Source organism: Chrysemys picta, chromosome 17 (genome assembly GCF_011386835.1).
Source record: "Chrysemys picta bellii isolate R12L10 chromosome 17, ASM1138683v2, whole genome shotgun sequence".
NCBI classification, from domain to species: domain Eukaryota; kingdom Metazoa; phylum Chordata; order Testudines; family Emydidae; genus Chrysemys; species Chrysemys picta.
This window is the reverse complement of record NC_088807.1, coordinates 815,871-945,035: the sequence shown is the minus strand read 5'-3', so window position 1 is coordinate 945,035 and position 129,165 is coordinate 815,871. Positions and strand designations below refer to the sequence as shown.

Sequence of the window (129,165 nt, the reverse complement as noted above, 5' to 3'; positions counted from 1 at the left end):
GAGCTGTGGCGGAAAGCCAGGGGGGTGAGTGGCTGAGCAGGGGACGGAGCAGCATCCGGCCCCTGAGCTGCCGAAGAGCATTGCCTGCACCTGGGAGAGCGGCAGGGGGTGGGGGCCGCGGCCTGGGCGGACCGGGCCCTGGCCCACGGTGCCCTCTGCGGGCAGGGCAGGCACGAGGTTCCCCCCAGCACCTTCTGGGCGGAGCCAGCCCAGCTGGGCCCCGGCTAAGCCTGACATGCTGCAGTCCTGGCCGCCCCCAGCACTGCAGGGGGCTGCCCAGGGCAGGGCGAGGTCTTGGGGGGCACTGCACGGCTGTGTATTGGGGGTGCTGGGAGCATGGTCTATCCTGGGGTTTGGGGCACTGGCCCGGGCCTGACACCAGCCCCTTGTGCGCTGTGTGCCCAGCCCGACACATGCGCCCGGGGCTCCCCAGGGCTGTGCCAGGGGTATGGGACTCAGCCCTGCGCTTGGGCAGCAAGGAGATCGTGGACCCCTGGCCTCGCGGCTGATCCCGCCTGCTCCCTGCCGCAGCCTGTGATTGGTCAGAGTGCAGGGAAACGGAGCGGGGATGTCAGAGTGGGATTTTTCTAGTGTACGGACAAACGCACACCCCATGCGCAGACCCAGGGACGCACACACGCTCTGAACGCAGAGACACACACGCCCCGTGCACAGACACAGGGACACACACACGCCCCGTGCGCAGACACAGGGACACACACGCCCCATGTGCAGACACAGGGACACACACGCCCCGTGCGCAGAAATGGACACTCGCTCCGTGCGCAGGCACAGACGCCCCCTGCGCAGACACAGGGAGACACACACGCCCCGTGCACAGACACAGGGACACACACACCCCGTGCGCAGACACAGGGACACGCCCTGTGCACAGAAACAGGGACACGCCCTGTGTACAGACACTCTTTACATTTATGTGCCCGATTTAAAGTCCAGTGAAACTGCCCCGTGCTCAGCCCTCGCACCTTCGTCCCTGTGCCCTCCTCCATCCCCCCCCCGAACGCCCGCTTTGGCCCGGGGGAGCAGCGCCTGTCTCCTAGTGCCCACAGGGCCCCCCACCTACTCTGTCACGGGGCCTGCAATGGTGCCTCGTCTGGTGCTGCTGGTGGGGCTTGCTGGACACCCCCTGATGAAGGGGAGGTTGTGGGCCCAGGAAGAGACCCCCCCACCTGCCTCCCTAGGGACCTTCCCGCGTGTTTATGTAACAGCCTCTGAGTCAGCTGGAGCAGAGCCTGCGCAGGGTTATGTAACCGGGGCAAGTGCAACGCTGGGGCGGCTTCTGGAGAAAGGGGGGCTGGGAGCCAGGACTCCTGGGTTCCGTCCCTATCTCTGCAATAGACTCCCTGCAGGACCTTGGGCAAAACTCTACCCCGCCCCCACTTTGCAAACCAGAAATAATGATACTGACCCCTGCTGGACAGCACTTGGAGTGCTATGATCTCGCCGGGCACCGCCCAGATCCTGGCCGAGATCAGGGTCCCGTTGGTCTGGGTACCGCCCAGACCCCAGCCAAGATCAGGGCCCCGTTGGGCCAGGCACCACCCAGACCCCGGCCAAGATTGGGGTCCCGTCAGGCCGGGCACTACCCAGACCCCAACTGACATGGGGGCCCCGTCGGGCCAGGCACCACCCAGACCCCGGCCGAGATGGGGCCCCGTCGCGCCGGGCGCTGCCCAGACCCTGGCCGAGATCAGGGTCCCGTTGGGCCGGGCGCCGCCGAGATCGGGGCGCCGGGTGCTGCCCAGACCCCGGACAAGATCAGGGCCCCGTTGGTCTGGGTGCTGCCCAGACCCCAGCCAAGATCAGGGCCCCGTTGGGCCAGGCACCGCCCAGACCTCGGCTGAGATTGGGGCCCCATCGCACCGGGCGCTGCCCAGACCCCGGCCAAGATCAGGGCCCCATCGCGCCGGGCGCCGCCCAGACCCCGGCCAAGATCAGGGCCCCGTCAGGCCGGGTGCCGCCCAGACCCCAAGCACCAGACACCCCCTGCCCCAGGGAGCTCCTGGGCTGTATAGCTGCTGGTGGTTCTCCCTGTGGCAGAGAGGGACTGAGGCCCCGAGCAATGCAGGGTTCCCCCAGGGTCCCGCAGCGTCTGTGGGGCAGTGAGCCAGGGGCCCTGTGTTGTGCCCAGCCCCCAGGGGCCAAGGGGGTCCGTGGCTGTCCCCTGGCGCTTGGCACAGGGAGGCTCATCTCTGCTTCACCTGCTCCGCCCAGTCTGACTGCAGGAGACGCGGCTCTGGGCTGCGCCCTCCCGCCCGCCTCTGATCCCCCACCCCCATCTCTGGGTGCCCCGCTCCCCACACAGCCCAGAACATCTGGTGCCCCAGCCCGTGGGGTTGGACAGCAGGATTCCCATCCACGCGAGGGGGCGCTGCTATGCCTGGGGACGGGGCAGCTGACACCCGGTGGCAGAGGGGCAGGAACTTGGGCATGGTCACATCTGAGGTAGCAGCAGAGCCGGGGAGAGAACCCAGGAGTCCGGGCTCCCAGCCGCCCCCCCCCCCGCTCTAACCACTAGACCCCACTCCCCTGCCAGAGCCAGGGAGAGAACCCAGGAGTCCGGGCTCCCAGCCACCACCCCCCAAGCACTAGCCCCCACTCCATTTCCACAAGGCATCACCTCACTCTGCTCCCTCCCCAGCCCCTCAGGCCCCCTCCCCGCAGAGGCTCAGCCCCCCCCAGATACCCCCCCCCTCTGCCGGGAGCCCCGGGCCACCTGCCCAGCCTGTGGGGGGGGGCAGCCTTTGCATCCTTGGGGGGCTGGACGCCTGGGTCCTCAGCAGGGAGGACTCTGCTATGTGTGTGCCCCCGGCCCCCCACTCCTGCCCCCCCCGCGCCGCTCCCCCAGGACCCCCTCCCCCCGCGCCATCGCTGGAGCCTGGTTGCGATGCTGTTGCTCCCGGAGGCAGTTGCTTAGCAACCAGCTCGGGCAGCTGCAGATGGAGGCGGGATCGTGGGGGGGGGGAGCGGGAGCCCCCGGGCTCGCCTGGAGCATCCACGGGCCGGGCTGCGCGGGGCGGCGGGCGGGGAGACGGGGCCGGAGCCCGCCCCTCCCCGTGGCCTCAGGTACCGGCTGGAGCGCGGGCAGGGACCGACCCCCGGAGCCTCCTTGCACACTCGTCCCCACCTTCCCCATTGCACACCCCTCACTCGCACACTCATCTCCATCCCCTCCTTGCACACTCGGCCCTCGCACACTCGGCCCCACCCCCATTGCACACTCCTCCCCATTGCTCACCCATCCCTTGCACACTCGTCCCCACCTTCCCCATTGCACACCCCTCACTCGCACACTCATCTCCATCCCCTCCTTGCACACTCGGCCCCACCCCCATTGCACACTCCTCCCCATTGCTCACCCATCCCTTGCACACTCATCTCCACCCTCCCCCTTGCACACTCATCCAGGCCCCCCTGCATATCCTCCCAGCGGGCGGCCCCTCACTCTCGCGTCCCTCGCACGTTCACCCCCCAGATGCGCGTCCCTTGCACGCGCCCCCTTTGCACACTCACGCGCGCGGGGTTCGGCCGCGGCCCAGGCCCGCTCTCGCCTCCCGCGGCTGGAGCCCATCGGGGGAGGCCGGGGGGGGGGGGGGCTTGGAGCCGCCCCCCCCCCTAACGCGCGGCTCCGTCTCCCCAGCCCGCTCCAGCCGGCCCGGAAGGAGCCGTGACGCGCCGGCTGCTCCCGATGCAGTGCGTGGTAGGTGCCCCTGCAGGGGCGGGGGATGGGGCCGCGAACCCAGGCGTCCGGGCGGGGGGGAGCGCACGCTGGGCTGGGGGGGACCCCACTGCGCGTAGAGCCCCCCTCCCTCCTCGGAGACACCGAGTCCCTCTGCACCCCCGCCCGGTTATTGTTAACGGGGGGGGGGGGGCAGCCAGGACTCCTGGGTTCTCGCCTGAGCCTTCCTCTCTCTGGGCCTCAGTTTCTCTGTCGGTAAAATGGGGACACTGACTTTCACCTGCCCCGGGATTTGGGGGGACCCTGAATAACCCCCGTCACCTTCTCCCCCAGGAGCTGCCCCCCCGCGCCCCCTCCCCCAGGCTTCCCGCTGGGCCATGCGGCAGCGCAGTTGGGCCCCCCAGGGGAGGGTGGGGGGGAGATCAGGCTCTTGTGCGTCCCTGGTGCCTCGGGGGGGGGGCACTTCCCCACCTCATTAATATCAGCTGGGGGGGGCTCCGTCTGTGGCTCTACCCCCCAGGGATTCGACCCCTCCCCTCTTGTGGGATTCGAGCCCCTCTTGCTGGGGAAGTATGGGGCTTCCCCCTGGGGGGGCCGTACCAGGGGCACCAGCCCCCCAAGACACTCCTCCCATGGCCTCCCGGAGAGCCCAGACCCGGGGAGCCCCCGACCCCATCCTGTCCCCCATCACGGCAGGACTGGCTGGGAACGAGGTTTCCTGCGGGGGGTTCCCCCTCATGTGAAAAATGCTGTTAGTGGAACTGTGGGACCCCACGGCTGGGACAGCAGGGGCTACAGGTCAGGAGTGAGGGGCACCGGCAGAGCTGGGGGGGGAGCAGGGGTCTGTGGGTTGGGAGTGAGGGGCACGGGCAGAGCTGGGGGGCAGGGGGCTGCGGGTCGGGAGTGAGGGGCACCGGCAGAGCTGGGGGGGCAGGGGGCTGTGGGTCGGGAGTGGGGGGCACTGGGAGAGCTGGGGGGGAGCAGGGGGCTGCGGGTCGAGAGTGAGGGGCACGGGCAGAGCTGGGGGGGCAGGGGGCTGCGGGTCGGGAGTGAGGGGCACCGGCAGAGCTGGGGGGGCAGGGGGCTGCGGGTCGGGAGTGAGGGGCACCGGCAGAGCTGGGGGGCAGGGGGCTACAGGTCAGGAGTGAGGGGCACTGGCAGAGCTGGGGGGGCAGGGGGCTGTGGGTCGGGAGTGAGGGGCACTGGTAGAGCTGGGGGGCAGGGGGCTGTGTGTCAGGAGTGAGGGGCACGGGCAGAGCTGGGGGGGAGCAGGGGGCTGTGTGTCAGGAGTGAGGGGCACGGGCAGAGCTGGGGGGGCAGGGGGCTGCGGGTCGGGAGTGAGGGGCACGGGCAGAGCTGGGGGGGCAGGGGGCTGTGTGTCAGGAGTGAGGGGCACGGGCAGAGCTGGGGGAGAGCAGGGGGCTGCGGGTCGGGAGTGAGGGGCACCGGTAGAGCTAGGGGGGCAGGGGGCTGCGTGTCAGGAGTGGGGGACATGGGCAGAGCTGGGGGGGCAGGGGGTTGTGGGTCGGGAGTGAGGGGCACAGGCAGAGCTGGGGGGGCAGGGGGCTGTGGGTCGGGAGGGAGGTGCACAGGCAGAGCTGGGGGGCAGGGGGCTGTGTGTCAGGAGTGAGGGGCACTGGCAGAGCTGGGGGGAGCAGGGGGCTGTGGGTCGGGAGGGAGGGGCACAGGCAGAGCTTGGGGGGCAGGGGGCTGTGGGTCGGGAGGGAGGGGCACGGGCAGAGCTGGGGGGGCAGGGGGCTGTGTGTCAGGAGTGAGGGGCACGGGCAGAGCTGGGGGGGCAGGGGGCTGTGGGTCGGGAGTGAGGGGCACGGGCAGAGCTGGGGGGAGCAGGGGGCTGCAGGTCAGAGTGAGGGGCACGGGCAGAGCTGGGGCGAGCAGGGGGCTGTGGGTCGGGTTGGGGGGACGGGCAGAGCTGGGGGGAGTCCCGCTGTCCCTGCTGACGTAGTGCGCATGTCACTGGGGGCTGCTGACGGTAGCGGGGGGGGGGGGCGGGGGAGCCCAGGCGTTTGTTCATTTGTCTCGGGCTGAGCAAACCCATTGGATCCGTGTCCGCCCCCTCCCCGGGCTGGGGGAAGTTCCCAGCCCCGCCCCCGGGCTCTTCGCGCCTGGGGGGCGATGGAGGCGCCACGTGGTGGGGGTGTCACGTCTGTTGCTGCCTGGCGCTGGGCGGGGATGGGGGGGCTCTGCAGCTGGAATGGGCCCTTCCCTGGCGAGGGGGCAGGGCTGGGGGTGCAATGGGTCTGACACGGGCTCGTGCGGGGGAGCAGGTCACAAATCTGGGGTCCCCTTTGGGTGGTGCAGGGCAGTGGGAGCGTTCCCTGCCCTTCTGCCAGGCAGCCCAGGGCCAGGAAAGCGGGCGGGGTAGGAGCAGGGCCACCGAGAGCGGGTTCGGTTTTCGGGCCCCCCAGCAAGGGTGGACCGGCTAAACAGGGCCGACGAGAAGAGGGGAAGCTGGGCCCTGGGCCCCCTTCCGGACCTCCGGGCCCCGGTAATTTGTACCGGCTTTCCCCTCTCTTGTTGGCCCTGGTCAGGAGCGAGGGGCACCGGCAGAGCTGGGGGGACAGGGCTGGGCTAGCAGGGGCTGCGGGTCGGGAGTGAGGGGCACCGGCAGAGCTTGGGGGGGAGCCCAGGGGTCGCTGCCAACCCACCTGGCCTGGGGCAGCAGCTCGGGGCAAAGTGGGGACCTGATCCCCTCCTGTGTCTGTCCAGAGGGGCGTGGAGCCAGTCCCAGGTTCCCCCCAGTGCCATGCGGGGGGCTGGAAGGGGACAGTGAGTGGGGAGGGGCTCTCCCTGCAGGGGAGGGAGGAATCGGGGAGCCCCGCGCCTCACCCTGTCCCAACCCCCCCAGCAGGTGGACCTGAAGCTGCGGGTGGAGAAGCTCGATGTGAAGATGGTGCCCAGGGGCGCTGGCAGCGAGGGGCTGGGCCCGGGCCCAGGTCAGGAGTCCACGGAGGACCGTGAGGAGCGAGTCCTGGCCATGCTGGGCATTGTGGGTACCATACTCAACTTGTTGGTCATCATCTTCGTCTACATCTACACCACCGTCTAGCGCCCGCCCGGGCCGGGCCAGCCAGCCACACCCGCGCCAGGGCCGGGCCAGCCAGCCACACCCGCGCCAGGGCCGGGCCAGCCAGCGGCACCCGCGCCAGGGTCCTGCCAGCCACACCCGCGCCAGGGCTGTGCCAGCCAGCCACACCCGCGCCAGGGCCTTGCTAGCCAGCGACACCCGCACCAGGGCCGGGCCAGCCAGTGACACCCGCGCCAGGGCCTTGCCAGCCAGCCACACCCGCGCCAGGGTCCAGCCAGCCAGCCACACCCGCACCAGGGCCGGGCCAGCCAGCCACACCCACGCCAGGGCCTGGCCAGCCAGCGACACCCGCGCCAGGGCCGTGCCAGCCAGAGACACCCGCGCCAGGGCCTGGCCAGCCAGCGACACCCGCGCCAGGGTCCTGCCAGCCAGAGACACCCGCGCCCGGGCCGGGCCAGCCAGCGACACCCGCGCCCGGGCCGGGCCAGCCAGCGACACCCGCGCCAGGGCCGGGCCAGCCAGCGACACCCGCGCCAGGGCCTGGCCAGCCAGAGACACCTGCGCCAGGGCCTGGCCAGCCAGCGACACCCGCGCCAGGGCCTGGCCAGCCAGTGACACCCGCGCCAGGGCCTTGCCAGCCAGCGACACCCGCGCCAGGGCCGGGCCAGCCAGTGACACCCGCGCCAGGGCCTGGCCAGCCAGCGACACCCGCGCCAGGATCCAGCCATCCAGCGACACCCGCGCCAGGGCCGTGTCAGCCAGCGACACCCGCGCCAGGGCCTGGCCAGCCAGCGACACCCGCGCCAGGGCCGGGCCAGCGACACCCGCGCCAGGGCCTGGCCAGCCAGCGACACCCGCGCCAGGGCCGTGCCAGCGACACCCGCGCCAGGGCCTGGCCAGCGACACCCGCGCCAGGGCCTGGCCAGCCAGCGACACCCGCGCCAGGGCCGTGCCAGCGACACCCGCGCCAGGGCCTGGCCAGCCAGCCACACCCGCGCCAGGGCCTGGCCAGCCAGTGACACCCGCGCCAGGGTCCTGCCAGCCAGCCACACCCGCGCCAGGGTCCTGCCAGCCAGCGACACCCGCGCCAGGGCCGGGCCAGCCAGCGACACCCGCGCCAGGGCCTGGCCAGCCAGCGACACCCGCGCCAGGGTCCCACCAGCCAATGACACACGTGCCAGGGCCTTGCCAGGGCCGGGCCAGCCAGCGACACCCGCGCCAGGGCCGTGCCAGGAGCCTGATGGGGCCTGGCGGGTGCCTGTGGGGCAATGAGACCCTCTCCCCCCTTCTCTGTGTGTGCCCTGCCCCCTGCCCCTGGGCACACGGAGATCTGCCCCTGCCAGGCACCCAGCGACCTGCCGCCCCCCCACAGCAACAAGCACAAGGGGCTGCCCCCCAGGACAGCGAGGGGGCACTGGGGCCCCACACGGCGCCCCCAGAGCCTGGAGCCAGCGGACCCGCGAGAGGACGCACCGGCAGCGCGAGCCGGGGCAGGGACTGGGCTGTGGGGGCGGGAGGCGCAGGGGGCTCCGGACATGGGGCTGGGAGGGGTATGGGGGGGCCCAGAGGGCGTTGGGTGATTTTGCCTGGGGGAGATGCCAGGGACAGGGTCTGAGCCGTGGAGCCCAGCCCGGCCTGGCGCTCTCGGGGCCGGATCCGCAGGCTCTGGGCAAGTGCCGACCCCCCAACCCCTGTCCAGGCCACCCCAGAGCCACAGGGCGACCCCGCCCCCGGCAGCTGAGTCTGCACCTGGCTGGGGGGCCTGGTCCCGCTAGGGAGTGGGGCTGAGAGCCCCCGATTTCACCCCCCAGACACTGAGCAAAAGCCAGGCCCATGGCCTATAAGTGCAGCCTCTTGAACATTTGTGGGGCCGGGTGGGAGCCGGCGCCCCCTGAGGGGACAGGCCCAGGGCCCCTTTCCCTGCCCCCCTGAGCCAGCCAGTCCGTGCCCCGTCCCCACTCCCTGCCCCCCTGAGCCAGCCAGTCCCTGCCCTGGGGCCTGATGGGAGCCGGCGCCCCCCAAGGGGACAGGCCCCTGCCCCACTCCCCACCCCCCTGAGCCAGCCAGTCCCTGCCCTGGGGCTGGAGGGGACCCGGCGCCCCCTGAGGGGACAGGCCCAGGGCCCCTTTCCCTGCCCCCCTGAGCCAGCCAGTCCGTGCCCCGTCCCCACTCCCTGCCCCCCTGAGCCAGCCAGTCCCTGCCCTGGGGCCGGATGGGAGCCGGCGCCCCCCGAGGGGACAGGCCCAGGGCCGTTTCCCTGCCCCCCTGAGCCAGCCAGTCCCTGCCCCGTCCCCACTCCCTGAGCCAGCCAGTCCCTGCCCCGTCCCCACTCCCTGCCCCCCTGAGCCAGCCAGTCCCTGCCCTGGGGCCTGATGGGAGCCGGCGCCCCCCAAGGGGACAGGCCCCTGCCCCACTCCCCGCCCCCCTGAGCCAGCCAGTCCCTGCCCTGGGGCTGGAGGGGACCCGGCACCCCCTAGAGGGGACAGGCCCCTGCCCCATTCCCCGCCCCCCTGAGCCAGCCAGTCCCCCCCTGGGGCCAGATGGGAGCCGGCGCCCCCCGAGGGGACAGGCCCCCCCCCGTGCGCCCACCTCTTGACCCCCCCCCCAAACAGAACAGCCTGAGCTGGGAAGAGTCCAGACTTTTCTACCCCTGCCCCCAGTTCTTCCCGCCCGGCGTTAGCTCTGGGGAGGGAATTGTGCCAAACACGGGGGGGGGTCTTTGTCCTCCTGCCGGGGGGGGGGGCAGCTTTTGTACCAATCCTGCGGTAATTGGGTGGTTTTATATGCAAGGTGTGTGTGAAACAATCACAATGAAATATTGATGGACTTCAGCGCCCGGGTGGTGGAATTGTTGCCGGATGGGGGGCGCGGGGGAGGGCAGGGAGCCCCTGGGCGGCTGGGTGTCCCTCTGTCTGTCTGGGTCAGAGCTGCTCGGTCTGTCCCGCTCCCCACCTGGCGCCAGTGGCCCCATCGCCCAGCATCGTCCGTCGCAGCCCCTCCCATCTCTGTGCCACCCCCCGGGCGGCTTTAATCCCTTTGCACCCGCTGGGTAGCTAGGCCAAGGGCAGAGGGAAACTGAGGCACGCGTCGGCACCATCAGAATAGGACAGAAAATCCCCACGTGGTCAGTGTGTGTCGCTGGGTCTGTCCGTCCCTCTGGCTGTCCAGTCAGCCCTTTGCCTTCGTCCCTGGGGGGGGGGGGCGGGGGGGCGCTGTCCGGGGGCGGGATTGCAGATCAAGCCCAGGCAGTAGGGCCAGCTCCTGCCCCCCCCCCGCCCCCTCCCCAGCAACCCTCACAAAGCAGCCCAGAAACAACACGTGGGGGGCGGGGGGCTGGAGCCAGGACTCCTGGGTTCTCTCCCTGCTCCCAGTCTGTTCCCCGCGGGCCAGGGGGTGTCTCCCGCTCGGCCCCGCCCCAGGGCTGCAGCCCCGTCCAGGCACCTGCGCTGGGGGCCCCTCCCCGGCCCCCGGCCATTGGCTGCGGGGAGGGAGGGCCGGGACCGGGCCTGGCCGGGCTCCCATTGGCCGGGGGCGAGGAGCCGGTCCGCCGCTTCGCTCTTGTCTCCTGCCGGAGGGACCCCGAGCCGCGTCCCCCCCCCCCCCCCGCGCCCCGATCCGCGTCCCCCCCCCGCGCCGCGCCCCAGGACCCCCCCCCGCGCCCCGATCCGCGTCCCCCCCCCCGCGCCGCGCCCCAGGACCCCCCCGCGCCCCGATCCGCGTCCCCCCCGCGCCGCGCCCCAAGACCCCCCCCCGCGCCCCGAGCCGCGTCCCCCCCCCGCGCCCCGAGCCGCGCCCCGGACCCCCCCCCGCGCCCCGAGCCGCGCCCCGATCCCAGCCCCCCCCGCGCCCCAGGACCCCCCCCCGCGTCCCCCGCCGCGCCCCGATCCCAGGGCCCCCCCGCGCCCCGAGCCGCGCCCCGGGGGATGCCCTGCGGCTCCCCGCCGAGATGCAGCCCCCGGCCCTGGCCGCCCTCACGCTGCTGGCGGCGCTGCAGCTGCTGGAGGTGCGGGGTCTGGGCGGGGCCGGGTCCCAGGTGCTGAGCCCCGCCCCCAGGGACCAGCCCCCCCGGCCTGGCCGCCCCCACCCCGCGGGGCCCCAGCCCCCCCGCCTGGAGAAGCGCAGCCGGACCCCGGCCCGTCGGGGGCAGCGAGCACCCAAGGCAGGCAGGTGAGTGGGGGCCCCCCGGGGCTCAGAGCGGTCTCCATTCCCCCCTGCCCCCCTCCCTGCCCCTCTCCAGGCCCCCCTGCCCCCTACCCATCCCCCCTGCCCCTCTCCAGGCCCCCCTGCCCCCTACCCACCCCCCTCCTTGCCCCTCTCCAGGTCCCCCTGCCCCCCACCCATCCCTCTCACTCCCTGCCCCTCTCCAGGCCCCCCTGCCCACCCATCCCCCTCACTCCCTGCCCCTCGCCCAGCCCCCCTTGCCCCCTGCCCCTCGTCTGGCACTCCAGCCCCAGAGCCCAGGCCGGGAGGGAGGGCGATGTGGGGGCTTGGCTGGGGCTGGCTCCACGTCTGGGACCCCCGGCCTGGCAGAGCGAAGGGGGGTCCTGAGGGGGCCGAGGAGCCCAGAGCTGGGGGCAGGGGCGTGGGGGGTGGAATCGGGTGAGCTGAGCCAAGCCCCAGGCGGCCCCCAACCCCGGGGGGGAAACTCCGTGCAGGGGCTGGGCTGTGTCTGTTCCCCTCGTCAGGCCGTGGGGGGCCGGGGCCGGGGCCGGGCTCGGCTCCATCTGGAAACACGCTCAGGGGCCAGGCAGGCGCTGAGCTGGCAGTGTCCCGCCATGGGGAGGGGCTGCTGTGCCCGCCCCCTGCCCCCCACCTCGCCCCCATCCCCTCTGCCCGCCCCCTGCCCCCCACCTCGCCCCCATCCCCCCTCTGCCTCCACCTCGCCCCCTGCCCCAGCCCCTGTGCCCCTCGCCCGTCCCCAACCATCCCCCAGCCCCTCTGCCTGCCCCAAGCGCTGCCCCTCACTACCTGCCCCCACCTCCCACCCATCCCCCCGCTGCCCCCCCACATCCCTTAGGGACGGCACCGGAACAGGCCCCTTCCCACCCAACCTAACCAGGTGCCATGACCCCTGCGAGGTCCCAGCACAGTGACTTGTGCACCGGTGTCCCTCACTCCCGACCCGCAGCCCCTGCTACCCCGGCCCTGCCCCCAGCTCTGCCGGTGCCCCTCACTCCCGACCCGCAGCCCCCTGCTAGCCCGGCCCTGTGCTCCCCCGAGCCCTGCCGGTGCCCCTCACTCCCGACCCGCAGCCCCTGCCAGCCCGGCCCTGCTGGTGCCCCTCACGCCCTCCCCGCAGCCCCCTGGTAGCCCGGCCCTGTGCTCCCCCCAGCTCTGCCGGTGCCCCTCACTCCCGACCCGCAGCCCCTGCTAGCCCGGCCCTGGGCTCCCCCAGCTCTGCCGGTGCCCCTCACTCCTGACCCGCAGCCCCTGCTAGCCCAGCCCTGCCCCCCCAGCTCTGTTGCCTCTCAGGCCTAGCTGAAGGGAACGGGGTTTTGGTTCTGGTCCCTTGGTCCCTGGAGCCCAGATCCTTTGCCATCAGCAAGTCTCCAGCCCTGGGGCCAGCCCTCTCCAGCATAGCCTGCAGGTAACTGGGAGGGTGGGGTGGGGAGTGTTTGGGGAATTTGCATTTGAGGGAGTTTTGGCCCATGGCTGCCCAAAAGGGAAATGCCATCAAACTGCGCCCAGAGGGGCCAGACCCGCAGCCACCTGGCAGGGAGGGGCTCGGGCTCCAGGCGCGGTGCTGTGGGGGACAGAGACAGACCCGCTGGGGGAGTCCTGCCCGGGTACAACTCGCAGGAGCTGTGGGGGGAGAAGGGGCTGAGGGAGGCTGGGTCCTAGTGTTCCCTGCCCTGGGGTCAGCGCTGGGCTGAGTCCCTGGACCCCATCAGGGTCCCTGCCTCAGAACATCCTGGGATACATGGGGGCCCCCAGTCCTGCCCCCCCTTCCTACTCCCCGCCCTCCACTCCTGCTGCTGCGAATCCACCTTATAATGGGATCATGTAACTATGAGGGGATCATGGCTGAGGGGCATCGGCAGAGCTGGGGGGACCCCAGGGCTGGGCTGGGGTAGCAGGGGCTGCAGGTCGGGAGTGAGGGGCACCGGCAGAGCTGGGGGGACCCCAGGGCTGGGCTGGGGTAGCAGGGGCTGCGGGTCGGGAGTGAGGGGCACCGGCAGGGCTGGGGGGCAGGGCTGGGCTGGCAGGGGCTGCGGGTCGGGACTGAGGGGCACCGGCAGGGCTGGGGGGCAGGGCTGGGCTGGCAGGGGCTGCGGGTCGGGAGTGAGGGGCACCGGCAGGGCTGGGGGGCAGGGCTGGGCTGGCAGGGGCTGCGGGTCGGGAGTGAGGGGCACTGGCAGAGCTAGGGGTCACCCCCCTGCCTGTGCTGCCCCCCACAGGCCTGGCCCCCCGGCTGCGCTCTGGGGGGCGGGGTGGGGGTGGCTGGTGGCTTTTCCGTGCGGCTGGGGGGCTGTGGGGGAGAGGCCCTGGCAGCTCCTGGAAGAAACGTGGCTGAGGAATTTCGGGGCCAAGTTTCCGTCTCCTGGTGCTGCCCCTCCCCCACCACGTCTCTGCAGCGCGGGGGGGAGGGGCCCCTGCTCGGGGTGCACGGTGGGGGGGCAGCCCCAGGCTGGGGGCTGGTTCCTGCGCTTGGCTCCCGGCTGCAAAAGCCATTTGGGGGCACAGGAGGCTCTGCTAGAGCCCAGCCCCCCCAGGACAAAGCCCCCCAGACCCCTCCTTTCCCACCCCTGGATCTGCTGGGGGGGCCGGGGGGGGGGCAATGTTCCCTCTAACGTTTCCCATCCACGTGTGAATGAATTTTATGATGTGCCCCAATATGGAGGTGACGTGTGGCGGGGGTGGGGCCGAGGGGTTTGGGTGCGAGAGGGGGCTCAGGGCTGGGGCAGAGGGTTGGAGTGCAGGGGGCTGCAGGCTTTGGGGTGGGGCCGGGGATGCAGGGTTTGGGGTGCAGGCTGCCCTGGGGCTACGGTGGGGAGAGACGACTCCCCCCCCTTTGCAGCTGTCCAGTCCGGGGGAGGGGTGCCTCTCCCCTCTGTGATAGGCTGCAGCCCGGCCCCACAGCTTAGGGGGAACTTAGGCGGGCAGGGGGGCTAGTGGTTGGGGGGGCTGGGAGCCAGGACGGGCTGTGCCCCCTTCCATCCTGTTCTTTCCCATCTGTCCTGTGGAATTGCCTCCTCCTGTCCCCCACCAGGGGACCACCCCCCACCCCCCGGCCCGTTGTGCTGCCCACAGGGGGAGGGTCTGACCACGCCCCCCCCACCTCATTTTCACTCTATCTTGTGCTGGGCCTTGGTGCCAGGAGCCCCCCCCCTCCAGCCTCAGAGACCTGCTCTGCCCCCCGCGACCCCCTCCCCTCCCAGAGCCAGGACAGAACCCAGGAGTCCTGGCTCCTCCCTCCCCACTGGGCGGACCCCCATTGATGGCCACCTCATGGGGGGAGGGTCCTGTTAACGTGGGCAGCCCCAGCCCCCGCTACCCCTTTGCCCCCCCCAGAGGTGCTGGGTGACTCGGCACCAGCCCCCCCTGAGGCTGGGTGTGGGGGCTGGGCCTGGTTCCGCAGGGGATGGGGGCCCTGCTGGTGGGGGCTAGATCTGCTCTGTGCCCCAGAACTGAGGGGGGGAGCTGGCTGGGGGGGGGCAGGTCAGGCAGGGCCTTGGGGGGGCGCAGAGTCCTGGGGTGGGGGTGGGGCTGGGCTGCCTGGCCCTGGGGTCCCCCCCTCACCTCGCTCTGTCCCCTCTGCAGCCCCCACGTGTGCGGAGTGACCTGCTGTCCCGGCTGGAGCCTGGCCCCCAAAACCCAGAAGTGCACAAAAGGTACCGGGGGGGGAGGGGGGGAGCTGGGACCCAGGGAGGAGGTGGGGGGGCAGTCACTGAGGAGTTGTGTCCCGTCCCCCCCAGTCTGCTCCTGCCCCACTCCCCCCCCCCGGTGCTGCTCCCAGTCTGGGCTGTAGGTGGCAGCAGACCCCCACCTGCCAGACCCAGGGCTGGGGACCTGGGGGGGGGGCGACTCCTGGGGGGAACCTGCCCAGACCCCCTTCCCTCCCCCCACCCACGCCTTTGGGGTCACCCTCCCCACCCCCCAGGCCAGGAGCGGGGACCCTGGGGGGGAAGCCAAGCTGCCCCCTGTCCTGGGTTCAGGGCACAGCCCCCTTGGGCCATGGGCAGTGTGTGCGTATGGGGGGGGGGGGCTGTGGGGAATGGGGGCTGGGAAGTGAGGGAGTTGGGGGGCGGGGCTGGGAAGTGGGGGGTTATTGGGGGAGGGAAGTAGCAGGGGCTATGGGGAGGGAGGGTTGGGGGGATGGGGCCGGGGGTCACTGGGGCGGTCGGTGGGTGGGGGAGGGGGAGGTTCCCCCCCATGACCCCTTGTCTCTCCCCCCAGCCATCTGCACCCCGAAGTGCCGCAATGGGGGGCTGTGCCGGGAGCCCCAAGTCTGCACCTGCCGCCCGGGGTTCGCTGGCCACCAGTGTGAGCAGCTGGTGCCCCCTGGCCCCCCCATGGGGCTTCCCCCAGGGCCCAGCCCCCTCCCACCCAGCACCTCCGCCCCGCGCCCCACAGCCACCAGCGCCAGGAGGGCAGCGTCCGTGCACTGGCAGCCGCTGACGTAAGTGGGGCGGGGACCGTGGGGGGTGAGGGCAGTGGGGCGACTGGGGGGACGAGAGCCGTGGGAAGGGGGGTGACCGGGGGGGGTGAGGGCAGTGGGGAGGGGGTGATTTGGGGTGACCGGGGGTGAGGGCCATGGGGTGGTCAGCGGGACGAGAGCCGTGGGAAGGGGGGTGACCGGGGGGCAAGGGCAGTGGGGAGGGGGTGATTTGGGGTGACCGGGGGTGAGGGCCATGGGGTGGTCAGGGGGACGAGAGCCGTGGGAAGGGGGGTGACCGGGGGGACGAGGGCAGTGGGGCGACTGGGGGGATGAGAGCAGTGGGAAGGGGGGTGACCGGGGGACAAGGGCAGTGGGGCGACTGGGGGGATGAGAGCCGTGGGAAGGGGGGTGACTGGGGGGACGAGGGCAGTGGGGCGACTGGGGGGACGAGAGCCGTGGGAAGGGGGGTGACCGGGGGGGTGAGGGCAGTGGGGAGGGGGTGATTTGGGGTGACCGGGGGTGAGGGCTGTGGGGTGGTCAGGGGGATGAGAGACGTGGGAAGGGGGGTGACCGGGGGGACGAGGGCAGTGGGGAGGGGGGTGATTGGGGGGTGAGGGCAGTGGGGAGGGGGGTGATTTGGGGTGACCGGGGGTGAGGGCCGTGGGATGGTCAGGGGGACGAGAGCCGTGGGAAGGGGGGTGACCGGGGGACGAGGGCAGTGGGGAGGGGGGTGACCGGGGTACGAGGGCGGGGGGGGTTACCGGGGGACGAGGGCAGTGGGGCGACTGGGGGGGGCCTGTGTGGTTCTGATCCATTCCTCGAAAATCTCACTGCTAATTATTCCGGCGGCTCCGGCCGGGCCCCGTGGGGGGCCCCGTTAGGCTGGCTGGTTTTGGGGTGCTCCGGGGCCCTGGTTTGGGGTGCACAGGGGGGATTGGCTCTGAGTTCTTTGGGGGCAGGGGCCCCCGACACCCCCCCAGGAGACACAGCCCCCCAAGGGGGAACCACACGGGGCTAATGGCAGAGGGGGGGCGGCACCCCCAGAGTGGAGTCCCCCTGCCTGGGGCCCGTGGGGCGACGTTCCCGTCTCGTCTCCCCTGCGGCTCTGGGGCTATTTATAGACCCATTAAAATTCTCTCGCCTCCCAGACTGACCCCCCCCCGCCCCGGCCATTTATCAACCCCCCCCCCCCGCCTGCTGCTGTCTGCCCCTATTTGGTAGCAGACGCACTAGGACGGCAGGAGAGGGGGCCGGGGGGGCCCCAGCAGCATCGGGGCCTGCCCCCCCGGGGGGCTCTGACACCCCCCAGCCCCCCCAGCTCCCAGCCTGGGGGGCAGGGTCTGCGGGGGTCACGTTCCCATGCGGGGGCTGAGCTGGGGGCTTGGGGGCTCCGGCGGTTCCCAGGCCTGGCCTGGCCCGAGCTCCTGCCCCAGCCGAACTGGGGGTGGGGGGAGAACAAGGAGCTGCCCAGCTTGGCCACGGGGGGGGGGGCACTGGGGGACAGGAAGTTCCTGGGGGGGGTCAGTGGGTGTGGGACAGTGGTTACCTGGGGGTCATGGGGGGGGGGAAGGGGCAGAGGGGGCACTGGGCGACAGGGGTTCCCTGGGGGGTCGGTGGGTGGGGGAAGGGGCTGAGGGGGCACTGGGTGGGAGGGGGGTTCATGGGGGGTTGGTGGCTGGAGTAAGGGGCTGAGGGGGGCACTGGGGGCAGGGGGGTCCCTGGGGAGTCAGTGGGTGGGGGAAGGGGCAGAGGGGGGCACTGGGGTGAGGGGTGTCCCTGGGAGGGTCGGTGGGTGGGGAAGAGGCAGGGGGGTCACTGGGGGTTGGTGGGTGGGGAAGGGGCAGAGCGGGCACTGGGGGGCAGGGGGTCCCTAGGGGGTCGGGAGAGGTGGAGGCGGAGGCACAGGGAGGTCTCTGGGCGTGGTGCCCCCCCCGCTCAGTGTCCCACCCCCCACCCCCCAGGCTGGCCGAGCTCCAGGCCGTGCTGCGACGCCGGGCCGCTGGCCCCACGGACAAGATGGCGTCAGTGTTGGCCAAGCACCTGGAAGCCCAGCGGGGCAGGACCGCCCCCCCCACGCCCCCGCCCAGCACCCGCCCCCCCCAGAGTGGGCAGACCCTGCACCACAGCCCCCGGCCTGGTAAGGGGGCAGGGTGGAGTTGGTGGGGGGGGTGGGTCATGCAGGGGGCGGGGAAAGGGGTGGGGGGGGAAGGGGTGGCCCCATTAGCCATGATCCTGCCCCCCACCAGCCAGGTCCCTTCCCCTGCCACTTGCCCCAGTAACCCATTGGCAGGGAGGCGGCTCATTGGGGCTGGCTGCCCCACTGCCCCTCCCTCTCTGGCTCCCTGAGGAGGGGGCTCTGCTGCCCCCCCCCATGACCCTGGTTGCTGTAACAAGCATTTAGCTAATTAACTGGCGCTTTTCCCAGGCTCTGACATGGGAGAATGAAACGGATGCAGGGGGGGGCACCAGAGACACCCCCCTGGGACCCCCAGAGCCAGGGCAGAGCCCCACCCCTCTCGCTGCACCGGGGTCACTGGGACAGGGGCATGCGGGGAGCCCGGGGCTGGTCTAGCAGGGGCTGCGGGTCGGGAGTGAGGGGCACCGGCAGAGCTGGGGGGGGGGGCTGCGCTGGGGTCACAGCCGCGGCTCTGCGTGTGTGTGTGTGTGTGTGTGTGGGGTGGTCCCCGTGAGCTCGCACTAGTGACTCCGGGCGACCCCGGTGAACGCTGGGCAGGTCGCAGGCGGGGGCGGCCGGGCGCTGGGTGGGGCCGGGGACCGGGGGCCGGGAAGGGTTAACGCAGCCGGCGATGGCTGAGGTCCCTCACAAACATTGTTGCTGGCGCCCGGCCCAGCCCAGCTCCACGCGCTGCTTCCAATTAGCGTCCGGGCACTCGGTGCGGAGCCGGAGCCGGAGCCGCGCACCGTCGCTTCCTGCCCGCGCCCCGGCCCTGGGGGCAGAGACGCCGGCATGGCCGGAGCCCTCGCCCGCCTGCTGGTGCCCGCGGCCCTGCTCCTGCTGGCCGCCCTCCTGCTCCCGGCTGCCGCCCAGGCCCCCGCCCAGCTGCGGGTGCTGTTCACGCCCACGGTCTGCCGCATGCACTGCGCCGGGCACCGCTGCACCCACCGCTGCGAGCGCGGCAACGCCACCGTCCTGTACAGCGGGGAGCCCGCTGGCCCCGCCGCCCGCGCCACTGGCTTCCGCGTCTGTGAGTACCCGGGCGGTGCCCTGCCTGTGCCCGGCTCCTCGCCCGCCGGACCGTCGCTGGCCGAGGGGTGCACCGGCCTGGCCCCTTCGCTCCGTGCCCGGGTGGCAGCCAAGGTCCTGCACCTGCAGCTGCTGGCTGGCGGCGGGGCGGGGCTGGGGGCTGATGGGGGGTGAGGAGGTTTGGGGTTCCCAGCAGCTCCCCCCGCCCGGTCTCTGGCTGAGGGAGGGGCTGTGGGGTGCGTGGCAGGGAGCCGAGCTGGACCCCATTTCTGTGGGGTAGGAGGTGTTGGGCTGCCCCCCCAGTTGCCCCCTGTGCTCCTGGGAGGGTTGCCCCCGCCTTGCCCCATCAGGCTGAGCTGGGGGAGGGGGCCCCATGCTGCATCCCAGACCCCCAGGCTGCCCCACAGCATGGGAGAACCAATGCCCCCTATACCCTCACCGGGCACCCCCATGCTGTGGGGCAGGCCTGAGGGTCTGATGTGCACCATGCCCCCCCCCCCCCCCCGGCTCAGTCGCTCTCCTGCTGACCAGCCCAGGGGGAAGGGGCTGGGGTGAGGAGTTGCTGTGGGGTGAGGCTGTGTGCAGTGCACGGGGCTGGGGGGCTGTCAGACGTCAGGGCTGGCTGGCAGCTGGTGGGGGTCACAGCTGGATGTGGGGGGTTCTGGGGGGGCTGGCTGGGGACTGGTGGGGGTCACAGCTGGATGTGGGGGCTGGCGGGGGTCAGGGCTGGGTTGGTTGGGGGGCTGGCAGGGGTCAGGGCTGGCTGGGGGCTGGGCTGGTTGGGGGACTGGTGGGGGTCAGGGCTGGCTGGGGGGCTGGGCTGGCTGGGGGGCTGGGCTGGTGGGGGTCAGGGGTGGCTGGGGGGCTGGTGGGGGTCAGGGCTGGCTGGGGGGCTGGTTGAGGGGCTGGGCTGGTTGGCGGGCTGGCGGGGGTCAGGGCCGGTTGGGGGCTGGGCCGGTTGGGGGCTGGTGGGGGTCAGGGCTGGTTGGGGGCTGGGCTGGCGGGGGTCAGGGCTGGCTGGGGGCTGGGCTGGTTGGGGGGCTGGTGGGGGTCAGGGCTGGCTGGGGGCTGGGCTGGCGGGGGTCAGGGCTGGCTGGGGGGCTGGCAGGGGCTGTAGGTTTAGCTCTGGCCAGGACCTGGGGGAGGCTTTTCCCAGCCTGTCCCAGCTGCTCCGGGTCCCGCCCACACTGCCCCATGAGCTCATCGGCAGCACCTCGCGTGTGACCCCCCCCGCCGCCCCCACCAGCCCCGGTGGGTGTGGACCCCTCGTCCGGGGCCAGCTCCGCCCCGGCTCGGCGGCTGGACTCACCCGAATTTCCGGGGGCGAAACCTGGGAATTCGGAGAATAAACAAGGGCCTCAAGCCAGGGAGTCCGAGTCCCTGCCGGACGCCTGGGTTCTCTCCCGGCTTGGGGAGGGGAATGGGGTCCAGTGGTTGCAGCGGGGGGGGAGGAGGCTGGGCGCCAGAGCACCTGGGTTCTACCTTGAGTGAGGCCCTTCCCTGCCCGATGCCTCAGTTTCCCCCGGCGTGGGGCTGAGCAGAGGCACCGTGTCTCCGGCTGACGTTACCCAGACGAGCCCCCCGTGTCCCCAGCCCAGCCTGCGCCCCAACCCTGGGGGGTCCGGGGGAGGCAGCCCCCAAAGGCAGTGAGAGCACGAGACACAGCCTGGCTGCCTGGGTCCCCCGGGACACCCTCTGGCCCCCCGCCCTGGCACGGCCCCCCGAGCTCTGCCCAGCCCCTGCCAAGCGCCGGGCCCCCATCCTGCTGCGGGCGTTGGGCTTCGGCTGGCCCTGGCGTCCCTCCCAGCTGGACCCACAGCCACGCCCTGGGCAGGCACCGCCCACCCCATAGGGCCCAGCTGGCTGTGGGGCCAGCAGCGGGGCCCCGGACATGCTGGGAAGAGCAGGGAGCAGGATATGGGGGAGCTCCCCTGGGCCACTTCCCAGCACCCCCCTTCCTCAGCTGTTCCTGGCGGGGTCCCCAGGTGTGTGGGGGAGTGTTCCCAGCCCTGGGGGGCTCAGTCCGGGGCACCTGGGGGGCAGCAGAAACCCCCTCCCCCCCTGAGCTCATCCCCTCGTAGGCCCTGGGCAGAGCCCCCCACCCCCGCACTCAGCGTTTAGTGGGGAGCGGGGGGGCAGGCAAAGCCCCCCCCCAGTTCCCCCAGCAGAGCTCTGCCCTCTTCCCGTGAGCGGCTGGTTTACGCCCAGGGGGCCCCGTGCCAGGAGCTCTGAGGCTGCCTGACCCCCCCCATCTCGGTTCCTGGCGTCCCCTCGATCTGACCCCATCCCAGCTGCTCAGCCCCCGCATGGGGGGGGGGAGACTCGGGCTGCTGAGGGGGCGGGGGAGGGGCACAGCTGGCTGGAATGGGAACATCTGTGCATTAGGACCCCAGCCAGGTTGTGGGGAGGCAGCTGGGGGGGCACTGGGGCGAGGGGGAGCTGGCTGGGGGGGCACTCGGCTGTCGCGGGATGTGAGATGAGTCGCTGGGTCTCTGCCCGTTCCTGGCGCAACCCCCCCCCCCCCCCCCCAGCCCCGGCGCCGGCTTCTTGGGCCCATTTCCCAGACAGCGCAGCCCAGAGGGACCCAGGCGTCCTGGGGCCTGGCTTAGCTGTTCCCACACGGGAAGGGGGGGTCCTGGTGGGACCTCGGCCCGGCGGGGGGGGGGACGACAGCGGGGCTGGAGCCTTGGGTCCCTGGACATCCCCCCAGCACGGACCCTCCTGCTCTGGTGGGGGGAGGGGAGGGGTTGCAGTAACTGGCACCAGCACCCTAAGGGTTAATGGCTGAATTGCGCTAGAGAAACATCTGGATCCAGCCAGCCCCCCCCCCCCCCCCCCGCCCCAGCTGTGCCTTTGTGCTGGGAGCCTGGAACAGCCAGACAAGGGATGAGCCCCCCAGCCCAGCCGGTGCCCCTCACTCCCGACCCGCAGCCCCCACCTACCCCAGCCTTGTCCCCCAGCCCAGCCGGTGCCCCTCACTCCCGACCCGCAGCCCCCACCTACCCCAGCCTTGTCCCCCAGCCCAGCCGGTGCCCCTCACTCCCGACCCGCAGCCCCCACCTACCCCAGCCCTGCCCCCCAGCCCAGCCGGTGCCCCTCACTCCCGACCCGCAGCCCCCACCTACCCCAGCCCTGCCCCCCAGCCCGGCCGGTGCCCCTCACTCCCGACCCGCAGCCCCCGTGTGTAGCTCAGGTTCTGGGCCAGCCCAGCCCCATCTCTCTGGACGCGCTGGTTCAGACACAATCCAGGCCCTGTCACGTAGCCCCCACCGAAGGTGCTTGGCTCCCACCCACGATGTGACACAACCAGACCTCCCCAGCTGGCCCGTCCCACCGCAGGCAGCTCTGGGAGGGGCACTTGGGGGGTCCCTGGGTCCTGCCCTGCAGCGCCCCTCGGGGGAGACGCCCCCCGGTACCCCCTGACTTCTGCCTTTGCCTTGCAGTCCTGTGCCCCCTGCTCTGCCAGAACGGGGGGGTCTGCGTCAGGAAGGACCAGTGTCTCTGCCCCCCCAGCTTCACCGGCAAGTTCTGCCAGATCCCGGCCCCCCAGCCCCAGGCCCCAGCCCCCGAGCGGGAGGGCGACAGCCCGGGGGGGCCGCAGCCCCTCACCAAATCCGTCTACACCCTGCCCCTCACCAACCACCAGCAGGAGCGGGATGGTAAGGGGCCCCGGGGGGGCTAGGCCGGGATCAATGGGGTGGGAGGAAGTGTCTCCCCAGGGGGAGGGGGAGGGGTCGTGCACCATGGGGGCTCCGCAGGGACCGGCTCTGTACGCAACCTCATCCCCCTGGGGCGGCCCTGTCCCCGGTTCTGCCCCCATCCGCCCCCCGGCACTGCCCCCCTCTGCCCCATCGCCCCTGGCAGTGCCCCCATTCCCCGCCCCCCCCGGCACTGCCCCTCTCTGCCCCATCCCCCGCTCCCGGCACTGCCCCCCTCTGCCCCATCCCCCCTGGCACTGCCCCATCCCCCGCTCCCGGCACTGCCCCTCTCTGCCCCATCCCCCGCCCAGCACTGCCCCCATTCTCTGCCCCCATCCTCCTCCCGGCACTGCCCCCATTCCCCACCCGGCACTGCCCCCCTCTGCCCCCATCCTCCGCTCCCGGCACTGCCCCTCTCTGCCCCATCCCCCGCCCAGCACTGCCCCCATCCTCCTCCCGGCACTGCCCCCATTCCCCGCCCGGCACTGCCCCCCTCTGCCCCCATCCTCCGCCCCCGGCACTGCCCCTCTCTGCCCCCTCAGGTGCCCTGTCCATGGTGAACGTCCACGTGCAGCACCCCCCCGAGGCCTCGGTGACCATCCACCAGGTGGAGCGGGTGAGCGAGCCCAGCACCCCAGGGGAGCCGCCCGCCAACGCCCTCCCGCCCGCCCGCCCCGCCCTCTACAGTGTCCTGGCCCAGAGCCGCCCCCGGGCCAGCGGGTACGACGAGGACGCCGGCTATGGGTACTGCTTCCGGCAGCTCCACGCCGGGGAGGTAACGGCTGGGGGGGGGCGGCGCAGCAACGGGCAGGGGGAGCTGGGCGCAGGCAGACGTTTGTACGGAGCCTCACACCCACCCGTGGCCACGTGCGACGCTCACCTGCTGACACTTGCGTGTGCAGAGCGTGCCGGGCCAGCCAAATGCCCCATGCTTGTGTGGCACAAAGCCGCTCAATCACCCGCATGGGCGTGATCCCTGGCACGCGCACTCCCGCCAGCCGATGCTCCGTTCGCACGCTCGCCGTGCAAACAGCCGTGCATCCCAGCACACGCGCTCCCGCCAGCCGATGCCCCGTTCGCACGCTTGCCGTGCATCCCGGCATGCGCACTCCCGCCAGCCGATGCCCCCCCCCGGCACTGCCCCCATTCCCCGCCCCCACCCTTGGCCACATGAATTGACGGGCACTGGGCAGCAGCTGGGCACGATTCCAGCCGCACAGCCGGGAATGTCTCTGGCCGGGGGCACCCAGGGGCCATGGCCAGGCCTGGACCCCCCCACACCCCCCTCAGGAAGACCCCCCCCAGCTGGCCGCGCTGACCGAGCCCCTTTCCCTGCAGTGCAGCGCGCCCCTGCCCGGCCTGCGGACCCAGGACATCTGCTGCCGCGGCGCCGGCGTGGCCTGGGGCGTCCACGAGTGTCTGCCCTGCGCCACCCAGACAGGTGGGGCTGCCGCCGCGGGGCAGGGGCAGGGCTGGGGGTGGGGCGTGGGTTGGGGTCAGTGAGGGGTGGGGGCTGGGCTGGGGGCAGTGCGGGGCTGGGGTCAGGGGTCAGTGAGGAGTGGGGGCAGGGCTGGGGACAGTGCGGGGCGGGGGCTGGGGGCAGTGAGGGGCTGGGATCAGTGAGGAGTGGGGGCAGGGGCAGGGCTGGGGGCAGTGGGGGGGTGGGGTCCGTGAGGGGCAGGGGCTGGGGCAGTGCAAGGCGGGGGCTGGGGTCAGGGGAGGAGCTGGTGGGGGCCCCACCCTGGGGCTGTTGGGACGCTGGGGGTGGAACAGGGAGCTTGGGTGGCCCTGGGGAGGGCCGTCTATAGGGGGGGGAGGGGAGGGGCATTCCTGGCTCCGAGTCCCACTCTCTCCCCACAGCGAATGCACCTGCCCTGGGGCAGCAGGAGGCCCCGTGCCCCAAAGGTTTCCAGCGGCTAAACGGCTCCTGCCAGGGTGAGTTGGGCCGAGCCCTGGGCTGGGGGGCGTGTGTCGGGGGGGGGGGGCGTGTGTCTGGGGGGTCTCAGGAGACCAAGCGTGGGAAGCCCTCGGTTAATGAGGGAAGGGAAAGTCCCAGCCGTCCGGCTGGGCCAGCCCCCCGCGTCCCGGGCCTGGAGCGTCTCCCGCAGTCCCCACGGAACAGCCCCCAAGAGCCCCACCTCCGGGTGCAGCGGAGCAGGACGTGGGGCGGACGGACCTGGGGGTGCTGCGGGGGAGTGTTACTGGGACTGGCTGCAGTGGTGCCGGATGGGGGGGGTATCGGGGTGACATCACTTGAGGGGTGACACTTGAGCGTAACCTGAGCTGGGGGGGGGCAGGTGACACCTTCTGCCCGGGACACTGGACAGAGGCTGGCGGAGGGGCCAGGTGGGGCTGGGGGAGACGCTGGGGGGGGTTCAGTTTGGAGCTGGCTGGGGAGACGGGGGGAGGCCCAGCACCAGGGTCTGGGCTCCCCACCCCCCAAGACGGACCTGACTGAGGGTCCTGGTTTCTGTACCTACAAGCCCTGCTTGGGACTGTCCCTGTCGGCGGATAACCCTTCTGTGTTCCTGCCTGGCTGAGAGTCCCGGGGAATCGCAGGAAGTGGGGCACAGGGCCCTGACTCCCCCATGCTGGTCCCCTGGCCCCCTCCTGGCCCTTTGCCCCAGCGGGTCACACCCGGCTGCCTCTGTCCAGGGCAGCCCCCCCCGGGTGTCAGGGGCTGGGTGCCACATCTCCGGGCCATTGGAGTGGCTGGTGTCTTTGTGGGCTCCCCATGGGCATGGGGCCAGGCTCCCCAGCTGGGTCGGTCATGCCTGGGTCTCATGCACCATGCAGGGGAAACTGAGGCACACACAACCTTCATCCAAAATATTCTGAAAAATCCCCCTTCAGCCACATACGGCACTAGCACTCCCCTCCCCAGGAAAGGGGCTGTGTGGGGCCAGTCCCCCGCCCCCTGTCTCTCTAGCAGCTCCCTGGGGTGGGGGGCGCCGGCTGCCCCTGCTCTGACCCCCTCCCGTTTCTCCCCAGACGTGGACGAGTGCCAGGAGGGCGGGTTCTGCCGGAACGGGCTCTGCACCAACGAACCCGGCAGCTTCGCCTGCCTCTGCCACACGGGCTACATCCTCGACTCCTCCCGCAGCAGCTGCATCTGTGAGTGGGGAGGGGTCTGGGGGCCCTGGTCTGGCAGAACTGCGGGGTGGGGAACAGGCCCCCGGAGGCTCCGGGTGGGGGGCTGGCTGGCTCAGGGGTCTGGGGAACAGGCCACTGAGGGGCTGGGGCGGCTGAGGGTGGGGGCTGGGTGGCTCGGGGGCAGAGTATGGGCCATGGGGGGGCCAGGGAATGGGCCGGGGGGGCGAGGGTGGGGGCTGGCTGGCTCGGGGGCGGAGTATGGGCCATGGGGGGGCCAGGGAATGGGCTGGGGAAGCGAGGGTGGGGGCTGGCTAGCTCGGGGGTGGTGTATGGGCCGTGGGGGGGACGGGGAAGCGAGAGTGGGGGCTGGCTGGCTCGGGGGCGGAGTATGGGCTGCGGGGGGGCCGGGGAATGGGCCGGGGGGGTTGACGGTGGGGGCTGGCTGGCAAGGGGGCAGAGTATGGGCCATGGGGGGGCCAGGGAATGGGCTGGGGAAGCGAGGGTGGGGGCTGGCTAGCTCGGGGGCAGAGTATGGGCCATGGGGGGACAGGGAAGCGAGGGTGGGGGCTGGCTAGCTCGGGGGTGGCGTATGGGCCGCGGGGGGGGTTGGCTCGGGGGACCGGGGGGGCGAGAGTGGGGGCTGGCTGGCTCGGGGGCGGAGTATGGGCTGCGGGGGGGCCGGGGAATGGGCCGGGGGGGGTTGACGGTGGGGGCTGGCTGGCAAGGGGGTGGAGCATGGGCTGCGGGGGGGGCCGGGGAATGAGCCGGGGGGGCGAGGGTGGGGACTGGCTGGCTCGGGGGTGGCGTATGGGCCGCGGGGGGACGGGGAAGCGAGGGTGGGGGCTGGCTAGCTTGGGGGTGGCGTATGGGCCGCGGGGGGGGGGTTGGCTTGGGGGACCGGGGGGGCGAGAGTGGGGACTGGCTGGCTCGGGGGTGGCGTATGGGCCTCGGGGGGGGGCAGGGAATGGTCCAGGGGGGGCGAGGGTGGGGGCTGGCTGGCTCGGGGTGGCGTATGGGCCGCGGGGGGACGGGGAAGCGAGGGTGGGGGCTGGCTGGCTCGGGGGCGGAGTATGGGCTGCGGGGGGGCCGGGGAATGGGCCGGGGGGTTGACGGCGGGGGCTGGCTGGCTCGGGGGCGGAGTATGGGCTGCGGGGAGGCCGGGGAATGGGCCGGGGGGGCGAGAGTCGGGGCTGGCTGGCTCGGGGGCGGAGTATGGGCTGCGGGGGGGGGCCGGGGAATGGGCCGGGGGGGTTGACGGCGGGGGCTGGCTGGCAAGGGGGCAGAGTATGGGCCATGGGAGGGCTGGCTCAGGGGGTGGGGCCCCGGCAGTGGCTCCGTGGGGGGCTCAGCGTGTCTGTCCCCGTGTCCGTCTGTCCCCAGCCCACCACGTGATCTCGGAGGCCAAGGGCCCCTGTTACCGGGTCCTGCGGGACGGCGCCTGCTCCCTGCCCACCCTGCGCAACATCACCAAACAGATCTGCTGCTGCAGCCGCGTCGGCAAGGCCTGGGGCTGGGGCTGCGAGCGCTGCCCGCTCTTCGGCTCCGGTGAGCCCCCGGACGCCGGGGTTCTCTCCTGGTGCTGGGAGGGGTGAGAGCAGGGGCGGGAGCCAGGACGCCGGGGTTCTCTCCTGGTGCTGGGAGGGGTGAGAGCAGGGGCGGGAGCCAGGACGCCTGGGTTCTCTCCTGGTGCTGGGAGGGGTGAGAGCAGGGGCGGGAGCCAGGACGCCTGGGTTCTCTCCTGGTGCTGGGAGGGGTGAGAGCAGGGGCGGGAGCCAGGACGCCGGGGTTCTCTCCTGGTGCTGGGAGGGGTGAGAGCAGGGGCGGGAGCCAGGACGCCGGGGTTCTCTCCTGGCAGTGGGAGGGGTGAGAGCAGGGGCGGGAGCCAGGACGCCGGGGTTCTCTCCTGGCAGTGGGAGGGGTGAGAGCAGAGGCGGGAGCCAGGACGCCGGGGTTCTCTCCTGGTGCTGGGAGGGGTGAGAGCAGGGGCGGGAGCCAGGACGCCGGGGTTCTCTCCTGGCAGTGGGAGGGGTGAGAGCAGGGGCGGGAGCCAGGACGCCGGGGTTCTCTCCTGGCAGTGGGAGGGGTGAGAGCAGGGGCGGGAGCCAGGACGCCGGGGTTCTCTCCTGGCAGTGGGAGGGGTGAGAGCAGGGGCGGGAGCCAGGATGCCTGGGTTCCCGCACAGCTGGGGGCTCCGGGCTCCTGACACTGCCGCTCCCCGTGCAGATGGCTTCAAGGAGATCTGCCCAGCGGGTCCCGGCTACCACTTCTCCGCCTCTGACCTGCGCTACAACACTCGCTTCCTGGGCTCCGACCTGCCCCGCGTGCCCGTCACCAACCAGCAGGGGGGGCGGACGGCGGCCCCACCCGCCCTGCCCGCCAGGCGTGAGAGCTCCCCCGACGTGCCCCTCCCCCACCCAGCCCCCTCCCCATCTGTCTCCCTCCCCCGCCGTGCCCCTCCCCCACCCATCTCCCCCCGCCACGCCCCTCCCCCACCTGTCCCTGTTCCCCCCCAAGCCCCACCCACAGCACCCCCATCCATGTCCCCCCCACAGAACCCCCATCTGTGCCCCTCCCCCACAGCACCCCTCAGCTTCCCATCCATCCCGCTCTGCTCCCCCTCCTGCCCAACATGTGCCCTCCCAACCTGCTTCTCAGCCCCGTCCCCGGCAAGCCCAGCAGAGGGGCTGGATGGGCCACGGAGCCTGAGGTCCCCACCCCAGGGCAGGGGAGGTGAAGGTGCCCGGGTGTCCCTTGGTCTCACCCTCCCTTCCCCTCCCCCCACCGCCCCATCCTCACCCCCCTCCTTGTCCCCCTACAGCCCGCTGGAGTGCCCAGCCCACGGCACCGGGGGGGCAGCGCCCTACCCAGCCCCCCCCAACCCTGCCACCTATCCCCAAAACTGCCCGGGAGGGGCCGACTTCAGGTAGGGATTGGGAAGGGTAGTAAAAGTGTGGGGCAAGGTGGAGGGTGGAGACGCTCGGGTGGGGGCACTGAGGAGTGAGGGGTGGGGCAGGGGTAGGGACACTGAAGGTGGGGGTGCGGGGATAAGGAGGCTGAGGGGTGGGGGTGCTGAGGGGTGAGGGGGAGCGGGGATAGGGATGCTGAGGGTGGGGGCTCTGGGGGGTGCGGGGGCTGAGGGGTGAAGAGTGGGGCTGAGGGGTGAGGGGTTTGGAGGAGTGGGGGGCGGCTGTTAGGGGGTCAGGGGGCAGACCCCAATCACCCACCAATCACCCCCATTATCGGCAGAGCCCAGCAGCGTGTGCGAGCGGAACCCCGAGATCTGCGGCCCAGGGCGTTGTGGCCCTCGCCAGGGCGGCTACACCTGCCTCTGTCACCCCGGCTTCTGGCTCAGCACCCAGGGCACCCACTGCATCGGTGAGGGGGGCGCTGGGGGGGGCGGGGGGAGGGAGGGTCTCGGCCTGGCCCCCTCACTTTCTGGGCCACCGAGGGGAGGCCCCCCGTGTCCTCCCGTGGCTCAGGGAACCGTCTCTGTCTGTCTGTCTGTCTGTCTGTCTGTCTGCGCCAGACATGGATGAGTGCCGGCAGAGCCCCCGCCCCTGTGCCAACGGGCGCTGTGAGAACACCGTGGGGAGCTACCGCTGCGTCTGTGGCCCCGGCTACCGCGCGGCCCCCCCGGGCACCGAGTGTCGAGGTGAGAGACCGGCGCAGGGGCCCCAGGGCAGCAGGGGGCCCCAGGGCAGCGGGGGGCCCCAGGGCAATGGGTGCGGGGGGGGTCCTAGGGCAGCGGGTGTGGGGGGCCCCAGGGCAATGGGCGCTGCGGGGGGGGCGAGGTCTTGCTCTGGGCTCCGCAGGGACCTGTGCCCGGTGTAGTCACTGGCTGGCGCCCGGCCTGGGCAGCCCTTAGGGTCTCGGCCATTCCGGGCAGCCGGAGCTCAGCCATCCCAGACCGAAGCCTTTTGTCCAGGCCTGTCTGTCCGTCCGCTCTGTCTGCTTTCCCTCCTTAGGCTGAGGGGAGCCCAACTCCTCTGCCCCCCAACTCCTCTGCCCCCCCCCCCCATCTCCCGTCCTTCGGGCTCCAGCTGGGGGGAGAGGCAGCTCCAGCTTCCCGGTGGCTGGATCTGCCGTTGTCTTCTCCTGCTCCATGGAGACGGGGGCGGCCAGAGCACAGACCTGCCCCCGCTAGGGAACAAAGCTGCAGAGGGGGGAAACTGAGGCATTCACAGACTTTATAAAAGTATTACAAAAAATTCCCCCTTTGTCACCCCTAGGTCCTTGGGGCGGGGGGAGTGAGTCCCTGACCGCCCCCCCCACACACACTGACGCTGCTCTTTCCTCCCCCCTGTGCCCTGCAGATATCGACGAGTGCGCTCAGAGTCCCCGCCCGTGCGCCCAGGGCCGTTGTGAGAACACACCCGGCTCCTACCGCTGCGTCTGCCCTGCCGGATACCGGCCCAACCCCCCTGGCACCAGCTGCACCGGTAACAGAGCGCCCGGCAGGGGGTCCATGGGGGTGCTGGGCAATGATATAGGTTGGGGGGGCTGGGTGATGCCACTTGGGAGACAGCTGTGCCCTGGGGGCAGACGGGGCTGGGTGGGGTGGTGCCATGGGGGAGGGCTGGATGGGGGGTGGGGGTGACTGGGGGTTCACAGCCCCCCTGTGCCCTGCAGACATCGACGAGTGCGCCCAGATCCCCCGCCCGTGCGCCCAGGGCCTCTGCGAGAACACGGCCGGGAGCTACCGCTGTACCTGCCCCCGGGGCTACCACGCCAGTCCAGCCGGCACCGAGTGCCTGGGTAGGTGCCCCCCATGGGGGGGTTCCCCTGCCCCCAGTGACTTCCCTGCCCCCGGGGGTGCCCCTCCACTGCCCCGCCCCCAGGGGCTCCTGGCTACACCCCATCCCACCCCCGGGGCCCGGGGGTTCCCCCTGTATCGATGCTGCCCTTGGTGGGACCCAACTGAGAGCGCCAATTCAGGACAGATCGCTCAGAGCAGGGCAGTCCCAGCCCCGGGCTGGGGTCCTTGGCACACCCAGGCACCAAACCAGCCAGACAGAGAGTACTTCGGTCTCACCCCACTGGCTACCCACAAGTCACACAAGCAATTCCCTCAGACACTCCAGCTTCCCCGTATCCCCACCAACGCCATCGTTATGGGGACGAATGGTTATGAAAATCAATCCCCCAGTAAAAGAAATAAGGTTCCCTCGATCCCAAAGGACCAAGCCCCAGACCCAGGTCAAATGATAACTGAGATCTGACCCAAAATCCGCGCTGCAGCCAATTCTTATTAACTAAACTAAACTTCATTAGAAAAGGAAAGAGAGAGAGAGTTGGGTGGAAGATCAATATATGGACAGACTTGAGTTCAGTTCTTGAGGTCCAGACCCACAGCAGAGCTGGCGAGTTTGTAGCTGCCCAAAGTCTTTAGAAACAGTCCAGAGGTTACAGTCCAATGTCCGTGCTCAGGGTGGCCCCAGTCAGTGACTGGGGATCTCAATCCTTGTGGCTCCGGGTTTCCCCCTCTTGAAACCCAGAGCAGAGCTGAGATGAAGCAGGATCGTGGCCCAGGGTGTTTGCACGTTTCCAGCAGCCTCTTGGCCTGGGGAAACAATCGGCTCCCAACCATCCCGGCAATTAGCCCAGGTCCTTTACCCATTGACGGTTCAGCTCCAGGTCACCACTAGGGCCCTGCGGGGCTACCAGCCCCATGGCTCCAGCAGAGACCTGAGCAGAGGGGGTTGCCGCACAGCCTGGGGGGGATCCCTGGGGGCCCGTCCCGAGGCCCATCAGTTCTGATGCCAGGCCGTGCCCGTTGCAGACCTGGACGAGTGCCGGCAGAGCCCCCAGCCCTGCGAGCCTGGGCGCTGCGAGAACGTGGCCGGCGGGTACCGCTGCCTCTGCCCCAGCGGCTACCGCCCCAGCCCCACAAGCACCGAGTGTGTGGGTAAGAGCTGGGCTGGGGGGCGGGTGCAGAGCTGCCCCCGTGTCTGGGTGCTGAGATGTGGGGCGGGTGTGACTGGGACGAGCTTCCCCCCCACCAGCATGTCCCTGCTCCAGGGCGGGGTGGACCCAGGGGCATGAGTCTGTGAGGCCCAGGGCACTGCCCCGTGAGGAAGCACACAGCTTGGGGGCAGTGGGCCATGCCAGGCAGTACCCCCCCCCGCTGTCGCTCTCTCTCCCCCCATAGACGTGGACGAGTGCCGGCAAACCCCACGGCCCTGCAGCTACGGGCGCTGCGAGAATACGCCCGGCGGGTATCAGTGTGTCTGCCCGGCCGGCTTCCGGCTCGACCCCCAGCAGCACCAGTGCCAGGGTGAGCCAGCACTGCCAGGCACTGGGAGGGGGCTGGGGGTGGGGCACTGGAGGGGCAGGGAGGGGGCTCTGGGGGCAGGCAGGGGGCTCTGGGGGTGGAGGGTAGAGCACTGGAGGATCAGGGAGGGGGTTCTGGGGGTGGAGGGTGGGGTACTGGAGGGGCAGGGAGGGGGTTCTGGGGGGCAGGAGGGGCTTTGGGGGTGGAGGGTGGGGTACTGGAGGGGCAGGGAGGGGATTCTGGGGGTGGAGGGTGGGGTACTGGAGGGGCAGGGAGGGGGTTCTGGGGGGCAGGAGGGGCTTTGGGGGTGGAGGGTGGGGTACTGGAGGGGCAGGGAGGGGGTTCTGGGGGTGGAGGGTGGGGTACTGGAGGGGCAGGGAGGGGGCTCTGGGGGGCAGGAGGGGCTCTGGGCATGGAGAGTGGGGTACTGGAGGGGCAGGGAGGGGGCTCTGGGGGGCAGGAGGGGCTTTGGGGGTGGAGGGTGGGGTACTGGAGGGGCAGGGAGGGGATTCTGGGGGTGGAGGGTGGGGTACTGGAGGGGCAGGGAGGGGGTTCTGGGGGGCAGGAGGGGCTTTGGGGTGGAGGGTGGGGTACTGGAGGGGCAGGGAGGGGGTTCTGGGGGTGGAGGGTGGGGTACTGGAGGGGCAGGGAGGGGGCTCTGGGGGGCAGGAGGGGCTCTGGGCGTGGAGGGTGGGGTACTGGAGGGGCAGGGAGGGGGCTCTGGGGGGCAGGAGGGGCTTTGGGGGTGGAGGGTGGGGTACTGGAGGGGCAGGGAGGGGATTCTGGGGGTGGAGGGTGGGGTACTGGAGGGGCAGGGAGGGGGCTCTGGGGGGCAGGGCTCCATGCCTGGCCAGGTGTCTGAACGGGCCCTGGAGAATGGGGGAGAGCACGGGGGGGGAAAGAGCCTGGGGGGGCAGAGTGCGGGTCGTTAACCCCATGCCCCCGTTTCCCGCGCAGACATTGACGAGTGCGAGAACCGCCTGGCCTGCCCGGGGCAGGAGTGTGTCAACTCGCCCGGCTCCTTCAGGTGCCAGCCCTGCAGGGATGGGCACCGGCTCCGCAACGGGCGGTGCACAGGTACAGGCTGGCCCTGGCGCTGCCCCCCCCATGGGCCACAGACCCCTCCCCCTGGCGCTGACCCCCCCTCCCCGCGGGCCCTCCCCGATCCTCCCCTTCCCGCCCGCGCGCTGCACAAGTACAGGCTGGCCCTGGTGCTGACCTCCCCCCCACGGACCCCAGGCCCCTTCCCGGCTGTCTCTCCCCCCCCCCCCCCGCAGGCGCTGGGCCCCACAACCTCTATCCATGGGCACTGGCCCCGTCCTGCCCTTCCACCCCCAGCTTTTCCCCCAGCCCCCTCCTTGCAAGCACTGGACCCCCCAACCTCCCTCTGTAGGCCTTCCCCCCATGGCTGCTGCCCCCCAGGCTCTGTTCCCCCCCCCCCGCTCTGACTCTGCCCCTCGCTTGCAGACATTGACGACGTGCGCGACAGGCTCGCCCTGCGGCCCCCATGGCCGCTGCTCCAACACCGAGGGCTCCTTCCGCTGCCAGTGCGGCCAGGGGTACCGGGTGGGCGCGCCGGGGGGCCCCTGCGCAGGTAAGTGCGGGACACAGGGGGGCCAGCCGGGCTGGGCCAGGCCGGGCCCCCACCCTGCTGACCCCCCCCATTTGCAGATGTCAACGAATGCCTGGAGGGCGAGTTCTGCTTTCCGCACGGCGAATGTCTCAACACCGACGGCTCCTACACCTGCCTGTGCGCCCCGGGCTTCGCCCCCGCGCCCAGCGGCACCGCCTGCCTCGGTACGGGACCCAGGGCGTCCGGGGACCCCAGCACCTCCTGCGGGGGGATGGGGGAGGACCCAGGTGTCCGGGGACCACAGCGCCTCCTGCGGGGGGATAGGGGAGGACCCAGGCGTCCGGGGACCACAGCGCCTCCTGCGGGGGGATGGGGGAGGACCCAGGTGTCCGGGGACCACAGCGCCTCCTGCGGGGGGATAGGGGAGGACCCAGGCATCCGGGGACCACAGCGCCTCCTGCGGGGGGATGGGGGAGGACCCAGGTGTCCGGGGACCACAGCGCCTCCTGCGGGGGGATGGGGGAGGACCCAGGTGTCCGGGGACCACAGCGCCTCCTGCGGGAGGATAGGGGAGGACCCAGGTGTCCGGGGACCATGGCACCTCATGCGGGGAGACCCAGGCGTCCAGGGACCGCGGCGCTTCCTGCGAGGGGACGGGGGAGGACCCAGGCGTCCGGGGAGCAGAGGACACAACGCATGTGAGGGGAGGGTCTGGGTCCCCTGGGGTGAGGGTGGGGGGGTCCATCCCGCCGGCTGAGCTGTGTCTCCCTTCACAGACGTGGACGAGTGCCAGCGCGGGGGGGTGTGCGAGGGCGGGCGCTGTGCCAACACAGACGGTTCCTTCGACTGCCACTGCCCGGCCGGCTTCCGCGCCGGCCCCGACAAGCGCGCCTGCCAGGGTGAGACGCCGGGGGGAGCTCTGTGGGCTGGGGGCTGGGGTCCCCCCTTGCTGTGGCTGGTTCCAGCCCGGCCCCGGCAGAGCACTTGCTGCAGCCCTGCAGATCCAGGCTGGGACCTGACACCCCCTCGCCCTGGGGCAGGGCCTGGGCTCTGCCCCTCACCCCATGTGTGGGGTGTTCTGCCCCCTTCCCAGTGGGGTGTGGCTAAGCACTGCCCAGAGGCCGGGGTCCCATCCCGTCACTGCTCTGCTGGACTCTTCTCCGCTCCGCGGGGGGGACGGACCCGGGGGGCTCAGCCAGTGCCCTCCCACCCCTGCCTGTGCCGCTGACTGCCCCCCGTCCCCCCAGATGTGGACGAGTGCCAGGAGTATGGGGGCGCCCTGTGTGGGGCCCAGCGCTGTGAGAACCAGCCCGGCTCCTACCGCTGCGTCCCCGCCTGCGAGCCGGGCTACCGGGCCGGTGCTGCCGGGGCCTGCGTTGGTGAGTGCCGGGGTGCGGGGGGCTGGCAGGTTCACGCCCATGGGCGGGGGGATCCCGTTCTGGAGTGTTGGGGGGTAACGTGCCCCATTCCCTGGGGGTCGCACTGGGATCGCACCTGCTGGGCAGCCCCTGCTCCATGTAACTGCCCCCAGCCCCGGCCATGGAGAGTCCTGGGGGGTTGGAAAGAGTCCTTGGCCCCCAGGGCACAGAACCAGCCCTGCCCCCCTTAGCCCCGGGTTGGGCCGAGCTGCCCCCCCCATCCCCCATAGCCGGATCCTGATGGTGCCCCCCCCCCGCTCGCCCCCAGACGTCGACGAGTGCCAGGAGTATGGGGGCACCCTGTGTGGGGCCCAGCGCTGTGAGAACCAGCCCGGCTCCTACCGCTGCGTCCCTGCCTGCGAGCCGGGCTACCGGGCCGGTGCTGCCGGGGCCTGCGTCGGTGAGTGCCGTGGGGCAGGGGGTGTTTGCCTGGGGAGGGGCCGTGCCAGTGAGCGCTGGGTTTGAGCTTGGAGACCAGGACATGGGAGTGGGTCCATGGGAACCCTGGGGGGGGGGGGCGGCAGCCGCTGTGGGAACCCTGGGGGGGGGGTTGGCGGGCGCCGTGGGAACCATGGAGGGGGCTGGCAGGTGCTGTGGGAACTGTGGGGGGGGGGGGCTGCGGATGCCATGGGAGCCGTGGGGGGGTTGCGGGCGCCATGGGAGCCATGGGGGGGCAGCGGGCGCCATGGGAGCTGTGTGGGGGGGGCTGTGGGCGCCGTGGTGACCGGCTGTTGGCTGTTTCAGACGTGGACGAGTGTGCGAACGGGACTCTGTGTGGGGACCACGCCATGTGCCACAACCTGCCCGGCTCCTTCCACTGCCTCTGCGACCAGGGCTACGAGACCGCCCGTGACGGGCGCCACTGCCAGGGTCTGGGGGGCCTGCTGGGGACAGGGGGGCAGGGTCTGGGGGGCAGCGGGGGGCAGGCCAGGGTCTGGGGGAGCTGCCGGGGGTGGGGGGCTGCTGGGGGTTGGGGGGCAGGCCAGGGTCTGGGGGGCTGCTGGGGGTGGGCAGGGGACAGGGCGGATGGGGGAGCTGGAAGGTGGGCCCCCCGCCCCACTCACCAGCTGCCCCCCTGCCCCCCCAGATGTGAACGAGTGCGAGACGCTGCAGGGCGTGTGTGGGGCCGAGCTCTGTGAGAACGTGGAGGGGTCCTTCCTCTGCATCTGCCCCAGCAGCGCCCAGGAGTTCGACCCCATGACGGGACGCTGCACCCGCCTGCCCAGCCCCCGTGAGTGGGGGGGCAACGCTGGGGGAGGGGGGACTGGGAACTGGAGGGAGGGGGTGTCTGCTGGGGGAGGATGCAGAGAGGGGGGGCAGGCACCAGGGGGAGGGGGCTGGTCTGTGGGGGTCGGCTGGGGGACCTGTACAGCGTGAGCTCATGAAATTCGCCCCCTCCCGCACTGTGGAGAGGGAGACGCAACAGCTTTGGCCCCCGGTAACGTTTTCCACCCTCTGATCTTAGAGCAGTTCATTAACTACAGAAGAGAGACGTTAAGGGATAACGAACAGATCCAAGCAGATAACCCAGCAAATAAACAAACGCGCAATCTAAGCTTTGAGATACTAATGGGATTGGAGAGGAGCAGCAGATTCTCCCCCGAATTGTGGATTTAGGCAGTTTGCAGAGATTCTCGAGGGGCTGCACTTGCAAAGCCCAGGAATTCCTCTCGCCGGCTAGAAACCCCCCGAGCCCGGCTTCAGCCCTGCCCCCAGTTCAGTCCTTGTTTCCAGGAGTCGCTCCCCTGCCTTAAACAGCTTTTGCATATGGCGGGAATCCTTTATCTCCAAGCTTGGTTCCCAGCCTTTCACTGGGAAAACACTGATTCCAAGATGGAGTCCAGTACCAGGTGACTTGGTCACATGACCCCATAATCTCATAGCAGCCATGAGTCAGAGGCTGTTTGTAGCACCCGCAGGAAGTCTCCCCGGTGAGAGATTAGCTATTGTTCCCCCATAGCCCTTCCCAGCCGGCCGTCTAGACTGACTGCATCCTGCCTAGTTGTTGTACTTAAAGTACTGCACAGGATCTTTTTAGGGGGAATAAGGCAGAACGCCACATTTATTAGTAATACATGTATTCATTAACACTGTATCATATGCATATAATATATTACACTTACACTCACACACACACACACACAAACACACTCCGTCTTGTTGTTACCAATTAGTTGCTCCCCTTAACTTCACTGGCCAGGTGAGTTAGATGGGGGAGGGGGTGGAGCCGGGCTTCTGCCGATCCGGATCGATGCTCCCATGTTGACAAGACGAGACCCGGGGTCCTCTGCAAGACACCTCACTTTTATAGCAGCTTTCCTCTTATGCAAATCTAGACCAGATTCAAACTCTGTGTCTGTGTCCATTGGTCCTTTGTGCTGCTTTCTTTTGAGTGTTGTCCCAATGCTGCAAAGAGGGTGTTTCCAAAAGAATGTGCTCGCTTCTAACCCCCGAGGCCGTCGGTATGTCTGCTTGTCTTCAATGAGCCCACTTGACACGTTTTATTGTCCTTGGGTCTGGCTCCCAGCCCCTCTCCAACAGTTGAGGCTGTCTGGAGGTGCTGCCTTCCATGCCTTGCTCATCCACACCTCATTCATTCAACAGGGCAATTGATTAAGAGTGGGGGGGGGGGGGAAGAGCTCTTGTTCTACTGCTAGCAAACAGAATTTTTTTTTCTATCTTATTCTATCCTTAGGGGCTATAATATTCTACCAAGGGCAATGCAAAGTTTCTAAATGAGGCTTTGATACAAAGTTCCATGAAAACAGAGGTCACACGTGGGTAGATCCACCACAAGGTTATATGAAGAGGCACAATGTAAAGTCATATGAAAATTATCAGAGATTGATCTACATTGTCACCCTTTTGACCTCTCAAGAACAATTCTTGAGTGGTCACCATATAAATCTTTTGTATTTGTTGCAAACAAACCAAACAATTATAACCAGGTGAATATAACTAAAACCATTACAATTGACCAAACACCAGATATAACATAAACACAAATGCAAACAATTATCATTATAATAATTGGAAATACAACAAAACCATTACCATTACAAAAATTGGGTACATTGACAAACAAAATGAGGCCCAAGTTTGATGCTGCAATAGCCATCAAACAATAAAAGTCACTGAGGTCAGGACCTTCTTAAGCACACACAACAAATAAGATTTTGTAGGAGTACCACAGTTGTTATGCAAGGTTAAGCTGATTTGGACTTAAACTAACATTCAGTTGCTAAAATGTTGTAGAATTTCCTATTTTTAATAGTTGTTCTCAGAGGTTTCTGGGGACCTGAAAGATGGGGCCATACAATTATGGGCCAAGGTCTTACAGGTTATGGGGGCCCAAGAACTACCCTTCAGGGCTTGGGGAAGTAGAACCAGAGTGCATAGAGGAAAGTGTGGAATTAATAATAATACAAGCAAATGTAACTAACAATACAAATGTATTAATAACAAAAATTAACAACAAAATGACTATTAGAGAACCTAACAAAAAATAAACCTGATGCATTGGGGACCAAAGTTTTTTTTGGACACAAGTGATGATTGATAAATTGGATGGACATGGGGGAAGTAGAGAGAGGAAAAGACATTTGCCCTGTCTAGTGTAGTATTCCCTCTTTTTCTAGACCCAATGCTAGCACAGGACACCACTAGAGACAGACACAGAACATGCAACACAGAACACTGAACACAGACTTTGTCATGACACTATAACCATGGTATTTTATAACTCTTCAGCTGGTACCAGCTCTCCTGATGTTCTGGTTCAGAGCCTGAAAGATAGAAGCTTGGAAACAAATTAGCACAGTGCTTTTACCATGGCAGAACCTGCTTGGTCTCTGTCACAGTGTGTTTGGTACTTGGGGCTGCACAAATGCTAATTAAATGGTGCATTTTTTTGTGAGTGTAAATCCTCCCTTTCTCTCAGTAAAAGGGCGTTAACACTCCATTTAGAAAAAATAAAATTCTGTTTTAAAATTTCCAGCCATTTTGCCATGGCCTGGAGATCTGAGGCAGAAGCAGGGACTGTTGTTAACTGTTTTAATGGCATTTTGGCCCTGGGAGGAGGAATTTACCCAAATATCCCAAATATCCCCCTTCCCAATCTCCAGAGGGGTCCCAAAGGTCTGCCCCCTTCTGGGGTCTCAAATGTTTTTTCTCCTGATGTTACTGCTGCTGTAAGATTTGAGAGTGCTGTTTTAACTCTTTGTACCCAACCTGTTTTTCAGTTTCTCTATTTGTTGGTTGCCTGGACCCGATCCTGCTTTTTTCAATAAACAGTTTCTTTCCATGGGCACAAGCCTTGTTCCACTACCAATTTAGCAAGGAGGGTGGGCTTTCCAACTAGCCCCCACCCTTCCTGGTCCCATTCCTTAAACATTTTTTTCAAAATTGTGAAATTACCACAATATTACTTACAAAAAACAAAACAAAAAAAACAAACAAACATAAACCACACTACACTGCCCAAACTCCTATATCCTTCAGAGTTTGGTTTAACAGAACAAGATCTGTATTTTATGTTTTTAACCCACTTTGGGCCAGAGGGAGAGACGCTAAGCCTCCCTCTGTATTACTCGGTCTGCTACCACTGAGGGTTCATACACCAGTTATACAAATCCTTCCCCGGATCAGAGTGAGAAACACTAAGTTCTCCTCTTTAGCTCAGTCTTGCTACGGCTGAGGGTGTATGTACCTCTATAACACAATTTAAACCTAAACTCCTATATCCTTCAGAGTTTGGTTAATTAACTGAAAGTTTACGCTCTTTTTCCTCTAGTGCCAGGCTTGCTAAAGCTGGCGGTGTGCACACCAGTTTTAGAATAACTGTGGATTCTATGCTTGCTCCCCCTTTCGCATTCTCCACCAAAATGATGTACTTTAAGTACAACATAGTGGGCGTCCCCCGTGTGAACACTCCGGTGACAGGCGCACAGACAATATTCCCAACGGCCGATCCCGCCACGAGGCCTGCATCCCAATTCAGTGCGTCGTGACCTTTCCGACGACCCCGCGCAGGGCCCATCCTGTATGAAACCCGTCAGAATTAGCCCACACTCGTCTCCTAATATTCCTAGGAAGAACCGGGGGCATAATGACCACAAGGGGCTCGTGGGTGGCGTCTCCCCAGGCCGGGTGGGGCCAGGCCGAGGTCCTGGCCTGCCCGTCTGACTGGGGCTTCCCGCCCCATCTTGCCTTGCAGCCCAGCCCGCCGGCCGCCTGCCCGTCCCCGAGCCCGAGCCCGAGCCCGGAGCGCCCGTGCGGGACCCCAGCCGCCAGCAGTGCTACTACCAGGCCTGCGAGAAGGTGCTGGCCACCAACGCCACCCGCCAGGAGTGCTGCTGCAGCCTGGGCCACGCCTGGGGCCCGGCCTGCCCGGCCCAGCCCTGCCCCCACCCAGGCACAGGTACGGGGGGGCCCTGCCCCCACCCAGGCACAGGTACGGGGGAGCCCTGCCCCCACCTGGACACAGGTACGGGGGGGCCCAGTCCAGCCCCCACCCGGGCACAGGTACGGGGGGGCCCAGTCCAGCCCCCACCTGGGCACAGGTACGGGGGGCCCTGCCCCCACCTGGGCACAGGTACGGGGGGGCCCAGTCCAGCCCCCACCTGGGCACAGGTACAGGGGCGCCCTGCCCAGCCCCCACCCAGGCACAGGTACGGGGCGCCCTGCCCAGCCCCCACCCGGGCACAGGTACGGGGGGCCCGGCCCCCACCCGGGCACAGGAACGGGGAGTCCAGCCCCCACCCGGGCACAGGTACGGGGGGGCCCAGTCCAGCCCCCACCTGGGCACAGATATTGGCCCCTCTGTGGCTCCCAAGCCAGCCAGCCCCTGTGCCCAGCCCCGAGCCCTGGCCCAGCATCCCAAATGGGACCCGCCCTGCCCCCCGTTCCCTGCGTCCCTCTGGACAGCCCGGGTGACTTGCCCCAATTCCAGCCCCACCCTGGGGCTCATGGGCAGGGGTTCTTTCCTGGCTCTGGGAGGGGAGTTGGGGTCTGGGGCGGGAGCTGAGAGCCAGGACTCCTGGGTTCTCTCCTGGCTCTGGGAGGGGAGTGGGGCCAGCAGTTGGAGCGGGGGCTCCCTGTGAGTGCTGGGGGGGCGCCGTGGGATGCGGGGGGAGGTTCCCGGCTCTCATGCGCGCTCTCTCCGGTTCTAGTGGAGTACCAGGCCCTGTGCCCCCGTGGGAACGGCTACGCCGCAATGGGACCCCTCGCCGCGCTCACAGGTCGGTGCTGCCTAACGCCCCTTGTGGAGGCTCTGCGCAGGGGGCAGGGGTGGATGACAGCTGGGGGGAGCCAGGCCTCCGGGTGCTCTTCACTGCACCGGCTCGGCGCACGCCCCAGCCATTAAACAGCCCCTCGGAGGAACCCCAGGGGCCCCACTCGCCCACATGCCTCCCCCCTGCTGCTTCCCCCCCGGTTGCTCTGCCTGGTGAGGCCAGCGTCCGTCTCCCTCCACCCATTGGGGGCAGATAGGGGCGGCCCAGGTCCGAGCTCTGTCCCCCCCCGCCGGGCTCCCCGGCTCCACCTGCCCGCGCTTGGGGTCAGGCCAGGGGGCTCCCGATGTCTCCTGGACCCTCCCTTGGCCCATCCATCCCACCCCCCGTGACAGACCCCTCCCGTCTCTGCGCTGTCCCCCCGGTAGTGAGGCCAAGTGCAGAAGGAAACTGAGGCAGGCAGAGGACGCCAGACAGTCCCCCCATGGTGTGTCTCCCCTGCCAGACATGGACGAGTGCGCGCTCTTCAGCGCCCAGCTGTGCCGGGGGGGCGTCTGCCTCAACAGCGCCCCCGGCTACTCCTGCTACTGCCCCAACGGCTACTACTACGAGACACATCACCTGGAGTGCATCGGTGAGACCCCCCCGGCCCCCCAGCCCAACTCCTGCCCCCCCCAGGCCCCTCCCCTGCCCTCCAACTCAGCCCCTGCCCCCCCAGGCCTCCTCCCCCAGCCCCCCAACCCAATCCCTGGCCCCCTGCCCCCCCCAGGCCTCCTCCCCCGGCCCCCCAACTCAGCCCCGGCCCCCCAGCCCAACCCCCTGCACCCCAACTCAGCCCCTGCCCCCCCAGGCCTCCTCCCCCAGCCCCCCAGCCCCCCAACCCAATCCCTGGCCCCCTGCCCCCCCAGGCCTCCTCCCCCGGCCCCCCAACTCAGCCCCAGCCCCCCCAGGCCTCCTGCCCCAGCCCCCCAACTCAGCACCGGCCCCCCAGCACCGGCCCAACGGCTACTACGAGACACACCACCTGGAGTGCATCAGTGAGACCCCCCCAGCCCCCCAACCCAGCCCCCTAGCCCAACCCCCGCCTCCCCAACTCAGCCCCTGCCCCCCAGCCTAACCCCCGGCCACCCAGCCCAACCCCCAACTCCCAGACCCCCGAACTTGCCCGGGCCCAATGGCTGCTCCTCTGAGACGCGCCGTCTGGAGTGGCTGTGGGGGCGACGCCGCGGTGACCGCCCCGTGTCGGTCCCAGATAATGACGAGTGCCGTGACGAGGAGGCAGAGCCCTGCGTGGGGGGGGGCTGCGTGAACACCATCGGCTCCTTCTACTGCACCTGCTCACCCCCCCTTGTGCTGGACGGGTCCCAGCGCCGCTGCGTGGCCAACGACAGCCAGGCCCTGGGTGAGTGACGCCCCCTCCCGGACCGCCCCACACATGCTCTAGGCCCCCGCACAGCCTGGGGGCCCACACCCATGCTCAGGGCGTGGGCCCGGGTGAGTTTCTCAGTCACCTGGTGCCCAGCCAGGCACAGGAGCAAGTGTGGGCCCGTTGCCGGCCTGGCTCCCAACTCTGAGCCCCCCGACACCTCCCCTCTATTCCCCAGCTCAGCCCCTGCGGGGGTGGGGAATCTCCTTCGCGAGCCGTGGCTGCCCCGGCCGCAGGGCTCCCCTTGTCCATCCGGCCCCTCCAGTGACCCAGGCCCATCCAGCCCCGACCGCAGCGTCACCGACCCTGGCGTCTCCACCCGGCCCGGGAGCAGCTTTAACCCTTCGGTGCCCACAGGGTCGCCGTCCCCAGTCCGCTGGGCACCTCGCTCACCAAAATATTACAGGCAACTTGTGGGTCATCCACCCCGGCGCCAACAGGGACCGGCCCAAGGGCCCTAGATCCGTGCACACGCACTGAGACTCAGGCACTCAGCTCTGGGGGGCGCTCGCACGTACAGAGTGAAAGGGCACGTGCAGGCCTTGGCTCGCTCATGGCACACTCATCGCACAGCACTGTCCGGCTCACGCTCCATCACGCCCAGGTGCACACGGTCATCGCATGCTGATGGCACGGCACTGCTGGGCTCACGTGCTCCGTTGTTCCCACATGCACACACTCGTTGCACGCTCATGGCACAGCACTGTCGGGCTCATGCTCCATCATGCCCATGTGCACATACTCATCGCACGGCACTGGGGGGCTCACATGCTCCATCACGACCACGTGCACACACTCATCACATGTTCACGGCACTGTCAGGCTGTCACGGAGTCCCCGGGCGATGCTCTGGAACTGCTCCCCACAAAGCCAGGCAGGACTCTGGGGAGCCTCCTCTCCCTCGGAGCAGACTGTCTTCAGGGCAAGAAGCTCACACGGCTTCACCTCCTGTGTCTGACCTTGGAGCATTCAGCATCTGCCCCTCCGTGCGCTTCCCACAGCGAGTCCGCCCAGGCAGGGGCCTGGGGAAGCCAAAGGGTTCTGGACCCCCACTTCGCAGTCAGACGTGACTCTCAGCCAGCCAGGGAAACAGAGATTTATTAGATGACAGGAACAGGGTCTAAAACAGAGCTTGTAGGTCCAGCGAACCGGATCCCTCTGCTGGGTCCATTCTGGTGCCCAGCGAGCCCGATACTCCCGTCTGCCCTCACTCCTAGTCCCCAGGTAGCTCCAACTCTGAAACCCCCTCCAGCCCCTCCTTCTCCCAGCTTTGTCTCTTTCCTGGGCCATGAGGTCACCTGATCCCTTTGTCTCCCAACACCTTCAGCTGGCACCTGTGCAGAGGAGGGGCCCAGGCCATCAGTTGCTAGGAGACAGAGTGTCGGGCATTTATGTGCACTGGCCCTTTGCTCTGCAGCAACCATACACCCTTATCCCACCACCTAGAGACTGAAGAGCTGCATAGGGGAAACTGAGGCACCCACACAGTATTCAGAGAAAACATTAAGAACATCCCCAGTTCGTCACACCGGCTCACACGCTCTGTCTCTCAAACCCACCACACACTCATGTCTCCCCCAGACGAGAACCAGGCCGTGTGCTGGCAGGAGGTGGGGCCGGACCTGGTCTGCAGCCGCCCACGCCTCGACCGGCAGGTCACCTACACCGAGTGCTGCTGCCTCTACGGGGAGGCCTGGGGCATGGACTGCGCCCTGTGCCCTGCCCGAGACTCAGGTGAGGGGCCCGACCCACAGCCCCTCCCCCCCTGCTCTAGGGCTGGGCAGCTGAACTCGGGAGGGTCGCTTCAGCCCCTGCTCAGTGAGTGCTGGAGCCAGGGGCCTGGGGTCCCTGCCCCACGGTTCCTACATCCCTCCCAGTGAGCGGGGTGGTTGCCAAGGGGATTCTGTGGGGCGGGGTGGCTGGGGGGCCTGAAGTGGTGGGGGTCGGGGATGCTGTGGGGGGTGGCCGGGGGCCCTGCATCCTGCAATGGGGGGGTGAGGGGCCCTGGTGGGGCAGCTGAGGGCCCTGCAGAGGGGTGAGGGGTAGGGGGCCCCGGGGGTGGCAGCCAAAGGCCTTGCAGTGGGGTTGGGGGGGTCAGGGGTTTGGGGGGACAGCCGGGGGTCCTGCACCTTTCAGTGGTGGGGGTCGGGGACCCTGGGGGGTGGCTGGGGTCCCCGCCCCCTGCAGTGGGGTCCCCACCCCCCAGCGAAGGTCTCTTCCCCCCCCCCAGATGACTTCGAGGCGCTGTGCAATGTCCTGCGCCCCCCCAGCTACGGCCCGGCCCGGCCCGGCCTGGGGCTGCCCTACGAATACGGCCCGGAGTTCGTGCCCGGCTACGGGCTGCCCTACGGCCCCGAGCTGTTTGCCGGCTCCGCAGCACGGGGCCCCCAGCCCGGCTTGCGCCCCGACTACGACCCCTATGCCCTGGGGGGCTACGCCGGGCGCCGCGACTCGCTCTACAGCCCCCCCACCTACGAGGCCAGCGACTTTGAGGACCTGACCTACGTGGACGCCCGCCCGGAGGAGCCGCCCGCCCCCTACCGGCGCCCTGACCCCCCCCGCACCTACCGGCCCCGCAGCCCCCCGGACCCTGAGCCTGACCCTGCCTGGCACTACCCGCCCCACCCCGCCAGCCCCTTCCCCGAGCAGCCGGGCCAGGCCAGCGAGACCCACGCTGGTGAGTGTCGGGGGGAGGAGCACCGGGCATGGGGGGTGATGGAGGGGGTGGGGCGGCAGACGCCGGGCGTGGGGGCACTGGGGGGAGGAGTGTCGGGCAAGGGGGGGCTGAGGGGAGGAGCAGACGCTGGGTAAGGGGGGGGCTGGGGGAGGGGTGCCGGGTAAGGGGGGGGCCGGGGGAGGAGCAGACGCCGGGCATGGGGGGCTGCTCCAGGTCATGCAGTGGCAGCCCCCCCAGAGGGCCCCCTTGGAGCAGGGGTGGGGGCAGGGTGTGCAGGGGCTCCAGCAGCAGCGGGGGGGCTGGCGCTGATGCCCCGGTGCCCCCCCCAGAGCAATTCGAGGGGCTGCAGGCCGAGGAGTGCGGGGTCCTGAACGGCTGCGAGAACGGGCGCTGCGTCCGCGTGCCCGACGGCTTCACCTGCCGCTGCGACCCGGGCTTCCGGCTGGACACCGCCCACATGGCCTGCCTGGGTGAGCCCTGCCCCACGGCCAGTCCCCCTCCACTGCCCCATGGCCTGCCTGGGTGAGCCCTGCCCCACGGCCAGTCCCCCTCCACTGCCCCATGGCCTGCCTGGGTGAGCCCTGCCCCACGGCTAGTCCCCCTCCACTGCCCCATGGCCTGCCTGGGTGAGCCCTGCCCCACGGCTAGTCCCCCTCCACTGCCCCATGGCCTGCCTGGGTGAGCCCTGCCCCACGGCTAGTCCCCCTCCACTGCCCCATGGCCTGCCTGGGTGAGCCCAGCCCCACGGCCAGTCCCCCTCCACTGCCCCATGGCCTGCCTGGGTGAGCCCTGCCCCACGGCCAGTCCCCCTCCACTGCCCCATGGCCTGCCTGGGTGAGACCCTGCCCCACGGCCAGTCCCCCTCCACTGCCCCATGGCCTGCCTGGGTGAGCCCTGCCCCACGGCCAGTCCCCCTCCACTGCCCCATGGCCTGCCTGGGTGAGCCCTGCCCCACGGCCAGTCCCCCTCCACTGCCCCATGGCCTGCCTGGGTGAGACCTTGCCCAGCCCCATGGCCAGTCCCCCTCCACTGCCCCATGGCCTGCCTGGGTGAGACCTTGCCCAGCCCCATGGCCAGTCCCCCTCCACTGCCCCATGGCCTGCCTGGGTGAGCCCTGCCCCACGGCCAGTCCCCCTCCACTGCCCCATGGCCTGCCTGGGTGAGACCCTGCCCAGCCCCATGGCCGGCCCTCTCCACAGGCCCATGGCCTGCCTGGGTGAGCCCTGCCCCATGGCCAGTCCCCCTCCACTGCCCCATGGCCTGCCTGGGTGAGCCCTGCCCCACGGCCAGTCCCCCTCCACTGCCCCATGGCCTGCCTGGGTGAGCCCTGCCCCACGGCCAGTCCCCCTCCACTGCCCCATGGCCTGCCTGGGTGAGCCCTGCCCCACGGCCAGTCCCCCTCCACTGCCCCATGGCCTGCCTGGGTGAGACCCTGCCCCACGGCCAGTCCCCCTCCACTGCCCCGTGGCCTGCCTGGGTGAGACCCTGCCCAGCCCCATGGCCGGCCCTCTCCACAGGCCCATGGCCTGCCTGGGTGAGCCCTGCCCCACGGCCAGTCCCCCTCCACTGCCCCGTGGCCTGCCTGGGTGAGCCCTGCCCCACGGCCAGTCCCCCTCCACTGCCCCATGGCCTGCCTGGGTGAGACCTTGCCCAGCCCCATGGCCTGCCCTCTCCACAGGCCCATGGCCTGCCTGGGTGAGACCCTGCCCCACGGCCAGTCCCCCTCCATTGCCCCATGGCCTGCTTGGGTGAGACCCTGCCCCACGGCCAGTCCCCCTCCATTGCCCCATGGCCTGCTTGGGTGAGACCCTGCCCCATGGCCTGCCTGGGTGAGTCCTGCCCCACGGCCAGTCCCCCTCCATTGCCCCATGGCCTGCCTGGGTGAGACCTTGCCCAGCCCCATGGCCGGCCCTCTCCACAGGCCCATGGCCTGCCTGGGTGAGACCCTGCCCCACGGCCAGTCCCCCTCCATTGCCCCATGGCCTGCTTGGGTGAGACCCTGCCCCATGGCCTGCCTGGGTGAGCCCTGCCCCATGGCCAGTCCCCCTCCACTGCCCCATGGCCTGCCTGGGTGAGACCCTGCCCAGCCCCATGGCCGGCCCTCTCCACAGGCCCATGGCCTGCCTGGGTGAGACCCTGCCCCACGGCCAGTCCCCCTCCATTGCCCCATGGCCTGCTTGGGTGAGACCCTGCCCCACGGCCAGTCCCCCTCCACTGCCCCGTGGCCTGCCTGGGTGAGACCCTGCCCAGCCCCATGGCCGGCCCTCTCCACAGGCCCATGGCCTGCCTGGGTGAGACCCTGCCCCACGTCCAGTCCCCCTCCATTGCCCCATGGCCTGCCTGGGTGAGACCCTGCCCCACGGCCAGTCCCCCTCCACTGCCCCATGGCCTGCCTGGGTGAGACCCTGCCCAGCCCCACGGCCAGTCCCCCTCCACTGCCCCGTGGCCTGCCTGGGTGAGACCCTGCCCAGCCCCATGGCCGGCTCTCTCCACTGCCCCATGGCCTGCCTGGGTGAGACCCTGCCCCACGTCCAGTCCCCCTCCATTGCCCCATGGCCTGCCTGGGTGAGACCTTGCCCAGCCCCATGGCCTGCCCTCTCCACTGCCCCATGGCCTGCCTGGGTGAGACCCTGCCCCACGTCCAGTCCCCCTCCATTGCCCCATGGCCTGCCTGGGTGAGACCTTGCCCAGCCCCATGGCCTGCCCTCTCCACTGCCCCATGGCCTGCCTGGGTGAGCCCTGCCCCACGGCCAGTCCCCCTCCACTGCCCCATGGCCTGCCTGGGTGAGACCTTGCCCAGCCCCATGGCCTGCCCTCTCCACAGGCCCATGGCCTGCCTGGGTGAGACCCTGCCCCACGGCCAGTCCCCCTCCATTGCCCCATGGCCTGCTTGGGTGAGACCCTGCCCCATGGCCTGCCTGGGTGAGACCCTGCCCCACGGCCAGTCCCCCTCCACTGCCCCATGGCCTGCCTGGGTGAGCCCCCCAGGCCCTGACTCCCAGCCCATGACCAGTCCCCCCCCCCCCCGATTCTCTGACTATCCCGCATAGCCCCCCCCCCCCCCCCCCGCGAAGGCCCCAGGGACCCACCTGCGCCCCTCACCCTCTCCCTCTCCTCCCCACAGATATCAACGAGTGCGCTGAGGCCGAAGGCCCCCCCGCGCTCTGCCTCAACGGGCGCTGCCTCAACACGGCCGGCTCCTACCGCTGCCTCTGCCCCCGCGGCTCCGTCCTGAGCCAGCCCCCCCACGCCTGCGTCCCCGCCCGGCCCCGGGCCTGAGGGGCGGCCCGAGAGCCCGTGCCGGGGGGCGGGGGCAGGGAGGTATTTATTGTGTGGCTCTCGGGCTGCCCACCCCGGAGACGGGGGGCAAGGGGGGGGAGTCCCCAGGGGTTGGGGCCAAGCGATCCCCCCCTGGGGCGTGAACCCCCGTCCGTGCTAAGCCCAGCCGGCCCCCCGGGCTCAGGGGGTAACTCCAGCCGGCAGCACTAGGAGGCTGTTACCCTGTTGTCCTCTCCAGCAGGCAGACTCCGGGGGAGGGGGGGGTCACTGTCCGTCCCCGGGGGGCCACGTGAGGCTTCTCTCCAGTCAGTGGGCCCCCCAGCCCCCTCGCCTAGACTCCCCCCAGCCCTCTGAGGCCATTGGCCCAGCATCCACGGCTCTGAATGGGGTAACGAGTGTGGGGCTCCCCCCAGAGCAGGATGGGGAGATGGGGGGGCCCCAGGGACAGAGGGGGTGCAGGAGCTAGGCGGCAACTGGAGGGCGCTTTGGCCAAGTGTTCCCCATGGGGTGGGGGGGGGCCCTGGGGTCTGGCGTCTAATTTACCCCCCCTTTCCCACCCCTGGGAGAACCAGCCTCACCCTCCTGCATAGCCCCGGAGGGCCCAGCCTGGCGGGAGGGTCTGGGGGGCTTGAGGCCCACTGGTGAGGGACGGGGTTCCCCAGGCGCACAGCCCTGAGAATGGGGCATCTGCCTGGGCCTGGTGGGAAGCGAAGGGTTAACAGGCCTGGCAGCACCATGGCCCCCACTCAGCCCCGGGGACCGGGGGTTGCTGTAGCTACCGGCCCCTGGGCCTCCCCCACCCCCGTGTTACAGGAATAAAGGTTTTCTATAAAAGGAATGCAGCATCTGTGCAGTGTTGGGGGGGGCAGGGTCATCTCCCCCCGTCACAGCCCTGGACCCCCACCCCCAGCCCTTCTCCTGGGACCGTGGGGCTAGCACCCGGCCCACATACACGTCCCCCCCGCCACACACCAACCGCCCTGATCCCAGGAAAACGAAGCCTCCCACCCCTGGAGGCCACAGGCCTCATCCCCACCTCACAGCAGGGAAACTGAGGCGCAGGGGAGGGATTTGCCAGTGACTCAGTAGCAGAGCCTGGAAAAGAACCCAGGAGTCCTGGCTCCCAGCCCCCCCGCTCTATTCCACCAGCCCCCCCTCCCCTCCCCTCCCCTCCCCTCCCAGAGCCAGGGATAGAACCCAGGAGTCCTGGCTCCCAGCCCCCCCTGCTCTAACCACCAAAGCCCAGTCCCCTCCCAGAGTGAGGAGAGAACCCAGGAGTCCTGGCTCCCAGCGCCCCCTTCTCTAACCACCAGCCCCCACTCCCCTCCCAGAGTGAGGAGAGAACCCAGGAGTCCTGGCTCCCAGCCCCCCCTTCTCTAACCACCAGCCCCCACTCCCCTCCCAGAGTGAGGAGAGAACCCAGGAGTCCTGGCTCCCAGCGCCCCACTCCCTACATGCAGGGATTGTCCTTGACTCCCCCCGGAGCCCCCACCCCCGCTCCCAGCCAGCCCCAGTGTGCAGCAGGCCGGGGTGTGCGGGGTTAATGCTCCCCCCTCCAGCGCCTCCCGCCAGGCTCACCCTGCTATTACAGGCCTGGCCCCGGCTCCCCTGCACACGTGTTCCCAGCCGGTGCGGGCGGAGCCGCCGGCAGCCCCCCACGCAGGGCACTGCCATGTGGCCCGGGGCCACAGCGCTGGGGGCCCTGCTGCTGCTGCTGGGCCAGGACCCCTGGGTCCTCCCCCACCCCCAGTGCCTGGACTACAAGCCGCCCTTCCAGCCCCCCGAGCCCCTGGCCTTCTGCCCCGAGTACTCGGCCTTCGGCTGCTGCGACGGCCGGCGGGACGCTGAGCTGAGCGCCCGGTTCCAGGTGTTGGGCAGCTTCCTGGACCCCGCCGGCTTGCAGAGCTGCGGGCACTTCCTGCGTGACCTGGTGTGCCAGGTGAGGGGGGGGCAGCCTGGCTGGGCGGGGGGGGGGGGAAAGGCCAGGCAGCCCGGCTGGGAGGCGGGGGGGGGGCAGAGGCCAGGCAGCCCGGCTGGGAGGGGGGAAGGAGGGCAGAGGGCAGGCAGCCCGGCTGGGCGTCGTGGGGGAGGAGGGCAGAGGCCAGGCAGCCCGTGGGGTGGGGGCAAGGGGGGGCAGAGGCCAGGCAGCCCGGCTGGGCGTCGGGGGGGCGGGGGGGCAGAGGGCAGGCAGCCCGGCTGGGCGTCGGGGGGGCGGGGGGGCAGAGGGCAGGCAGCCCGGCTGGGCGTCGTGGGGGAGGAGGGCAGAGGTCAGGCAGCCCGTGGGGGGGGGCAAGGGGGGGCAGAGGCCAGGCAGCCCGGCTGGGCGTCGTGGGGGAGGAGGGCAGAGGTCAGGCAGCCCGTGGGGGGGGGCAAGGGGGGGCAGAGGCCAGGCAGCCCGGCTGGGCGTCGTGGGGGAGGAGGGCAGAGGCCAGGCAGCCCGTGGGGGGGGGGGGGCAGAGGCCAGGCAGCCCGGCTGGGCGTCGGGGGGGGGGGGGCAGAGGCCAGGCAGCCCGGCTGGGTGTCGGGGGGGGGGGGGGCAGAGGCCAGGCAGCCCGGCTGGGCGTGGGCAGCAGGGCACAGGCGTTTGCAGGGGGCTGTGGGGCTGGTGACATAGCAGGGCAGGGGGATGGGGGGCGGTCAAGGGAACTCTGGCCCCGATGTCAGGTTTGCTGGGGCCCTGCCCCTCTCCCGTTTCACCCCCACGTACAGACATGGGGGAGCCCTTTGAGCCCTGGGGGCCCCGTTCACTTGCCCCTGCATCAGCCTGGGCGGCCCCATCAGCAGTGACTGCACGGGGGGGGGCAGAGGGGCAGTGGGGGGGCTCCAGGCTGGGCTAGAGACGCTGGTCCCCAGCCCCCCAGCTCCCAGCCTGGGTGCCCAAGTTCCCCAGATGCGCCTCCCCCAGCTGCCCTGGGCTCCTGGGGAGGGGGACACGTACAGCGCCAGGCACCAGGCTGCTGCCCCACATGCCTGGCGAGGGAGCCGGGGGACCCCCAGCAGCTCCGTGGGACACGTGCCCAGCTGGGTGCCCTTGGCACCCCCTCCCTGCGGCTCCAGACGGCTCCAGGCCTGGCCCAGCCCTCCCCACATCCTGTCTAGGCTGGGACATGGGTGACCTCACCCGGTGGTTCCCGCTGGGAGGCTGCACATGGCTCCGTTCCCAGCCTGTCCCCAACCCCCACCCCTTGGAGGTCTGGTCTCAGCAGGCCCGGCATGAACAGAACCCAGGAGTCCTGAACCCCCGTCCCAGCCACTCGACCCCACACAGCCCTTCAATCCAGGGGTCTGGGAGCCCGGACTCCTGGGTTCTATCCCCGGCTCCGGGAGGGGAGCGGGCTCTGGTGGCTTAGGGCAGGGGGGGCGAGGAGCCCGGACTCCTGTGTTCCAGCTAACCCCCTGCCCCGCCCCTGCAGGAGTGCTCTCCCTATGCTGCCCACTTGTACGATGCGGAGGATGTGAGCTCCCCGGTGCGGGCGCTGCCCGGCTTGTGCCCCGCGTACTGCACGGCCTTCTGGCTGCGGTGCCGCTCCGTGCTGAGCCTCCTGACCGAGGACCCTGCCAGCCTGGCGCTGGAGGGCGACCGCGCCCGCTTCTGCGGCGCCCTGGAGCTGGGCGACCCCACCTACTGCTACCCGGCAGTGCTGGACAGCACGGCCCTGAGCCAGGGGTTGGGCCGGGTGCGGGAGGGCGCCCGCGGCTGCCTGCAGCTCTGCCTGCGGGAGGTGGCCAACGGGCTGCGTAACCCCGTGGCCATGGCGCACGCCGGGGACGGCTCCCACCGCTTCTTCGTGGCCGAGCAGCGGGGCTGCATCTGGGTCTTCCTGGCCAACGGCTCACGGGCCGCGCGCCCCTTCCTGGACCTGCGGGCGGCCGTGCTCACCTCGCCCTGGGCGGGCGACGAGCGGGGCTTCCTGGGCCTGGCCTTCCACCCCCGCTTCCGCGCCACCCGCACCTTCTACGTCTACTACTCCGCCCACGCCGGGCCCCACGAGACCATCCGCATCTCCCAGTTCCGTGTCTCGGCCCACGACCCCAACACCGCCGACCCCCGCTCCGAGAGGTGAGTGGCCTCCCGCCTGGGCACTCCTGGGGGCAGAACCCAGGCGTCCGGGCTCCCAGTCCCCCCATCCCCCCCACTTCTGAGCCAGCCCCCTGTCATGCAGCTCCTTCCTCCCCGCTCCATCTGCCCCACTGGTTCGGGGTGCCCCCCCCCTTTCACCCGGCTCCTCTTCCCGGCAGGATCCTCCTGGAGGTGCTGGAGCCGGCGTCGAACCACAACGGGGGGCAGCTGCTGTTCGGGGCCGACGAGCTGCTCTACATCTTCACGGGGGACGGGGGGCGAGCGGGGGACCCCTTCGGAGCCTTCGGCAACGCCCAGAACAAGTGAGAGCCGGGGGCGGCGTTGGGGGCCCCAGGGGATGTTGGGGGGCCCCGGGGGCGGCATGGGGCGTTGGGGGAGATGCCCCCTTGCAGGAAATGGGGGGGGGGGAGATTTTAGGGGAAATGTTCCTGGGCGGGCAGGTCTTGATAGGTGAGAACTTGGCTCCTTTCTGCCACCTGGTGGCCAAAGTGCAGACTAGCTGGCTCTGTGTGGGGCAGTTCCCCCGAACCCCTGATTTCCCTCCCCCTTCCGGGGCCCTGATCCTCCCCCAGCCCAGCCCCCAGCTCTGCCCCTGCAGTGTCTGTTCCTGAACCCCCTGGGGTCCTGGTCCCCCCCAATCCCAGCCCCTGGGTCTGTTCCTGAACCCCCTGGGGCCCTGATCCCCCCCAGGGTCCTGATCCCCCCAGTCCCAGCCCCCGGGTCTGTTCCTGAACCCCCTGGGGCCCTGATCCCCCGGCTCTGCCCCTGCAGTGTCTGTTCCCAGCTCCCCTGCCTCCCTCCCAGGTCGTCCCTGCTGGGCAAGGTGCTGCGGATCGACGTGGAGCCGGAGGCCGACGGCCCCCCCTACCGCATCCCGCCCGACAACCCCTTTGTGGGGGAGCCCGGGGCCCAGCCCGAGGTCTACGCCTACGGGGTGCGGAACATGTGGCGCTGCTCCGTGGACAGGGGCGACCCCGCCAGTGGCGCCGGGCGCGGGCGCATCTTCTGCGGGGACGTGGGCCAGAACAAGTATGAGGAGGTGGACGTCATCATGCCGGGCGCCAACTACGGCTGGCGGGCGAAGGAAGGGTTTGCCTGCTACGACCAGGCACTGTGCGCCAACGCCTCACTCGGTACGGCCGCGCCGAGGGGCACCGTGGGCCTGACGGGCCTGTCCCTTCGGGGGCACCGGCTCCCCTCCCACCCCAGGCAGGGACTGGCTGGCTCAGTGGGGGGTGGGAATGGGGCAGGGGCCTGTCCCCTCGGGGGGCACTGTCTCCACCCAGGCCCAGGTCAGGGGACCGGATAGCTTGGGGGGGGCAGGGAAAGGGCTTTGGGACCCATTACTCTGGGGTCCCAGGTACAATAAACCCTTGTGGGCCCCCCTACACGCCCGTGGTGCCAGCACCGTGGGGCGGGAGAGGGAGGCTGCGTCGAGCAGGGGCCGTAGGGGTTGCTGCCCCCTGATCCCCGGCTGAGCTGCTCCCGCGCCATGTCTTGCAGACGATGTTCCCCCCATATTCGCCTATTCGCACGAGCTGGGGCGCTCGGTGACGGGGGGCTACGTGTACCGGGGCTGCCACAGCCCCAACCTGCGCGGCCTCTACATCTTCGGGGACTTCATGAGCGGGTAGGTTGGGCCCCTGGGACGGGCCCAGGGAGAACAGCCTGCTACTGCTGCAGGCTAGGGGGAGCGCTCCGGTAGCACACGGAGGGGGGTGTGTGTCACACCCTGCTGGGGACCCATCCGGGGTGCTGTGTGGGCAGTATCCATGGCCCAGAGGGGCTATGGGGCTGCCCCCTAACTGCTCTCAGGACATCTCCCTGACCAGTGTGCCCCACGGATGAGGGGGATTTTCTGCATGGGACACAGAACCACCCCCCGTCCCCCAGGACAGACTCTGCCTTGTGGGAATGTGGGGAGGGGGAAGTTCCTGACCCAGAGCACCCCAGGGGGGCTGCAGGGGGCAATACAACTGTCTCCACGGCTCCTATGGAAGGGGGTGGGTACAGCCGCCCCCCCCATGGCTCGTGTTGGTTACCGACCCCCATCCCCATGGCTCCGTCTCCCCCCAGGCGCCTGATGTCGCTGCGGGAGGAGGCTGGCTCCGGGCGCTGGCACTACAAGGAGCTGTGCATGGGCCAGGGCCAGACCTGCGCCTTCCCCGGCCTCCTCAACCACCACGTGCCCCACATCATCTCCTTCGCCGAGGACGAGGCCGGTGAGCGGGGGAGGGCACAGCCAGGACACCAAGGGGGCAGCCTAGAGCCAGAGCTCCACCAGGACGCCTGGATTCTCGCCCCGGTGCTGGGAGGAGTCTGAGGTCCCGGGGCTGGGAGCCAGGACTCCTGGGTTCTCGCCCCGGTGCTGGGAGGAGTCTGAGGTCCCATGGGGGCTGGGAGCTAGGACTCCTGGGTTCTTGCCCCGGTGGTGAGGAGAGTGGGGGTTGTGAACCAGGACTCATGGGTTCTTGCCCCAGTGGTGGGAGGGTCTGGGGTCCAGTGGGGGAGAATGGAGGGGGTAATGCCGGGAGCCAGGACTCCTGGGTTCTATTCTTGTTGCTTCCACAAACTTGTGGCCTCCCTCCTGTGCCTCAGTTTCCCCTGAGGGGAGGACTTGGTGGCCAGTTACTAACCCCGCTGTCCCCACAGGGGAGCTCTATTTCCTCGCCACGGCCATCGCCAGTGCAGCCGTGCCAGCTGGGATCTTGTACCGGATTGTGGACCCCTCCAGGTACCTACTGTCCCCCCCTTTGCCCGCTGGCCCTGGCAGGTTCATGGGCAAGGCGTGGCCCCGTCTCGCTCTGACATGGCTTGGCTGGCTCCCAGGGTGTGTGTGGGGGGGCTGCGTACAGGACGGGCCCCCTGTAACGGGCGTCTCTCCCCGCAGGCGGGCATCCCCCGGACAGTGCGGGATCAGCCCTGTGCCCGTTGCCATCCAAGGGAAACTGATCCACTTCCGCCCAACACAGAGTGAGTTGCGGGGGGGGGGGGACTGAGCCGGGGGGGGGGGTCACCACTGCAGCTGGCTGAGGTCTCTGGGAAGCTGCTGGGCCATTGGGAGGTGGGTGGGGCGGGGGGGCTGGGAGCCAGGACTCATGGGTTCTGTCCCTGGGTCTGGTTCCGACTCACTGGGGGGCGGGGGCAGTTCTGTATGTTTGTTCTGTAAATGGGGGATAAACGTGGTGCGGGGGGGCAGAGCTGTATCCCAAATGAGCCCCCCCCCCCCCTTCCTGTTGCAGAATTCATCACACCGGCCCCACCGCCCGCAGTGACCACCCCACGGCTTGGCACCGGCTCAGAACCAATGGGAACAGCTGGACCCCCCCTGGCACCTGCCACCCATCCCCTGGGCCACACACACCCCTGCACAGGCCCAGAGCCCTTGGCCCTGCCCACCCCTCGGCCCAGCCCAGCTGTACCAGCCAGGCCCCCGGCTCGCCCAGACTGTGGGGTGCTGCAGGCACGTCCCACACCCCGGGCAGGGCCGAGGCTGCCCCCCACCACCCCCAACTGGTACCAGCAGCTGCTGGAGCGTCTGGAGGCCAAGAGCAGCCCACAAAGCCGCGCCTCCCGGCCCCCCAGCACCCACCATCCCCCCAGCACGGGGCCACCCCCCACAACCCACCCAGCCCCCAACCCCCATCTTTCCCCCAGCCCCTGGCTGCCCCCCAACCCCTATCTTTCCCCCAGCACGGGGTGGCCCCCCACCTCCCACCCAGCCAACCCCCACCTTTCCCCCAGCACGGGGCCACCCCCCACAACCCACCCAGCCCCCAACCCCCACATTTCCCCCAGCACGGGGTGGCACCCCACAACCTCCCCAGCTCCCAACCTCCATCTGCCCCACAGAACGTTGCCACCCCCTGCCACCCCCCACCCTCCCAGGCGAGCGGCTGGGCACCACCCCAGGAAGAGGGGACCCCGGAGGCGGCTGGGGGCAAAGGGCCCAGCCCGGCAGCTGCCCCCTGGCACGGTGCGGCTGGTGCACAGGGGTGCAGCACCTGGGCGGGGTCGGCTGGAGATCCTGGTGGGGGGCCAGTGGGGCACAGTCTGTGATGATCAGTTTGACGGGCGGGCAGCCGCTGTGGTGTGCCGGCAGCTGGGCTACGAGCGGGCGTTGAGGGTGGCACGCCGGGCGGAGTTCGGGCAAGGGGCCGCGCTGCCCATCCTGCTGGACGACGTGCGGTGCCAGGGCTCGGAGCGCAGCCTGCTGGAGTGCCGGAGCGCCCCCCCCGGGCAACACGACTGCGCCCACAGCGAGGACGTGGGGGTGGTGTGCGGGGACCCGGAGCGCCAGGGGCGGCCGAGAGGGAGCAGAGGGGCCCACGGCCTGTAACTTCTGCCTCCTTCTTGCCTCCCGGGGCTCTGGAGGGGGGCAGGGTTTGGGGGCTGGGCTGGGTTGGGGTGACAGGGCCCAGCCCCCCGGGCCCCTACTCCCCCCACAGCCACGTGGCCCAGAGCCCCCCCCCCCCCCCAGCGACAGCTGCTCAGGGTTCCTGCTTCCCTTTTATAGTGGGGGGCTTCTACCCCTACCCCTGGGGGGGGGTCGGTTCTGACGGGGGGGGTGGAGAGCCAGGACTCCTGGGTTCTATCCCCACCGCTGGGAGGGGGGGCCGTGGAGAGCCAGGACTCCTGGGTTCTATTGTTGGCTCTACCCTGCCTTGAGCGAGGGCACAGGGCGCGTAGGGCCAGGGCCAGGTGAGAATAATACCACGGCGCCAGCTCCTTCCAGCAATGTTTTATTCAGACTCCTGCTGACCATCCGTGGTGGGTGCCATGCCCCCCCCCCCCACAGCTGGCACACCCGGGGGGGGGGAATTCCCAGGGGTGAGTGCTTGAGCCAGGGACGGGGTGTTCACTCTAGGTCCTCTCACCTCCCCCCCCCCCCCAGGCTGATGCCCTGTCAGGGCAGGGCGGGAGGGGCCATGCCCGTCTTGCTACGCTCTGTCCTGCACCTGGCGCCATGGAGTGGCAGCAGCAGCCGGGCACAGACCCTGGCAGATGCCCACAGGGGGCCAGGCACATGTGGTGGCCCCAGAACCCTCCTTGAGCGGTGCCAGGCAACCCCCCCTGTGACTGGCACACTCCAGCTGCCAGCCATGGAGGGGGGGGTGCAGGCAGCACCACCGGCTGTGACGGGCACGGAGCAGCGGCCGTCGCATCATAGCCGGGCCCCCCAGGCCTGGGACACCGGGCCCCAAACCCAGCACCGCTCCCCACCCCCTCTGGCTCCTGCCAAAGCACCAGAAAGTCACCCCACCCCCAAGGCAGCACCTTGCTGGTCCTGCCGGGGATCCCCGCTCCCAGGGCTGGGGCCCCCCAGGGAAAGGGGCTTTTCACTCTCTTGCGGGTGCCCTGTGACCCGCTGCCCCCTGCCCTGGGCTCAGGGGAGGGTGGCTCAGAGCTGGGGTGGGGGGAGGGTACTGTTTTTGGGGGCAGGCGGGGCGTTGACCCCAAGCCTTGGGCATGTACAGAATTTGCTGGCCCCAGCGCGTTGCCTTCCCCCTCCCTCCGTCAGCCAGAGCCCGCACGGCCGGGGGTGACGGCCCAGGCTGGGTCCCGCGCAGCCGGCTCCAAGGGTCCCCAGCTCGGCAGGGCTGCCTGGGCTGGGTCTGGGAAACAGGGCGAACGGCTGCTTAAAACCGGGACATGTTGATTAAAACCCTGCGCAAGCTCCCCCACAACATGCAGCCAGGAGCCGGGCCCGAGCCAGAGCCTGCTGCAGACGCAGGCACGGTCCCTGCAGGGAGCTGCCCTGCAAACAGAGCCCCCTCCCCGCGCCAGCCCGCGCCCGCGCCCAGGGCAGGGCTGACGCTATCTGCTGATGGAGGCGTAGTTGGCACGGCTACCCGTGTTGAGCTGGGCACTGGCAGGTGGGGGCTTCGCGCCCGGGGCCGGCTCCTCCGGCGTCTCCTCGGACTCCAGGATGGGCTCCTGGTCGCTGTGGTGATCGGCCGGCAGCAGGATGAGGTCGGTGAGGCCGTGCAGGTCGGCCGCCTTGTGGAAGGTTTGTAGGACCAGCAGCACGGCCATCAGCCCCAGCAGCAGGTACACTGGGAGAGAGTGAGAGGGCGTCAGCCCCTGCAGGGACCTGGGGTCAGCCCCGGGACCGCTGGGCCAGGCCCCGCCACACAGCAAGTAGGGAACAGAACCCAGGTGTCCTGGCTCCCAGCTCCCCCCCCCCCCCGCCGCTCTAACCACTAGTCCCCACTCCCCTCCCCCAGCCAGGAACGGAACCCAGGAGTTCTGGCTCTCCTCTCTTCCTCTTCCCCCCCCCCCCCCCCGCTCTAACCACTAGTCCCCACTCCCCTCCCAGAGCCAGGGATGGAACCCAGGAGTCCTGGCTCCTAGCCCCCCTGCTCTCACCCACTGAATTCCAGTGTACCCTAGGTAGTGTTCAGGATGTAGCCGTCCCCATGGGGCATCAGTCCGGCTGGCTTGAAATGACTCTAACACACACACAGACACTGCACCCAAGTCTCCCCGGACTGTGCCCTGCGAGGCTACTGGGGCCCCCTCTCCCCTCCAGGTACCTGCCCCCTAGACACTTGTGACAAAGTGGGGGTGGGGGGTTTCCCGTAACATTTTGCATGAGCACTGTGTGCCTCAGTTTCCCCTGTGTATGACACCGTGACCTCGGTGGTGGGACAAGGGGGTGTGGTTTTTGCAGGGACCCAAGCAGGCAGGTGCGTGGGCCGGACTCTCTAACCTGGCAGCTGATGGCCGGGAGCCAGGCAGCTGTGCCAGAGGTGGGGGCAGTGACCGGTTTGCCCAGGAGGAGGAGGGGCAGCAGGTGTGTCAGGGGCTAGTCTGGTCAGGACTCTGTGTGTGTGTGTGGGGGGGGGGAATAGCCCCTCCCCCCCCCCCGGCCTTTTTGTAGCTTCCTGCTGCCTGTGCTAACGAGTTCTGTCCTCCGCAGTGTCCTGGTGACTAATAAACCTGTTCTCCACGCTGTCACGGCTGACTGGGGAGTGGGGGTCAGGGCTCTTTGGGGGGGTGCGAGGCTCCCCCAGGCGTCCCTGCGGGGAACCAGGGGGCTGAACGCTCCCAGGTCAGATCCAAGCAGGCTCCTTGCCCTGGTGCCGGTGCCCCGAGGGGAGACGCACCAGGACGAGGGTCCTGCCTGACTTCGCTCGGTGCTGCCCCCCCCAGGGCTCCCCCCGGCCCACTGCTCACCAGTGACTGAGACCTTGTAGAGCGCGCGTAGCTTCTGGCCGGGCTGCTCGCCCGGCACGTAGTCACCCAGCCCGATGGTGCACAGCGAGATGAAGCAGAAGTAGAAGGCGTCCAGGTAGCTCCAGGTCCCCTCCAGGGTGCTGAAGACGGCGGCCGGCAGCAGAAAGAAGGTGACCAGCACGGCCAGCAGCAGCAGCAGGAAGTGGGCCCGGGCCAGCGCCTGGTGGCTGTAGCCAGACCGCAGCTGCAGGTACTCGAGGGGCCGGTGGGTGAAGAGCCGGGCCAGGCGCTGCACCGTGGCCGTCAGCACCAGCATGGTGAAGGGCACCCCCAGCAGGGCGTAGAAGATGCAGAAGGCCTTGCCGGAGTCCGAGAGCGGCGTGGTGTAGCCGTAGCCTGGACAGGGCGGGGACAGGGGAGAGGATGTTACCCCCCACGTGTGTGTAGGGGTCTCCCCATGGGAAACTGAGGCACAGACAGGCAAAAGAACTATGCTTGGCATCCCACAGGGTCAGTGCCAGAGCTGGGGAGAGAACCCAGGAGTCCTGGCTCCCAGCACCCCCTGCTCTAACCACTAAACCACACTCCCCTCCCAGAGCTGGGGATAGAACCCAGGAGTCCTGGCTCCCAGCCCCCGCTGCTCTAACCCACCAGACCCCACTCCCCTCCCAGAGCTGGGGAGAGAACCCAGGAGTCCTGGCTCCCAGCTCAGCCTTGCCCTGTGCAGCCCCTGGTTCAGTCCAGCAGGTCCCAGGCTTCGTACCCCCCCGCTGGGCTCTGCGTGAGGCCGGCTCCGGGAACAGCTCCAGCGCGGGGAGCTGGGTAATGGGATTTCACGCCCAGGTGGGTTCTAAGCCGGGCAATTAGGCAGCTGCCGGGGGAGTGAAAGGCTCCATGGGGAGGGGGCGTCAGCGCCGCACCCGCCGCTAATCCAGAGGCAGAGTCAGGGCTGTCCCCAGGCCTTTCCTACCCCAGGGACTGGCCCCGATCCACAACTCCCCACCCCCGGGCAGGGCTCCAGGCAGCATTTGCCGCCTGGCCGCTTGACCCGGGATCCAGACAGACTGAGCGCCCGGCCCACTCCCCTGAGCGCACCAGGGGCTGGGGCCGAACACCAGGGAGACGCCTGTGCTGTGGGGGTGAATCCGGGGGGGGAGGGAGCTGGGCTGAGGCCCCAGCTCAGAGTCGGCCCCGTTAGGGCCTTGCCCCCCCCCCCCCCCAGCCTGGGAGGCAGCCCGGCCCACTCCCCTCCCAGCTGCCAGGGAGCTGTTTACTCGGCGTGTTGACCCAAGGCAGGCATGGGGCAGAGTTCGCTCTGCGTCAGCCGGAGCCTCCCGACCTCCCTGCCCTGGGATCCCCTGCGCGGGCAGGCTGCCCGGGGACCCAGGAGTCCCGCCGGGAGTGCCGTGGGCAGCGGAGGGGCTGATGTACCGACAGAGCCAGACAGTTCCCAGCACCACAGGACCATCCCCCTCAGGAAGGTGCCCCGTGGTACCCAGGGACAGCCCAGCTGTGGGCTCACACAGCTGCCTCAGGCCCCCAGGGCACCGAGCCCCATGGGCAGAGCCCCCGCCATGGCGTCACTGGTAACGCACACGCCCTCGGCCTGGCACGCAGCAGGACTGCCTGGCTCGGTGCCAGCCCCAGGCAGGGCCAGAACGCCCGGGCCCAGCTCACGTCCGGGTTAACCCCTCCCTGCCAGGGCTCGGCTCAGAACCCCCGGGACAGGTGCGGGGAAAGAGCCCCAGAGGCCCAGGCCGCCAGCCCCAAGAGCCCCCGGGCCGGCTACAGGGCAGGGGGCGGCGCTTGCCAGCGGGGAACGCTCAACACTCTCTGGCAGGAGCGTGGCAGTGCTCAGCTGGGCTGGGACCCGCTCTCCCTTCCTGGCCAGCCAGCCAGCAATAACAGCACATGGGGCCAGCCACGAGTCACATGACCCAGAGGCAGCTATCGCCCCTTTGGCCTAAACCAGCCAAGGACTAACTGAACTGTGTGGGCTCATGAGTTAGCTCAGGGAGCCAGGACTCCTGGGGTCCATCCCCTGCGCTGGCAGGGGAGTGGGGGCTAGTGGTTAGAGCAGGGGGTCTGGGAGCCAGGACTCCTGGGGTCCATCCCCCGTGCTGGCAGGGGAGTGGCGCCTAGTGGTTAGAGCAGGGGGGGCTGGGAGCCAGGACTCCTGGGGTCCATCCCCTGCGCTGGCAGGGGAGTGGGGCCTACTGGTTAGAGCAGGGGGGGCTGGGAGCCAGGACTCCTGGGGTCCATCCCCCACACTGGCAGGGGAGTGGGGCCCAGTGGTTAGGGCAGTGGGGGGCAGGGGCCAGGCTGGGGAGCAGGGATCCTGGCTGGACCCAGCTGTAATCAGCACCAATGCGCCCACCCCAGGACCTACCGACCCGAGAACGCTGCTCATTTAGGGCCGGACCCAAAGCCTGTCGGAGGATCGGGGGGGGGGGGGGGCCCTGCTCTAACCACAAGGCCCCCCCTCCCCGAGGGGATCCAAGGCCCAGCAGTCCCCCCCCTCCCCCCAGCACCTTTGCACTCTAGGATTTCCTGGCAGGGGAAGCGAGGGCCTGCACCGCAGAGGGGGGGGAACTAACCCAGACCAGGATGCAGGGGGAGGGTTGGCGCTGGGGCTGACTCTGCGCTTTCACTTTCCTTGTCATCTGGGGCCCAGGTGCCGGATTGGGGGCGGGGGCGCAGCCAGTTCTTCCAAAGCAGCGTTCAGACACACCCCCCCCCGGACCATTTCACAACATACCCCCCAGGGCAGGAGCGGGACCTTGCCGAGGCTCTTGGCCCCAGGAACAAGGCCAGAGCACGGGGAAGTCCCTGGCACGGCCGCTCAGTCACCCAGGGCCCGGAGACGCCGGGACTGTGAGCCCAGTTGGCACCAGCCCTGAGACCTTCTCCAGTCAGTTTTGCTCCTGGACAGCTGGCAGGAGCCTGGCAGGTGCAAAGGAGGAGTGACTCCTGGGCGTGGGGAGACTGCCAGCCTGGCAGCCGGGCCCATCACCTCCTTCACACCCCATGGCACTCCCACGCCCAGCAGACACTTCGGAGAAAGGGCCTCAGCGTTACAGCTGCACCCGCCTTGGCTAAGGGAGCTTGGCCCAGAGACACGCCAGGCCCCTAGCAACACCTCATGGACCCAGCACAGACCTCCCAGGTCCCCTCCCCACACAGAGCAAAAGGGGCCCACGCCCCATGGCCAAATACCCTGCTAAGGCGCCTTTCCAAACCAGATCCCACCGTAGGCCCCGCAGAGAACCCCCAGGGGTCAGGGCTCGTGGGGCAGATCCGGGTCAGGGTGTCAGGGCCACTGGGCGCTGCGGGGAGGGGCAATGTTTGGTTTGTGGGTTGGGTGGGGGCTGTGTTGGGGGGGCGCTGTGTTACCCGCGGGGGAGGAAGGGAGGCTGTGTTGGCGGGGGGGGGGGGAGAGTGGGGGTGTGTTGGGGGGAGGAGAGGGGAGCTGTGTTAGTGGGGGGCTGTGATGGCAGGGCGGAGGGAAGGGGGCGCTCAGACACTTTCCCTCACACACTTAAACTTTTTGAAAGTTTCTCCAGCTGGCTCCGGCTCGGGGCAGGGCCCGGACCGAGCGAGGCGGGCGGCATCCGTCGGGAACAGCCCCCCCTTGCCCGAGCAGAGAGCGAATCGCCGAGACGCTCAAACACTTGTGCCCCCCCCCACCCCCATGTCCCCGGCGCTGCTGGATTTGTAAACTTCCAACCAAGCACGAGATTCGCCCTGGGTGCTGTAATGCGCTTAGGAACAGGGGGTGTGTGCGCGGAGAGGGAGGGGGTCACGGGGGGGACTCTAGGGATACGGCGCTGGCACCCCCTTGGGGATGGGCGCAATGGACGCCTAATTCCTGGGGGGAGCGCAGGGGGCCTGGGGGCGGTACCGAGAGACTCATGCGGTATTTGGGGGCAGCTGCCCCACGCGGGGGCCTGTGCCCGGCCCGGCGCACGAAGCTGGGGAGGGGGCGCTCGGGCTGGGGAGGGGGCGCGCAGGGACGGGGGGGCGCTCGGGCTGGGGAGGGGGCGCGCAGGGACGGGGGGGGCGCTCGGGCTGGGGAGGGGGCGCTTACCCACGGTGGTGATCAGCGTGCTGGAGAAGAAGAAGGCGGAGGCGAAGTCCCAGTTGGAGGCGCCGGCCGAGCCGTTCCGCAGCACCGACACCCCGTAGCGGTTGGCGCTCAGCACCCGCTCCAGGAAGCGCTCCAGCGCGCTCTCGTTCAGGCAGGGGCTGGCCCCCAGGAAGGCGGCCTTGAGCCCGCGCAGCTCGGCCCGCAGCCGGCTCTCGTAGGGGCGCTCGATGGAGGAGACGAGCAGCGCGCCCAGCAGCAGGTAGCCCAGGTACCCGAGCAGGCAGAGCGCCAGCAGGACGCAGCGGCTCATGGCACGGCGGGAGCCCCGTGCGCCCTGGGCGCACCGCGGGGACGGGGAGGGACCCGGGACCCCCGGGCAGAGCCTCGGTGCGCCCGCAGGGGACGGGGGGACCCGGAGCCCCTCGGCCGCCGCTACGTGTCGCGCCTGGAAGGAGCGGAGCGGAGCTTCCTGCTGCTGCTGCCGGCTCCCCGCGACGAGCCCCGAGCCGAGCCCCGCCGGGCCGGTCCCCGAGCGGCCGCGCAGCGACCCCTGCCTGCAGCCCGGCGCGGCTCCTTAGCCTGGGACAAGCCCCTCCCGGCGGGCGGGGCTGGGACTCGGGGCCCCGCCCGCCCTTCCAAGGCCAGGCAGGAGCCTGGGGGGCACATGCACCGGACCCCCGTGCTCCCTCCCCGCTCACCCTTGGGTGCTCTCCGGCTCCTGTCCTAGGGGATCTCAAAGCTCTTCACAGACAAGGGCCCAAGCCTCCCACCCCCACCCCCTCCCGGGAAACGGGTCACTGCTGTTCCTATTCCACAACTGGGGAAACTGAGGCAGGAGGGAGGAGGGGTTTGTCCAAGGACGGAGTCAGCAGCAGAACCCAGGAGTCCTGGCTCTGAGCACTGGGCCCCGCTCCCCTCCCAGGGAGAAAAGTCTGAAACCTTCTCAAAACCACTCTGGAGTCTGGCCAGTGGGAGGGGACGTGGAATCCAGTGACATGGGTTTTAACACAGCTGGGTGCGTGTGCACCCCCCCTCACTCACTCCCCTCCCCCCCAGCCAGTGCAATGAGCCTGGAACAAGGGCAGCTCTATCTGGCAGGGCTTGTTCTCTAGTGTACGTACACACACACCACACACACACCCCCCACACACACCCCTCTCTGCCCTGGGGGGATCTCACACCACTCAGGTCTCTTGTCTTTGCAGGCAGGATCACCTGCTGCGTGACAGTGGTACCCCAGTGGCCGGGAATTTTCCCTCCGTTGTTACTCACACACTCCTGTCAACTGTTGAGAATGGGCCACTTCCACCTTGATTGAATTGGCCTCCTTAGCAGGGACCCCCCACTTGGGAAGGCAACTCCCATGTTTTCATGTGCTGTGTATTTATACCTGCCCACTGTATGGTCCACTCCATGCGCCTGATGAAGTGGGTTCTAGCCCCCGAACGCTTATGCCCAAATAAATGTATTAGTCTCTAAGGTGCCCCAAGGACTCCTCGTTTTTTCTAGTGGGACCCTCTGACTCCCCCCCACCCCCCCGTTCCCTGAGCTGTGCAGTCTGGGCCTGGCTCTGGTCTCAGGCACCAGGGTAAATTGGGAGTGGAGCAGCCGAGCTCAGTGAAATGGCACCAGGGTAAAACTGGTGCAGGTGGGAGGAGATTCAGCCCCGGGTGTTCGCCTGATCTTCTGGGAGCTTTGTCCCTATGTAACCCCCTTCCCCTCACTTCATCCTCTCGGGCTGCTGAGCAATTGGGGGGGGGGGCAGGGACCCTGCCCTAGCATCCTTGCTGTGCAGCGTGGAATGAACCATGCCCAGCTGACAACGGCATTCCTGATCCAGGGCTTGGTCTGAGGCCACCAGCCGGGCCAGGCCAGGCCAGCACACACTGCAAAGCGAACCCAGCCCAGGAGAGGGACAGGGGTTTGGTAGGTCACGAGCTCAGAGCCTATATGCACCAGGAAGCTGCTCTGGGCATAAGGGGTCAGCCTGGAAGAGGAGCGGGCAAAGGGATCTGCCAGGAGGGAAGGCCCAGCAGGGCAGAGGGACTGGCAGGGGTGCAGGAGGGAGGGCGGGGAAGCCAGTGCTGAGGTGCCTGTGTCTATCCCAGCAGCGGCATGGGGCACGTCTGTTCCCAGTAACGCTGAGGCTGCTGTCTCCCACCTACTGGTTGAGCTTTTCAAAGCGTCCTAAGGAACCTAGCGCCCAATTCCCAACCCCCAGGCAGCTTCGAAAATCCCAGTCCAAAGTCTGAACAAAACACGCAGAGGAACCAACTCGACCCTGGGGGAAGGAGGGACAAGGGCCTGGGGAGCAGGTGACCGTCCTCGTCCCTCTGCCATCGTCCCCTTACACTGCAGATTTGCTCCGTCTGGGCCAGGAAAGAAACTATCCCAGCCCCTTCGATCTGCCCCGGGGGCCCCCAGGGGTGTCATGACCCTGGAGAGGGGGGCCCTGACTGAGCCCTACAGGAACTCATGTGACCAGATTCCAGACTGGAGGGTGGTGGCCGGTTAAAGTCTAGGAGACCGTTCACAGAGCCGCAGCCCCTGCCCCTTGCCTTGCATCACACATTCTAGGTCCTAGTAGGCAGAGAGGGAGTGGGCAGGGGGTCGATGGGCACTGTCTCTGGCTCAGACCAAGTGGGCGGATGGAACGGCACAGCACACGACCTCACAGCCCTCAGTGCACGGCCCGGGTTGTAGCCGGCGCTTGCCACAGCTGCAGCTCTGGGTTGCGTGATATTAAAAACCAAGGGGGATCACAAACCGCACCGCACTAGCAGCTGGACCAAACACCCAGGTTAGCTCAGGGATGGTCTACACGAGAAAATTCGATGGACCCAGCTACGCCCCTCAGAGGTGTGAGTGTAACACAGTTAAACCAACTTACCCACCCCCACCCTTGGAGACAGCATCCAGGGGAGGGAGGATAGTCCCGTCAACCTAGCTATACCTCTCGGGGAGGTGGGCACGGGGAGTGTCTTCCCTGAAGTGGTACAGTGTAGCCAAGTCCTAAGTGCCGACCAGGCAATGGGCTTTGGCACGTGTTAACCTGGGCTGCGGTATTGCTAGAGGAGCCTGTCACGGACTCACGGATCGTGCCCACTCTTGGCCCCATGCAGTCTGTGGGGGGTGCCCCTTTTAGTGCGACAGCCCTTCTCGGGGGTCCACGCTCTCCCGGGGTCAGGCCCCTCCACCTCCTGGAGCCGCACCTCTCTGAGCCTTAGCATGTCTGTCTCTGCCGTGGGCCCCCTCAGGGAGTCCACTCGCTCTGGACCCCCGGGGCCTCCATCCCCAAAGGGGTTGATGCCACCCTGTTCTCTAGCCCGGAGTGACTCTCAGCCAGCATAAAACAGGAGGGTTTATTGAGAGTTGAACACAGCACAGGAAACTCTCCGGGCCTCAGGCCTGGCCTCCCTCAGCACAGCACATCCCAGTCTCCCCTGCATCCAGGTGGTCTCTGTCTGCTCCCCCTCTCCAGCCCCCCTGCCCCCAGCTGGGCATCTGAGATCTCGGGCTCCAGGCCCCGCCTCTGTCCATTGTCTTCCCTCCAGGTAAACAGGGTCGTAAACCGGGGCCTCCTCTCCTGCTTCTCCCTCTGGCTGGAACCGGCTGGTTAGGTCACTGGGTCCTCACTCTGCAGCCCATTGTCCGCCCACTGGCCAGAACCGGCTGCGTCTCCTCAGCTGGGCCTCCGGGTCACCAGGTCGCCAGGTCACCGGTCGCTGGGGTACCCATCCTCCCGGCCATCGGCTGGGTCCCCAAGTCCTCTCCCTGGTCCTCTGCAAAACACACTCCCTCTCCCCTCACCTCGTTAAACCAGTAACACCCAGGGAAACTGAGTCCCGCCCCCTCCGCATGCAAACCATTGAAACTCCACAGAAAACAAGAAAACCCCCCACTTCGTCACAGAGCCGTCATAAAGCCAGGGGCTGGTTTATCTATGGTGCCACTGTGCTCTCTGAGGCCCTGCTGGGCTCTCCCTGGGTGAAAACATTTCCACTGCGAGGTCCTGGGCGTTGACTGCCTGAGCACATCTCCTTTCAGAAGCTGCTTGCCAGGAAACAATGTCAAGATAAAGAGCTGAAGCAGCAGCAAACACAACACGTCCCCCACCCCATTCAATTCCCCAGCAGCCAGGCTGGCTCTTTGCAATGCAGATAGACTGGAGAGTTGTGAACAGAGGAGAGATGGCCTGCAAAGCTTGGCAATTAAGCTCAGAAATGGGCATTAAACGACCTGTGTTTACCAGGCCAGGCGGGAGGGGCCACTCAGCACTTCAATCAATAAAACAAACCAGGAGTCCTTGGGGCACCTTAGAGACTAACAAATGTATTTGGGGATAAGCTTTCGTGGGCTAAACCCCACTTCATCGGATGCAAAGGTGGAACATACCGTAGGGAGATATAAATACACAGCACATGACAAGATATATTCATACCTTCCTACGGTATGTTCCACCTAATGCATCCGATGATGTGGGTTTTAGCCCACGAAAGTTTCTGCCCAAATAAATCTGTTAGTCTTTAAGGTGCCACCAGACTCCTTGTTGTTTTTGTAGATACAGACTAACACCGCTACCCCCTGATGCCCAAATAAATGTGTTAGTCTCTAAAGTGCCACAAGGACGCCGCGTTGTTTTTGCTGATACAGACTAACACGGCTACCCCTCTGAAACTTCAATAAATGTTCATTTGGATTTGATAAGTTCAAGTTAAGCAGTGTTCATACCAACATGGGTGATGGAAGCTCAGGTAAATGGGGAGTTTTCAGTTTGTGACTCACTATTTTTAGTTTCCTCTTCTCAACTAAAAAGAGGAAGTTGTAATGCCCCCAAAACCCTTCATGGCGGAGCCCCTTGTGGGCTGGAGTTAGGGGGAACTTCCCTGTGGGTGCAGGGTTGCAGAATGCTCCACCGCAAGCATTCTCACCTTCCACGTTCCACTGGTCTCACAGCAGCGGATACCAGCCATTGCTGGAGAAGGGCTAGTGGGCTAGGTGGACCCCAGGCCTGACCCAGCCTCACAGTTCCTATGAGAACGGAGGAAACACCTTGTATAGGGTGACCAGATGTCCCGATAAAAGCGGGACCATCCCGATTTTTAGGTGTTTGTCCCGATATTTCGCTCCGCCGGCCACTCGCGTTCTCCCCCCCCCCCCCCCCCCCGGTGTCCCGATATTTTCTTCCTCTCATCTGGTCACCCTAACCTTGTACCACCACCAAGGGGGTGAGTATTGGACCGAACCTGCAATTTTCAAGCAGCACCAGATCAAAGGCTCTAGCTGGCACATTTGCCTGTCTTCCCTGACCCTGGGGCTCAGAGGAACCCGCCTCAATCAATCCCCTCTAACTAGGAGTTTGTGTGTAATGCAGGCGGAACCAATGCGCTGTGTGCTGACAGACACGCAGTCTGCGGAAACACCGGGTCCCAGGGCAATGCTCCTGCTTGACCCAAATGAGTCCCAGCAAACCACATTCCATCCTGAGCTGAGGGCTGCGGCCTATGGAGGCGCCAGTCCCAGCATGCCTTGCTCCATTGTATGGCGTGAGCGGGGCCTGCGGGGGCGCCATCCCAGCATGCCTTGCTGCATTGTATGGCGTGAGCGGGGCCTGCGGGGGCGCCATCCCAGCATGCCTTGCTGCATTGTATGGCGTGAGCGGGGCCTGCGGGGGAGCCATCCCAGCATGCCTTGCTGCATTGTATGGCGTGAGCGGGGCCTGCGGAGGCGCCATCCCAGCATGCCTTGCTGCATTGTATGGCGTGAGCGGGGCCTGCGGGGGCGCCAGTCCCAGCATGCCTTGCCGCACTGTATGGCGTGAGCGGGGCCTGCGGGGGCGCTATCCCAGCATGCCTTGCTGCATTGTATGGCGTGAGCGGGGCCTGCGGAGGTGCTATCCCAGCATGCCTTGCTGCACTGTATGGCGTGAGCGGGGCCTGCGGAGGCGCCAGTCCCAGCATGCCTTGCTGCATTGTATGGCGTGAGCGGGGCCTGCGGAGGCGCCAGTCCCAGCATGCCTTGCTGCATTGTATGGCGTGAGCGGGCCCTGCGGGGGGGGCTATCCCAGCATGCCTTGCTGCATTGTATGGCGTGAGCGGGGCCTGCGGGGGCGCTATCCCAGCATGCCTTGCTGCATTGTATGGCGTGAGCGGGGCCTGCGGAGGCGCTATCCCAGCATGCCTTGCTGCATTGTATGGCGTGAGCGGGGCCTGCGGGGGCGCTATCCCAGCATGCCTTGCTGCATTGTATGGCGTGAGCGGGGCCTGCGGAGGCGCTATCCCAGCATGCCTTGCTGCATTGTATGGCGTGAGCGGGGCCTGCGGGGGCGCTATCCCAGCATGCCTTGCTCCGGGGGGCCGGCTGCAGGTTCAGGGGTGCCCTGTCGGGGTGCGGGGGCTCGTAAGCTCTGGGGCTGGGCTGGGACAGGCGGGGGCCTGCAGGCTCTGGGGCAGGGGCCCTGCTGCTCACTGTGGCTCCTCGGCCTCACAAGAGGCCTTAGGCCCACTGGCCCCAGCACCAGGTTCCTGCCGCCAGGCCCGGCCCCTGCCCCGCAGGACCCAGCTGACGCCCAGGCTGGGAGGGTGACTCCAGCCACGCGGGGTCCCAGCCCCAGACCCTGGGGGGAGGGGCGGTCCTGGGCCTGGGCCTACAGCACTGGGGAAAGCCTGAGCTAGAGTAACCGGCCGCCATCTTGGAAAGGGGCAGCGACTGGGACTTGCAGCCACGTGACTGCCCCGCAGTCGCCATCTTGGGCAGGGAGAGAGAGCAGGGCACTTCTGGTCACGCGACCACACATGCGACGCGGCGTCTTGGCAACGTGACCTTTCGGCGCACCGTGCAACGCACGCGCCACGACACCGCGCCGGGCAACGGGCCCCCCCGTCTGTTGTCCAATGAGCGCGGCGGCGGGCCGGCACGTGACGCCTCTGCCCGACCCGGGATTGGCAGGGCAGCGTCGGCGAGCGCTGATTGGCAGCGACGGCGGACAGTGCCGTGTTCCCATTGGGTCGGTTGGCCCTAAGTGGGCGGGGCTTAGATTAAAGCGGCAGCGAGGCCCGGCTGACAGCTGCCCAGGCGCGGAGCGCGATGAACCCGGACGGCGGCCCCGGCGGGGGGCTCCGGCAGCGTCAGTGGGGGCGGGGCGCGGGGGGGTGTCCGGAGCCCGGGGGGAGGGGCGGGGGGATCTGGGGGGGTGTTTGGAGCCCGGGGGGGAGGGGCAGGAGGGGTCTGGGGGGGGTGTTTGGAGCCCGGGGCGGGGGTATCTGGGGGAGGGTGTTTGGAGCCGGGGGGGAGGGTGTCCGGGGGGAGGGTCGGAGGGGGTGTCTGGAGCCCGGGGGGGTGTAGGGGGGGAGGGGCGCGGGGGGGAGGGGCAGGGGGGGGTCTGGGGCGGTTCAGGCCCCTGCCCGCGGGCAGCTCCCTGCAGTGGCCTCTGGTGGTTGCTGCCCCTGAGCCCGTTGGGGGGGTGGTTGGGGTGTCTCGCCCTGTCCCCGGGGCTGTCTCGGGGACCCCCCGTGGGCGGCATCGCTGGAGGCCCCCGTGGGCAGCCCCGGCAGAGAGGCCTGCGGCTGAAGGGGCTGCGCAGAGCCAGCGTCTCTGGCCTCTAAGCAGATCCCTTGGGGGCTGCCCCCCTGTGCCCAGCCCCTGTCCCCTGGGGTCCCCTCGCCCCAACTCACCTGCTGTCTCCTTCCCGCAGCCTCCAAGCGCCGGCTGCCGGCCGCCGCCTCCAGCATGGCCGATCCTCACCAGCTCTTCGATGACACCAGCTCCAGCGCCACCGCCCTGGGCAGGGGCTACGCTGCCCAGCAGCCCCCCGCCGTGGGCTACCCCGCGCCAGGCTCCTTCCTGGGCGAGCCCGTGTCCAGCTTCGCCATGGCCTACGGCAGCACCCTGGCCAGCCAGGGCAAGGAGATTGTGGACAAGAATGTGAGTGTGGGGCCGGGGGGAGGGGAGCGGGGGGAGACGCCCCCATCCCACAGCACGGCCTCCAGTTTGTCTGTTGCTGGGATAGAAGACCCAGGGGCTGCTTCTCTCTGACCCTGCCCTCTCCTTGTGATGCCCCCTGCTCTGCCCTTGGTGCTGGACCCCAGCCCTGGGCCCCTTCATCCTCCCCACCCCGAGCCCTGAACTGCTTTTCTCTCCCTGCAGATTGACCGCTTCATCCCCGTGACCAAGCTGAAATATTACTTTGCCGTGGACACCGTCTATGTGGGCAAGAAGCTGGGGCTGCTTCTCTTCCCGTTCATGCACCAGGTGAGCCCAGAAAGGCTGAACCTGGCTGGGTAACCGGAGCCACGGCCTTGTTCGTCAGCAGGTTGGGTGATGGGGGTTGCAAAGGGCTCTTTGGCCTGAAAACTTTAAATGGAGGATTGAAGAGTCCAGGACGCCACCTCCACCACCAAAATCAGCCGGCTCTGATTGATGCCCTGAAGGGACTCCCTGCAATCACATACCTCCCGCGCATACAGGGTCATGCGTGTCGTCCCCATCCCAGAGCCACTCCGCTCCCTGGTGTGGCGAGCGCTCTCTAGATGGCCAGCCTGACTCCACAGGGCCCGTTCTGCAGCCCCTAACAACCACTCTGCTGTAGTGTTTCCCCCTTGGGAGGGGGGCGCTGGCGGTACAGCCGTGCTGCCGCAGGGCTCAGGCTCAGGGCGATGCAGCACCCGCAGACCTGCACGCTGCATAAGTGACTCTCCAGTGCGGGGCGCTGGCTGCTGGTTGCCGAGCACTGAACCGAGGGCCGCTCGCTGGGTGGCCTGGATTTAATGCTAAACCAGCTCCCTGGCTGGCTCGTTGCGTGAGGCTGGTGCGGGAGGATGGGCACTATGCAGAGATTGCCCTCCCTTGCCAGCTCACCCCTCCTGGCTCTGCAGCACTGGGTGTCTGGGGTTCCCCTCACAGGAGTGTCTCTTGGCAGGACTGGCAGGTGCGATACCAGCAGGACACGCCCGTAGCACCCCGGTTTGACATCAACGCCCCTGATCTCTACATCCCAGGTACCTCGCTGGGCAGCAGAGTGTGGTCTGACTTGACCCCGTGCAGAGGGCGGGGCCTTGTCCTTCCGGACGGGCTTGTAGGCTGAGTCCCGCAGACTGCAGCGCTGGGTGTTCTGGCCTGACTTTAGGGGTGTTTGCATGGGGGGACTGAATGTCGTGCAGGTCACCGTGGATCTAAAGAGACCGATCACAAACCGAGCAGGCGCATGGATCGGTTTCCTCCCTGTAACCTTCCCTGGTTTCCGAGGCCTTGCCTACAGGAGGAAGCCGAGCGGCCTGGCTACGGTGGAGGAATTATTCTGCTGCCACTCGGCTGCTAACTTCTTGTGCGGGCTCTCTCCGGGAGTGACGGCAGCAGAATTACTCCTCCCCCCTCTGAGTTTCCTGTGGGCATTGGCAGCCCTCTCGGCTCTGCTAGTAGCCAGGTTGGCATCTTGCATGTGCCTTTTCAGGGAGATCTTTGCATTCCCTATCCCGTGGGCTGGGCTGGGCTGGGCCGGGCCGGTCCCCTCTGCAGGGGAGCAGTGAGTCTGGGACTTGCCAGCCTGTGTCTCTTTCCTTCGCAGTCATGGCTTTCATCACGTACATCCTGGTGGCTGGCTTAGCACTGGGGACCCAGAACAGGTGAGGACGTTGCTCCCCAGGTACAGCGGCAGCCTTGGGTCTGTGCTCTCCCGAGGACTTGGCTCTGCCCCGTCTGCGTGGGGTTCTCGCCGAGCGCTGGGGTGCAGCAGCCTCGTGCTGGGGGGTGGGTTTGTGTCATTCACAAACAAGCTCTTCCCCCCACTCTGCTCCTGCTGCGGCCGGGACACGGCAGAGCTTGTGGCGACACCCCAAAGGTCAGGCTGATCCATGTGAACGAAAGCGTGACCAGGGTAAAACTGGCGCCTGCCAAGCGCCCGCATCCTTTCCAGGAATGCCCTCCAGGTGGGGGATGTTACTGGGAGTGGGGGGACCCCAGCCTGAACCGGCCCCACCTTCCCAGGAGTCTCCGTTGGGAACGCCATGCTCCTGTTCCTGGAGGAGACAGTTCTGTGGTGGCCTCTAGCCAGCAGTACAGGTGCTTTCTGCGTCTCTCCGTGCCCAGAGGGAGGGCGTGGGGTCAGCCTGACCCTGCTGCTGGTGCCCGGCGCTCCCCTGGGGCTGGGAGCTGGCTGCATGGGAAGGGTTGTAGGTCCTGCTGCCAGCAGATGGCAAAGGGGGGAGGGATAGCTCAGTGGTTTGAGCATTGGCCTGCTAAACCCAGGGTTGTGAATTCAATCCTTGAGGGGGCATTTAGGGAACTGGGGTAAAAAAACAACAACAAAATGTGTCTGGGGATTGGTCCTGCTTTGAGCAGGGGGTTGGACTAGAACCTCCTGAGGTCCCTTCCAACCCTGATAGTCTATGATGATTCCAAGGAGGCTGCCAGGTACTCGCCCGTCTGCAGGCTGGTGCCCTTTGACCCTCCCAGTCCCAGCTGGTGCCCTTTGACCCTCCTGACCCCTGTGCAAATGCAGGTTTTCTCCCGACCTCCTGGGCTTGCAGGCCAGCTCGGCCCTGGCCTGGCTGATCGTGGAGGTGCTGGCCATCCTGCTGAGCCTCTACCTGGTGACTGTGAACACGGACCTCACCACCATCGACCTCGTCGCCTTCTCGGGGTACAAGTACGTCGGGTGAGTGCTGCCCCTCCCCGGCCTGGAGCTGCAACCACCGCACTCGAATGGGGGGAGGAGGCCAGTCCTGCGCCCGCTGGGGGAGCGTGTCCCAGGCTCTGAGCGGCAGAGAGGCTGGGATCTCCTGGGAGACTGGCCGGAGCAGCAGTCTGGCGCCGACACAGACGTGCTGTGTGCAGAGTTAAAAGGGGCGCGACTCGGGTGTGGGTCCAGGCCCCTGTCAAACGAGATTGGCGCCGGGGGATGCGTTTGGGAACGTGTCCCAGTGACCACGCCACAGTGGGGTGCTGCCCAAGGGCCCTGGCATGGGAGGGGGGTGCTGGTGGCATGGTTCTGCTGCCCGCAGGGCTCGGGGGCACCCCAGACCCGCTCACTTCATACCTCTCCTGCGGCAGGATGATTGTCGGCATCGTGTCCGGCCTGCTCTTCGGCAAGACCGGCTACTACCTACTGCTGAGCTGGTGCTGCCTCTCCATCTTCGTCTTCATGGTAAGGGCCGGCCGCGGCTTGGCAGGGCCTGGGCCGGCCGCGGCTTGGCAGGGCCGTGGCCTGGATCAGTCATTGGGAGGGAGGGTGGGGGTCTAGCTCTGGGGCTGGCCACTGGATTGGCTTGTTCTCCCCTCAGGGCTGCACTGTCTGGTGCCGGGCCCCATGGTACCAGCGTCTCCCCTGTGCTTCCTATCCGGATGCAGGAGCCGAGGAGAGGGGCCCGTGCCAGGCCCTTGTCCTGGAGACCAATGGGCTAGCGGTGCCCAGTACGTTGGGCTCAGACTGCTGGGTGGGGAAGAGGTGGCAGCATGTGGCTAGTGGCCCAGGGCTGCTCCCGCCAGGCCCTGGCCCAGCACTCTCCCCTCTCCCCCCAGATCAGGACGCTGCGGCTGAAGATCCTGTCGGAGGCGGCTGCCGAGGGTGTGCTGGTGCGGGGGGCCAAGAACCAGCTGCGCATGTACCTCACCATGGCCATCGCCGCCCTGCAGCCGCTCTTCATGTACTGGCTGACCTTCCACCTCGTCAGGTGATGGGCCTCCCTGCTGCATCCTCTCCAGCTGCCCGGGACCCTGCCCCACGGCCTCCGAGCCCCAGGCCCAGCCGTGCGCCCTGCCTGGGGCCTGTCCGCAGCCAGGCCCACGGGCATCAAACAAGGCCGTGTCCGCGCCAGCTTGGGCTGCGGTGACGTCCTTGTGTTAGGGCTAGCGGGGTGGGTGTGGGGGGGTCTGTGTGGGGGGCTCCTGGCCAGGATATGGGGTGTGTCCCCCCCCTGATGGGCTTAGCCCTTTGGTAAAGAGACACTGCAGGGTTTTGTTTAAGGGCCTCTAACCCCAACCTGAGGTGTGGAAGGGAGGGTGTCCTCTCCCCCTGTCAACAGGGGAGGCAGCTGGAGTTTGGCATATTTGGGATCAGCGTGGGAGACCCCAGGCTCTGTCCTGGCAGTGTCTGTGGAGGGGTGGGACCCTCGGCTGGGCAGTGTCTAGGGGGTGGGGGGGTCCCTTATCCTGCAGTGCCTCCTCCGTGGGCAGCTCGCTTCCAGCCGGGCCGTGAAGAACCCGCCTGCTGGCAGCTGCCCGGAGCTCTGTACGGGCCAGCCCTGCCCCTGCTGTTTCTGCACAAAGCTGTTGTGGTGGTGCCGGTTTTGCCTACGTTCTTGCCTGGAGCCGCCCCCATCTCCAGGCTGGGCAGTGCCGGCCCAGCGCTCGGGGCTGCTCCGTGCATGGCTGGCTGGCCACTTGGAACCAGCAGCTTCTCTTTGGTTTCTGTTGGTGCTGGGGGGAGGCAGCTGCAGCCAGTCTTGCCCTGAACGCTGCCTTCGGGCTGGTGCTTCGCAGGGCCCCCTGCCGCTGGCCTTCAGGGCTGGCTTCCTGCAGCTCCAGGTAATGCCTGAGCAGGCCCCTGGTCTCCCCCAGCTTTGCTAGCCCCCCGGTGCATGGTAATGCATGTGCGCTGCTGCCTGTGGGTTTCTCAGTATTACTCTGGTGCTGGGGGGCAGGCCCTGGCAGGCCTGCCTCGCCGGGGCCCGCGGTGACTGCATCCGGCCTGAGCCACCCCCCCAGAACGTCTGTATCCACAACAAGCCAATAAACAGCAGCGATGGTGCCTCTGTGTGCTGGCTTCACTGGGGCCTTGCTCAGTGCATGGGGGGGCACTCGTAGCCAGCAGCGGGGACCCCCCCCCCGCAGAGCATCCCCGAGGGCCCCAGCGCCCATTTGCTTAGGGTTACCATACTTTGAGTGTCCAAAAAGAGGACACTCCACGGGGCCCCGCCCATGCCCCCGCCCCAACTCCGCCCCCTCCCCTGCTTCCCCCGAACATTTGATTCGCAGGAAGCCTGAAGCAGGCAGCAGGTAAGCTGGGATGGGGTGGGGGGAGGAGGTGTGGCCCAGTCTGGCCCCCCAACCGAGCGGCTCCAGCCTGGCTCGGCTCGGGTCCTGGGGTGCCAGCCCCCGGCTGAGCACGCCCGGCCCAGCACCCCCAGCCCTGCACAGCCGGGCCCGGCCCAGCACGTCCCTATTTTCCCGGACATGTTTGGCTTTTTGGGATTTCCCCCCCGGATGGGGATTTGAGGCCCAAAAAGCCGGACATGTCCGGGAAAATCCGGACGAATGGTAACCCTACATTTGCTGTCCACACAGGAGCTGGCTGGGCCTACGGCCGCTCCCCAGCTCCACCCTCTGGCCCCTGCTGCTCCTGCCCTGAGCTGGCTTGGCACGCCTGGAGCCGCCCCCCTTTCTGCAGTGGGGGCCGCTCCGCTCCCCTCCCCAGGGCCACCTGCCAAGCTGCTGTTCCCTTCCCCGCAGGTGGGGCCCTTCAGAACCTGTTCTGTGGGTCAGGCTGCACCTGGAGGAAGCTGCCTGGGCTGGGCCTGCCCGAGGCTCCCGCTCATTAGCGCAGGCTAATAATCCCACAGCCTCGGCAGGGCAAGGGTGCGTCTGAGCTTGTTTATTTCCAATTAAGGCTCCAAAGGGCAGGCTCCAGAGATAACAGCGAACGGCCGTGGGTGCCAGGCTGGGTCGCCTCGCGGCCCTGCTCTGTGGCCGGGTCTCTGCCCAGAGGCACCTGTGCAGGCTGGGCGAGACGCGGCCAGTCCTAGCGCTGGCATCAGTGGCTCTTCTTCTTCTCCTTGGACTTCTCCTTCTTCTCCTTCGGCTTCTTCTCCTTATTCAGCTTCTTCTCCTTCTTCTTCTTGTGCTCGTGGCCTGGGCAGTGGGGCTGGAGGGAGAGCGCAGGGGGTTGGCGGGGGAAAGGGTCTGGGCTGTCTGAGAGCCCAGCTCTGTCCCTGGCCTGCCTTGGTTTCCCTCCTCCCTGAGCTCACACTAGGGCAGCACCTGGCCCCACGGGGTCTCTGACCTCCACTGGGCTCTGCTGCCGTGATCCACCTCTGTGCCCCGGTGGATTAGGGCCGGGTCCAGGACTGTGTTTGCCCGCTAGCGCCAACTGCTCTCTGCAGCCAGGCCCCGCCCTGCCTGGGGGCTGTGGGCCCCACCCTGCTGCCTTCTGGCCCCGCACTGCTGCCTTCTGGCGCCGGGCTGGGCCGACAGGTGCAAACAGCCCTGCAGTTATCAGGGTGTGGGCAATGGAGCTGGCAGGTGCCCTGTGGGGCTGGAATGGCCCTTGGCAGCCAGACCTGGGCAAACAGGGACAGGGGAGCCAGGAACCAGGCTCCCATGCAGGGGCTGCTGGCCATGTACCCTCCCAGCAAGAAGACGGTGTGGGGCTGTCTGCTGCGGGGCTCGGCACCTGGGTGGGGAACAGACCCCTCCCCTTCTCCTGGCCTGGGGTGCTCTCCTTATTCCCACTGCATGGGGCTGGGGCAGAGCTAGGAAGGGAACCCAGGAGTCCTGGCTCCCAGTCTCCACCCCACAATGGGGGCAGCAGTCCCTGCGGGAGGGGGACGAGGCGGCTGGGCTGGCAGAGCTGCTCAGGGGGGTGCTGATCTCAGCCCTTCCCCAGGGGGGTCCTGGCCCCTCACCCCCCTACCTTGCCATGGTGCTCCCCGTCGCTCTCACTGGAGCTGCTGCTGGAGTCCGAAGAGGAGCTGTGCCCGTCCTGAGAGAGAGGAGAGGCTCAGCCTTGTCCAGGGGCCCCCCAGGCCCAGAGGCCCCCCAGCATCGCAGAGGGGGGGTCCCAGCACAGGGCAGCACGTCACGGGGGTGCCCAGAGCAGGTGCCCCCTCCCCCACCCAGAGAACCGCAGACACCCCCACTCCAGTGTGGACAGGAGAGGGGGCATCCGGGGGTCCAGTCTCTGCCTCTTACCAGAGGTGGGGGTCAGGCCCGATTCCTGCCCTGCCCCCACCCGGGGTCCCCAGATCCTGCCCCAGCCCCTCCTCACCTTGTGTTTGGGGTGCCCCTCTTTCTTCCCCGCCTCGTGTTTCTTGGGGTCTGAGCCAACAGCTGTGGGGCAGAGGGGAGCGTGTCAGTCCATGCCCAGCCCGGCTGTGCCGCAGAGCCCCCCCCCCCCCCCATGGATAGGGGGTGCAGACAGGGAGCGGGGGGGGGCGGACGGGGTCCCTGTGCTGGGCTGCTGGTGTCTCCCCCCGCCCCGCACCCACCCCGGACCAGCGTCAGTGCAGCCGCCTCTTGGGGAGCGCCAGGGGGTCCCCACTCAGAGCCGGTGGGGGGCTCCCAGAGTCTCGGCCTGGGGGGGCCTGGGGGAAGCTCCGGGGGGGGGCTCCTGGTCCCTGCGGGGGTCTCTGCCCGGGGGGGGTGTCTGGGGGAGCTCCGGGGGGGCTCCTGGTCCCGGGGTCTCTGCGGGCGGGGGAGGCTCCGGGCTCCCGGGGTCACTGCCGGGGGGGGGGCCTGGGGGAGCTCCGGGGGGGCTCCCGGGATCTCTGCCGGGGGGCGGGGGGCTCCTGGTCCCGGGGTCTTTGCCGGGGGGGGACCTGGGGGAGCTCCGGGGGGGCTGCCGGGGGGGCTCACGGGCTCTCTGCCGGGAGGGGGGGGCTCCTGGTCCCGGGGTCACTGCCGGGGGGGGGCCTGGGGGAGCTCCCGGGGGGCTGCCGGGGGGGGGCTCCCGGGCTCTCTGCCGGGGGGGTCCCCGCTCACCCGCCGCCCGGTTACAATCCATCCCGCTCCGCAGCCCGAGTCGCGGCCGGGCCGGGCCGGGCGGGGCTTTATGGGCCGCTCCAGGGCGGGACCGAGCGAACCTTGTGCCCGGCCGCGCCCCCCCCCCCCCCGGCTCTGGGTGCAACCGCCCCGCCCCAGCCTGGGGCTCACCCTGTCACAGACGGGCGGGGGGAGAGAACCCAGGCGTCCGGGCTCCCCCTTCCCCGAGCTGGGGAGAGAACCCAGGCGTCCGGGCTCCCAGCCCCCCCGCCCCCCATAGATCAGCCGTTCTCACACAGGGGCCGGGGGCGCTCCGGGCCTGGCACCCGGGTCGGGGCTCGGGGCAGTGACCGGGGTGGGTGGGGGGGAGTTTTACAGCTGGGGGGGGGGGGGGGGCTGGGGCCCTTTGGGCGGCGCTAGGACCCAGCGGAGGCTCCGCTCGGGGAGGCGGGGACTGGACCCGGTCTGGGGATCCCAGAGACCGAGGCCGCTGCTGCAGCTCCCGGGTCCTGCGCTGGGGCGGGGGTGAGTGGGGCGGGGGGGCTGCGGGGCGGGAGTGAGGGACACAGGCAGGGCTGGGGGGGGGCAGGGCTGGGCTAGCAGGGGCTGCGGGTCGGGAGTGAGGGGCACCGGCAGGGCTGGGGGGGGGCAGGGCTGGGCTAGCAGGGGCTGCAGGTCGGGAGTGAGGGGCACAGGCAGGGCTGGGGGGGGGGGGCAGGGCTGGGCTGGCAGGGGCTGCGGGTCGGGAGTGAGGGGCACCGGCAGAGCTGGGGGGGGGCAGGGCTGGGCTGGCAGGGGCTGCGGGTCGGGAGTGAGGGGCACAGGCAGGGCTGGGGGGGACAGGGCTGGGCTAGCAGGGGCTGCGGGTCGGGAGTGGGGGGCACCGACAGAGCTGGGGGGGGGCAGGGCTGGGCTGGCAGGGGCTGCAGGTCGGGAGTGAGGGGCACAGGCAGGGCTGGGGGGGGGGTTAGGGGGCTGCAGGTCGGGAGTGAGGGGCACAGGCAGGGCTGGGGGGGGGGTCAGGGGGCTGCAGGTCGGGAGTGAGGCGCACCTTACTGGCAGGTTTGTGTTTTTCTGCCCCGGGTCGGTGCGTGTCCCTGGTGCGCTCGCTGGGGGCACGTGTGCGACGCTCTTGGCACGTGTGTTTGTGCCCCGGTGCGAGGGCGGCGGAGGTGGGAGCATGAACCCCTCGGGGCGCAGCTCTCCCCATCCCTGCCCTTGTCCCAGGTGCCCAGCGCCGCCCCCAGCCCGGGGGCGGCCCCTTTGCCCCCGTGCCCGATGCTGTGGGGGGCCCATGGGCTCCTGTCCATCACCCCGGCCTGGAAGCCACTTGCTGCCAATGACCCAGCCTCGTAAATCCCCTTTGAGCCCCACTGGCCTCCTGCTCCGGCCGTTAATCCTTCTGGGCAGCGAGAGCCAACTCTGACCCCTGGGACCCACCACCCGCTTAGCCCAGCGCCGCCCCCCAGCTCGGGGCCGTGAAACTCCCAGGGCTGCACAGCACCGTCAGCCTGAGGTGGGCAGAGAGCAGAGCACATGCGTGTGCAGGGTGCCACGTGCGAGCACACCATGGCACCACGTGCAAGCAGGCCACGTGCAAGCACATGACGGTGCCTTGTGAAAACACATGCGTGTGCAGGGTGCCACGTGCGAGCACACGACGGCACCATGTGAAAGCATGTGCATGTGGCGTTATCGAAGGGGCCCAGTTCTGGTCTCGCTCCCTGTGCGAAGCTGGGGGCTGCGTGCTGGGCCTCCAGCCGGTGCCTGGCGCAGGTTTGGCGCCCTGCCCCCAGCCCGGGGGTGGAACTGCCTGTCCCAGCCCCTTCCCTCTCCCCCGGCAGGATGGCGTGCGAGCTCTTCCTCCTCTCCTCCCTCTGGTTCCTCTTCGTCATCTTCTGGATGGAGACCATCAGCCTCTGGGTCTTCCTGTGCAACTTCTACCAGGACCGAGTCTTCTACCACTGGGGGGAGCGGTGAGTCCCGGGGGGGGGTCCCCGCCTGGACCAGGTGCCAGGGCAAGGCCCATGTGAGCACCCCCCAGCCAGGCCCACTGCCCGTCACCTCCACAGGCAGAGCCACCCATGGGCCTTGCACTCCCCCTGGCTGCAGATCCCCCTCCCCCCGTTGGGCTGCCCAGGGCCCAGCTCAGCGGGACCCCCAGCTGGTTAATTCAGGGCAACATTGCCTGGCAGGTGGTCAGAGCAGGGGGCTGGGAGCCAGGACCCCTTGGTTCTCTCCCAGCTCCAACCCGGCCCTGCCCCCGTGCAGAGCTACGAGGGGGCCGGGTGGTCCTGGGCCCAGCGCCTCCCCCGGCTCTTTGCCCAGAGGGGGCCAGTTCCGCAGGCGCCCGAGGCCGCTCACTCCTGCTGGCTTGGTTGCTCCCCAGTGACGCAGCATCTCCCTCGTCCCGTCCCGCAGGCAGGGGCCCAGGCAGGGAGCGGAGCTGGCGAGGGACCAGCGCAGGGAGTGGAACTGACCTAAGGAATGGGAGCGGCCTAAGCTGCAGGCAGGGAATCCACAGTGGGAGAGAACCCAGGAGTCCTGGCTCCGAGCCCCCCCCTGCTCTAACCACAAGACCCCACTCCCCCCCCCCCCCCCGAGCTGGAGAGAACCCAGGAGTCCTGGCTCCCAGCCCCCCCCGCTCTAACCACTAGACCCCACTCCCCTCCCCCCCCCCCCGAGCTGGAGAGAACCCAGGGGTCCTGGCTCCCAGCCCCCGCCCCCCCCCGCTCTAACCACTAGACCCCACTTCCCCCCCCCCCCCCCCCAGCTGGAGAGAACCCAGGAGTCCTGGCTCCCAGCCTGCCCCAAGCTCAGCCCCCTCTGGCGTGTCACCCCCGCGGCAGCGGATAGCAGGGGGTGGCCGTGGATCTCCCCGGGCTCAGCGGGTGACTCATGCTGCCAGCGCGGCTGGAGCCGGTGACCAAGCCCCGTGGCGCACGAGGCAGGGTTGGGCCTGGCCCCAGGCAAGCTGGGTTCAGGAACCGTCTCTGCTGCCACCTCCCCCTGGGGCAGCTGGGTCTGTGTGAAGGGGGGGCCGACGCCCTCAGGGAGGCCAGGAGGAAAGTAGAAAGGCCAGAAGAAAGGTTGGTGGGGCCCAGAGGCCAGGGGGATGGGCCCTAGCTGACACTGTTCCCGCCTGCAGGGTGTTCGTCTCTGACCCAGGCCACATGCTCTACATCTTCGTCAGGTGAGCACCTGCTGGTTCCAGGCCCCGCCCGGCAGCCCAGGTACAGAACCGGCACTGAGCCTTTGCTCTGTGAACTCTCGGGGTCCCTGGGGGGCCTGGCTGCTCACCCGGGAACAGCCCTGAGCCAGCAGGGGCCCCGGCCCAGCCCACGTTAGCAGGAGCCCCCAGCTGGGCCCGTTCCCCCCCGCCTGGCCCTGCGGGCAACAGAACAGGCCTGTGCCAAGCGCTAAGCCGAGGCCGTAGGCGGAGCTGGGTGATTCTGGGGGGAGGCCTAGGGCTTTGTCCAGGGCCGCACAGCTGTGGGGCCCCCGTATTGCCCACGGTCCGACTAACAGCGGCAGGGCTGGGCCTGGGGCAGCGCGTGCAGGCTGGGCTCCGGCCGCAACGGGCCGAATGTCTCTGACACAAGCTTTATCTCCTAGCAGTGCTGGGCCGGCCGTGGACCTGCTCCCAGCGCAGCGGCTGGGGAAGACGAGCACATGGCAGATACTCGGCCATGGCAGAGCCGCGAGGTCAGAGGTGGGGGTGCCCGCGTAGGAAGCTCCTGCTGCCACCCCCATGAGCCACACAACCCAGCGCAGGCTGCAGGAAGCCAGCCGGGCACCGTATTGAACCCTGGCCATTGAGGGACCTGTGGGAGCAGCTGGCAGAACAAAGGAAGCCAGCCTCTCGCTGCCCAGCGGGCCAGGGCCTCAGGGGTCACAACTTGTGCCCAGCTGCTGGAGCGTGGGAGGGGCACGTGGCCGCTGTCCCCTACCCCACACTCTGAGGGACAGAGGCAGCGCTGGTGCTGCGGGCTCAGGGCAGGCAGCCTGGGCCGTGGCTGGGATCCGGCGCCAGGACACCTGGGTTCTTCTCCCCTTTGTGGGGCCTCCAGTGATTCTGCCTCCTTCTGCCCCATGCACTGGGGCTAATATGGAGCTAGCTGCTGGAGGAGGCACGAAGCCGTTAACCAGCCCCTCGGCAGCGGTGCAGGCCGCTGTGCTGGGTCCTACGCAGTTAGAGTAGCCTCAGGGCTGCTCTCAGTTCTGCTCTGCCCCCTCTGGGCAACGAGGAGCAACGATCATGGGAGCAGAGCGCTCTGCCCAGGGCCCTGCTCCACAGGCACCGGAGACACAGGAGACTGGTCCCCTCCACTGAGAGAGGAGCCCACGGGGGCTGAGGGGGGGACATGGCCGTGTGGTGCAGCCTGGACACCTCCATGACCCATGGGGTCCTGTGCAAATAAAGAGCTTCAGCACCAGCCCGTTTCCATTTTATACTGACTCTCCTCCCACCTCCAACCCGCTCTGCCTCGGACAGGCACTGGAGAGCGCCCCCGGAGCTATGCAGCAGCCCCCAGCGTGTTTCACAAGCGTGTCAGGGACCCGTGTCTGGCACAGCCTGGAACCCGGCCAGCAACAGCCTGGACAGGGCCACGGGCTGTGACCACTGGGCCCAGCTACCTCACTCCCTGGTTTCTTCCAGCGCCGCTCGGGGCAGCGAGATCTCCGGCTTCACCCAAAGGCCCCTGCCCACGAGCTTCAGCTAAATGGGCCAGGGCCAAGGTTGGCTTAGCTCAGTGCTTGGCGCGGTTTGGCCTGGGCTAACCCAGCACGGTGCCAGCCCTGGGCTGCATCGCTGGTACCATCGCACTGCACGTGTCTCTTAGCAGCCGGCTCTGCCGTCCAGCCCAGGGGCTCGGGGGGGCCAGTAGCCTGCAGCGACATGGGGGGGGGGGGGGGAGGAGAGGCTGGCACTGCTCACAGAGCTGATCGCTCAGTGCTGCATTTTGCTGCATGTGGAGGGGTTGTGGGCCCCCCCCCCAGCCCCAGCATTGGCGCTGCAGCCCAGCCTGGGCAGGGAGACAACGGGCGACGCTTGGCCCCAGCGATTCCAGATCCCCCAGCGCTACAGGGCTGGGAGGGCCATTCCTGCATGGGGGGTGAGGGTGGGCTCTCCTGTGCCCTCAGAGCAGCCCCATTAAAGCGCTACAGCGTGTGGAGACCCGCTCGGAGCGACGCTCACAGATGTTCGGGTAGGGCCAGGCCCCGGCTCGAGGCAGGCACAGGAGCAGAACTGTTTCCTTTGTTCATTTATTCAAAGAAATCTCACTGTAAAAAACAAATTTAACAGCTAGCCTGGCCGAGTGCCCAGACTCTGCCCCTCGCACTCGGGCGAGCTCTACGTCCCCCACTATAAAACAACCCTGCCAGCGACACCCACGACATGGGTCTCAGACACTAGACCAGGCCCTGCCCAGAGCCGGGCGGCTGCTACGGGCCCAGGTGCTGGCTGGCGTCAGACACCGAGCAGAGGAAGAGCTGGAAGGGGGGAAATGAGCGCCCCCCAGTCCCAACTCTGCGGAGACCGAGCCAGATGGGTTCCTGGTGTGTTTCAATGAGGTTTATGCCATGGCAAGGCATTGGAGTGTGGGCTGCACCCAGCTCCGGTTAGAACCGGCCACTGGAGCGGCCTGCAGGCCAGAACTGCCCTGCTCGACCACGGACCAGGAGCACCGCTCTGCAGGGACGGGGCAACGTGGCTGGAATCCCCAGCCTGGACTTGCCCTCGCCCCTATTCCGGCTGCCCTGAGGGCAGGTGACAGCCCCATGGCTGCAGAGTTAACAGGGCCTGTGCCCCACACACTCCCAGCGGTGTGGGAGAACCAGGCGGGTGGGAACTCCAGCTGGTCCCCCTCAGTGTCCCTGGGAGCCCGTGGGGCAGGGAGCGGGTCTCAAGCAAGCGGCTGCCTGTCTCTCAGGGCTACAGCCACAGCTGCTGGGCTGGGCCCGTGGGGGACCCAGCTCAGACACGTGGTAGGAAGGGGGAAACATACCCCCAAGGAAGCCAAGGCCCAGGCAGTGCCGGACCCCTCCAGCCCAGGAGCTCCCTGTCCTAGGGCGTTACGTCAGGTTACAGGGCCAGGGTTTGGGTCACCCACCCCACCCGCAGCCACAGTGCTGCCGTCCCAATCCCATGACCCCATGTCCCTGCCACGCTGGGGAGGAGCTACCCTATAGGTGCCTCGGGGCCATGGGGAGATGGGGTCCCCCAGGCAGATCAGCTGGTCAGTGGCACCAGGAGGCAGAGCAGGGGGGGCGGTTGGGGGCTGGGCAGGCTGCTCAGAGAATTCCAGACCCCCTGCCTGGGGGGCACACAGCTCCCCCCCCCCCCCCCCCCCACTGTGCATTTATCCCTGCACTGCTGGCTCCAGACGCCGCCCATGCTGGGGACATCCTGCTACCAACTCCCTGAGCAGCCCCGCAGGGCGGGACCCCCAGCGGCCGCTCCGCGCTCTAGGGAACGGGGCCCCACAGGCAGGCACGGGCAGCATGCGGCTGGCACTCGGGGATCTGGCTATTTAAATCTCTCCCAACCGAACCCCCACCCCCCGATTCTAAAGGCTTGTTAAGCAGAGAAACGGCCCCAGCGAGGCCCTGCTGTCTGCGGACGGATGGGCAGGCGTCTGAGACCCCAAGCGTCTGCCACTAGCAAGTTTCACACTAATTATTCTGGTAAAAAAAGTTTAAAAAAATGGAAGCAAGCCCCTGAGAAGAGGCCCGGGTGCAGCGAAGGCCCCGCCCGTGTGGCCGGGACACAAACACGCAGCAGTTGCTGGCGCGGGGAGTTTATAACCCAGGGACATTCCCACACACCCAGCTCCAGTCACTCTCTGCTAGGTACACACGGCCGAGGCCCAGGTCCCGGCCGGAGCCCAGCGGAGCAGGGGCAGCCCATGGGCCGGCTGCCCGGCCTCACAGCGTGTAGGCGTTGCTCATCAGGTACTCCTTGTCGTCCAGGGGGCTCCAGGGAACACTCAGAGACAGCTCCTGGTTCCTCCTGCACAGCCAGACGAAGAAGACGACCACGGAGCCCAGCAGGACAGCGACGAGGATGGCCAGCAGCACGGCCAGGGCCACCACTGCGGGGAGAAGAGGGCCAGGTGAGCCGCAGGGTTCGGAGCCCGCGGCGAGTCCCCACCAGGCCCTGCCGAGCAGAGCCGGGAATACATGGCAGCTGCTGAGGGCAGACTCCTGCCCTGAGTCCGCGGCCCCAGACCCCTCCCGGCACAGCCTGAGCTGACCAGCAGGGGCTTGGCCCAGCCAAGGCATGGGGAGACCCCAGCTGGAGCCAGGGCACGGCTCTGCCCACGTCCCCACCCCCAGGCCCGGGGGGAGCCAGCCGGCCAAGGGGATCCCACCCAGACCACGTGGCAGACAGAGGGGTCGAGCGCCGCTTACCTCTGCTGGAGTGAACGCCCGGCTCGGACCCCTCAGCACCCCCTGCGAGAGGGAAAAGCGAGTTGAGACGGGCTGCGCCCTAGACGGCCCCTTCCCTGCCTGGCCCCCCCACCGGCCGCAGCCTTCGAGCATCTTCCAACTCCCAGGGTCAGCGGCCAGCCAAGGGCCTGGCCCAGCGCCCCACGTGAACAGCGACCCCCAGGGCCGTGCCGGCCAATCCAGAGCTCCGCCCGCCCCCCCAAACCCTGCCCCACGGGGGGCACCAAGCGGCTCCCTCACCTGCGGCCCCGCTGCACTGGCGCAGACACAGCTCCTCCTGCAGGTAGTTGTTCTTGTTCCCCTTGCAGCCCCCGTAGATGAACTGCCTGCAGGCCCGGGCGGCCGGGTCGTAGTACCAGCGCGGGAAGGCAGCGCGGCAGGGGCCGGTCAGGCGGGGCGCAGCACAGGACTCTGGGGGCGAGAGGTCAGCGCATTAACGCAGGGCCTTGGCTCCCCACTCCCTGCCCCACAGCGAGAGGGCACTGCCCCACAGCGAGAGGGCACTGCCCCACAGCACCGGGGCGGCCTTACAAGGAGGTGCCCCCCCCGTGCCAGGAGCACCTCCCTGGTCAGTCGGCTCAGCCCGTCCCGTGCGGTTTGGTGGGGCAGGGACAGAGGTCGCCAGGGACGTCCCGTGCTCCTAGCCCTGTAGCATGCGGTGTCTGGGCGTTAGGAGGTGCAGTCCCGGGACCTGGAGGCCCACGCTGGGCCGCACGGACCCGAGCACCTGGCCAGACTCTCCGCCTCACTCAGGCAGTTGTTCCGGTCGCTTCCGCAGCCCCCGTAGGTGAACTGACGGCAGGTTTTCATCTCCGCGTCGAACCACCAGCGCGGGAAGGGGGCGCGACACAGGCCGGGGGGGCGCTCTGGCCAGGCAGGGCGAGGGAGCAGCGTTAAGTCGTCGCCTGGAGCGGGGGGGCACGGTTACCTCCCAGGTGCCGAGCCCAGCACGTCAAGGGGACCCCCCAGCAGTTGCCCCCAGCAGGACCCGGCGCATCGTCCCAGTGGGGCAGGCTCGGTAACCTGCCTCCAGGGGAGTTCAGGCCTAGGTCACCAGTTCCAGCCAGCGTCTGTCCTGGCCCCACAGAAGTGCAGCAGACAGACGCGGCCACAGGAGCGCAGGGAACAGAGCCCCTCGTCTCTGCTGCCGCCAACGCCCCTCAGATCTCCCTGCGAGTCGCCGCTCAGCGAGGGGACAGCGCGGCCAGTTCTCTGGGCACCCGGCAGGTGGCCTCGCAGCCCAGCCCGTGGGGCAGACGGGCCTCCCCAGAGACGTGGAGAAACGTTACCTGCGTAGGGGAAAGAGTCGTTGGCCGGTTGGACGCGCCTGGTGGGCTCCTCTGTGAGGGGGAGAGAGAGAGAGAGAACGGGCACGTCAGGGGGTTCCAGGCCGGCCCCTCGCAGCAGCCGATCCAACACCCAGAGCTGCCACAGAACCAGCTCCAGCCCCCTTTGCAGGGCGGGTCCCTACTGAGCCCTGCAGCCCCCTGTGTGCCTCAGTCCTTCATGGCCCCCGCTCCCGTTCTGCAGACTCGTGCCAGGCACAAGGACTCAAAGCTGCGGATCTCAGGCCCTAAGCGCTGCCCATGTGCCCCGCCTAAGGAGAGGCACCGGGGCGGCTTTTACGCCCCCACTCAGCCCCAGAGCACTGGACTGGATGCTGCGGAGTCGCGCCGGTCACACGGGAGCAGCTCGGGGCCGATGGCAGCCGTTACCGATTGTTCTCCAGCAATACCTGGCTGCTTATTCAGACTCAGGTGGGGTCGGTCCAGGCTGCGTCTCAGGGACTCACCGCAGGGCACGAGGCAGCCCCCGGGGGGAGGAGAGATCAGCAACCCCGGCCTGAGCGTTCTCCCCACCTCAGGGGGCAGGAAAAGAGCCGGAGAGGGGCTGAGGGACTCCAGATCTGACACACAGACCCGTCTCTCAAGGGGATGGGAAGCCAGGGGCCAGGAGGAACAGCAGTTGATGGTCACTGGGAAGGGCGGGGCAGGCCACCACAGTCAGTGCCCACAGTCCAGCTTGGCTAAGGGGAACGCCAGCCCTGGACAGGCTGCGGGGCTCACCAGGGCTGGGCCACAGTCAGCAGGGCGCTGAGCAATCCCCCATCAGATGTTCCGGGTTCACCAGGAGGTCACATTCCTGGTAGCTGCTTATCTCGAGGCTCCGCATGGGAAAGGAGCCCGGCCCCGCACGGCATGTCCCGTTTATCAGAGTCAGGGCTGGGAGAGCCCCAAGGGGGCTCTGTCCCAGGGTGGGGAGCAGGATTGGTCCCTACAGATCATAGTAAACCCCCAAGTGGCAGGGGCTCCCCCCAGGAAGGCAGCCCCACCGCCCAATGCTCACCATCTGCACTGTGCCCTGTTCTCTGGCTGGCCTGCGGAATCTCATTCAAGTCCTCCCCATCTGGAAATCAAGGGGGTTGGACGTCAGACCCACACTGCGAGCGAACCGCGCAAGCCAAACGTTTCCCCTACACCAGGCCAGCCCGCTAGAGGAGACAGCATCAGTGCCCACTAGCTCCTGGTACCGCCCCTGGAGATCTATTGCCTTGCACCCAGCTCACGGTTCCCTGCAACCAGCTGCTCCCAGTCCGAACAGAGCCAGGGCATTTATTGTCCATTACCCAGACTGAGTCCCAGCCCAGCCCCATCGGGCCTCTGAGCAGCTCAGGGGTGAGAGACGTTTCTTCCCTAGTCTTGTTCTGCCCACGCTTGGTCCCTGCCTGGCAGGTGTGTGCCACGCCCGAGCAGCCCAAGGAAGAGGGGCAGGCACCCCACAGCTCCCTAGACCTTCCGCCAAGCTACGCAGTAGCCAGGCCACACGGGGCCGCAGCCCAAAACAACAGCGGGACCCCCCGCACCCTCACCTGTGGCCACAGCGCATGTTACCCGGCACTCGTCCTCCACCAGGAAGTTGTTGAGGTTGGCCCCACAGCCGCCGTAGGTGAAACGCTGGCACGTCCGGCTTGTAGCGTTGTACCACCAGCGTGGGAAGGAGGCCCGGCACCTGCCCACCACCTTGGGCAAGAGGCAGCGCTCTGGAGACCAAAGCAGAGGTGTCTCATCAGCGATAAGCTCATGTTTCTAGGTGAACCCAGACAGGCCCTGCCCCCAGCAGCCGGCAATCTTGGCACAGTGCAGCCGGCCCGACAGACGGGGAGATCTACGCAGACAGCGGGTCAGCGTGGCAGGCCCCCCGCGCTCTCAGCACACCCAGGGCAATGAAGTGGCTTTGCCTACAGGGAGCTCCTCCCGTGCACGAGGGGCCGGCCGGGAAGCAACAGCTCAGCGAAGAGGACACTGCACGGAGGGGGCTTTCCCCTTGGCAGCCATCTAACCACTGCAGAGCCAGCGCCACTCAGAACTGCTCCCATCCGCTGGGGTTTGGCACACGCTGGAGCAACGGTTCTCAAACTGTGGGTTGGGACCCAGTTTTAATGGGGTCACCAGGGCTGGTGTTACACTTGCTGGGGCCCGGGGCCGAAGCCCTTGGGCCGTGGCTCTGATCCCCCCACCCAGGGCAGTGAAGTCCTGGGGCCAGGTGGTAATTTTCGTTGTCTGAAGGGGGTCGCAGTGCCAGGACGTTTGAGACCCCTGCGCTAGAGCGAAGTGAGTGCTGGACGCCAGGGACTAGCAAATCAGCACGTGGTGCAAGCGACTGCCTGGGATGCCAGGCCGAGAACGGGGCCAGAGCTGCAGCATTTCAGCCCACGTTGCTCTGCAGGGTGGAGCCCAGGGCCAGGGTGTGCCAAGAACCCCGGCTCTCTCCAGGGCTGCGAGTAACGGTGAGGGGCTGCCCCCCACAGGCACTCTGGCTGGCTCCATGCTTTGTTGTTTTCAGAGCACTTCTTGCAAAGCAGTTTCTAAATTAGACACCCCAAGTGCTTCCTGGTTCCACACCCGGTCCCGTGGTTTCAGCCCTGCGGTTGGTAAACAGGGATTTAGCAAAGGCCTGGCAGGAGGCCGAGGGGAAAGCAGGAAATGCTCAGAGCGGCTGTTCAGGGTTTGCCCACCCTCCTTTCTGTGTTGTTTCTGAAAAGGCCAAGGTGGAACCAGGTCTCGTCCGTCCCCTCCCCTGTCAGCGCCTGGTCCGAGCCCCACCGTGCTGTGGGGAGCCGAAGAGCCCGCATGCAGCCGGAGCAGCGTTTGGCGTTTCGCTGCACCCCCCCCAAACCAGCAGCTGCGCTGTCCAGACAAGCAAAGCGAAGGGCGGCCCTAGGGTCACCCCACGGGGCTGGGAGGCAAGCAGCACACCAGCGCGTTCGTCTTGCTTGGGACAGAGCACGGGGGTGTCAGACACCCAGCGGGCAAAGGAGCCAGCAATCCTTCCACAGCGAGGCCCCTCCCGCCTGGACAGAGCCACGCTTGTTCACATAAATCCCCCGTCAAGAGGCATTGTGCAATCCCTGCGCCGGGGCTGCACGTTCAGAGGCCCCCAGCGCGGGAACAGCCCTGAATTGCCCAGATGCAAACCTGACCAGCTTTCTCCAATACAACAGCAACCCCCAGGAGGCTCCGAGGTCCTGGCCTGTTTACAACACGCTCCTCCCCCAAGAGGCAGGAAAGCTGCCAGCTAACAGACTCTGCGTCCCAGCTCCCTGGGGGGGTCCCCACTGCTAATTCTCAGAGTTGAACAGGCCCCATAAAAATCCCTTGGATCTCGGTAAATCAGACCTCACTTCCCCAAGTACCTGCCACATGCCAAGCTGTTCCCCCCCCCATGGGGTAGCCAGGCCCCCCAGGCACCATGCCGAGCAGTCATTTGTTTATTTTAACCCTTTCCGGCTGGAGCCACCATAAAGCAAGACTCAGGCTCAGTTCCCCCCCCCCGCTTTGTAAGTCCCCTTTAAAAGGCAGGTAGCAATGAAACAAGTCCCTGTGCCCAGCCCCTCAGCCAGTGTCCCTGTGCCCATGGGACTGGGAAGAGGAGGGAGGAGTTAGAAAAGAAAGGGATCAAAGCAGTTTCCCATGCCCAGCTATTCTGCCAGACAAGACAAGCCCGTCACGCCGCTCCCAGGGCAGGCAGCGGAAGGCCTCCGTGGGGCCCATGCACCAGCCCTTCGGCTGGTGGATCAGGGAGCCGGGGAGGGGAGGAAGCTGTGGGAAGTTCCGTGTTTAGATTCAGAAGCTCGAGCCTCCCATGACACCTCCAGCGCTGCGGGTGCCAGGCAGGGCAACAGGCGCCCGCCCCCCCGCGAAGACCTGTTCCCAGCACAAGCTGTTCCGGCCAGAGCCTTCGGTGAGTCACCCAGAACAGGCTGGACCGGCTCTGCCACCCGCAGTTTCACTCTGGCTCACACCCGAGCAGCGGCTGTGCCGCGAGACGCAATAACCCGAACCCCAGGACGCTGCATTGGCTGCGGGCGTTTGGTGCCATTATTTACACGGGGTAGCGCCTCGGAGCCTCAGTCCTAGACCAGGGCCCCCCACGAACCCAGAGACACCCCCTGCCCCAAAGCAGTCCCCTCCCAGGGGCCTGATCCAACCCACTGGCCTCAATGGGGCTCAAGGCCCTAGTGCCCAAGCCATGCGCGTGCGAGGTCGGAGAGGCGCCGTTATTTGTTGGCATGCTCAGCTCCCCCCCGTCCCGTTGGAGCGCAGCGGGAGCAAGGCAAAGAGGCAGGATGCAGGGGAAAGCCCCAGCTCCCGGCTCCCCTTGGCCCCGATCTCGGCAAGGGAGCCGCGGTGACACTTTCTGCTCCTGGGTGGCGCTAATCGCAGGATCGGGACCTTCGACTGAAGCTGCCAGGGGTTTGTTTGAAAAAGCCTGGCAGGCTTTTCAATGCACCAGAGCTCACTGGGCTGGTGTCTGGCACACTCTGCCCACTGCTGGCAGGACCTGACCCAGGCGCACGCTCGTTTACTTCCCGCTGCCAACAGGAGCCCAGCTCCACTGAGTTCCTCCTCTTTCCTTGGAACAGAGGGAGTCATGGAGAGGAGCGATGATTCACTCGGCTCCAGACACAAGGGGGGGCGGGGGAGACTGTGAACCTGTTTGCTGAGGGTTTTGTTCTATGATCCCAGACACATAGGACCTGAGAGAGGAAGTTTTGAGCCACCGATCAGACCGTGACCTCATTGGGCCAGGAACTGTGTCGCCCTGTGACCCACTGGTGTGAGCAGGTCCCAGGAGCGTACAGCACCGAGCACCAGGGGGCGATTACAAAGAATCAATTCTATTCCCATCAGAGGCCACTCCAGCGTGCCCGGCCAAGTTTAAATGCACGTTGCTGCCTCCCTGCCAATAGACAGGCGGGTATTTGAGTGAGTATTTACCTGCTGGAGTTTCTCACACACCCCTCCCCGCCCCTCCGGAAGCGTGTGACCTGCCATTGGACCGGGCAGAGACCGGCCAGCAATTGAGACATCACATCGCAGCCAGCAGCGTAGTTACCACCTTGCTGTGACCCCGAGCACACGCCCTCCCCAGACAGGCCTCTGTGGTTTGAGAGCAGCAGTTCAGCAGGGCAGGTTCACATCCGCCTCATGAGTCACGGCGGGCTGACGAGCCAGGGGAGAGGGGGTCACACGCCAGGCTCCAGAGGCTCATAGAGCTACAGTGAGCTGCCAGCCCCGTGGGCACCATTTCCGCTGCCCTGCACCTTGGGCAGGTGTTTAACCCATTCCAGAGCAGGCATAAAGCAGCCCGTGTCAGAACGGCAGCCTTTCGCACTGGGTAAACGACAGCACAAGGAGACTCGGCCCGCCAAGTTTCTCTGCCCCAAGGCCAGAAATGGAGCTGCCCTTGCCTGGAGAAACAGGGGACATAACCCCTGAGCCGTGACCGGGAGGTGAGCCCTGCGCAGGGCACAGAACAGCTACGGCACTAGCAGCACTTGGGAAGGGTTTGGAGAGGCAGCCGCTGCAGGAGAGTCTCCTGCTCTGTGTTCGCACAGCCGGCCCCGCTCGCACAGCCAGCCCCACTCACACAGACCCACTGAAATTCTTCAGACAACCCTGAATCGGCAGGTCCCAAGTCTCCGGACCACACGGCTTCAGTGCAGGGCAAGTCCCTTCATCTTTGCCACCCCCCCAGTTTTCGCTCTGGGGAGCGATCGCGTTCCCGGGCCCCTTTGTGCCTCTGCACATTGCACCCTCAGAACAGACTTGTCTACAGGGGGAAATTTATGCCATTCACATCGATTTAAAACCCAAGTCCGTTGAACAGTGCAAACCTGCGTGGGTCCTCGGCTTTCCTCTAGCCGGCGGGAACAGCGTTAGGTTAAGCACCAACAAGCTGTTCTTCAACCCAAACCGGAGCAGCCACCCTGAGGGTTGCACGGGTTTCACGCGCCCCGTTTGAATTCCCCACTTGGGTTGCACTGGTGCAGGGTGAGCTCACCCACAGCAAGTAGCCTTGAGAGACGCAGCCAGTGCCGGGCCACAGCCTGCGCTCACCAGGAAGTTGTTTTGTTGACAAGGTGGATGTGGGCTGGGGAGAGGAAGCTGCAGAAAGCTCCCTGCTCCAGGCCAATGACCTTCAATCAGCTCAGAGTCAGAGCAGAAGGAGGGCGGTGGAGCCATCTTTACACCGTGGGGGCCAGGATGGTTCTGGGTTACAGAGGGTCGCACACTACACCAGGGAAATAGCAGCGACTCCGGCACCCTCTTCTCCTCTTAGCCCCAGGGTCTGCGCTGCTCAGTTCCCCTGCAGCCTGGCCCTTGGCTCCCCCGCACCCGTAGCCAGATGTGACTGGCCCAGGTAACCTGATCCTAGCTCCGAGAGCCGCACCATCGTCCCTTTCTCTCCAGCCCCTCTAACAACTAGACTTTGCAGCAAGTTCTGGTGTGCCAACCCCGTGGGGGGGGGGGGGGGGGGAGAAGTGGTCACAAAGGGAGCTCTGTGCCCAGGACACAGTTCCTGACAACTGCAAGCCACTGGCACTCAACCTTTCCAGACTCCTGTCCCCCTTTCAGGAGGCTGATGTGTCTCGCGTACCCCACGTTTCACCTCACTGAACCTTGCTTACAAAATCAGGCATAAAAATACAGAAGTGTCACAGCGCACGAGTCCTGAACAATTGCTGACTTTCTCACCTTTACCATATAATTATACAATACATCGGTTGGAATATAAATATGGTACTTGCACGTCACTGGATAGTGCATAGAGCAGTATCAACAAGTCATTGTGTGAAATTTCAGTGTGTACTGACTTCACTCGGGCTTTTCGCGTAGCCTGCTGTACCCCCTGGGAGATCGCTGGGTACCCCCAGGGGTAAGCACACCCTGGTTGAGAACCACTGCTGTAACTCAGGCTAGCTACAGGGGAGGGCAGGCGCGCTCCTATTGAAACCTGATCCCATCCGCCCCCAGGGATGAGCGGAGCATGAGAATGCCCCTTTCTAGAGCCCAGAGACAAGGTGGGCGAGGTCATATCGGTTACCAGCTTGGCTCTCTCACCAGCAGCAGCTGGTGCAATAAACAGACATGACCTCACCCATTGTCTCTCCAATATCCTGGGACCCACAGGGCTACACCACCACTGCATAACACAGAGGTTACCCGGCCTAGTGGTGAAAGCACAGGGCGTGGGGGTCAGGACTCCCGGGTTCAGGTCCCAGCTCTACCACCCCGTCTTAGGGAGAGGAGACCAGCTCTTTGGGGCAGGTGGCACCTTTTCATGGTTTGTACAGCCCCTAGCACGGTGAGATCCCGGCCCACGGGTGGGGCAGTGAAGGGACCTTACAGGGCACCTAGCCTCAGTGAAGAGCTTTGAGCCCCTCCGCCAGAGAACGCAATGTAAAGGCAGGAGCAAACTATTAAACCCCAGCGAGGTGCAGCCACTTCTGGGGTGGGAGGCCAGCAGGCAGAGACACTAGAGCAAACACCCTGCCAGTGTCCTGGGACTCGGAGTCACTCACACGCCCGCCCTCTGGCTGCACAGCGCCAGGGAACAGCCACCACTTGCCAGGAGGTTTTTCCAGGCAGTCTCACTAAGCCGGGGTGGGCTGGCTGGTGTGTAAACCCCGCACCCGGGATCAAGACTGGCTCCCTTTTGCTGGAGACCCCAGCCACACGAGGCTCCCGCAGCCCGTGTGTGTGTGGGGGGGGGGGGGGAGGGGGGATAAAGTGCCTGGCAAAGAGCCTGTCCAGGAAGTACATTACACAGGTGTTAAAAACCCAGCAGCAGAGCTAGGGACTGGGGGAGGGGCAGCGATCCACGCCCCTGGCTACGCAGCGCCCCAAGGTTTGGGATCCTGGAGGCTGCCAGGGCAGCAACTGAGGTCACAGACCCCCCCTCCCCCGTCACAAACCCGCTCTGCGCCCCACAGCCAGGGGGAGTCAATGAGCAATGTCCCCTTTCAGCCTACACCCCCAGGGATCCCAGATCCCCAGCAACCCCCCCAGCGCACCCCCAGATCCTCCCCACGGGCCCCCAGCAACTCCCTCACATGCCCCCCATTCCTAACACCCCCCCAAGTCTTCCCAGGGTCCCCCAGCGCAACCCCCAGCCCCGCTCAGCCCCCCCGGCCCTTCTCACACTGCCCCCACCCCAACCCCCGCGTACAGCTGTTCGCCCAGCTCCACCACCCCTCCCCGCCCCCCACCTGTCCACCCCCTTCTCCTCCCCGCCCCCCACCTGTCCACCCCCCAATTCTCCTCCTCCCCGCCCCCCACCTGTCCACCCCCCAATTCTCCTCCTCCCCGCCCCCCAGTTCTCCTCCCAGCCCCCCAACTCCGCCCCCCAGGCCCCCCCGGCCTTACCCGGCAGCAGCGGCGGCCCCGGCGCGGGGCTCCCCCCGGGCTCCCCCGACCCCTCGTGGCCCCGGGCGGCGGCGCCCAGCGCGGCGAGCAGCAGCAGCAGCACCAGCCCCGCGCGCCCCATCCCCGCGAGCGGCTCCTGGCGACTGAGCCCGGCCCGGCCCCGGCCGCGCGCGTCACGCAGGTGAGCCCCGCCCCTCGCGCAGCGCGACCAATCCGCGCCGCCCCGCCCCGCCGCGTCACACAGGTGGGCTCCCGCCCCGCCCCCAGCGAATACCCAATCGCAGCCGCCCTCACCTGGGATACGCCCCCAGCACGGGGAGGCCACGCCCACTCGTTTGCATATGGGGCGGGCTCCCCTCCGCTCTTCGGACCGGTTGCGGGCGGCGGGAGCGGGTCCGAGCCCGGGGGGGGTCAGTGGGGCCGCACGTAGGGGGGGCGGGGGCTGCAGCGCCCCCCCCCCGCACTGAGCTGCCCGCGGCTCCAATTTGTGCCGAAACCCCCCAAAGCCAGCGGGGGTCTATAGCCCCCCCCGTGCCGGGGGCTGCAGGGGGACCCCCGCCCCCCAGTTCTGCACCCGCCCCCCGAACTCCAGCCCCCCCAAAGCACGTTCTGAGGGGAAATGGGGCCTATGCCCCCCCCACCCTGGGGGTCTGGGACCCGCCCCCCAGTTCTGCAACCGCCCCCCGAACTCCAGCCCCCCCAAAGCACGTTCTGAGGGGAAATGGGGCCTATGCCCCCCCCACCCTGGGGGTCTGGGACCCGCCCCCCAGTTCTGCAACCGCCCCCCGAACTCCAGTCCCCCCAAAGCACCGCCCAGCCTGGCACCCCGCAGCACCCGGTGCCAAGGCGCAGGGAGCCTCCCGGGGAGCAGGGTGAGGGAGGACGGGCAGGGCTGGGGGGTGAGGAAGGATGGCCAGCGCTGCGGGGGTGAGGGCTGCGGGCAGGGCTGGGGGGTGAGGAAGGGCGGGCAGGGCTGCGGGGGTGAGGGCTGCGGGCAGGGCTGCGGGGGGTGAGGAAGGACGGACAGGGCTGCGGGGGGTGAGGAAGGACGGGCAGGGCAGTGAGGGGTGAGGGAGGGCGGGCAGGGCTGCGGGGGGTGAGGGAGGACGGACAGGGCAGTGGGGGTGAGGGCTGCGGGCAGGGCTGCGGGGGGTGAGGGAGGACAGGCAGGGCAGTGAGGGGTGAGGGAGGACGGGCAGGGCTGCGGGGGTGAGGGAGGACGGGCAGGGCTGGGGGGTGAGGAAGGACAGACAGGGCTGCGGGGGGTGAGGAAGGACGGGCAGGGCTGCGGGGGGTGAGGGAGGGCGGGCAGGGCTGCGGGGGGTGAGGGAGGACGGACAGGGCAGTGGGGGTGAGGGCTGCGGGCAGGGCTGCGGGGGGTGAGGGAGGACAGGCAGGGCAGTGAGGGGTGAGGGAGGACGGGCAGGGCTGCGGGGGTGAGGGAGGACGGGCAGGGCTGGGGGGTGAGGAAGGACGGACAGGGCTGCGGGGGGTGAGGGAGAACGGACAGGGCAGTGGGGGTGAGGGCTGCGGGCAGGGCTGTGGGGGGTGAGGGAGGACGGACAGGGCAGTGGGGGTGAGGGCTGCGGGCAGGGCTGCGGGGGGTGAGGGAGGACAGGCAGGGCTGCGGGGGTGAGGGCTGCGAGCAGGGCTGCGGGGGGTGAGGGAGGACAGGCAGGGCAGTGAGGGGTGAGGGAGGACGGGCAGGGCTGCGGGGGGTGAGGGAGGACGGGCAGGGCAGTGAGGGGTGAGGGAGGACAGGCAGGGCTGTGGGGGGTGAGGGAGGACAGGCAGGGCTGGGGGATGAGGGAGGACGGGCAGGGCAGTGAGGGGTGAGGGAGGGCGGGCAGGGCTGCGGGGGGTGAGGAAGGACAGGCAGGGCTGTGGGGGGTGAGGGAGGACAGGCAGGGCTGCGGGGGGTGAGGAAGGACAGGCAGGGCTGTGGGGGGTGAGGGAGGACAGGCAGGGCTGGGGGGGGTGAGGAAGGACGGGCAGGGCAGTGAGGGGTGAGGGAGGGCGGGCAGGGCTGCGGGGGTGAGGGCTGCGGGGGGTGAGGGAGGACAGGCAGGGCAGTGAGGGGTGAGGGAGGGCGGGCAGGGCTGCGTGGGTGAGGAAGGACGGGCAGGGCAGTGAGGGGTGAGGGAGGACGGGCAGGGCTGCGGGGGGTGAGGAAGGACGGGCAGGGCAGTGAGGGGTGAGGGAGGACGGGCAGGGCTGCGGGGGGTGAGGAAGGACGGGCAGGGCGGTGAGGGAGGGCGGGCAGGGCTGCGGGGGGTGAGGAAGGACGGGCAGGGGTGAGGGCTGCGGGGGTGAGGGCTGCGGGGGGGGTGAGGGAGGACAGGCAGGGCTGCGGGGGGTGAGGGAGGACAGGCAGGGGTGAGGGCTGCGGGGGGGGGTGAGGGAGGAGGGGCAGGGCAGTGAGGGGTGAGGGAGGACGGGCAGGGCTGCGGGGGGTGAGGAAGGACAGGCAGGGCGGTGAGGGAGGGCGGGCAGGGCTGCGGGGGTGAGGGAGGGCGGGCAGGGCAGTGAGGGGTGAGGGAGGGCGGGCAGGGCTGCGGGGGTGAGGGCTGCGGGGGGGGGGGTGAGGGAGGACGGGCAGGGCTGTGGAACAAAGAGGGTCAATGATTGACTCGGGCTCGGCCTCCTCCCCGGGTTATTGCCGTTTTATGGCTCTAACACCCCCAGCTTTAAAAAAAGTCGCTGACGCATTGGTGACCCCTCCTGCCCCCGCCCCGAATCACAGACCCCGCCCCAGCGGGAGCCTGGCATGAACTGGGGGGCTCATGCCCCCGCATGCCCCCGGCCCGGCTGCTGGATCGCACCTGGCGGCCAGTCGAGGACAGAGCGGGGGGCTGGGAGTGGGGGGGGGTTTCTGGCGCAGGAAGAGGGTTTCTGGTCCGTGTTTTGGCCTGGGAGGTTCTTTTCCCTGCGGGTGCAATACCCAGCGCTGGTTCGCCCTGGCTGGCAGCCTCCCCCGAGCCGTGACTCGGTGTGTCTCTGGAGAGCCTGGGGCCTCAGCCACAGACCAGGCCCTGCACACACCGGTCCCTGCCCTGAAGAGGGACCTTATGCACAGCTGCCAGCGCTGCACCCAAACCTGGACAAGTCTTTCCCCTCGGGCCTGAGCGGAGCCCTGACGAAGCTCCTTTAATTCAGGCTGGTTAAAGCACCCGGGGTGTTGCTTAGGGCGGTGTTCCTAGGGGAGATGGCCCCCGGCTGCAGTAACTGGCCAGGGCTCCTGGGGGAACGGCAGGCCTCACCCCCTGGCGGGAGATGTGCATGTTAAAGAGTCGAGCCGCTTCCAGCTAAGGGCTGTAACGAGTCTCAGGCCACATTTCTGCAGCCTCTGGCCAGTCGGACCTGCCACCCCACCCGACTGTCTCCAGCGCGCCCAGAGCCGGCCCAGCCCCAGGCCGCCCCTGAGCTGGGGCCAGGGAGTTACGCCCGGGCCTAACGAGCTGGAGGCAAACGAGGGACGGTCTAGGCAGGAGAGACGCTAAAGCTCTCCCGTGGACCATGCCAGCCGGCGGGATGGTGGTTAATGACATTTGTTTTCCCGTTGCCCAAGGAGAATCAGCGCCCCCGTGTCCCACCCCCACCCCGAGCCAGCCAGAGCTCGCACAGCCCAGTTCCCCCATCCCACCTGGTCCAGGCCCAGAGCTGGGCCGGGGTGGTGCCCCCTACTGGTGACAGACACCTGCCATTGCAGCCAGAGTCGCACCAGAGTCCCACAAGTGGGCGGCCGGATTTCACCTCAGCTCCGTCCCATCTCGATGCTGTGACCTCCCTCCCCCACCAGAGGGCAGCAGGGGGGTTCTGTTTGGGCTCGTGGAACCGCCAGCAACACGGGGCCCGATCCCGCAAAAAGACCCTCGACCCCACTGCGGGCCGCGGCCTGTGCCGATAACTGGGTCGCTCGGGCTCGGGAGCCGCCGCTGAACCGCGGGGAGAGCTTCCGAAGGGCAGAGTCGCCCGTGACAGGAAAGGCTGAGTCAGGGGCAAGGTGCACAGGGGAGACGCACAGACTGGGCTGGGCCAAACAGAAACGTCTCCGGGTCCCAGCCAAGGCCGGTGTGGAGATCGTGTTCGGTAAACAAAGGAGAACGGGACGGAAAATGAATGGGCCAAAACTGGTGCATTGGAAACTAGGCTTAATTGGTGGACGACATAATGGGGAGGCTGGACTATGCTGCCCCTCCCCGCTCTGGGGACCTTGAAAGAGACTGCAGGGGGAGGATTGAAATGAGGGAGGGGAGGCTGGAAAGAAGCAGAATTTCTTCTCTCGGAGCTCGGGACAGAACTTGGCACCTGCCTAGCGCTGGGTGACAATCACTGATCACCCGCTCTAACCACTAGTCCCCACTCCCCTCTCAGAGCCAGGAGAGAACCCAGGAGTCCAGGTGCCCAGCCACCCCCGCAGTCCTCCCTCACCCCCACAGCCCTGCCTGTCCTTCCTCACCCCCACAGCCCTGCCCGCAGCCCTCACCCCCACAGCCCTGCCCATCTTCCCTCACCCCCACAGCCCTGCCCGCAGCCCTCACCCCCACAGCCCTGCCCGTCCTCCCTCACCCCGCACCCCGCCTGGAGCCATGGCACCTTCACCATCCGAGTCCTGAGACGTCCTTGCCAGGCCAGGCCAGAGATGAGATTGTCCCCTCTGGCAGCTCCGGCTAACTCTCTAAACGCCTCCTGGACCATGAGACTGGGGCTCCTGCAGCTGCCTCCCCCTCCCTTGCTTTCGTTTGTCTTCCTCGGTGTATTTCTTCCTCTCTGGTTCCTAAGATCCTGTCTGAGCCGGCCGGGCCTGTCTGTTCACCAGGGCTGCTGTGAGCCTGTGCCCAGAGAGGCAGTTCAAAGCAACGCCCTAAACAGCCCATGTTGGTATGAGTTTGCCAGGTCTCGGCGCAGCTGGTCAGACCACGGCCTGGGCCCGTGTTTCTCCAGCGCTGAGGTTGCATGTGAGAGTCAGCAGTGGAGACAGACGCCCGGGTCTCTCTCTCACGTCGCTGTTCTTCTCTGCCTTTGCCTGGCCTTAGCGTGTTTAGTCTTAGGAGAAGCAGGGATGGACTTTAACGACAGTGAAAGGACAGTTGAGACCATCTTCAGCGGCCTCTGAACCTGTACACGCTGCTGCAGCCGTGCCTTTGCCATGGGACCGAGCAGGCTGCGTCTCTCTGCGCGAACCCCTGCCCCGGGTGTAACTGCACAGTGCCAAGGTCCGTCGCCCCTGGGACTCTCTGGCCCATTCATTGCACTCCAGGCAACACAACAGGCTGGGTACTGAATTCGGGCCTTTGCGAGCGACCCAGAGCCGATGCTGTCCCGGAGGAGAGGGAAATTAGGAGAGGGGGTGCTAGTGATGGGGGTGAGGGCTCTGGCTTTCCACTGGCTAGTGATGGGGGTGGAACAACTAACACATGCAGAGGTCCCGGGAGCAGGGCTGCCCGGGGGGGGGGCAAGTGGGGCACAAGAATATACTATTCTATAGTATTGCAACTTTTTTTATGGAAGGGGCCCCCGAAATTGCTTTGCCCCAGGCCCCCTGAATCCTCTGGGCGGCCCTGCCCCGGAGACGGTCCCAGTTCCCGAGGTCAGGGGAAGAGAGGAGAAAATGGCGCGAAGATGGATGCAGCGGAACCATCTCGATGCAAATGAACGTTTGGGGCCAGGTCACTTCTCCTTTCCTGCGCAGCTCACCCAGCCCAGGGGAAGTGCTGACGGGGCCGTGGCCGGGGCACTCACCTGGACCGCAGGGGACCGAGATCAGATCCCCTGCCCTGCCTGCCTGTGGGCACGGCCCTGCCTCTCCCGGGGCGCGCCCGGGCGTACGGCAACTGAGTGCTCTCTGGGAGGACTGGGGGCTGCCCAGAGCTCTGCCACAACGCCGGGCAAGCACCTGACACCAACCGCTGCAGAGAGGAAGCACAGTCTAGTGGTTAGGATGCTGGCCTGGGGTGCAGGTAGCCGGGTTTCAATTCCCTGCCTCCCCAGACTGGCTGCGTGACCCGGGGCACGTCACCAGAGCCCAAACCTTCCCCGGGTGCAAAGTGTCCTCACACAGCGAACGCTGGGGGTTGTCTCCGCACCGCCCTTCCCCACCTGCCAGGACACAGGGGAGACCGGGAGCCAGAGCAGAGCAAGGACCCTGCCAGCCTCCCACATGAGACCTGCCCAGAGGCCTAGGCACTGGGGGCTGCCACCCAGTGCCCGGGCTGAGCCTGGGAAAACCCCTCCCCCAGCGCCTGGGGCCTGACTATGGGCACCCCAGCCCAGGCAGTGCGCTGGCCTTGCACTGAGCCCCCCACCGTGCGCCCCCAAGCACCAGTGCCCCCCAGGCTCCAGCCCTGCCGTCCCCAAGCCCGGTGCCCCCCAGCCCTGCCTCCCCCGTACCTCGCTGCCCCCCAGTGCCCCCCAGCCCTGCCTCCCCCCGTGCCTCGCTGCCCCCACTGCCCCCCAGCCCTGCCTCCCCCCGTGCCTCGCTGCCCCCCAGTGCCCCCCACGCGCGGGGCCCGGCTAACCTTTCCCCATCGCGCCGCGCGCGCTCCCAACGCACCGAGCCCCCCCGGGGGCCTCCCGGCCGTGCGCTTCCCGAGGGGCAGTGCCTAGCCCGGCCCGAAGCCCCGCCCACGGGCCCTGCCCACGCCATAAGCCGCGGGCTGAGGGGGGTTGTGGCTCCCGTGGCGGTGCCGGGCATTGATGGCTGCGAACCGGGTGGGCAGGCGGCTGGGGCGGGGGTCCCCGGCGCGCTCTCCGGGGAGTCCCCGGGCGGAGCCGGCCCGCAGCCCCGGGATTCAGAAGCGCCAAGCCCGGGTGACGGTGAAGTACGACCGGCGGGAGCTGCAGCGGCGGCTGGACACCGAGAAATGGATCGACGGGCGGCTGGAGGAGCTGTACCTGGGCCGGGTGAGCTGCGCCGGGGCGCACGGGACGGGCGAGCGCCGGGGCTGAGATGGGGGCGCGGCTCCGCCATCCTCAGTCCTGGGACACCCAGAATTTCTTCTCTCCGAGGTCGGGGCAGAATTTGGCACCTGCCTAGCGCTGGGTGAAGCTCACTGGGCAGGGCCATGGGACAGCCACTAGCCCCCACTGCCCTCCCAGATCCGGGAGAGAACCCAGGAGTCCGGGCTCCCAGCCCCCCTGCTGTAACCAGTAGCCCCTGGTCCCCTCCCAGAGCTGGGAGAGAACCCAGGAGTCCGGGCTCCTAGTCTCCCCTTCTCCCCCCCCCCCCGCTGTAACCACTATCCCCCACTGTGCTCCCAGAGTCGGGAGAGAACCCAGGAGTCCTGGCTCCCAGCCCCCCTGCTTCAACCCACCAGCCCCCACTCCCCTCCCAGAGCCCTGGGCCGATCGGGGAGCTCCCCCTGCTGCCGGGGTCCCTCGTTCCCTGAGCCCCAAGCTCGGGGCTGGGGTGACCCTGGGTATGCGGCACCCTCTGCCATGGGGTCTGTTACCGATGTGGGGAGGGGTCTCTGCTGCGACCCCCCTGCAGACAGCAGCCTGCGGCTCATGGGGGGCACAGCTGCTCCCGGGGATGTGGGTGGGGAGCTCTGCGCTGACTCGGTGGCTCTGGCTGTGAGGTTTGAAGGGCTGCGTCCGAACTAGAGGCTAATGGTTGCCCAGCACCTGGGCTATGCCCTTTGCTGTCGGGGGCCATGACGGGGCACAACCTTGCATGGCTGGCTGCTGGGGCCACAGGCTGGACAAGACCCTTTGCCTTGGGCTGGGCCAGTTCCGTGATTAGCCAGGACTCCCCAGCTGCCCTGGGTCTGGGGAGTGCGGGGGGAGAACAAGGAACAGAGGAGACCTGGGACTCTGGACTCCCTCCCTCTCTTGGGGCTCTGCAGAGCGGCTGGCGTCCCCAGCTGCCCCGTGGGTCCCTTTGCTGCCCTGGCTGCAGAACTTGGGAAGGGCTGGGGGCGACTTTCCAAAGCAACCAGGGAGCGTGGGGGGCCCTTAAACAGGCCTGCCCCAGCCTCAGTGCTGTCCGGAAAGTCATCAGGGCCCTGCAAGGGGTCTCAGATTGGGGTTCTGCCAGCTCCTGGAGCCATCTCCAGTCTAGGGCCTGGCCTGAGGGTCGGGCCCCTGCACTGGGCTCTCCACTTCTTCCTGCTCTCCCCCTGAGATCAGCAGTTTGATTCCCCTAAGTGACTCCGGGCAAGACCCAAGTGCCGCCCAGTCGGGCCAGGTGCCGGCGTGTGGCTGTGTGAAACGCGAGTCTCTCCGGCCTGTTTCCCCCCGTGACTGACTGACTTCCTAGTGTGGCCGCACAGCGGGCACCAGTGCTTGTGCGGAACGCCTGGCCCGGGCTGCCCGCTCTGGGCTGCCCTGACGCTGCAATGGCGTTATCTGGGGGGGCTGGTTTGCAGTCCGCACGTGCCTCCCCGTCCCAGCTGAGCTGGGCTCCCACCTCTGCCTTCCTCTGGGGCTAGAAGTAGCTGGTTTCTGCCGAGCTCCGGTCGGGCCCTCGTGGAGAGAGGCCGACGTTGGCTCTGTCTCTGCTGGGGTCGTTCAGCGTGTCGGGCTGCATGCGCCGGGGCTTCTGCCAAGCTAAGCAGATCTCTGGGGAAGAGCAGCCGCGTCTCGCGCTTCAGAATATTGGGCCTGATTCTCTGCTGTCCTGCACCCAACGCAGACACCAGAACCCGGGCCAAATGCTCCCGCTCGGCTCTGTGCGGGCGGACGTGGCTGCCCAAGGAAGTGCAGAATCGGGGCCAAGCCCCCCCCCCCCCCCCCCCAAGCCCTGAAATTCACCTTGCTGCTCCTCTTTAATGTCGCCTTCCATGGCCAAACGCTAAAGCACTTTCGCCCCCGCCCGGCTGGCCGGCCTGGGGAACCCGCAGCAGGAAGTGCTGCGAGTCAGGAATCTCCAGCTATAAAAATAGGAGACTTTCTCCTTTGCTTCAACTCTTCCATGAAAGGAGAGAGCGGCTGGCACGGGCGGCCTGGAGAGCTCCATCTGCGTTTCCCTCCCAGGCGAAGGGAGATCACCGCTCTCGCCCGGGGCTCTTCTTGCACGGAGGGAGGTGCACGTACCTGGTTCCGATGAGCTGTGCACTGGCACGGCGTTGTCACATTGTGCCAGAGAAGCGTCTGCCCCACTGCAGCGTCGAACAGGCCTTGGAGAAGGTGGCTGTTAACACGGCTGCCTGGGGTGTGAGGGGGCCACCAGGCGAGACCAGGCCATTCCCTATAACTCGCCCCTGCTTCGTGCCAGGGCTCTGAGGAAACCAGCCCCCAGCATGGGATCCCTAAGGCAGCTCCATGGCACTGGGGGAACCGGCCCTCGGAGCTGTTTGGAAGGGAGTCGAGCGGGGCTCAGCTCCGGATGTGAGCTGTGACAGCGGGGCCCCTCCTGGCTCGCCCTGGCCGGGCGCCCTGCAGATGCACATGGGGCCTGGTGCTGCCCAGCCTGCGAGGGGCTGGTCCCTGGCGCTCAGGCTGGGTGCTGGCTTGGGGGGGAAATGGCCACAAACCTGCAGCAGGGGAAAGCCGTGGGGACTCCACGGAGACCCCCGTCAGGTCAGGGGAGCCCGTCCAGCAGGGTGGGGGGCTGCATTGGGGGGTGGAGGGGGTCGTTGTGCCTTGATCCCATTGGCTGTAAGTGTGGGGGGAAATCCTGGTTTAACCCTTTGCATTCCCGGCTCAGGGCCATCCCCCGCCAGCCTCTCTTTCTACAGGCCAGATGGGGTGGGACTGGGAACAGCTGTTCCATTGTCAGGAATTGTTCCCCTCCCCCTGGGGGCTGATTGCTAGTGGGGGATGGGAGCCTCTTTCCTTCCCTCCTCCAGAAACACAGGACCTGGACACTGGCTCTGGCGAGGGGGGAGCAGCAGGTCCCTGCAGAGCAGTCCCCAAGCCACGGGCTGGTCAGTCCGAGCTGCGTATGGCCCAGAAGGAGCGGAGTGGGGGAGGGGCCTGCAGCCCATCTGGTGACTGGTAGGGCCAGGGGGTGCTGGGCATGGGGTTTACAGCCTGGCAGCGCTGGGCGCCAGCAGGACAATGGGGCTCTGTACCAGGCGTATCCGGAGCGGCCTGGCCCTGGACCCGAGGGAGGGGGAAGCTGCCAGCTGGGGTGGGAGTGGCTGGGGGGGGGCGGCGGAGCAGGCTCTCGCAGGCCCTGAGTTCACCTGGGGTGCAGGGCTGGCCCCTGGGGTGCGTGGCTCCGGCAGGTCTGCAGGGACCCCAGGCCAGGAGAGCACGGGGGTGGGGGGCTTCTGCCAGAGCTGGGGGAACAAAGGGGGATTAAACCCCCCCCACCATGGGGCCGAGCCCTCTGCCCTCACCCACTGGGCTGGGCTCGGCACCTGCGGGCGCTGTTGGGTCAGGCCCTGTCCTGTGGCACTGGGCATGAGGACGGACCTGCTGACGTGGGCCCTGGGGCCTGGCCCGGCTCCCTTCGCCAGACCGGGGCCAGCTGCTCCTGTATCGGGCTCTGGCAGGAAGCAGCCTGCATGCCCCAGGCTGATTGCTGGCATTTCCTGGTGCTGAATGAGCAGATGGGCCAGGAGGGAGGCGATCCCATGTGACAACAGGGCCCGGCCTGGGGTCACATTGTCACGGAGTGTGCGGGAGTCAGGGCCCTGCATCCCCAATTCCTGCCATTCACCGGGACTCTCAGCCAGCCAGTGAAACGGAAGGTTAATTGGACAGGAACACCATCCAAATGGCACTCGTAGGTACAACCAGGACCCCTCAATCAGGTCCCCAGGGGGGTAGGGAGCTTATCCCTCCGCTTCCCCAGCCAGCTCTAAACCAAAACCCCTCCAGCCACTGCCCCCGGCTCCTCCCCCAGCCTTTGTCCAGTTTCCTGGGGAAAAGGTGTCACCTGGCCCTACCCCCCTCCTGGGCTCAGGTTACATGCTCAGGTATCCTCGCCCTGGTATCCCATCACCAATGCCGACAGTCTCAATAAAACTCCCGCGCAACATTCCCAGGTCAATCCACCTCACTCCCTGCTCCCTCACACACATGCAGGGCACCGTGTGGCATGAGAGGCAAAGCCCCCCGTGAATGTGTGTAGGGCATGGCTTCGCCTGCCAGAGGGGCTGGAGCCTGGCGCTCCGGGGCTGGGTGGCGCTGGCTTTAACTGGCTCTGCAGCGCTTCTGCAGATCTGGGTCTGGAGCCCGAATTCCTGCCACCTGCTCCAACCCATGACCGCTGCTGGGGTCCTGCATCCCGCTCGGGAGCCCACAACTCACGGAGGAGGTGGGTCAATTGGAGGGGGTCCGAGAAGAGAGGCGAGAACCAGCAAAGGGTTTGAATGAGCTCCGCGTAGCGTCACACAGAGAAGGTTGGGGGTGAGTGGAGCCCAGGCGATCAGCAGCTATGGGCCCCGGGGCACAAATACTTGAAGATCTGACAAGCCACATGAAGCGAGACAGAGTTTGACTCTTAAACGTTTGCACCTTATTTCCGATGAGTGAAATCCACCCCCCACCCGGAACAATTCACCCGGGATGGGTGCGTGGGGGAAAATCCCCATTGCTCCCCAGTTCAGAGTGAGAGGGGCTGGCTTGCAGCAGCTCTGCCCTAGGAGTTACTGGGCGGGCTGGGCTCTGGGCTGGGCCATGCAGGGGGTCGGCCGAGATGAGCACAAGGTCCCTTCCAGCCTCGGGAGCTAGGAACCCTCTGGCCTGAGCTTCCCTGAGCTGGCAAGGGCGGCTTTGTCGCTGGGAGACCCTGCGGCGGGGGGGGGAGGGGGAGCCCCAGGGTGAGGCTGGGGCCCCTTGCACATGGCTCTCCTGTGGGGACTAGGCAGGGCTGGCATGGGGTCCGCTCCCCAGCACAGAGCAGCTGGGAGGGGATTACGGCAGAGGACTGGCAGCTCCAGGGAAGTGGGGGGGCCTGTCCAGGCTGCTCAGACCCCAGGCCACCCCCCAAGGCTGCATCCCCCCCACCCCGCTCCTGAGCCCCGTCTCATTGCAGGAGGCAGAGATGCCGGATGAAGTGAACATTGATGAACTCCTGGAGCTGGACACAGACGAGGCGCGGGCCGCGCAGCTACAGGTACGTGCCGGGGTCCGGCCAGCCCCATCCCCTCTCAGCAGCTCGGGGCCCTGGCCTGGGGCCTGTCTGTCCAGGGGGGCCTGTGCTTTGCCCGCAGAACCGTGGGGCATGGCCTGGGCTCTGTCCTGCCACGGAGGTGGTGCTGGCCATGGGGAGCGGCTGCTGTCAGAGGCTTGTTCTGTGGCTTCTCTTCCAAGCTGTGTGGGACTTTGATCGGCGGGGCCCCCCGGGGCTGCATGATTCAGACAGAGAATCAGCTGGCGCTGACGGGGCCAGGGGGCCGATGGGCCGTGCTTCCGCCACTGGGCCCCGAGCGCAGCTAGGCAGCCTGGCCTCCTGCGGCACCTGCTGTGGGTCAGACCCCCTACCCCGGATTCACTCCAGATCACAGGGACGGGGGAAGCTGCTCCACTCAAGTGAGAGGAGGGCTCTGCCCCGGGAGGCCGGCTGGGTGTGCCGGGCTCCCGCCGGAGTCCAGGGGAGGATTGAGCCCCCGGCTGTAGGACACCTGCCAGCTGGGGGGCCAGGTCCTGGGGCGGGCCGTCCTGGGGCTGCCGGGCCCTTGGGGCCGGGGGACCAGGCTGGGGGGCCTGGAGCTGGCAGGTCCCATCGTCCCATGTGGGCCGGGGCGTGGATCTGTGCCAGAGACCCCGCGCACTGCGCTCAGGTCTGTCTGTCTCTGTTTCCAGGGCATCCTGAAGTCCTGTCACAACAACACGCAGGTGAGTGGCGGTTGCTGAGACCCCAACTGCGTCACTGCTCCGGTCCTGGCGGCGCCCCAGGGCCTGTATCTTCGTTCACAGCCCACGGGGGCCCTGCAGCCACCGGCTCCCTCTGCCTTGGGGAGAGCCCACAGCTCCCAGTCCCGCCCCAGCAAAGGGACCCAGGGCTGCTGCCGGCGCTGGGCTGACCCTTAATCTACTCCCCACCCAGCTCTGGCTGGCTGGCGACCAAGTCCTTGGCCGACGGGAGCAGGCTGGAGCCCCCTGCCCAGTGCCAGCTCCAGCCGCAGCGTTCCAAGCCCTGACCCCGGGCAGTGATTCCCACGAGCATCACGGCCCCGCCGCAGCCGCCGATCAGAGCTTTAAAAGGGAAAAACATTCGTCCCTCTGCTTCCTCCCCCATCCCCACTTATCTCCGGCTCGGCCAGCTGCCCCATCCCCCAGGCTGGGGGCAAGCCGCTCGCACGAGGCAGCTCTGGCCCCTCTAATGCCTTGGGTGTGGGGCAGGCAGCTCCAGGGACCAGGGGGTGCAAGGCCCAGGGCTGGTATCCTGCCCTGCCCCCAACCGTCCCTGCACCAAACCCTGTTCAGGGCTCCCCGTTCAGACCCAGCAGTGGCCCCTTGCTGCACATCTGGGCCATCTGGCCTTGTGGCTAAGAGCTTGGGGGAGCTGGGCCGTATTCCGGGCTCTGCAGCACCGGGGGGGTCAGTGCTGTGTCTGCCGTGACCAGGACCCTCCCCCTGTGGGGCTGTGGCTCTCTTAGGGAATCCCTCCCCCACAGCAGCTGAGCCCCAGTGCCCTCCGGCACTGACCTCCACGCCTGGTACCCAGACGCCCCGGTGATGGGCACGCTGGGGCTCCCGGGAGCTGGCATCCCAGGGTTTCCCAGGCAGCGAGGGGCTGGGTGGCGTGAGAGCTGCTGGCTCGGGGCAGGGCTGTGTCAGCTCCTCCAGCTGTTGGACACAGCTGGGAAGCCTCGGGCAGGAGCGATGATGTGGGAACAGCTGGAGCGAGCGTCTCTGCTCTGGTGGGCACCTGCCCTTCCCCCCGGGGGCTAACGGGGAAGGATGCTCGGCGCTCGCTCGGCAGCTTCCAGCCTCTGTCTCCCGCAGGCCTTCGTGCAGGAGCTACTCCTCAAGCTGCGGGGGCTCCAGAAGCAGCAAGTCCTGCAGCGGCGGCCCAGCCCGGAGCTCCAGGAGCGAGCGTGACCCCTGCCCAGGGAGGGGCCCCTGCGGCCCTTGGCGGTGGCAGCTTCCTCCGGACGAGTGGGACCAGCGAGGCCCTGCAAATCCAGCCTGGGGCCGGGGGTTGCTCGGCGGAGCCTCCTGACGCGACAGCTTGTTCCCCTGCACCTGGGGATGGCACAGGCCTGGCCCCCCCCCCACCCCCCAGCAGCCCCCTGGACGTTATCCCCCTGCCCCAGCCTGTGACTGGCCTGTGTGAGTCTCTGGCCAGCCGAGGGGTTGGGGCTCAGCGGGTGCCTTTCGGTCTGTAATAAAGCCTTGCTTTGGAGCGCTGGCCTCGGTCTGGTCCCTGCCGCGGGCGCCGGGCTCTGCTGGCCCTGGCTAGACACACAACCGGGCCCGGGGCTGGGCTGACCTGGCCGGGACTCGGCCCCGGGCCTGGGGCACGCTCAGGTACACCTGCTGTTCCTCTCTCTGGCTGCAGGGGGGATCCCCAAGCCGGCAGGCCTGGGCTGTGGGGGGGCAGTTTGGGGGGCAGAGCCCCACCCCTCTGACTCGGGGGCAGGGTGGGGAACCCCTCTTGCTGCAAGATGGCACCTTGTCTCCGCATCCCAGGGCGGGACGCTGGCCCTGTTCTCCTCGCCCTGCCCTGGTGGGCTGCTCCCCACAGGGCTCTGCCCATGGCGCTGGGCCTGGGGCAGGGGGAAATCCCCCTTGCGGGGGATGGGGCAGCGCCCGCCGGTGGTGGGCAGAGCGGCTCTCTGGCCTGGGCCTCAGGCTCGTCCCCCGGCGTGGAGGCGGCTGGGTCGTGCGCCGGTCCCGGGGTCACTGCAGGAATCTGTTTCTGTCCCTCGCCCAGCCAGGCTGCGTCCTCCTCTTCGCTTCACACCCAGCCTGGGCTGCGGCGCAGCCGGCCCCGGTGCCCTCTGGGGTTCAGCTGTGCCGCTGAGCGCTGGGTCGGGTCAGGCCAGCCCCGCTCGGCTCCATGTTTGGCCATGTGCTGGGCATTCCCTGTGGTCCTATCCATCCTGCGCATGGCTTGCTGCGGGAGAGCGCTGGGCTCGTGCCAGCCCTGCCTGGGCGGGGCTGGAGCCAAGCTCCTACAGGGAGAGTCCGTAGGAGAGGGCCAGTGCAGGGCCCCCTGACAGAGGCAGGGGCATATCTGAGCCGTTTGCCTCCCTCTCGGCTTCGTGCAGCCGCCCTGGCGCGGCTGCTGGGCGCTTGGCGCAACTGGATGCTCCCGCTTCGGCCTCCCGTGCGGGACTTGGAACGTGGCCCTGCCTGGAGCCCAGGCCCAGCTGGGAAAGTTGGGCCGTCCCCTGGGAGCCCCCCGGCTGCAATTCACTCTGGCGGGTGGGCTTGGCCCCCAGCGCCACTGGCTAAGGTAGGACTCCAGCCCGAAGGTCCCAGCTGGGCCCCTCTCTGCCAGAGGGAGCCTGGCTCTCACTGAGACGGTGCCGCCTCTGGGCCGTACCGTGGCAGCTGGTCGAGCGGCTGCACAGCGCCGAAGCAGGGCCGGCCGTGAAGGCGAATCCTGGGGCGCAGCTGGGGGTGCCTGAGTGGAACGGACGCTGTCGTTGCTCTGATGCGCCCCCTGCCCTGGGGGTGAAAGCAGCCGGGGGAGCAGGTCCTGCCGTGCGCTGCTCAGGGTCCCTGCGCCGTCCTGAGCAGCTGTGGCTGGGGGCGTGCGGGGCTGGGGATCAGGCAGTCGTCCTCCATCCGGTGTTTATACCTCCCTGTAAACACTGGCAGCAAATAGCTCGTGTGGGGCCGCTGGCTCTGGACTCTCCGACCCGTCTCGGTGCTTTCCTGGCAGCCGAGCGTGAGCCAGGCCCTTGCTGGATCCCCGGGGTGCCACGAGCCAGGACCTCCTGCGTGCAGTCACAGGGTGGGGGGTGTCAGACTTTGCCTTATGGGGCGTGTCCTGCTCTCTGGGGTCCTATCAGGCAGCTGGGTAGGGGGAGCCCCATGCTCGAGCAGGGTCACCTAGTGCCAGAAACCCACCGGCTGGCTTGTCTTTGGGGGTGGGGGGGCATTAGCCCCGTGGGCCCAGGCCCTCACCTGGCACAAATCAGCCATTTACAGGGACTCCTGGTGTTGGGAGCTTCTGGGCAGGACTCGTCCTTCCCCTGCTCTCGCCGCCTTGGTAGAGGCAGCTGCGGGGGCTGTCTACAGGGAGACAAAGTCCTGGTGCCCGGGGTCCTTACAGCTGGGAGCGGGGCTGGGGAATGTGTGTGAGGGGGTTCTGGCGTGACGGGGCCCTGATCTCGGCCGGGGTCTGGGCAGCGTCTGGCATGATGGGGCCCTGATCTCGGCCGTGACCGGTAGGTGCTACTGTCCCACACAGGATAATAAGCTCCCTGGTGTAGTCTGACCCCCGGCCGTGCTGAGCGCTAGGGTCTGTGTGGATAGAAGGGGGCTCGGTCCGTGTCCCGGCAGCAGTTGGGCTGAGAACCCCCCGTCCCGCAGGGGGAAGGAGCCCTCTTCTGCCAAGCGATCCTGTCTAGCTGCAGGCTGGAGACAGCAGGAATCCCAAATCCCCAGAGCATCTAAACCCATGTCTGTAAGCCCCAGGGCACCAGCCTGCAGCCAGGTCTGGGGTCAGCACGGGGCCAGGGGAGGCACCCATCTGTCATGTCTGCTGTGAGGGGGTGGGGAGGGGGACTGTAGATCAGAAGTGGGGTATTGCTTCCCCTTCACCCCCTGGAAACTGCTAATAGAGGAAGGGGGCTGAAAGAAATGACTTACAATAATAGTGTCACTGGGAAATAGTCTGGTATGGTCAGGGGAACCACTAGACCCCACTCCCCTCCCCAAGCCAGGAAAGAACCCAGGAGTCCTGGCTCCCAGGCCCCCCTGCTCTAACCACCAGCCCCCACTCCCCTCCCAGAGCCAGGATACAACTCAGGAGTCCTGGCTCCCAGCCCCCGCTCTAACCACCAGCCCCAACTCCCCTCCCCAAGCCAGGGATAGAACCCAGGAGTCCTGGCTCCCAGCCCCCCCTGCTTTAACCCCAAGGCCCAGTGAAGGGGGGACAGTGGGGGGCTTGTTCTCCTGGGTCTCAGCCCTCCCTCATTGTTATGTGCTGGGGTCTGTCCCAGCCGCCCGGCGTGACCCTGGCGAGTCCCAGCGTCCCCACTGTGCTGTGGGGAGAGGGCTGCTGGGTCTCGTCCCCAAGGCGGTTCCCACGCCCGGCGTCCCCAGGCAGCACTGGGCAAGTGGCTGTCCGGGAGCCCGGCAGCCAGTCGAGGGGGCACCTGCCCCCTGGCGGCCAGGCCGGGTCTCTGCCAAGGCCCAGGAGTTTGTACGGGGTGGGGGGGCGGGTCTATGGGTGCGGATGGATCAGGCAGGAATGGGCCATTCTGGAGCTTTGGGTCCCAGGGGGTTCGTTAAATCATCCCAATGTTAAACAGCGGCCTGGGTGACCCTCGCCCCCTCGGCCACAGGGCCAACACGAGCCGAAAGTCCCACTTCATCCCAAAGCATGCACGGGTTAGAGCAGGGGGCTGGGAGCCAGGACTCCTGGGTTCTCTCCCCGGCTCTGGGAGGGGAGTGGGGTCTAGTGGTTAGAGCAGGGGGGCTGGGAGCCAGGACTCCTGGGTTCTCTCCCAGTTCTGCGCGGGGAGTGGGTGGGGCCTAGTGGGTTGGACCGGGGGGCAGGTAGTGGCAGGGCCTGGGCCAGGGTTGCTGTTACTCTTTGTAAGGGGCAAGAAGGCAAGTCTGGCGCTGTCTGTGTACCTCCTGGGGAGCCCCCTCCCCACACAGTCGCTGGGAAGCAGTCAACAGCTTCCTCGGCTGGGTCAGAGCCAGCACCAAAGCACCGGGGGAGGGGGGGCAAGAACCTCAGCCCCACACTGCTCTGCTCAGAATAACAGCCCCGGGCCTGCAGCAAACGGGGGAGACCCTACAAATACAGCCCCGGGCCTGCAGCCCAGACAAATGGGAGCCCATATATTGTTCCACTCACCCCCTGAGCCCCCCTTGGCACCGCAGCGTCCTCACCTCCAGCACCCCCCCGCCAGCCGGTCTCCGTTCACACGTGGTCAGGGGCAGCCCCATGAGAACAAACGTCCAACTGACGGATCCAGCAAGGCCCCCCCTCCAGCCGACGCTGCCGGTCCCTGCTCGTCACCCCACCCCTGGGGGCTGCAGGGCTCCCGCTTTGCTCCCCGGTGGGATACAGCTCCCCAGGGCCCTGCCTGCCAGCTGGCTGCCCCACGGCCTCCCTGCTGCTCACAGGCTGCGTCAGAGCCTCCCCGGCCTAGGGCCTGTCCCGGAGTCCCCGGGCGATGCTCTGGAACTGCTCCCCACAAAGCCAGTCAGGACTTTGGGGAGCCTCCTCTCCCATGGAGCAGACTGTCTTCAGGGCAAGAAGCTCACACGGCTTCACCTCCTGGGTCTCTCCTGGGAGCATTCAGCATATGCCCCTCCATGCGCTTCCCACAGCGAGTCCGCCCCGGCGGGGTCCTGGGGAAGCCAGAGGGTCCTGCACCCCCACTTCGCAGTCAGACGTGACTCTTCACCAGCCAGTAACACAGAGGCTTATTAGATGACAGGAACAGGGTCTAAAACAGAGCTTGTAGGTCCAGCGAACGGGACCCCTCGGCCGGGTCCATTCTGGGGCCCAGCGAGGCAAACCCAGGTCTGCCCTCACTCCTAGTCCCCAGCCAGCTCCAAACTCCCACCCCCATCCAGCCCCTCTGGGCTTTGTCTCTTTCCCGGGCCAGGAGGTCACCTGATCCCTTTGTCTCCAACACCTTCAGTTGGCACCTGTGCAGAGGAGGGGCCCAGGCCATCAGTTGCCAGGAGACAGAGTGTCGGGCATTTATATGCACTGGCCCTTTGCTCTGCAGCAACCATACACCCTGATCCCACCACCTAGATACTTAAGAACTGCATAGGGGAAACTGAGGAAAACATTAAGAACAGTCCCACTTTGTCACACGGCCTGTGGCTCCTTCCCCAGGCCCTTCCTTCGCCCCTGCCGCAGCTGGGCTCATTACTGCTAATTACTGCTCAGTGCGGGATCAGCTGGGGGTCATCTGCCCCCTCACAGGCCAGGCTGAGCCCCACTCCCCAGAAAGGGTCACCAGCCTGGAACAGGCCCCACAACAACAGCCCCGTGTGTGCAGCCCGGGGACGGGAACGGGAGACCCTACAATAACAGCCCCGTGTGTACAGCCCGGGGGACAGGGACAGGAACGGGAGACCCTACGATAACAGCCCTGTGTGTGCAGCCCGGGGGGCACGGGAGACCCGACAATAACAGCCCAGGCTCTTTGAGGGGTGTCAGCCCTGCAGTGCATGACCTGTGGCTGTGGTGAGCTGTGCACAGCTCTCATGCCATCACCGTGCACGAGGGCACGTCTGAGTGCGTCAGAGCCTGGGACGCTGGAGCGGCCAGACTCATTCACATGGTCCCAAGGAGGTGGGCCCCCCCCAGCGAATGCAGCTCACAGAAAGAGCCGGATTGTGCGCTGGGCAGCGAGGAATGCCAGGCCGGGCGCCCTGTCACACCCGCTGCATGCCAGGGCCCCAGTCATCCAGGGCAAACAGCCACCCACAGTGACACTCACCGCCCTCTCTGGAAAGGAGTGGGTCAAATTCCCAGGGGTGGGGCCAGGACTCCTGGGTTCTCTCCCCGGCTCTGGGAGGGGAGTGGGGTCTAGTGGTTAGAGCAGGGGGCTGGGAGCCAGGACTCCTGGGTTCTATCCCGGCTCTGGGAGGGGAGTGAGGGCTGGTGGTTAGAGCAGGAGGCTGGGAGCCAGGCCTCCTGGGTTCTGTTCTCCGCTGTAGAAGAATCAGTGTTGGTGACCCTGGTGTGTCTTCGGGGCTAGCCCAGGCCTGGGAGTTTGGTGCCAAATGTGGCTCGTGGGACCTGATTCCCTGTCCCCAGGCCCCCAGGCTGGCATCTCCCCGGGCGCCAAGCCCTGTCCCTCGGGCTCAGCGGTGTCATTAAACTGAGTGACCGCCCAGGAGCTGTGATGGGGACCCAGGCCTGGTCCTGAGACTCAACCCTCCGCAGACCAGGTCGGGCGCGCTCCGCGGAGCGGACAGGCAGGGCGGCCCAGTGGTTACGGTTCTGCCCCGGGACTCTGGAGACCTGGGACAAGTCCTGGTTCCGTGGAGCTGCGTGGCCCTGCCTCCCACGGCGCTGTGAGGGCAAAGCGATGGGGGCCCAGAGACGAACCGGAGAGCAGGACAGAGCCCCGGGAAACCGACCCTCCTGGCGAGGCGGGGGCTGTTTCGAGCCCTGCTCAGGCTGGGGGACTCTCCCTTTCCCAGGCACCTCTGCGGGGGGCTCTGGCCTGTTTCGCTGCTGAGGAGGCAGAGCCGTGGGGCTGGGGCACACCCGGGGCAGAGCCCACGCCGGCGGATGCCCTGCATCCCACCCGTTCGGGCGCAGCCGGTCGGGAGCCCGGGTCACTCGCTGGCCGTGCGGCGCCCATGGGGGCCAGGCTCCATCACAGGACGCAGGCGCCGGGGATGAAACACGTTTATTGCTGACACACGACTCCAGGTGGCAGGAGAGCGAGGGGTTCAGAGGCCACGGTGATGGGCGCAGGGGGATGCGCTGCAGGGGGCTCACGAGGGGAGGACGGGAGCTGTTCTCCAAGAGGCAGGAGCTGCTGAAGGGCCAGAACTAGACGCAAACCAGACGATCCCCCGTGAAGCCACGTGCCAGCAGGGAGCACCAGGTCTGTGGTGAGAGGGGCGGGCGTCACCAGCTGGGATTTGCCAAGGATGCTCCAGGGGCCCAGGGCAGAACCTGGGGGGCCCGGCTGTGGCTGTGGGGCGGCCCCCTCCCAAGGGGGCAGGAAGGTTTGGTGCCAGATCCTGAGGTGTGATACCCCGGACTGCTCCGTCCTTCAGCCTGGCCACGCCGGAGGGGCCGCACCCTCTGCTGGCGGAGATGCGGGAGCGGCTGGGTGCCGGCAGCAAACAAGCCCAAGAACGGTAAGAGTGAGTGTGTAGGGGCAGGGCCGACGAGAGGGGAGGAATCCGGTACAAATTACCGGGGCCTGGCGGTCTGGAAAGGGGCCCGGCTTCCCACCCCTCTCGTTGCTTTACCAGGGCCCGGCTTCCCCGCACTCTGCGGCCCTGTTTAGCCGGTCTGCCCTTGCTGGGGGGCCCGAAAAAATTTTTTTCACCAGGGTCTGAACCCGCTCTCGGCAGCCCTGTGTAGGGGGGGTGTGGGTTTGTGTGTAGGGGTGTGTGAGAGTATGGGTGTGGGGGGTCAGGGAGTGTATGAGTGTGAATGTGTGTGTGCGGGTGTGTGTTCTCCCCAGTCCCCTTCCCGGCCACCAAACCTCCCCGTCCTTTCCCACCTCACCCCCTGGCAGTCCCCAGTCCTCGTGCGCAGGGGCGTGGGGAAGGGCGCTGGACAGGGGCAGCCCCTCCCTGCGGGAGCGGGGTCAGATGTAAGGATGCTGCTGCAGTGACGGAGGGGGGGGACATGCCCAGATCTTCCCGCTGTGGAGAATCCCACGGGGTCTCCCTGGCCCTGGAGCGTACAGGAGCCCCCCCACCAGGGTCAGCGGCCAGCCAAGGCCCATGGCAGGAGGCAGGGACATGGGGGGGAGGGGTCTGCGGTTACACTGGGGGGTGGGTGTTAGGGTTTAAATATGGGCTCTGTGCCCAGTGGGGCAGGATCCCGCAGCCCCGAGCTGGGTCCCAGGCCAGGGCTGGATCCGGGCCGGCGCAGCAGCAAAGCGCCAGGAGCGTCCCCACTGGTGCAGCCCGTTCCACGGGGCCCGCGAGTCTCTGGCTGCCGCAGAACGAGGAGCTCGGCGCAGGGCGCACAGTTCAGCCCATATCCTCGCCGGCCCCGAGCCCAGCCCGCCCAGGGGCAGAGCCGGGCAGGGAGCGCTGAAGGCCTGAAACTTCCTGAAGTCGAGCTGCTGCTGCTGGAGCTGGAGAGAGCGTCCATGCGCCGTGTTCTGCTCTGCCAGGTGATGCCCGAGGCCAGTTCCTGAGCCGCGCTGGGTCAGGGGCTAAGCCGTGCCCCAGTCCCCTCCGGGGGCCAGGCCCAGCAGGCTCCCCACAGAGCCCAGGTGGCCAGAGTCGCGGTGCCCCTCGTGGGCCCAGGGCGGGAGTGTGGGGCGGTGGACGGCACAGAGGTCAGGGCATTCTCTGAGTGGGTAGCACGCCCGCGCATGGGGGGGCTGCCAGGACGGCTCTACAGGGCCTTGGCGCCGGGCAGCTTGTACTCCTCCATGATCCGCAACACGTCGTCCAGGATGGAGGGGCCCAGGTCCAGGTCCAGCCCCAGCAGGGACTCGGAGCGCGGGACAGAGGCCCCGGGGGAGTACGGGGGCTCCTGGGTGTCCGTGCCGGCCCGGGCGCCGTAGCCCAGCCCCCAGGGGCCCGGGAAGGAGCCCTCAGAGGAGCCGGCGGAGAAGGAGACGGAGGAGGGCAGCTGGTCGTAGTGGGAGATGGAGGAGAAGGCCAGGCCCTGGCCGCTGTGGAAACAGCCCTCGCCGCAGCTCACGGACATGGAGCGCTGGCTGCTGGGCAGCTCCTCCAGGTGCAGCCGGGGCGGCTTGGGGGGCGCCTGCTCCGGGCTGGGCGCCCCGCTGAAGACGGGCAGGGAGACGGCGCTCTTGAGCAGGCTGCGGTAGCCGCTGGCGGTGGGGCCCCGGGCCGGCTCGTGGCCCACGGCCTGGGCGCTCTGCGAGGCCAGGCGCCGGCCCAGGCTGGGCAGCAGGTCGTACTTGCCCTGCAGGAAGGAGAGTTCCCCGAACATGTCGCCCTCGCCCTCCGGCCCGATGTGGGCACTGTGCCGGAAGTCCCCCAGCGGCGGGCTGATCATGTCGCTCGACAGCACGTCCCGTAGCCGCAGCTTCCGGCCCCGCTTCGGCGTCGAGGTCTTCAGGTAGATGGGGGTCTTGGCTGGCATGGTGGGGCCCCTGCTCCCTTAGGGGCTCTGAGGCCTGGCAGGCGCCCCCAGGGACCAGTCCCCCCGGCCCGGCGGGTGCTCCCTGGTGCCCAGCTGGGAGCTAAGTCGCCCGCAGGGCCAGCCCGGGACGTCCCCTTCCTCTGGGGTTTAGCAAACAGCCACTGCCTCCCTGCAGCCGTGCGCAGGCACCCCCGGTCAGCACGGCAACTCAGAATCCCAGTGTCGGGGCGACCGGCCGCGCTCTCCACCCCCTCAGCCGTCCGCGGGGGGCAGCATCTCCACCTGTAACAGCCAGAGCAGGGATCGTCACTGGGGGGGCCACAGCGCGGTCCTAGGGTGACCAGATGTCCTGTTTTGAAAGGGACAGTCCCATTTTTTGGGACTTTTTCTTATATAGGTGCCTATTACCCCCCACCCCCGTCCCGTTTTTTCAGTTGCTGTCTGGTCACCCTACGCTATCCACATGCCCCCTGGAGTCTGGGGCACCCAGCCTGGGGGTGGGTGTTTGCGAACCGCACGGCAGGGATTGCAGGGCTGGGGCTGAGGCTGGATTCCCCCAGGGACGGGCAAAGGCAGGAGGAGGGGCTGGGACTTGCAGAGCCGAGACATGGCGTTGTGGGGGTCTCAGGGACAGGACTACGGCGCAGCCCCAGCCCCAACGAGAACTTCCTGTGCCCTCGGTGGGAGGGGTTAGCAGCAGCTTCGCGTGTGCAAACAGCCACACACACCGCAACGATGTACACACAACACCCACGTGTGTGCATGCACACACACGACAGTGACGTGTACACAACCACACGTGCACACACACACACACAAGTGCACACACAACCACCACATGCATATGCACACCCAGGCCTAACCACCACGGGTCTGCACCCAGACAGGTACACCACACATACGCAACAGCCACGTGCATACGCACACAAAGCTCCCTCCCCGCGCCCCCCCCCCCATCCCACCAGCAGCTCCCTGCCCTGCCTGGGAACATGCAGCACTGGCCACGGGGGATCAGGCCCTGGTCCAGTTCTGCGGAGCGGCACGAGGCTCCGGCTGGCGTCGCCAAGGGGCCAGGAGCAACCAGGAAACGCTGGGCAGTGGGGCTGCTGGGAGAGCTGGGCTCTGCTCAGGGCTCTGACCACCCCCAGCGCCTGCTTCTGGACCCAAGTCCGGTCTCTGAAGGGAGCTCCCAGCCCTGGGCAGAGGCGGACGGTGAACCCCAGGCCAGGAGGACAGAGCCATGTTCTGCGTGTGCACATGGGCGTGTGTGTGCATGCATGTGAGTGTGCCTGTGTGTATGTGTGAGTGCATGCCTGTGTCTGTGTGTGTGAGTGCGTGTGCATGTGTGTGAGTGCATGCATGTGCCTGTGTCTGTGTGTGTGAGTGCGTGTGCACACGTGTGAGTGCGCACACACATCTCCCCGGGGGCCTGGCCGCCCTGCTGCCGGGCTCCTTCCATCCTGCTCTCACTCCCGAGCAGTCCCTAGTTTTGTTACCATAAATGGCCGCGCTGCCTCCACTTCCTGCCAGGAATGGACCCAGCGGGGCAGATTAATGGGGAGGAAACGGCCCTGCCCCCCCCCAATCTCTGCGCTGACCTCGCGGGACAGCAGGGCAGCCACCGGGCACCGGCTCCTCCTCTCACTCCTGCCTAAACACAGGGGCTTGGGGTGGAGCTCAGGGCTGGTGCCTGGGACTGGCCTGGCCTGGCCTGCTCCCTCCCAGCCTTTGTGCTGTAGGGCTGGGGATGGCACAGTGGGAGCTAGTGGTTAGAGCGGGGGGGGGGGGGGACTGGGAGCCAGGACTCCTGGGTTCTCTCCCCGGCTCTGGGAGGGGAGTGGGGGCTAGTGGTTAGAGCAGGGAGGACGGGGGACTGGGAGCCAGGACTCCTGGGTTCTCTCCCGGCTCGGGGAGGGGAGTGGGAGCTAGTGGTTAGAGCAGGGGGGGGGGCTGGGTGCCAGGACTCCTGGGTTCTCTCCCCGGCTCTGGGAGGGGAGTGGGAGCTAGTGGTTAGAGCAGGGGGGGCTGGGAGCCAGGACTCCTGGGTTCTCTCCCTGGCTCGGGGAGGGGAGCGGGGGCTAGCGGTTAGACTCACTGACTGTGCCATCTAGCGGGCGGTGACTGTGCGGCAGGAAACACCCCCGTGCACACAGCACACTGACTCGTCGAGCTGCGAAAGGCACCAGCAGGGCAGTGGATTCATTCAGCGACATGTCCTGCCCAGGGCTGCCCTCGCCCGTCCCCAGGTCAAATCGAGGCCAGACCTGGACCCCGGGGGTGGGGCTGATGGTGGGCAGATGGGACCAGATTCACCAGGGGGCCCTTCCCTGAAGCCGACGACTCTGAGACCTACTGGACCTGCCTGGTGCAGGAGTTGCGTCCACACAGCCCAGCATCAGCCTGCAGCAGGGGCCCGGAGCAGCCCCTTGGCTTTCCAGGGGCCAGAGATCCCTGCGCACAAGAACCAGCCAGTATCCTGCCTCCAACCGCGGCCAGTCCCACTGCTCCAAAGGAAACTGCCAGGAACCCGGCCATGGGCAGCCACACGACGGCACAGTGCTGCCTGGTGAGAGCTGCGTTCCCTGAGCCATGGCCTGTTACGCTCCAGCCCACGTCACCTGGACCATCATCCCAGCAAAGCCCCAGGGCCCCGTCGGGCCGGGCGTCGCCCAGACCCCGGCCGAGATCAGGGCCCCGTCGGGCCGGGCGCCGCCCAGACCCCGGCCGAGATCAGGGCCCCGTCGGGCCGGGCGCCGCCCAGACCCCGGCCGAGATCAGGGCCCCGTCGGGCCGGGCGCCGCCCAGACCCCGGCCGAGATCAGGGCCCCGTCGGGCCGGGCGCCGCCCAGACCCCGGCCGAGATCAGGGCCCCGTCGGGCCGGGCGCCGCCCAGACCCCGGCCAAGATCAGGGCCCCGTCGGGCCGGGCGCCGCCCAGACCCCGGCCGAGATCAGGGCCCCGTCGGACCGGGCACCGCCCAGACCCTGGCCGAGATCAGGGCCCCGTCGGGCCGGGCGCCGCCCAGACCCCGGCCGAGATCAGGGCCCCGTCAGGCCAGGCAATGCCCAGACCCCGGCCGAGATCAGGGCCCCGTCGGGCCGGGCGCTGCCCAGACCCCGACCGAGATCAGGGCCCCGTCGGGCCGGGCGCCGCCCAGACACAGACTGTCTCTGTACTGAAGAGCTCACAACAACCCCCACAGACAAGGCCGACTCATTACCCCTGTTTTATGGACAGGGCACAAAGGCCCAGAGAGATTCCCAGGTTCCAAGGCCAGAAGGTTCCACTGTGACGAGCTGGTCTGCACCCCTTGACCCCGGTGTAACACAAGCCAGAGACCTGCCTCAGGGGACTCTCTAGAGCAGCGCTCTTAGAAAACAGCCTCCCTCGATTTCCAAATGGCCAGTGCTGGAGAATCCCCCACACCCTTGGTAAGTTGCTCCAGTGGTTAATTACCCTAAACCTACCCCGTACTTCCTGGCTGAATGTATCTCGCTTCAAATTCCAGCCAGCGGCTCGTCTGACCTTCCTCTGGGACGTTTGTTCCCCTGTGGGCAGCGACAGGCTGGGATCAAGTCACCCCTGAACCGTCTCTGTGCTCAGCTAAGCAGCCGGAGCTCCTGCCGTCTGTCGCCCCCAGGAGCTTTCGAACCCGGCAGTCGTTGTCCTGGCTCTTCTCTGACCCCCCAATCCACCAGCGGGCCCCAGAACCGGCCCCAGGCTCCCAGCAGCGTCGCACCAGGGCCAAAGACGGGGGAAATCACCTCTCTGCTCCTGCGGGAGATTCCCATTTCTGCATCCTAGGGTCACATGCGCTGGGAGCTCGAGTCCAGCTGATTACTCACCACGCCCCCCAAACCTTTGTCAGGGTCCCTGCTCTCCAGGCAGCATCCCCTCCCCTGTCAGAACAGGCGTTCGGCGGCCGTCCTCTGGTCCTAGCCATCTACGTTTGCGTTCGGCGGCATTAAAACGCAGAGTTCACCTGGGCGCAGCTTGCCAGGAGATCCGCATCGCTCTGTGCCAGTCACCCGGGCTCTGCTTTGTTTCTCTCTCCTCTAGTTTTTGTGCCATCGGCAGTGACTGGCCCGGGAAGGGCCTGCAGCAGAATCCAGGTCGCCTGCATCCCTGACCGACCCTTCACCACACGTCCCCCCTGTGCGAGGACCCCACGTCCCTGGCCCACTTCTCCCTCCCTGGCCCAGCCTGCAGCTGTCATGAAAAGCCCCAGGGCTCAGGACCCCCAGCCCTGAGGTTCAGGGACCTGGGACCAGGGGCCGGCTGGAAACCGCAGCCCCTGCCCTTCCCGGGGGCACCAAGCGGAGACGCTGCCTGGGAGCCAGGCCCCCAGGTGTCTCGAGCTGGGCACCCGCTCCCGCCATCCGACACGGCGTTTGCCCCGCCCCGCCGAGCTCTCCTTGCCCCGGACCCGTTCCCCCCCCGGGCCCTCCGGCCCCGCTCTCCGAACCGAGCGAGGCCCAGCGCCTCCCACGAGCCTCTGGGCATGACCTACCCCCCGGCCAGGCAGCAGGGTCCCCGCCAAGCACTGGGTCACGCCAGGCGCGCGGCTCTGGTCGCTCCCAGGGCAGCCGAGCCCCAGGACGCCTCCGGGTGGTGCCTCCGGGTGGTGCCTCCGTGCCCGTCCACCCTTCGGGCGGAGAAGAGACAGCGCTCGGCGCCTCCCCACCCCCGCCGGGGGCGTAACACTGCGAATGCCCCCTGCCCCCGGGGAGGATGTGACACACGGGGAGCTGCTGGGTTATAAATAAACCGCACACCTGGGAGTGGAGGGGGGGGGCAGCATGGGGGCAGAGTCTGGATTAGGGACTAATCCTGCCCCTAGGGCAAACCTCCCCCGCCCCGTTCTGGGCTCTGAGGCGTGAAGGGAGCAAACAGAGACGTGGGCCTGGGAATCGGCCCCTGGCAGCGCCCAGAACTACAGCCCCGTCCCTGCGCCAGCCCCGGCCCCTGGCCCAGGCCAGCACCCCTACCAGCCCCTGAGAGACGGTGCGAGAAAGGGGTTTGTGGGCACGAGCCCAGCAGGGGGACACAGGCCAACACCCCCAGCCACCCCAACACACCAACACACATATCCACAAACACAACTCACACACAACACTCCACACTAATACACCACACGACCACAAACTCTGACACACACAAACACACACACGCACTATTGCATATCCACAAACTAAGTCCCTGCCGTGTTAACACACAAGCACTAATGCACATGCAGAGCACACACCCTGACACACACAAACACACACCCTGCTCAGTGCAAAGGCGGCGGCCGGACCTGCTCCACCCCAGCCCCGGGTCGCTCCGCTCGGGGGTCCCGCGGCCCGGCGCAGACCCGGGCTGGCCCCGTTCCACCCCCGGCAATCAGCCGCCCCTGCCCGGACCCGCCCTGGGTCCCCGCCGGCCGAGGCCCCGCAGCTCCCGGCCCCGCGGCACCCATGGGTGCTCGGCCCGTCGCTGCGGGGTGCGGGACTTGCCTGGTGCCGCCGGGCGCTGCCCCGGATCCGGCTGCTGGCGCGTCCTGCGCGGGGCTGGCTCCGGAGCCGGCCGGGACTCGGGGGCGGGGGCCGGGAGCAGCCACCGCCCGCCCGGGATCGCCGAGCCACTGACGTAACGCCCCAAGCCCAGCTTAACTCCGCGCCCAGCTGCCCCCCCAAATCCCGGGCCCGGGGCTCAGTCCCCGAGAGTGACCCAGCCTGGATGTGCGCGTGCAAATGCGTGCGTGTAACCGCGCAACGGTGCAACCGCGTGTGCACAACGCCCGTGCAAACTTGTGAGTGCAAGCATGTGTGCAAACGCGAGTATGCAAAATCGGCCCTGCAAGCACGTGTATGTGTGTGCACACGTCTGTGTGGTCAAACGTGTGTGTGCAAACGTTTGTGCGTGTGTGTGTGTGTGTGCAGATGGGAGAGTGTGCAAATGAATGAGCGTGCGATGGGTGCACACCTGTGAGTGTGCAGGCGTGTGTATGTGCGTGATTAGCTGTTGTGGGCCATGTTTAGGCAGGGCTTGGGAGGGACAGGCCGCAGGTGGGGGGCTGTGAGGGGCACAGGCAGGTTCGGGAGGGATCTGGGGGGGCACAGACAGAGTGGGGGACTGTGTCTATGGGGGGGGGTCACACGGACCCATTTATCTGCAGAACTGCCCCATGAGTCAGGGCTTCCTCGTCCCCTTTGCAGGGAGCGAGGGTGAGTCAGGGACTGTGACTCACACCTGGATACCCCCCCCTCCCGCCCCCATAGACAGACAGACAGACACCCTGTCAGCACGCAGCTAATAATGGGGTAATGAGGCAGGGCGCATGGTCTAGTGTTGGGGCAGGGGCAGGGAGGCTGGGAGCCAGGACTCCTGGGTTCTCTCCCCAGCTCTGGGAGGGGAGTGGGGGCTAGTGGTTAGAGCAGGGGGGCTGGGAGCCAGGACTCCTGGGTTCTGTCCCTGGCTCTGGGAGGGGAGTGGGGTCTAATGTATGGGGGGGGGGGCTGAGAGCCCAGTATTCTGGGTTCTCTCCCCCGCTGTCACTCACTCAGTGGGCAATGATGAATCATTCCTCCGCACCTCAGTTTCCCCATCTCCATGGAGTGCCATGCCCGCCCCACGTGGGCTGGGGGGGGATGTGTGGGGCGTGTTGCTGGGGCAGGGCAGGGTGCGGAGTCGCATGCAGCTCTCAGCCTCGCAGACCCTGTGGCACCTTCAAATCCTGTGGAAGAGGCACCAAGCCCCCCCCCCCCCCGGCTCCATCAGAGTTTGGACAGAGTGTGAGGCCTTGGCACTGGGGCGGGGGGGGCGGGGTCAGGGCTGTCTGGACCCCCCAGCGCAGAACAGGCCCTGGGGTGACCCTGGGCCCCAGCGAGTTCTGACTGGCAGTCACCTGGGAGGTGCTGAGTGGGGCTGTGTGCGTGGGATGTCCTATGGGAAGAGTTTGGTGTGGGTGCTATGGGGCGGGGGGGGGAGTTACTCTGTGTGGGGCGGGGAAAGATTTGTTCTGGGAACTGCAGGAATTTCCCTTTGCCTGCTGCAGAGGAATCCCAGGGATGGATGGGAAGTGCCCCACCCCCCTCACCCCATGGGGACCGGAGGAGGAGGGGAAGGAGGGGGCTGTTTCCTGACAAAATAAAACAGGAAATTTCACAGGAAATTAAATTGCAACTAAACAAAAAACCCTGATCCCAGCTCCCGACACTGGCCAGACCCATCTCCCTGTTCCATTCAAACCCAACCCCTGTGGGTTTGGCAGTGCCCCTCAGTCCTGACCCACAGCCCCTGCTAGCCCAGCCTTGCCCCCTGGCAGTCCTGCTGGTGCCCCTCACTCCCGACCCGCAGCCCCTGCCCCCCACACCCAGCTCTGCCAGTGCCCCTCAGTCCTGACCCGCAGCCCCTGCTAGCCCAGCCCTGTCCCCCTGACCCATAGCTGTCCACGTTCCAATCTCAGCTGGCTGCAAAGAGCTTTTATGATTCCCATCATCTCTCGCTGCCCCCTGCCATGAGCCCTGTAGAGTCATGGGGGTCCACGCAACACGTGGCCTGCACAGCCGTCCTGCGCGACGCTCGATGCCTGGCCAGGGTGGGCGTCTGCCTACGGCACGCAGCGGCCCCGCTCACAACAGAGCTGCTTCCCCCAGACAGGCCTGTGCCTTTGACTCCAACCCCATACGCCAAACAGCACGATCCAGGCCCCTGAAATCACGGGACTGGCTTGAATCGTAACCAGCACTGGCACCTGCCTCTTTGCCTCCTGGTGACCGTTGGGGGTCCCCTTTCCCGGCTTCTCTCCCCAACCAGCAGGGTCGGAAACAAGCCCTGTCCAGTTAAAACCGAGATTCTTGCCTCATCCCAGGACTCCAGGAGCTGGGGCTTTCACAAAACACCAAACACGGTGAGAGTTGGCAGCGCTGTGGAGGGAGCAGCTCCTAGAGCCCAGCCTGGGGCGAGCTGCATTGCAGCATCTGTTGTTCAGCGTCCTGATCCCAGCCCGGGGACAGTGCGGGGCATGGGGGGCGGCCTGGAGCTCTATTCCTGGGGCAGCACCCGCGGAAGTGACAGACACCCTCTGCATCCGGCGTCCTCGCTGGCCCCCTCCCCAGTCCAGGGGTTAACCTGCTGCCCAGGGGAAGGACGCATCAGCCTCCAGCCTGAACCAGGCCACCCCCCCACACACCTGCCCCAAGCGCTGCTCCCAGCCCAACCTGCCCTGGAGTCCTGGGTCATGCTGGCATGGGCGTGGGCACCGCTGCCCTAGCACGACGGCTGAGTGGACAGGGACTGAGCTGTGTGCTGGGGTGATTCAGAGGCACTGGGGCCAGGGCTGCGTCCCCCAGCAGCCTGGGCCCCCAGCGCTCCCTGGTCGTTGTGGGCTTGCACATCCTGGCTGCGGAGTGGCAAGTTCCCAGCCTCCCCTGCAGTTAGAAAGATGGTTCTGGGCTGGTCCTGGCATCGTCTGCCCAGTACTGCCCCTCACCTGCCATTCCCACGCGGCTGAGCCCAGGATGAAGGGCCGTGGGGCCCAGTGAGATTACCGAGCGCTAGCTGCCGAGGCACTAATCCACCACAGGTTTGGAGCTTCATTAGGTCCCTGACCCATTTTCCCTGTAAGAGGATGAGCGTCTATAGATAGCCGTCCCTCAGGCGGGGGCTGCATTAGCTCCCCCCTGGGTCGATTTGTCTAATGAGATCGCCCACAAAGACCCTGATCCCAGCACGCCACCGGCCCTGGGCCGCTTCCCAGAATGAGATTAATTTCCGGGGGCGGGGGGGAGGGAGACAATAGCCATCTCCAGTGCAGATTGCGGATCGACCCGGGGCTGAACGACCAGGGACATTCAGGGCGGGGGTGTCAGAGAACTTGGCAGCCCCCTGCTCTGAGCTCCAGGGACCCCGTGTGCTGGTCGGTTACATAATCGTCCCTCTGCAGCGCTGACCGTGGCCTTGGACCGACGTAACCAGGAAGGACTGTCAGTGCAGCAAAGGGCTCCGTGACCTTGGGGGAGCCTTTGCCGTGGGAGCACGGCCCGGCTGGGTCAGACCCCGTCCATGCCCTGCACCCTAATGCACGATTGGTCCCTTTGCACCTGCTCCTGCAAATACCCCCTACGCGGGGCCCTGACCCAGGCCTGATGGGGCACGCTTGCCAGCCCTTTGCTTGATCTCGCCCCATCCCCCCAGGCTGCATTAGGCTCTGAAGCACTCGGGCAGATGCCCTCGAATGAAGGAAGTGAGGTGGGTCTAACTACATCACTCAGGGTATGAACAATCCACCCCCTGAGCGACACCCCAGCACTAGTCTCCTGTCGACCCGGCTACCCCTCTCGGGGAGGCGGATTAGCTGTGCCGACGGACGGGAGCAGGCCTAGGCAGTGTCTCCCCGGAAGCGCTGCAGCTGTGGGGTTGTAAGTGTAGAAGAGCCCCAAGTGACGGTCACAAAGCCCTGTCCAGTTCCTCCTCTCCGCAGGCCCCAGGCCCCTATGGCCACTAGCCGGGCGTGTGCACGTCAGGGAGCTCCTGTTCCCTCTCCCACCCAAGTCTAGGAGTACCTTAGGGCACATCTACAGTTCAAACACTGGAGCGCCACCATAGTGTGTCAGCGTGACCCTGCCTACAGGCCCAGTGAGCTGTTCTCACGCCCCTTCACCCTGCTGCTGCCTGCACGGCCTGGGCCCCCCATCCTGGCCGCACACGGCGCTGTGGGTCGGATCCTGCTCGCCTATGGGAACGTTAATGCCCCAAGCACCGGCCGGTGGTAGGGAGGTGTCGCGGCACCACCTAGAGGGAGCTGGGGTTAGAAGCAATACGCAGACAGCAAAGGAACTCGTCATGCAAAAGACTCTCTGGGCGTCCCACACCTTGCAGCTAACGGTGGGTGTAAAAAGTTGCTGGGGTCTGATTTCCTATTAGCTGAGACAAGATGGGACCAACTTCTG

The 129,165-nt window shown here is 67.7% G+C and overlaps 8 protein-coding genes across 15 annotated transcripts; 4 read left to right on the top strand and 4 right to left on the bottom strand.

Annotated features, from left to right (window-relative positions):
* Positions 1 to 10,623: 10,623 nt before the first annotated feature.
* On the top strand, positions 10,624 to 49,056 carry LTBP4 (latent transforming growth factor beta binding protein 4). The gene is given in 35 exon segments (XM_065571632.1): positions 10,624 to 10,916; positions 14,511 to 14,581; positions 15,147 to 15,369; positions 17,310 to 17,485; positions 21,997 to 22,212; positions 22,794 to 23,026; positions 23,590 to 23,692; positions 24,112 to 24,186; positions 25,243 to 25,365; positions 26,725 to 26,889; positions 27,568 to 27,726; positions 28,163 to 28,267; positions 28,591 to 28,719; positions 28,871 to 28,996; positions 29,658 to 29,783; positions 29,974 to 30,099; positions 31,124 to 31,249; positions 31,493 to 31,618; positions 32,573 to 32,692; positions 33,083 to 33,093; positions 33,095 to 33,209; positions 33,287 to 33,412; positions 33,965 to 34,087; positions 34,436 to 34,567; positions 34,875 to 35,006; positions 35,351 to 35,476; positions 35,694 to 35,837; positions 39,822 to 40,025; positions 40,777 to 40,845; positions 41,342 to 41,470; positions 42,089 to 42,238; positions 43,844 to 43,996; positions 44,493 to 44,939; positions 45,269 to 45,409; positions 48,064 to 49,056. Coding segments are annotated over 35 exon segments (5,106 nt in total). The 5' UTR covers positions 10,624 to 10,695; the 3' UTR covers positions 48,219 to 49,056.
* Positions 49,057 to 49,188: 132 nt separating this feature from the next.
* LOC101953544 (HHIP-like protein 1) lies at positions 49,189 to 57,296 on the top strand. The gene is made up of 9 exons (XM_042840497.2): positions 49,189 to 50,157; positions 51,632 to 52,278; positions 52,458 to 52,601; positions 53,104 to 53,432; positions 53,803 to 53,929; positions 54,376 to 54,521; positions 54,952 to 55,033; positions 55,190 to 55,272; positions 55,542 to 57,296. The coding sequence occupies exons 1-9, from the start codon at positions 49,762 to 49,764 to the stop codon at positions 56,636 to 56,638; spliced, it is 3,051 nt and encodes a 1,016-aa protein (XP_042696431.2). The 5' UTR covers positions 49,189 to 49,761; the 3' UTR covers positions 56,639 to 57,296.
* Positions 57,026 to 64,140, bottom strand: KCNK6 (potassium two pore domain channel subfamily K member 6). The gene is made up of 3 exons (XM_005279199.5): positions 63,566 to 64,140; positions 59,479 to 59,874; positions 57,026 to 58,355 (listed from the first exon to the last, which is right to left on the bottom strand). Exons 1-3 carry the CDS (start codon positions 63,873 to 63,875, stop codon positions 58,117 to 58,119), a joined length of 945 nt encoding a protein of 314 aa, XP_005279256.1. The 5' UTR covers positions 63,876 to 64,140; the 3' UTR covers positions 57,026 to 58,116.
* Positions 64,141 to 70,541: 6,401 nt separating this feature from the next.
* Positions 70,542 to 83,691, top strand: YIF1B (Yip1 interacting factor homolog B, membrane trafficking protein). The gene is given in 12 exon segments (XM_065571638.1): positions 70,542 to 70,691; positions 71,259 to 71,488; positions 71,711 to 71,815; positions 72,483 to 72,561; positions 73,128 to 73,185; positions 74,061 to 74,216; positions 74,612 to 74,705; positions 75,080 to 75,231; positions 81,100 to 81,231; positions 82,404 to 82,448; positions 82,874 to 82,900; positions 82,902 to 83,691. Coding segments are annotated over 12 exon segments (1,227 nt in total). The 5' UTR covers positions 70,542 to 70,651; the 3' UTR covers positions 83,011 to 83,691.
* Positions 77,131 to 79,395, bottom strand: C17H19orf33 (chromosome 17 C19orf33 homolog). The gene is made up of 4 exons (XM_065571637.1): positions 79,256 to 79,395; positions 78,543 to 78,604; positions 78,189 to 78,257; positions 77,131 to 77,420 (listed from the first exon to the last, which is right to left on the bottom strand). Exons 1-4 carry the CDS (start codon positions 79,275 to 79,277, stop codon positions 77,310 to 77,312), a joined length of 264 nt encoding a protein of 87 aa, XP_065427709.1. The 5' UTR covers positions 79,278 to 79,395; the 3' UTR covers positions 77,131 to 77,309.
* An 816-nt stretch (positions 83,692 to 84,507) lies between the features above and the next one.
* Positions 84,508 to 103,081, bottom strand: SPINT2 (serine peptidase inhibitor, Kunitz type 2). Of its 6 annotated transcripts, XM_024112416.3 has the most exons (8): positions 102,939 to 103,081; positions 102,163 to 102,329; positions 89,580 to 89,750; positions 89,057 to 89,116; positions 88,000 to 88,050; positions 86,951 to 87,121; positions 86,672 to 86,713; positions 84,508 to 86,352 (listed from the first exon to the last, which is right to left on the bottom strand). In XM_024112416.3, exons 1-8 carry the CDS (start codon positions 103,064 to 103,066, stop codon positions 86,186 to 86,188), a joined length of 957 nt encoding a protein of 318 aa, XP_023968184.2. In that variant the 5' UTR covers positions 103,067 to 103,081; the 3' UTR covers positions 84,508 to 86,185. The 6 variants fall into 6 exon arrangements, with proteins under 6 accessions (XP_023968184.2, XP_042696418.2, XP_042696419.2 ...); XM_042840484.2 differs by lacking the exon at positions 88,000 to 88,050; XM_042840485.2 differs by lacking the exon at positions 89,057 to 89,116.
* Positions 103,082 to 103,116: 35 nt separating this feature from the next.
* Positions 103,117 to 110,662, top strand: PPP1R14A (protein phosphatase 1 regulatory inhibitor subunit 14A). Its single transcript, XM_005279212.4, has 4 exons — positions 103,117 to 103,323; positions 108,347 to 108,427; positions 109,117 to 109,149; positions 110,263 to 110,662. The coding sequence occupies exons 1-4, from the start codon at positions 103,117 to 103,119 to the stop codon at positions 110,356 to 110,358; spliced, it is 417 nt and encodes a 138-aa protein (XP_005279269.1). The 3' UTR covers positions 110,359 to 110,662.
* Positions 110,663 to 114,253: 3,591 nt separating this feature from the next.
* On the bottom strand, positions 114,254 to 125,123 carry LOC135976182 (cdc42 effector protein 2-like). Of its 3 annotated transcripts, none has more exons than XM_065570858.1 (2): positions 124,729 to 125,123; positions 114,254 to 119,515 (listed from the first exon to the last, which is right to left on the bottom strand). In XM_065570858.1, the coding sequence occupies exon 2, from the start codon at positions 119,231 to 119,233 to the stop codon at positions 118,514 to 118,516; it is 720 nt and encodes a 239-aa protein (XP_065426930.1). In that variant the 5' UTR covers positions 119,234 to 119,515; positions 124,729 to 125,123; the 3' UTR covers positions 114,254 to 118,513. The 3 variants fall into 3 exon arrangements, with proteins under 3 accessions (XP_065426930.1, XP_065426931.1, XP_065426932.1); XM_065570859.1 differs by lacking the exon at positions 124,729 to 125,123 and adding an exon at positions 123,744 to 124,009; XM_065570860.1 differs by lacking the exon at positions 124,729 to 125,123 and adding an exon at positions 122,701 to 123,365.
* Positions 125,124 to 129,165: the final 4,042 nt, after the last annotated feature.

What these genes read in the sequence shown, in the direction of transcription:
- SPINT2 (XM_024112416.3), bottom strand. Translation starts at nt 103,066, where the DNA reads ATGGCGTGGGCAGGGCCCGTGGGCGGGGCTTCGGGCCGGGCTAGGCAC. An exon ending in CGACTCTTTCCCCTACGCAG is followed by an intron (nt 87,122 to 87,999) that starts GTAACGTTTCTC and finishes TCTCGCCCCCAG; the next exon opens with AGTCCTGTGCTGCGCCCCGC. An exon ending in GGGCGTTCACTCCAGCAGAG is followed by an intron (nt 86,353 to 86,671) that starts GTAAGCGGCGCT and finishes TTCTCCCCGCAG; the next exon opens with TGGTGGCCCTGGCCGTGCTG.
- PPP1R14A (XM_005279212.4), top strand. Translation starts at nt 103,117, where the DNA reads ATGGCTGCGAACCGGGTGGGCAGGCGGCTGGGGCGGGGGTCCCCGGCG. An exon ending in CGCGGGCCGCGCAGCTACAG is followed by an intron (nt 108,428 to 109,116) that starts GTACGTGCCGGG and finishes CTCTGTTTCCAG; the next exon opens with GGCATCCTGAAGTCCTGTCA. An exon ending in CCTGTCACAACAACACGCAG is followed by an intron (nt 109,150 to 110,262) that starts GTGAGTGGCGGT and finishes TGTCTCCCGCAG; the next exon opens with GCCTTCGTGCAGGAGCTACT.
- C17H19orf33 (XM_065571637.1), bottom strand. Translation starts at nt 79,277, where the DNA reads ATGGATTGTAACCGGGCGGCGG. An exon ending in GGATTGTAACCGGGCGGCGG is followed by an intron (nt 78,605 to 79,255) that starts GTGAGCGGGGAC and finishes TCTGCCCCACAG; the next exon opens with CTGTTGGCTCAGACCCCAAG. An exon ending in AGGGGCACCCCAAACACAAG is followed by an intron (nt 78,258 to 78,542) that starts GTGAGGAGGGGC and finishes CCTCTCTCTCAG; the next exon opens with GACGGGCACAGCTCCTCTTC.
- LOC135976182 (XM_065570858.1), bottom strand. Translation starts at nt 119,233, where the DNA reads ATGCCAGCCAAGACCCCCATCTACCTGAAGACCTCGACGCCGAAGCGG.
- KCNK6 (XM_005279199.5), bottom strand. Translation starts at nt 63,875, where the DNA reads ATGAGCCGCTGCGTCCTGCTGGCGCTCTGCCTGCTCGGGTACCTGGGC. An exon ending in CACGCTGATCACCACCGTGG is followed by an intron (nt 59,875 to 63,565) that starts GTAAGCGCCCCC and finishes CGCCCTGTCCAG; the next exon opens with GCTACGGCTACACCACGCCG. An exon ending in CTACAAGGTCTCAGTCACTG is followed by an intron (nt 58,356 to 59,478) that starts GTGAGCAGTGGG and finishes ACTCTCTCCCAG; the next exon opens with TGTACCTGCTGCTGGGGCTG.
- LOC101953544 (XM_042840497.2), top strand. Translation starts at nt 49,762, where the DNA reads ATGCTCCCCCCTCCAGCGCCTCCCGCCAGGCTCACCCTGCTATTACAG. An exon ending in TTCGGCAACGCCCAGAACAA is followed by an intron (nt 52,602 to 53,103) that starts GTGAGAGCCGGG and finishes CCTCCCTCCCAG; the next exon opens with GTCGTCCCTGCTGGGCAAGG. An exon ending in GTGCGCCAACGCCTCACTCG is followed by an intron (nt 53,433 to 53,802) that starts GTACGGCCGCGC and finishes CATGTCTTGCAG; the next exon opens with ACGATGTTCCCCCCATATTC.